Here is a 107,734-nt window from a genome sequence, read left to right as displayed (position 1 = left end):
TGTCTAAAAAAAAGAATAGAAGACCAAAAAAAATGAGGGGGTCGTTACAAAACGAAGTGCTGCTGGCATAGGGCGGTGGCTGGGGCAGGAATCCATCAGGATCACAGGATAGATATTCCGAGCAGGGGAGCACCCACAGGGACCATCAAATCCAACCGTAACGTGAATGGTCCACCCGGGGCTCGAACCCGCGGCCCCGGCGCTCGGGGCACCGCGCTCTGCCCGGGGGCTGAGCCCCTGAGGGGCCGGGCCGGGCCCCGCCCCGGCCACCGGCGCCAGCCGCCCCCTGCGCTGCCTGTGGTTCGGGAACACCGGAACGGCCGAGCCGGAGCGGGCCGGCTCTCCCGGGCTTCGGCTGCGGGCCCAGAGGGGCCGGGCTGGGCTGGGCTGGGCTCGCCCCCGGCGTTTGAAGCTTTCGGGCGCAGCGTTTGTGCCTCGGCTCCGGCGCTGCGCCGGGCCCTCAGGCGGGGCTGTGGCCTCGTGGCAGCGGAGCTGGGCCCACGCGGAGCCTCAGCCTCGCCGCTGCTGCAGCCGCCAGCAGCGTCCCCTGGGCGCCCTCACCTGGGATCTGCTGCAGATGCTTTATCGCTGATGGGCTGGCTTCAATTCCAAGGGCTCTCCTTCACAAATGGAGAATAAATACGTGCATCACACGTGTTTGGATGATGACTTCCAGCGCTAGAGAAGGCTGGGAGCTCGAGGTAAGCGCTAGGTGCTTTGTGTTCTTTGATGAATGCGTTTACTCTTTGTGATTGAGGTTTTAGACTATGCTGTGTTGCAAAGCCTTATCAGAGGAATCACTGTCTTTAAATGCATTAAAAATAAAAAAAAAGCTTTAATAAGTAGTGAAGTTTGGTGAGGAACTCTGATTTGACTTTTACTGTTGTTAAAGAAAGGGTCCTCACATTCAGCCACAAAACTCGATTTTTGAAAACCTCTTCTGTGCTTGCAACCAGCAAACTCCTTCACCTGCAGTTGTGTTGCCATGTTGTGTAACTGTGGAACAGAATTACCATGTATTGTATTTTCTTCTCCTGATTTCACACTTCTGATAGCACTGGTTTGGAGAGGATTCATTTCGTCATTTTTGCTCCCACTCTCTTGAGACTGATAATTTTACCTGGAGATGATTTCTGTGTTGACCTATCCCATGGGATGTTCCTGCCCAGCTTACAGAGAAGATATTTTATTTTTATTATACTTGTTGGAGGTGAGACTGAAGAGTTTGAAATGGCTGTTCTCTGTTTCAATAGTTGCAGCTGTGCATCCACAGCAGGTGTTTCTTCTTGGGATTTCCTCATTTGCAGAACAGGCTTGCCCAAGACAGGCTTAAAAGTTTTATTTGTTTATGTCAACTGAGATATTTTCAACAAATATTTGATTAGTGAAATTCAATTCCTAAATTTTTTAAAGAATAAAAGCTTTTCAGCACCTTCATTTCTGAAATTGTATTTGTTCTAGTTCAGTCAGTTAAAATGAACTGCTGGTGAAGGCTGGCAGTTTAACCTCCTGGGTCCTGTCTTATATAGAACTGTATTTGGCAAAATCTATTGTATTATATTTTGAGTCTGTTGCTAGAAGTGTCTCCTAAAAGCTGTTTGCATCTAAGGAAAACTTGAAATATTCTGAAACAGAAAATTCCTGATGTGCCAAGGTTTGCCTGTAGTCAATTTAAAATTTTGCCTTTTTATATCTATTTGTTTTAAAGTTTTTGAAAAAGAACAGGTGAAGGCTACTGTGTTATTTGGTTGAAATGCAAGTATTCAAATAAAGATGACAAGATGGTTATTTAGACTTGCTAATTGCTGTTTCTTTTATTGTTATGATATTATAATAGTTTTATTTAAAATACATTCTTTCTTAAAATAGCTATTGTTTGTGGCTTTCTGTGTACTTGCTGATAATATAAAGTTGAGTTTAAATAAAATGCCTTCCCTTCTGCAAACAGTACCGAGCTGTACTTCTCTAATTTTGCCGATTTAATGAGTCTTTGGGAGAATATCTTTTGCTGCCAGTAGATGTCCCCTTTCCACCGGCGTTCAAAGAAGGGGCTCGAAACAGCTGCTCTGGAGCCGGGAGCTCCTGTCAGCAGCTGCAGCAGGAGCTCCATGCCCGGGAATACTCTGGTGTCTGTTAGCCTTAAGTCCGAGGTCATTTTGCTGCTCATAAAATTGTTGACTTAAGTTGCTTGTGTTGTATTTTCGTTTGTTTTTTTTTTTTTATTCTTTTTTGTCAAATTTGTCCTTGTTTTTCTATTCTAAGTGTTTTCTCCGAGTTCATTGATATTCAATGCGGTTGCTTTGAAATGTTCGAACTGATATCAAATAGTGAAAATCACAGTGGTATCTGACCGCATTTAGTCAGAAAGAAAAAACCTTTTAAAAACTGCTCTACCCAAAAAAATCCATCAAACGTTTGCTGGACAGCAAACATTGTCCAGCAGCAATGACTGGACAAGAGGAGTGCTTTAAGTGTCACCCCAATGTAAACACGCTGTGTTAGACCAAAAATGAAAGAAATATTACTCTTCAGTCTTCTGGCTTTAAGAAAGAAACCCGTAGATTATCAGCACAATAACGTCAAGGCTTTGCAACAGATGGCATTTGCAGTAACAGACAGGGCTGCAGCCTGAGCTGGAGCAGCCTTTGGTGGCCGTGGGGCCCCCTGGCACAGCTGAGCGCTGGCTTTGCTCGCTGGTGGCTCGGGCTGGCTCCGGTGCCTGCGCCGTGAGATGGCCTCGGTGCTGGCAGGGCTCCTCTCACAGGGCTGGGCACTTTCTCAGGCTGTTCCCTCGCCTCCTCGCTGCTGCAAACTACTGCTGGCAGGGAGCGAGTTTGTTGTTCTTGTTGGTTTTAATCCTGGTCTCTCAGGGCATTTCCCTTGGTTGTGTTCAGCACCATAAACTGAGTCTTTGGGAATTCTCCCTGTGGAAGATCCCGTGAGATGCTCACTCATACTGTAGAGTGCAGATCATATAGGAAGAAGGGTAAAAATGGGGAGAGGTTTTCAAAGTTTTGTATTAGATCTTGAGTTGCTCCAGCACTTGCCACATTTTGGGACTGCCTAATTTTTTCAAGAGGAATTGAAAAGGGAGGGAGTGTGAGGGGTTGCGTATCAGAAGTTCCATTATTTAGAAAAAGGAACAAACTCACCCACAACCCTTAACCCTCAAACACGGGAGTCATCTTTGTAAATTTCTGTTGCTTTGAAGTCTGAGGACATTAAACAGGGCCTTCTACTGCTCCTAGACCTAATAAGACATTCTCCTCTTGTTGAGCAATAAGTGAAAATAAGAACCTGTTGTGTTTCATTTGGGAAAGCAGCTTTTACCATGGACCTGATGGAGGTGCAATTGTGCTGGTTTATACCAATGTCCTGTTCTGGTCCTTACCTTCCAGCTTGGTTGTTACCACATCGTAACTTTTGAAAGGTTTTTTTGTTGTTGCTATTTGGTTTTACTCATTCCCTGTTATCAGCACTTTATCTTCTCCTTGCTGGAGGTAGGGGAAAAGTTAATGTGCTACTGGCACGGATCACTTGTGTGTATATATTCCCTTCTAAAATAACTTGAGATGTTTGAATTTCATGAAAACATAACTTTTAAAATTTGTATTTGTGTGCAGAAATAGTCAAAATCTTTAATATGGGTACCTTTTAAATAATATTACTTAGAAGTATGCAAGAGCAAAATGAAGGAAATATTGTTCTATTTCATTTTACTACTATCCACAAGAATAGGTGAGAAGTGGAAGGAAACAACAGAATAACAGAGGAGAGGAAAAATGATGTATTTTGGGGAGGGGGAGTCTCCCTGGATTTTTCTGTGAGAAGCTCCAAAAAGCCGACTGTTGTTGGAAAAATTTGTTGTGTGCAATGGAACAGCATTAGAATTTAGCTGTCTTTGCAGCATTGAATAAAAGCTTTTGGGTTTGTCAGGAAGAGCAAGATATTTTCCTGCTGTTTTCTGAACTAATTCAGTGTTGAGGATCTCTGTGGGTCTGCTTTCAGTAGGGATGGGAGGCACGCAGAGTTCTGCCGTGGGAGAAATGCGAAGGTGTGGTGGAACTGTGTGGTGCAAAGGCTGGCAAGGAACAGGTCCTTCCTCCTCTCTGGTCGGGGCATGAGAGGTTAAAGTGAGGAAAGGACAGTCTGAGCCTTATCTGGAGTGTAACATTTGTCACTAGAATTGGCCCAAGGAATTCTTGGTTAAACATGCCCTGAAAATGGGGGACTCATTCCCATTGGATTAGGTGTGCCTTTCTTTTGTTTGATGCAATGCAGTCCTTGTGCAATTGTGAGCTTTACTGTGAAAATCCACACAAGCTACACTGAATACTAATTGTAGCAATAGCATTAAATCAAACTGTCCTTGAAAAGGGCTGGACTTTTTGGAGTTATTTGTTTTGTTTTGGGATGAGTTTGGTTCATTTGTTATTTTGTTTTGTTTTTGAAAGCAATGCAGAAACTTAGAAGACCATTCAATTTTGCTTAGTTTTTACTGACAAGAAATCTATGTCTGAGAATATAAACTGTCAGACTGCTTACAATGCCATGTATTTTGTGTGTGTGTGTTACATTGCTCTAAAATGTTTTATCAAAAGTCAGGGACATCGTATTCCTGATGAGATCTGGAGCACAGTTTGGATGATGGTCTGCAGGCATGAGGAGATATGTCCTAGAGCTGGAGTTACACCTGGTAGTCCTCACAACAGTAACAGACCCTTTCTCTTGCTTGTGAGGAGGAGGGGGCCTATAAGGATGGCAGGCTCCGTATTTTTCAATGAAATGTGGCTTCTGCTTGTCTGTAAAATCTTTTTGTTCAGCTAAAAGATATTGGTAACTGATAACAGCATGTCTGCGGTTTTATTTAGAGTGACCTGATCTTACCTTGCAAAAAGTAAGCCCCCAGAAAAGAAAGGACTGCAAATTTTCAGGATATGGAGACTGTTTTGGAGATAATTTGGGGAAGAAAGAAAATTGTAAGACCGTGGACCTAGACAGTGATATAATACATTCCAGAGCGTGTGCTAACAAGAAGGGAGACTGTGAATGCAGTGAAGGCAATATTTTGGGATTGTGGGTTGTTTGTTCCTTTTTTTTTAATTCTGTTCCCTGGCACCAGGTTCCACCAGTGGTTCCCTATCAGACACAGCTACTCTGGCAAAACAGCAATGTGCAGGTGCAGTGTGGGAGCTCACTGCACAGCCTGGAGATCTTCCAGCTACAGAGCAAGATCAGCGTTGGATGCTGGAGCTTCCAGAGGGTTTGCAATGACCAGGATAATGACTCTTGCCATGGTTTAGCAGGTGGGATGATTTTCTGACCTGTTTTGAGCAGGAACAGCCGGTTGCAAATGCGCTGAGGAGGCAGCATCAGCCCACGCTGCCTGTGGGCTGGGATGAGCTGGCGGGAAAGGACAGCCCTGCTGGCAGACTGCTCTTGGGGCAGCTCTGGGAAGCCACAAACACAACAATCAGTCCAAGCGGGTTGTGGATTGAGCTGAAGCAGCTCTCAGTGGGCAGGTCCAGAAGTGCCGGCAGCCCAGGCTCGGCTGAGCACAGCTCGGTGGGGCAGGCAGGAATGCTGTTCTCAGCACAGCTCTGCTCATGTTGCTGCTCTCAGCAACTGCACTCACAACTGATTAGAACTTACAGACTCTAGAAGTTTTGGAGACAATTAGGATAAACCAAAGTGGGGGAAAGAAGGGGTTACTGGATATAATTGCACTTTGTTCATTGCGTGTCTGTCATTGAGCATAAATGATGTTTAACCTCTAGATACAGAATAGGAAATTGGAATTGAAATCAGAAGGAAGAGCCAAGGAACAGTTTTTCTTATGCCAGCCCCTCAGTTTTTATAGATTTAAACAAGGCTTAGAAAGGGGGAACATGCAGTATGTCACTGCCACTGTAAAAAGTAACTTTGAGGAAAAATTATGGAGCTAGTAATGAAGCATACATGCCTGGCTCTTGGAGCCCTTGAATTTGTAGCTCTGGAATTTGAGTCAGAAATCCTTCAGAAGAGCCATTACAGAATTAGAGTAACTTTTGAATTCTATTTAGCAAGCACATCATCTCTCTTCAGAAATTCTTCTCATTCCTATGTATTGTTGTTGATTTCAGAAATATTCAATTTCATATTTGCTTCAGATAAAAAAAATTCTGAAGTATACAGGGGAAAAATGGTTACTCTTTAGCAGACTATGCCACTGAAAATTGAACTCTAGAAACTCTTTGTGTAAGAGGACTTGCATTTTTTCCTGAATGCTCAAAACCGCTGCCATCCCCACCCCCACTTGAATGGTTTTTTCTATTGTTCAGTGTACCCAGGAAAAATAAGATCCTGTGGTTTATAATTAATTTTTATTTTTTACCCACATAAACCATAGGGTGTTTTTTAATTTTTGTGTTATAAAACCACTCCATCGTGTGTTCTCCAAATCAACAGTGGAGCACTGAAACCCAAGAGATGAGTTTTTCAATACCTTTCTTTGTGAGTACCTTTGGAACACGCAGTTCCAAACTGTGCAGATCCCTGTTTAGATGGTGTTGTGAGACAGCAGCTGTACAGAATGGTAGCTGCTGTGACAATCCCCCTCACTGGGACCCTCTCTTCTCTCCTAAATGGGTTCTGCTGTTGTGCTTTAGGAATTACATAAAGACATTTCATGCTTGCTGCCCTTCAATGACTCCAAACCATTTTCAGGAATGGCAAACAAAACCGAAGATCTCAAGCTCACTTCTCCACCAGCGGTGAGGTTTGTAAATAGATAACCATCAGTAATATGGAAAGCAACCCAAACTGTGGTGGCTCTGTGGTGCCAAAAGCAGTAAAGCGTGGCAGGCTTGTTTTGGGGTTTTTAGATATGAAAATGAAAGCGGCGATTCATGGTAAGGATGGCATCATAACATAAGTGTGAAAGGAAAGCTTTTGTCCTGCCTTGTGATGCTCAGGAGCAGCTGCTCAGGTTGTGCTTCCAGAACTCCTTAGTGGCATGGCCTAGGGTGTGCTCCACATTCAGGGGTCTCACCCTGGTCTGGTTTTGTGTATTCATTCTCTCTCCAGAATATGCCCTGCTCAGGGGGGCGGGCTCTGTGAGAGCTCTGCACTGGGGGGTGTCTGCTGGGGGTTCTCTAGAGCCTCTCCCAGCATGGCCTGCACACCCAGGCTGGCTCAGCAATCTGCCCTGAGCAACAACCCAGGTCTGCTCTGATATGCCCCAAGTATAGATTTTGTTTGTGGAATGAGCTCATCTGGTTTTGGCCACACTTGAGTACATTTGAAGCATGATGTTAATATTTTGTCTAAAATTATCTTTGTTTTCCACATAGTATCTCAACAGTGAATAAGATCAGTGACTTGTGATTTTTTTTTAACTCACCCCCTCCCCGCACATAAATTTTTCACTCTGAGGCACAAAGAAAGTTGGTTTTTAAAAGTAGGTTTTTGTGAACACAGTAAATGCAGTTCACTTCATACCAATAATCAAACCACACATCCAGCCTTTTGTCTCAAGTCTATTAAAGTATTAAAGATAATGTTCTCTTGATAATGCTTCATGATGGGAAAGCATTCCTCTCTTTCAAAAGTGCCTTTACATTTATCTCACTGCAGCGTTCCCTAAAAGATTGCTAATGTGGAGCTTTATAAATAATCCTTTCTGGACTGCTGTAAAAGTAATTTAATGGCCGTTTCTGGGAGGACAGGCTGATGGGAAGGTATTTATAGGAAGCACCAAGGGGTGCCTGACAAGGTGAGGCGCATGGTTTGGCTTTCATTGGGAGCGGAGCGCGGTGTGGGTGCTGGTGAGCAGCCGGCTCTGCTGTGCGGGGTGAGCACGCTCTGTGCCTCCTGTTCCCAGCCCACCCAGCCTGTTCTGAGAACAGCTCGGCTCTGCAACCCTTGTAAACATTGCTCCAGCTGTGTGAAGCCACTGGAGTGACTGCAGTTGTTGCTGGAAGGCCAACCAAGGCCAGCCTTAATTATGCAGACAAAAAAAGAGAAAATAATTTAAATGTTCCCAACACTGAGCAAACGACAAAGATTTCCTCTTAACCCTACTATAGCAAGAACACCTTTTCTCTGAAGGACACGTCTTTTTATTTCCAAAATGGTTCCTCTGCCTGAAAGCCTACCCTGAATCATCAGTCCTACCTGGCCATGCCTCTGAACCCAGCCTCTTTTGCCAGGTTTCTTCTTTCTTACAAAGGTGATTTTTCTGTGCAAAGTTCTGCACTACTTTTTAGAAAATAAGTCTATAGAGGGTTGACTTGATTTGATTCTTCTCACTTCATTTTTTTGGGACATCCAGTGTGGGGTATCAGGAATCTGTTCTATAAGAATGAATGCTGCCTTTCTAAAATACACCTTCATGTGTCCTTTCCTTTAGTTTTGCATCTGTTTTGTGGAAACCACCAGTTGTGCAATACTCGCTTTCAGGTAGTAGGCAGGGGCAGATGGAAGACTTCCTGGGCAGTTGTGCATGGCTGGTGTTGGAAGCAATTGTTTAATGTGGTTTGGATGCTTCTCTACTGCTGTCAGAACAAGAAAGGGACATAATATTAATTGTTTATATATAAATTATTCATTACTTTTAAATTAATAAAACTAGAAGCCCGTGTTAAAAATTTCTAGGGTTCATCAACCACCATCTGTTAGTTAAATGAATGTGATGCTGGGGCATAAATAAGGCATTAGGTGAACCCAAGCATCTTTTCATAACAGCTGAATTTTGGAGCTGGGTTGGAGGACTTTAAATATGAAATAAGAGGAACAGAATGGAGTGAGATAACTCTCTCTAACCAAGAGCTGGCTCCAGGCATTGCTGCCACTGCAGATGTGAGTTGCAGATAACAAAAGCCCCTGAACAGCTCTGTCCTGCCCCCTCCCAGCGTTTTCTTCCTCTGGGAGTACAGGGAGGGCTGTGGGCTGGGTGTGAGTGCACCACCAAACCCACCTGATCTTAACTGGGAACTGGTCCTTCTCTTCTCCTCCCAGATGGAATCTGATATGGACTCATTAAGTAGCATGGAGGAGGAAAGAACCAATGCAGCTTAAAGTTCCTTTGGGTTCAGGCCGACTTTAGATGGTGAATTTTTCTGGGAATAGGGAGGGAAATTGCTGATAAAGCTGTGAATTGTTGAAAGTTTGAGTTACGGGAAAGATTGTGACAGCTCATGATCAATATGTTTGCAAAGACTGGGACTAAAAGGTGCACTTTGTAACCAGTAAGACTCTAAAATGCTTTCTATATGTGACCTGAAATGTCAACCAAAACATATATTGAGTTCTGGGAACTGGAGATCACAGTACTTAACAGAGATTTTATGTTATCTCAGTGGGACATAGTGGAAAATAACTCAGAATTCAAACGATAATTGCTTAAGAAAACATTTACCTTAGTAGCCTGCACAAACCCAGGTGATTACATAATACTTACTTGAAACTCACCGTGATATTTCTTAAATCTTGAGCTTTTATTATAAATATTAAACACTTGCTGCTTTCCAGCTGAGTGGAGGCTGTCTTCTTGGTGACCAACATGATTTTTTTTTGGCATTTATTTGAAGTACCTCATGACAGAAAGTGGGTTAAAACAAAATTGTAGCACAAATTGTCTATGATACAGTGATACTGAATTATTAGTATGCTAAGACATCTGTTTATTTTACCAAAGGTTGTTCAGTGCTGTGATGTTCTCCCCTGAGTGAGCCTTGCTGTTCCAGTGTATTTTCAAAACCTGAATGCCCAGCAGGGAGCCTCCAGTATGGCCAGCAGCTACTAGGAATTATATGTGCTTCTGTGGCACATGTGCTGCAACTCTCCCTGGAGCTGTGCCTTTTGAATGGGGAACCTGCTCTGTTGGTATTTCAGTGCGGTGGAAGAAGTCCTGGGTGGCTGGGTCACTTGCTAAAATGTCCTCAGGTCTCAGTTTTTACATTCACCATGAGTGAGGATAAGGAATGCCTTGCAGTTACCCAGATTACTTTAACTAGCATGAGTTAAGTGTGATTTGGATTGTGAATCTGTGTTTAATCATAATGCTCAGAGCAATCAGGTTAGTTGTTTTGTTTTTTAAAAAACATATAGGAGTAGAAATAGATAAGCAAACAGTGCTGTGTTTAGTCTAGTTGCATTTATACTGTGTGAGAAAGCTTTCTCTTTGTGCAGTAATCAGCTTTGCTCTTTTCCATTCTGATAACCTTACTAAAGGGTTTAGCTTTTGTGTCTTGCACATTTTTGGTGGGGTATCTTTAATTTTTACAGCCGTTATTCCCTTTCAAGTCTTCTAGAAGATTTATCCAGGTTTAATCTCACCTGACACCCCCTTTCTTCCAGATCCTCCTCTTTTCTTGGGTAGGAGAGTTGGGCCACCCTTTTAGTCACAATAAAGGCTGTTTCCCTTCCATATCCATGTAGAAGTTTCCAGCCATTAAGCATCAGTTCTTTTACTAAATTGCTCAGGTGTTTTGCCTCAGTGAGGTGTGGAATTCTCTCCCTTCCACAGGTGCTGCACGTTGCTGTTCCACCGAGGCCCCGTGTCAGTCTGTGCGCTGAGAGCAGCGCTGTGGCTCTTGAGAGAGACCAGGCACTTCCGAGCACCTCTCAGGGGGAGCACATTTCCAGCCTTTTCTCCTTCGTGGGCTTACTAGCATTTTCTTATTCTAGAAGCAAATCTCCCCTGAGCTCGTCTGTGGCCAGCCCTGAGATGAAGAATTAGCAGTGCCGCCAGGAATTCAGGCTTTGCTTTTCAGTTGGATTCCTTGTATCTTGGTCAGCTGTCAGGCACTCGCCTCTTCTGGCTGTGAGACCGTCCTTCATGAACTGGAGCTTGAAGCATCAGGGACTTCTCTGAGTTCTGTACAGGGGACACTGCAGAGGCTGTGACCCTCCTGATGAACCCTGGTTGTTTCTGTGCAGGCAGACTAAAGCTGTTTCCCTCAGTGACCTTTCTGCATGCGAGATTTCATCTCCTATTCCTGCTTGCTTATGTTTGTTTTGTGGGAGTCCTACTGAGAATAAAGTGACTCAAAATACACAAATGGAGAGAAATAATTCAAACTGCATGTGATTTTAAACCTCCTTTTCAGTTGCAAATAGAAAGCTAAAACTGATTTGCCATTAACTTCCGGCTTTAAGCCGAAATGTCTGTGCCTTTGGGGAGCTCACAGAGTCTAACCTGGATTCAGGTGTGTGTTTCATGAGCACCCACACATTTTGCCAGAAAAAAGAGACCCCAGAGAACTGTCTGTGTCAGCTTTTCTTACCCCAACTTTTCTTGGGGGCAATTAGAACTGCATAGAATCTCTGTGTGAATGAAATTCTTTAACACCCCTGGCCCCATGCCCAAGCTGCAATTTGCCTTCTCAAAAAAAAAAAAAAAAAAAAAAGTAATCCTAAAAATCTTTTTGCTGTTGAGAGCAGGATCCTGGTGGTGTCTATGTGACTGGGAGAGTGCCAGTAACACCAAATGAAGGTTTGACACTTGTTTAAACAAATTTGAGAGCTTGGGGGACATTTTCAGAGCTGAACAACTGAGCTCCTTGAATCTCAGCAATGTGATTTCTTTTTTGTTAACTCCACCCCTGAGGATATTTTATGTTGCATGGAGCCAGTGTTGATTCTGCTTGCTGGGCCCATCTGCAGCACATCTCTACTGTCTGCAGAAAGGCCCTCAGTGAAGCCACCCGAGTGTATTTTGAATGAAAGAAACACCAGGTAGCTTGAAAGCTATCTTACAAGCTGAGAGTAAAGACAATATTTAATTGCTTTCTAAATTTTTTCTACTTTGATTATGAAAGACTGAGTTGCTGTTTAAATATAATATTTAATGTCACTCAGAATTGTTCTGGTTTTAGGTCATGTCTTCCAACCAAGCAGGAATTTAATTTTTTTTTTTTTGTCGTAAGTGATAGAATTCCATTTTACTTGTCTAGTCCAGATGGTGTTTGACCTGCTAAGAGTTCACGTGCTGTTGGAAAAAATATTGAGCTTAGTGTGCTATATGTGAAAAGGATACAAAGTCATGAAGGCAGAGTCTCTGTGCGGGGTGGTCTGGGCAGGAGAGCACAAATGGCACAGAAAACCAGAACAATTTACATTAGAACATGCCCTGCTTAGCCAGTGATATGTTTAACTGTTGCTTATCTAAAAAATTATTTTTGCAGTTTTACTGCTATCTAAAAAGTAAATCTAAGAAGAACATTGTGGGAGATTTTCCTGCTTTCTGCTATGAAGTAGTTGAGGCCAGCCTTTCACAGGAGTGGAAGCCTGTAATTGGAGACAGACCTGCTCAGTAACCAAAATATTTTCTCTTTTTTCCCTCTTTTCTCTGTCTTTTGTATATTTTGTATTCCTCTTTCTAGCTAAGGAAACCATATTGGTCTCCAGTGTCATTTTAGCAGCTGGATTAGTTCCAAATGGTTTAGGCTTGGGCAAGCAGCATTTGAGTCTCTCAGCAAACTCTGCTGACAGCCACAAAATGTATGGCTGTGCCTCTCCAAGCCACGATGTCATTCAGCCTGGATCTGGCCAGTGTTGGATTGCTTGTTATCCTCTATTGTTTGTGCAGTTTTCCATTAGAACTTCTGTCAGTGGTGAGGTCAGATGGCAATGATGACATTCTTGGCATAACTTCTTTTTTTCATATCCTTAGAAAAAAATAATCCCATAGTAGCACTTAATTCAGTTTGAGTATTGCCTTATTTGTCCTATTGGCTTGATGGCTTATACTCCTCCTCCAGCTACTGTGACTACAGCCAGGCAAATGTCACAGGGTGGTATTTGCTGTTACTTGAATAAAGTTATCCTTGACCTCTCTTAGCTGCTTTCTGTTGAAGATTTTATTAGCCGACTTTTATTCCTGGTAAGGGAAGAAATGGTGGGAACATGGAAATGCAGAAATGCGTGTACTGGCAAAACTGTGTGTGCTGATCAGTGCAGCTGGAGACAGATACAATTGCAGCAGGAACTGATCACACAGCACGGACCTGAGCAGGAGCTGCAGTGACAGGCAGGTGTGAGGATTAATGTCCTTTCCACGTGGAGACCCGGCCCAGAAAACACACAGGGTAAAGTTGAACCAATGGCAGCTAAACTGGAAATCTGCACATCTGCTGTCAACTGCAGCTGTTTCTGACCTGTAAGTGGTCGTTGCACCTTTATTATGATGCAATTCTTAAAATGGCAAACCTTGAAAGTAAACCCTAATTCATTAAATCCTAGAAAACCAGTGCTTTAGACAGGCTATGCAGCAGCTCTGGAGGCACTTCTTCAAATGACAGAAGACTGGAAAAATCTATTCTTGCATCATACTTAGAGAATTTCCTACTTGAAAACAGTGGCATACTGACTGCTAGAAGCTTGTCTTGTCCTTTTCCAATACATTGCAAGAACGACTTGGCTGGTGGATACACCAGGGAGTTCTTGGAGTATTTACAAACAGATCCTTTTATTGCTGTGAGAAAAAAGTTATGATGTATGTAGGACAACACAGCTATTCTGTGCTGTGTGTTTCTTGCAGTAGTTGTGCCTCCTTGGCAGAGAAGAATCCATCACACCTTCTGTACCAAGCTGTAGTAAATTTAGGAAGGCAACCCTGACCTTTCATGCCTTGTCCAAAAATTGTTCTATGCCAGCCTAAATCCTTGATGTTGGTGTTACAGCCAGAACCTTGGGTATGTGGAGAAGCTGGATTTAGGAACTTCTGTCTTTGATTCCAGAACCTGCAGTCATTAATGTGTGGAGGTGTTGATTGAGAGATGCTGCAGCTGTTAATATGTAGGGTGGTTATTGCTTTTTATAATTGCCTGTTTTCTAGAAAATATTTGCCTTCCCAACCTTCAGGATGTTCAACACACTGCTTCCTTGTCTTTCCTGCTTTTTTTTTTTATTACAAGAAGGACCTTTCTAAGCCATCAGTCATTTATCATTCCACTGTCAGAAGAACTTGGAAGAGTAGTTGCTCCCTTTTCCTTCCAGCTTACTTCATATGATACCACTGATTATCCAGCACCACATTCCCAAGCAATATTTTCATATGAAGTCCTCTTTAGGTGCATCACTTTTCTTTGATCAAAAATTGCAGAAAAGAACAAGCACAGACTACAAACATTCTTCCAGCTCTTACCAGCAGGTGTCACAGCAATGACAGGAAGGAAGAGGTAAGTGTTTATTTTTCGGTTTCCAGTAATAAAAACCACAAATGAAATGAAAATTTTACATTTGCAACTTGAGAACTTGTATAGCCTGACTTTTCTAGTCAGGATCAATCTCTTCAAAAATAAGATCTATGGAACATCCAAGTCTTTGCAAAGTAAATATTCCTTTTCTATTGCTTCTGTACCTTAGTCTGGGTTTTTTATTTTTCCTTCTGTTTTCTTTTGCATGTAGCAGGTGCTAACAAAAATAACAGCAGGTTAGTGTAAAATAATTTTTAGAGGATCTCTGCAAATGACAGTGCTTTTTTTTTTGTTAAGAATGACTGATTGAAAAAAATATCCTTTTACCAGGCAGAATCAAGTTCTGATATTAACTTCCTTTACCAGAGAAGTCTGTATGCAAAACTATGCATGAATTTAAATATATTGAAAATCCTTTTTTCTTTGCCATGTCCTTCTACATATCTTAATACTTCACTCACTACAGCAGTGGCTAGCTCCTGAATACTGTTATTGTAAAATAACTGAAGCCAAGGGGCAAAGAAAAAAGGTAGGGACAAAACACCTCAATTTTCACCTCATTCAGTCCAGTGGAGCACATGGTAGATTCAGAACATACAGAGGTATTTTGAGTTAGGCAGGGGGAGAGAGAGGTCCAGAAACAAGCAGCAGGGAGAAGGCAGCACAAGTCTGTGCTGCGGAATCTTGTAAGGAAATACTGGCTACAATATGAGAATTAAAAGGCCTTGATTTCTGCCAGCATTTCCTTGGGATTGGGGTCCCAAATGAACTAGTCTGGTTACTCTTCTAACCGAACTGACTTCAACAGGACATTCCTTTTCTCTGATTACCCGAACACCAAACCAGTGTTTTGCAAGGTAGAAGTGGCGTTTTCACCCTGCCTGGAATAAACCCTCGTCTCTGCGGCAAGAGGCGTGCGAGAGTCACTGCCGAGCTCCGCCCTGTGCGAGTGCAGATCCTCTCCTGTGCCACCCCAGCAGCCCGAGCGAAGCAGCCTGCAGCCCATTTGCATCTGAAAGGCGACTTGAATTGACGGCAAAGGAGACGCAGGCAAGGGCTTATTGCTGGTGTCGGTGTGTGCTAATTATACCCCGGGTAATCACCCTGCAGAACATGTGAACTGCTTTCAAACTGCCGGGGCTATTTTTACTAAACCCCGGCTATATTTACCGTGCGTTCGGCTGCCGGCACTCGAGCATCCCCTTTCTGGTGTATTTATAGCTAAACGCAGCTGAAGGTAACGGGCCGGGACACGCGCTCCGAGGGACGCTAATCCCAGCCTGGCCGCGCTGCTCCCGGCCACGCCAGCCGGGATCCCGGCTCCTGCTCCTGCTCGCTCCCGGCCCGTCAGCCTGGCAGCCGAAGGCCGCAGCTTCTGCTGCCGTGTTCGGTTCGGAACAGCCCCACACCGCACTGGGATTCCACGGGGAGGGAAAGGGCCCGGCAGGAAACTGCAAGGGAGATCAAAACCTTTTCAGTAGCACCAAGATCACTGAGATGAGATACACATTGTAAGGCCGGACTGTACCCACAGCGGCTTCCCTCGGTGCTGCCTGATCAGCCAGGATTTGGCAAGTACTATAAACTTTGTTGGAATTTCACATTTATTTCAGAAACTGTTTAACTACATCTCATCTTGCCTTTCAGGAATGGGAATTACTTTTTATGGTGAACTCCTTTGAATTAATAATTTCTGGAAAAATCTTTCAAAATAATCTTGCGATTGTCTAATTGAAACAATGACACTAGCAAGTAGGGAAGCAGCAGTATTGCGCAGGCTGATACTCTGCCAGCACTGCTAATCACTTCTTAGGCAGGTGGAGGTTCACTGTTGCTGGCTCTAATCTGAGCCCCAATCTCTCTGTCAGATCCCTCTTCCAGGGGGAATATCCAATGTCCCTCACTTCCCCTGTCCCACCCTGGCACACCTGGTTACCGCTGCATCACAAATGGAGTTTCTTCCCACTACATCTGGGTCTGCATTTCAAATAAATGACAATGTATTTGCATTATTTTTATTTATTTGAACACTATGATTTAAGAGCCTAAATGCAAGTTTTTCCCTTTATTTCTGCAAGTAGCACTGCAATCATAACTTACAAAAATGTTTAAAATACAAAATGTACATGAAATTACAATACAAGGCTCTGTAAACATCTAGAACTTAATCTTTATTGTCCCACATTTTTAAATATAAAACTTCAATTTGAACGATTTCCGAACCTCAAGGAATGACATCCATTATGAGTATCAAAAATAGAGTTTCAAAGCTTTGTATCAGAACAAAACCATTTTTTCATTCTTTGGTTTAAAAAGGGTGGCAGTTCCCCTGATAACAGGTAAGTTTTACTACAGAAATTCAGATTCCTAGTAAATGGTAATTTCAGAACTCACCCCTGTCCCCCTGGGTTAATATGCTACCCCTTTTTTTTTCCCCAAATATTGATCTTTGACCCTCCTTATAGAAAAGCTACCTCATCATTAAGGCTTTCCTTCAGGATAATCTAAGTTATTAAAAATTTTTGGGAAGTACTCAGGAAGAAGACAGGACTTAAGGACAAGGAAGTGGATGCCAACAAAATATTAACAGTTGCCGGGTTCTGCTGTTTAATTAAATTTGCATAGTCCAATAGAGATCATGTGCTTTTTATACCACTAAAATTATACAAGATTAACAGTCTTTATCTACGTTATCACACAAGCTAAAATAAAATTAAGACCCTTGTATTGAAGCTTTTACAAGGCAAATACAAAACTGCTTTAGTATCCAAAGCTATATTTTTTTAAATTTCATTTTTAAATAGGAAAGCATTTCTATGTCTACAGGCATCAAGGTATTAAAGGCATCAGAAAATTTAGTGCATAGCAACTCCGGATTGTTTGGGCTCCTATATTTTAGGTACAGTGTGAATTCCAGCTACTTGGAGAACTTGCAAGGAGAGTCTGTACCAGCAGGATAAAGGAGCATAAATCCCATACAGTATGAAAAGCTTTTCAGCCAGAATTCTCCTACAAACAATGGTTAATGCAAAAGACCCAATACATGAATGAAAACTGGAACGTGCCTTGCCACCAGCACACACTCTGAGACAATGACATAGTTTACAGCATTGTGTGGTTTGTTTTGAAGGTGTTAAAAATGAAAGTAAATGTATTTCTGAGCATGTGAGTTCTTTCTAGGATCTTTAACATACATGAGTAGAGGACAGAGTAAAGCACCATTGCTGAGGGACAATTACATTATCACACTTTCCAGATTCCAGCCCTGCCAATTATTTCCTGCAAATGTCAAGATTTGCACCACTCAACAGTACATTCACAAAAAGGATGCTTAAGATTCCCAGCAGGTACATAGTGGCCTTGCATTAAGTTGGTTGAAATAATTACAATACTAAAAGTTAGTAGCCTCAGGCTGCACTCTTAAAAGGAAGTACATGATAAAATTACAATTTTACCCTCTTAATATGGTCTTTAAAGTTCATGATTCAGCTAGTACAGAGATGGGATTACAGCTATGGTATTGCTTGGGCACTGACTTCTCTCCAGGAGTAAGGTTCTGCCTGCAAAAGGCTCAATGGAAAGTTTTCCCCACCACTGTTTGCCAAAATGCAACATCAGCAGAAGCTGTGTTTGCTCTCCCAGGTGTTATAACTCAGCACTGCTCTCCACTGTCAGACCCCTTCATTCATTTGAAGTCTACAAAGGCCATGTGCTCCCCATGTGTTAACTGCTAAAATGGCTACGCTTGTCTGATCTGGAGCCAATGCAAATATACTTTCCAATTTTCTAATTCTTTGAGTTAATTCACTCTTAATTTTTGTTAGATTGTCATGGCTCACCCAAATGAGCAACTAAGAAGAACACCTTGTATGTTCTGAGGTTCCATGAAGTGCTGACCTTCCTTTGCCATGACTGGTATACCCTGTGTGTTCCATGGAGGGAAGCTCTGTAAATGAGTGATTCCTGGGGCAGGGAAATGGCTGTGGCCTCCACAGGCCGTGCTGGATCCTCTCCACAGTGTCTAACTGGAAAGGCCAGAGATTTTTAAGTAATGATGTAAACAGATTGTTTCAAATTCATCAGATTATGGGGATAAGGGAGATGCATCCTCAGAGCACAGCACGGAGTTTACCGCTGCTGCTGAATCTTCTGTATTTCTTTGGTAGCTCCCGCTTCACACCTTTGAAATTAAACATGGACGCATCGTACTGCCTAACCACCAATTCACAGTGAAGTACTTTTTAGCAAACTGACATTTACAAACAGCCTGAATTTAAGGAACTGAACTGTCTTCTCCTCAGGAGTTCCAAGTGGCATGGTCGGGCATACAGCATATAAAAGATAGAGCTGTGATCAAATGATTTATTGCATTGAAAACTTGAATGCCACTGAATTGGTGATTTCAAAACCATATTCTGCAGGGATAATGGGAATATTTAGATCCTCAGCAAACATTAAATTTTCTCCTGTGTCTAACATGGCTTTGATGTTGCTGTTCTTTAATCTAAAATCCTACTGCTCAAATTTGATTACAAATGTAACTTGCTAAGAAAAAAGCTATTTCAAGAAGGAGCCTGTGCTAATAAAGATCAGGAAGATTATCCACAAAGTTATAAAAGTTAAATTTTGGAATGTAATTTCTATCCCAACACTTTCATGATGGAATGGTCTTTTTGCAGCCTATCAAGTAACATCTTCAGTTTATAAACAAGTGCAGATCTACATTTGGCTTTGCTTCCTATGAACCTAAGAAAGAAAACACTACAGTATTCATATACACAATGGCTTCCGTGGCATTGGCTTCAGATGACAGGTACAATTTGCCACTGGAAGATCTTATTAAGAAAAAAAATGAAACAACAGAAGCTTTAAAGGCTTTCCAAAATGACCAAAAGGTGTTACAAATCATCAGTTACAAACTATACTACCTCTAAGGGCAAGCAGCACACTGAAGATGTGCATTAAATCTTCCACATTCAGGACTGTGAATATTATAAGAGCAAACTAACACCTCCACACATCTGAAGCACTTAAAATATAAAAGTATTCTATTTAAATGCAAAAAGCAAAGCTTGTTTGTAACTTTAAAACAGTTAAAATATCTGGTGTAGATTCTGTGTGTCCATTTTAAGAAGTCTCTTTACAGCATCTGAGGAACTATAATTAAAATGCTCTGTCTCTACATCAAAAATGTAACCCACTAAAAGGGCTTTGCAAGGATCCACTGTTCCAGTTCATAAAGGCCACAGAGTTGGAAGCACAGTAAGTCTAAAGAGGAAGAGGATGAAGAAATATTCAGAAAAACTGTGACGTTTTCATGGATGTTGAGTCGTTAGCTTATCCATTACTGGATTCCATCAGATATTCTTGTCTCCAGAGATCCAGGACACGTATGTGCAGGCTGGCCGGCCACTGTTGTTCCATGTGACACTGAGATCTGTGACATATCTCTTCCTATGATCTCATTCACTATAAAAAAAAAAAAGAAAGAAGAAATATTAAAAATTGTCAGTTTTTATGTTTTCCAAAAGACAGAACTCATCAGCATAACCCTTTTAAAAGTAAATACTTTCAGAGCTAAGCCTTGATGCTGTTACGTAACAGGAGATGAATGAAGAGCCTGGCTTCAGCAACAGTTAAGCAAGGGAGAAAAAAAGTCCTGCCATAATCCATGCAGAAGAATCCCTAAGCCCCTTGAAGGAAATAAGCACATGAGCACTCATGACACACAGGTAACTGAAAGGCAGGTCATTGAGATAACAGATCAGGTTTATTGAGGTTTCCCCACAGAACTCCTTCTGTTCAAGAGTGTGACAAGCACAACAAGTAACTCTAGCAACTCCTGGCTCTTTCAGGCTACTTACAGAACTTCCTAAGAACTTGGATTCAAGTTAAGAGTATATTCTTTTTAAACACTATATACCTATTAATTGGGCCAGTTTTCTGTATACTTGCATTTCTGAAACCACAGTAACTAAATTATATCAGTCAATTTCTGTATAGTGAAGATTCAGGATGGACTAATATACAGGCCACTTTGTGTACCCATGTGTGTCAACTTCAGCAAAGTTTAATCAACTTATACTATTTAGAAGTGAGGGACACCTCCATGAATGTGACAAAGTTAACCTAGGTTATTAAGAAAATTCAATCTTGAAGTCCTACTCTAAATCCTATGTAATTAAATGCAGGACAATTGAGGTTGGAAGATGATAAAAATTATCATTTAAAAAGCTATGTGTAAAAGCAGTGATAGAAATGTCTGTTTTACAAAAATGGAGCTTGGTAATGTTATCAAAGAAAACTGAATAACATTCTATATGGACATGAATAATATCACATTAAATAATAATGACAAATTTTAGAAAAATATTGGACCATAGCCACAATTTAAATTATTATTTCATTGTTAGAAGCAATGAGTCCGGTTGATTCCCATGACTGAGTGGGCAGTAGGTTATATCATCTCTTTCTCAGCAAGACTTTGAATAGGCTGAATTATACAGGCTTTTCCTTAATCACTACATGAGTTTGCTTGGACCTTCTATAAACAGGTATTTAATGGATCCTTTTGTTGACTGAGGACCATTTTTATGTTTAGAACATTTTGTTCTGCCAATAAGCTGCTTCTATTGAACATCTTAACAGATTTGGAACCCAGGCTTTTGCTACTTTGTTCTCCACTGGATAATTTTACAGAACAGTGTTGATGCACTTCACTACCTTTCTTAATGCTTCCTTAATTTTCCACAGCATACTTTCCTACCAACTATTCCTGTCCAGTAGAAGCATAACAAAATCAATTTACACCAATCTAGGCGGTGTAAATTGTGTTTATAGCACCAAACAGCCTGAGCATTGCCCTTCGTGGAGTAGGATCCATAAGTGGTTCTGAAAGAAAATGGATTCATATTGTGAATACGCTGAAGTCCATTTTCAGCTCTGAAAAGGTTGTGTCACTCAGGAAAGCATTAAAGCCACCTCCTGCACAGCCCTGTGTGTAATGGAGGAGGTGTTTGTTATCCACCAGTCCATCCCTGCAGTGGTTTTCTCCTCAGGAGTGCAAGGACAGCTTGTTACACCCATGGTATTGAACCCAAGGGTTCTAACAGGTCACATATGCCTTGGAAAAGCCAATTCCCTCAAGCATTACAAGATTTGCAATTGATCTAGCTTCAAAAAAACCTGTCATTCAATGAACTTAACTGCACGACGACACTGGAAATTGTGTGACTGAAGGTAGGGCACTTTCCCAAGTATTTTTATTAGGCCAACACAATACGTAAGTAAACACCTGCTAAAAAAACCCACAACTTTTTATTTTTTAAACAAATGATAGATGATTATTCATAAGAACTGTGCTCCACCAGCTTCTGTCAGGGCATTTGTTAGCTTGCTCTCAGGAGCTCCAACAGCTCTTATCTACTGAACAGTAGCTTTGTGCAAATCCAGTGTCCCAGCCGTGCAGTACTGCTAAAACTTTCATGAGTGCTACAATAAAAACATTGTAAATAACATTTAAGTTCAGTATTTTGAAATTATTAGTTACTTCCCTTAAGTTTTGACGGCTGATCTGTATCTGTACTAGCACCATCAGCACAAACTGGTCTGTCCTGCAATGTTCTGTAGTTCCCACAGGCAGAGGTGTTTAACTGAACAGCACGTAGCCATTGGCACTGCGTTCTCCTTAGAACACATTACTCTGAAGACAAGAGATGGTCACATGGGGTTTTACTTGCCAAACTTCTGCAGAAGTCATTATGTAGAATATTAAAGCTGCAGGTTAGTTTGTGTTGCTTTGCTCTAAATAATCACTGATTTGTTTATAAGAAGCTCTTTGCAGCTCAGTGTTTTTTTCTGCAATACTTTTAGCATGTGGGGAATACAGATTTATCTGGTTTACATGGATTTCCACTAGAAACATCTACTATTTCTTAGGCAAATGCAGGAACATGTCTTCATGCCAACAAAGAATTCTAGTGGAGGAACCTTACTTGTCCCAATGACTTCGTAAGAACTGCTAATTTATAAAACCAATCAGTATTCAAGTGTGCTTTATTCAAAAGAAGTATGTAAATCAGTGTTCTGCCAGAGCACCTTGCAGGCCTCAAGAAAAGGCTGAAAATGATTTTCCTGCTGTGTCTGACCAAGGCATTTTTTCACAGACCTTGGCCTCCCAACTAACACATCTTCCTATTTTGTATTTTCCAGGAATGTCCATTTCAACAGTCTGGAACTATGTACCCAGCAAATGGACTGGGGGGAGCCTGCAGACTCAAAAGACTCTCCATTGTTTAGAGGAGGTACAGATGAGGGTAAAAATAAAGGCTTCAAAGAAAGCAGAACTTGCAGAAGGCAGCAGCTCAGATCAGTCTCTAATCTTTCATGGCACATATAATATTCATATAATACCAGCATTATCAGAACTTGTCTTTCTGATGGGGAATGGTACAAATTAAAACAGTTTAAAATGTAAATCATGCAGTGAGTAAGAGATAAAATCCTGCATAAAATGTACAAGGCTGAAGGCTAAATCATACAACATTTTCCTTTTTGTATTAAAGACTAAAAGAGAAATCCAGAGGTCAGTATTTAAATGCGTGACGTGTCAACTTCTTCCAATGAGGGGCAAGCACACAACATGAAGCAGTCTGTGATTAAAACTGAAAACTTAATTAATGTGCATAAATACAGGTTTTCTACAATATTGTCTAGCAAAACTCAAGTTCTTCAGGTGACAAATTGGGAGAGGAACAAATTTCAACAATTCTGAGAAAGGACAAGCTCAGGCTCTACTGCTGATGCTTTACAAATGAAAGAAAATTTCTTTACTTTTATAAAAACACTTTTCCCACCTCTCCTACTTTTGACTATGGGCTGCAGTGGCTACTCTGTCCTAAAAATATATCTACAAAGATTTCATACTCCCTTTTTGCTTAACCTTAAGAGCCAACCCATTAGCAACTAGACACTGGGAAAGCAGCATGCATGGCTTTGTTAAACCTATTTGTCTTGATACCATTTCCTTTCTTCAGCACAAGTTTGCAGGGGAAGGCTGCAGAACTTGTTTGGGATTCTGCAACAGAGATCTCCAGGATGCTTTTCATGTTCTCTGTGCTCTGTCTGCCAGGTTCATGTGTGTTCTGTAGTTCATACTTTTGCTGCCTCTTTGGAGAGAGCCAATTGCATTAGACTTTAGGTGAACAGTTGTGCAAGTGACTTTTCAGTCCACTGCCCCCTCCAGTTAAGTCCCTGCCTGTTTGGTACCTGTGGTGCCAGGTGTTGACTGCTGATCCCACAGCCTGGACCTCTACTCACTCCACAAGTCAGGAAGAACCCGAAATGTCTCACACAGTGAATCATTACAGAGGCCTTGCTAATATTTAGTTATAATTTGGTACCTACTGATACCTAAAATCATTCTGGATCATCAGTGTCAGCTGAGTGGATGACATCAAAAATGTCACAAAGTGCTGTCTGTGGTAACAGTCCAGGTCAAGAATCCTGAAATGACAACTGGAGCAGATGAAGAGACAAAGGGGTGCAGACACTATGCTGTGTACACATGTGGCCCATTCCTCCATACAACACTGAAAACTGCACTTTGAAAACTTGTCAGATATGTCACAGATCAAAATGTGATACAGTGGATTTTTTAAATATTTTTTCTCCTTTTTTTTTTTTAAATACTGGGCTGTGAAATGGAAATTATTTTAACAACTTTTCTCTGTCTATGTAATTGACCTCTTTGGCAGTTTTCCCAGATTTCAGAATTTCAGCTGTTACTTTATTTGCAATAGTTTCACCTTCTCCTCCCTTAGTATTTATCTAGAACATAAGCTGGCTGGCAAATTTATACTAACAGTTAAAAATAGATGGTGCAGAACAGAAGTTGAGTTGGTGGGGAGAAAATCTGCTACAGACAGATTAGATTGGCCTGGTCAATACTGGTGATACTGCAATATTGCACTGCAAAGCTTTTCCCTCTCTGTGCTGCATCGAAAAAGGAGCAACACGCCGCACTGAGAAAGCACCAAATGTCAGATAGAGGCCCCAGCCTATGTAATTTAAAATTGCAAAATATGAAGCAGCTTCCTCACATCAATATGGGTAGAACAGTGTAGAAGTAGCTCTGAATTTTGGATCCGCTGTAAAGTAAGAACAACCACTTACTCTGTTATACTGGGTTCTTCCCATGGTTTTCATTTCCCATTGTGCTCTGTTTGCCTGTCTCCAGTCCCTGCTCACTGCACAAGTGGCAGCAGCTGCAGCACCGAGGCCTCCCTTGCCCCTGAGGTTAAGGCTTTGCCTCTGGTCCCTGAAGGCTTGCACTGCACAGCTGACAAAGCCACAGCCTGACAGCCAGACTGCTTAGGATGAGCTCTTCAAACTTTGCAATTTGCTATCCACAGTTTTAAGACCTAAAGTTAGGTTGAACAGCTCAGCCATTTGTGCAGTGAGTGACACCCAGAGCTATGGGTGCTGATCTCATCAGCTGTTCCAGCACTGACCAACCCCTCTGGAGAAATTCCCACCTACAGAAAGTGATCCATGTTCACTGATTTGAACAGAACAAAAGCTCTTGTGCCATGAAGCAAGACATCATCATTAGAAGTTGGTGCTTCTAATAATAAATTCCTGGATGTTTTGGATAAATTACCCCCCCCCCCGCCCCGCCCCAAACTATGCATTTAGAATAACAAGTTCACTTAAGGTGTTTTTAAGGTGTTTGAAGTTCTAATATCAAGAGTAAAGGCATTATCTTTCTTAATCAGATGCCAAGCAAAAACTAACATGCTTCTGAATTGCTCTGTATCTAATTTCCCCTCTCAGACAAATATTTTGTACTGGAGCACAAAGGAAAACAGAAGTATATCTAAGTATACATATTTCTTATAAGAATATAACACAAGAGAATTTCTGAGCCTACAGGCCTTTCAGGGAATAATGCAAGTAACCTCTTTTTCCTTGCAGGAAGCCACTAATCTACTTTCTGCAGGACAAGCAAGTATCTTTATTGGCAGTTACCAAGCATTTTAGGTTTTTCTAAGTCAAAAATACTTCCTGAAAACCTCTATGGAGAACTTCAGGCAAACCAGTTCAGATTACAGACCACTGCAATGGGCAAGAGCAAAGACATGTGCAAGATACAACAATGCTTCCCCAGCGTGTTCCACCAGTCTCCAAAATGAGTTTTTCCCAGGGAACTCCTGAGTTAGAGACAGTATCTTTTGTGCCAAATGTTCCCATTTGGATTTTTCTCCCTGGGGTCTTTTAAGGTCTGTGCAAAATTCTGTCAACTGCAGCATTGTGTGACAGCAGATTGCAAAGCTTAACTCCCTATAGCAACAGCAATGCTTTTTAGATGTGCTGAACTTGCCCCAGGATTACTTGGTGGTCACTTACTGGTTTCCTTCCTGGCAATTATCTTCCATTACCTTTTCTGTGCCCTCTACTCATTTTATTATACTTGGCATTTTCTCCTCATTCCTTTTTCTGGCTGCAGAGTTCTTACAGATTCAACAACAGGCATTCATCTAATTCCTTTGTGCATCAGGGACAAAATGTGGCCACAAAATAGATCTAAGGAGTAGCATTTTCTTATTCTCTGCTGTTCCCTAGACATTCCTAGCATTTATTCACCCTTTCAAGACTACTTTTAACACTACTGAGCAAGTTCTCATAGTTCTCATGGTTCTCATTTTAATTCAAGACAGCTTTAAGTGAGAATAGTTAGCACTGTATTGATGAGTGCAGGTTTGATTCTTTCCCTTACTCTAATTTCCACTTTAACTACCTGGTTTCCTTTAATCACAAGATCTTGCTGTAGAGGTTTCTAGACAGTTTTTGATTTTCACCCTTCTGAAAAGCAGAGCAGCAGCAGTGTCACATTTACCCAGACTCTACATCAGGTTCTACATGAGAGTTAAATGTTGCTTGCTCTTCCAGAGCTGCTGTCTGGCATGTCATCTACTTGAGGACAATTGTCACTGCCACTGCTCTGAAACCTTTTTACTGACATCTTACATTGGGGCAGGCCCTGCAACATGTCTCTTTTTCAAAGGGAGAATCTCTAGTTCCTCAATTGTCAACATCAATACACAAAACTTTCTAACATCACTTACCTAACTTTAACTGAATAACTGATTAGTCATCTGTTGGTCACATTTCCCATTTAACTTCATAATTTTTATGTCCTGTTCTGATTTCTGCATGTGGAAGCAGCTTGTAGTCTCTCTCACAGCAGAGTAATTGCAGACTTATGAACCTTCATAAATAATCTGCAGACTGCTGGCAACTATGTGACCCTTTTGACCACCTATTGTATTTTCATAACCTTGATTGTTTTCTACGGTTTGTCTTTTCAAGTTTGTCACAGCCTGTGATGCTGAAATTGCTACAAAACAAGATGTAATTTTTTCAAGAAGTTTTTGTACACTCCTTTTAACCAAATAAAGAGATATTTCCTCATGTGGGTTCTCCTCATGTTTTGGTACTCCCTGAAGCACTCATCTCACTTACCCCTTCTATAAAGGATGACTCAAGTATTCCACTAGTTATTTCCTGCCTTTGTAGATGCTCTGATCTCCTGCAGCACACTACAGTCACAGTTGCTCTCCTCTTCAGCAGTATAATTTACAAGCTGTGTTCCTCCTAATTTAAGCCTGAAAATTGGCTCTGTAAGAATTCTGTACTGGCAGTGGATACAGTTAACTTGTCTGATTTGACACTGAGCATTCTTCAACGTACAAAACCATCCTACTTTCCTCTGTAATCCTATCCTGTATTAATACCACACTACATGGTGCCAAATACAAAAAATACCCATTATTTTCATTTTAAAAATGCCATGTTTCTCAATTGCATTTGTCAAATGCTAACACTTGTGTGTAAATGTGTTTCTGTCTGGGTTTCTGTTTGTGTGCCCTTTATTAAAGGGACCTGTCAGCATACATTTCACAGGCCTAAATTTGGGAGTTATCACCCTATGTGTTATTTGTCAGTTGGGGATACTAGTATTTGAGGGTTATTTTATTATTAGCCTGAATTTCCACTTTTCAAGAACTCTTGCTCTTCAACAATTATCCTGAACCTACCAGATTCTGAATTGCATCGGATATAGTGCAGAACACTGAAATAATCTAAGTTATAACTCGTATTTTACTAATTGATTTGCTGTTTCAAGGCATAGGAATGTCAGTTTGGTGTACAGTCCTTTCCCTGGCTTTGCCATTCCAAATAGCAGCTACTTACCTTACAAATAATATTTTGATAGGTAAGGAAAGCAGAATTAAGTTTCTTGAAAGCTGGGCAAAAGACCAGTGTGGTTTATTTCAGTTTCATAAACAAACTTAGGATCAATCTACACAGTAATTGTGTGAAAGTTTTATGAAGAGCTTGGTTATTTCTCTGTTACCAAATCTACTGTACATTTACAGGTATTAACCTTTACAAGTCTAAGGAGAAAGTAGAACATGTTGTAAGTCTTTATAATGTACATGTACATGTATTGAGAGAAAAAGGACAGTACAGTTCTTTGGCATTTTAGGCATGTTTGTAATAAAATGAAAACCACTAAAGTCTAAACACAAACAAGACCAATAGACCATGCAACAATTTCTAATATCATTAGTATTTAGAAGAGTCATAGGGCCTAATTATCTTGCTTATATGTGAAATAAAGAAGCTGAAATAATAAATCCAGATATTCTTACCCAATTATAGTGCACATTCAAATCTAAATCTAGTTATGAACCTGTATTCTTAATACTCTGACTGGAGGTGCATGCCACTGTATTCCATCTATTTAAACTGACATTGCTTCATCTTTTTGAAAAAGAGAAACGTTCTAAATTTCTCAGTTAACTGATCTGGCCACTCTTCTACCTTGCCCATATTTGGCTTAAGATTTCCATATCCTCTTCTGCTATTTTACTAGATCCTACAGCACTCAGGAAGTTCTGTGGCAGCTCTGTATACTTTGAGTGGAGGTTTTTACTGAATGAGTGTACACCTGGTTCACAAATGCTAAATTTCCAACTATTTCAGAATACACAGGTGTCTGGTTATAGCAATACTTCAGTATTACACAGTGCTTTTCACTTGCAGCTCTTAAACTCTTACAACACTTTCCCCTTTCCTTTGTGCTCCAATTTCAAACATTGAAGCATTTCAGTAAGCAGACTCACCCTCTAGATTTTCCACAAAGGAGTTGGACATGAGTGCTGAATGTTGAGTCCATTTCTCTGTTGAACCTGATGGCTGGTATTCCAGGTCAGAGATAAAACTGTCTGTGTCAGAGAAGAAGACAGACATAACTACTGACTGGACTAAACCAAGAAGTTACAGTTCACTCAACCAGGAAGTGATTTTCATTTTTCTTTTAATAGCACTAAATTTAAATACCCCGTTTCATTCACAAACACTGCGTATGTGACATAAGTAACTATTTATAAGTTATCAGAGTGCCTTTTTAAAACAGTACCACTTTTCTTGTAAATTTACTTTCATTTAGCAGCCAGAGCCATAAAGGTAATGGTTTTTTTTTTGGATGTCTGCATAGTTGCATCCTCATGAATTTATACTACTTAAATCTGATTTTAGTATTTGTGTTTAGACCATTCCTCCTTCAGTTTTTTTCAATTTGCTTTACTTACTGTGGTCAAATTAGAAGTACTCGTGGCACTTGACAGCAACTCCAGGGTAGGCAAAGGAGTCCTAGTGAACAAAACCTTTTGTGCCATTTTCCCTCTCCCCCAAGCACAGGGAGCTGTTGTTGCTCACAGCTGCTGGCTCCCCTCGCTGTCCCACTGCACACCCTGCCCAGGGCACGGCTCTGCAGTGGGGCCACCACAGCTCGAGTGGCAGAACACCAAGGGTTGTCTTGGCACAGGTGGCTCCCTCAGACTTGGGCCACGTGAGAAACCCTGCAGGTAGTGCAGAGCTGCGTTTCATGGAACTGCTTTTCCTAGAGGAAAAATCAATGTCAAATAGGGTATTCATTATTTTAACCAACAAGTCTGTGTTTATTCAGTTGTGATCGGCAGCTAGGCAGAGCTTACACCAGGGTTGGATTTGGTTTTTTTCCCTGCCCAAGACAGGGTTGCAAATTTAGTCAACTAGGCTTTAACCCAATTAAGAAAATTACTCTGGACCCTGGCTAATTTGTGCCTTCTGGATACAGGCACACACTTGTTTTGCCAGCATGGTATCTAAGCCCTGCTTAGGGATGACTCCTGGGAGAACAAAGGAATCTACTCTTACTTCTTTCTGAAATTCAAGCAGCTCAAATGACCTCTTTGGGTGACTTCTTATGCTTAATTGTTCAAAGTGTAAAGTTACACATGTTTAAATGGGAAGTGGAAAGCATTCTCTGGGTTTCAATGAAAATGCCTGCTGCCATTGTGAAGGAAAGGAGTAAATTAAGGACAAATTCTTGTCAAATAATAGGAGATAAGAAAAGATCATTTTCCCCCATCAATTATGGCAGAAACAGCAAGAAAGTGATATTTAAATAAAGATCTATTGAATCCAGGGAGATGGGCAGGAAACTGCCTCGTGAGGAAACAAATTAACTGTACCAACAACCCTCTTTAGAAAGGTGAAGCTTTCAAAAGAGCAGACAACAAGCACTGCCAAAAAGCCTCCAGAGAGAACAGTGGAGTTCATTAGCTTATAAAGCAACAGCCTCTGCACCATTAAGACAGCACAGCTTATACAGTAAGGATTCTATGTCACTCTGGCAGGGAAATATGCTTCTGAGCAATTTTTCTAATTAGTTTCATACTTAGCAAGATCCTGAGGTTCTTGCATGCACTACCAAAGCTGCTGACAGTGGTGAGTGTTTGCTTTTATCAATCCCTGACAAATTGTGCCATGCACAGCACACACAACGTCTCCAGCCAGCACCTTCTGGAACAGAGCATGCACTGCCCTCGGGCACACACTGCTTCTTGTTTGGGAAACGTGAGACATAAAACAACAGCCTTTTCAACTGTGTGATACAGCATAAAGGCTTTGTTCTACACACACACACATTAGGCAGAACTTGAGAAACTAGAAAAATATACATTAAAAATACCTTTATACTTTGTAATACCCTAAACATTTGAGAAAGCTTTCTGTACCCAAAGCATATAAAGCCAAAATGAAAACTAGGAAGTTAAAACAAAAATCAAGAAAAATGACACCCAGTAGATCTGTTTAACTGATCAAAAATTCATACTTTTTTGAATGACCTCATTGTCCTAACTCAGTCTTTAAGTAAAAAAAACTTAAGAAAAGCTTTAAACCCTCAATTACGAGCACCTGGTTTGGGTCAAAGCAGGAAGTCAACTTAAAATTAGAGTTCTGTTATGGATACAGGCAGACCAAAGAGCTCCTGGAGTCATCCCATTTGGTTTTCAGGATCTCCTCCCACAGGAGTCAATTAACTTCCTGTTTTTCTAGCACTATCTGATTAGAAGTTTAGCCTCTGTATCCTTTACTGCTGCTGATCTGGAGCAGGATGTGCAGGCTGTGGGACGTAGCCTAGAAGATGTACTGATTTTAGAAGAGTAAATCTCCCAAAATATTCTAGAATGCATGATTGTCTGCAGTGCTGCTGCAGTGAGTAGCAGAGAGTGAAGTTTTTTTAATACGCTTCTCAAAAAGAAGTTTGATACAAACTGTGTGTTTTAGAGGACAGGGGAGTGAACTGCTCTCCTGACAGAGGTAACAAGGATCAGCAAACCTCAAGGACAACTATGGACAGAGTGCAGCACACATTTCCTGGGACATACAGCTTCTGTCAGCTCCAGACAGAACTCTACCTGCTGAATTTACGTGAAGAATCTCTTCAACTATGTCACATTGCTTAGTGCAGTATATTTAGCCTGGTTTTGACTCCGCATGACCAGTGAGTGTCAACTTTCTCTAACAAAAAGCAAATAGCTGCCAGGCTCTAATTAACCCTCAGTTGTCTGTGCTGGAGCAGCCAGCTGGCTGTGCTGCTCTGAGACCAAACCTGTCACATGTCAGGCCATGGCTGCTGTGGCAAACTACCACAGACATGAGGGGCTGCCTTGCAAGTCACCACTCCAAGCCATAGGCCAGGCTTGCTCTCAGTAATTTCAGGTTTAATGCCAACTTCACTAAGCAGTACAATTTTTTTTTTTCAATTAACCATATGGAATGTTGAAGTATAGTTTTCCCGTGCACATTATATACAGAAAAACTAAATGTGCCTGCAGAATCACAGCACCAGCTCTGCAATTACCTGCTACATTAACAAATATCCTGGTCATGGCTTGGCTATGCTGTCACACTCTGCATTTCTGTATCCTGGTGAAACCAACTCATTGCAGTCATGTTTACCTTTGCTCTCACACAAGAAGAGAGCTGAGTCTGACACAGAATTCAGCACAAGCCTTGGCTCTAGAGGACACGTGGGCCGTGCAGTGGAAAGCGGTGCTGAAGGGTCTGTGTGGATTTCTTCTGGGGTCACAAGGTGAACTGTGCTCCTTCCAGTTCTGCTGTGATTGCCAGCAGCCACACCTTGGTGCAGAAGTGCCACCTGCACTGATGGAAGAAGTCTCTAATCTCTTCCAATTCTTGAATCTTTTTGAAGTGGTGAGTCAGTTGAGTTTACTTTGCATTAGTTACAAGCTGTTCTGTGGCTCTCCCAGGGACAGCTGGCCATAGACACCTGAGGATTTAGCTGACATTTTTACACACTAGGAATCTCTAACTGGTCTTCTTGGGATGCCCCACTGACAGATTTTATGGACACAGTGAGTGAATCCCTTAGAAGATACGGTCAAAGCACTCTTTAACTGCTGACAACCCCTGATGCAAAATATTTTACCTCTGCTCACTGCTCCACCCTTCAGCTTTTAGACTACTGCTCAGTCTGGATCTTCATTTTGTTCATAACACACATTTCTCAAAGTAGATTTCCATTCTCTTTCAATACATTTCAGGTTCTGCCTTATCACCTCAACATCTCCCTGCAGGACTGCTTTTTACTGCTGTCTCATACTCCTTGATAATACAGATTTAATAATCAGAATGCTAAGAAAGGAGGAGTTTGAACACAACTTTACTAAACACTCTATACTGGTAGAGTTTTCAGAATGCCTCTTAGTGCAGGATTGCTCTGACAGTTCCAGGCACAGGGTCAGTTTGAGTCCTTGGCCTTGCTGGGCACACTGCAAGGTGCAACATTTCCCTCTGTACTCAGGAGACGATAAACACATCTTGGATTTGAGATGTACATCTCAAGTCTGAGCTGCTCTCCTCCACACTACACCAGACTCCAGCATTCAGTACTTTCTGTGCTTCTGCAGATCTCCAATGGCAGGATGCTGCCTTAATTAACACTGATCTGTTAATGAATAAGTTTTAAATATAGACAGAAATACAAAGTATAGTTCTTCTGCAATACTTGCTTATTACTCACCACTTTGATTCTCCAGAAATTAAGCTGAAGCTACAGTTAAAAAGCTGCCTGCAAAGATGTACAAGTCTTCTAGCCAAGATCAGAATAATCTGAGCTTCTCAGCAAGAGAGTTTATAAACTAGAGAGTTACCACAGAACTATTAAAATGAATGAATGCTAACAGCTTAGAGTTCTAAATGGAATGTGTCTGACAAAGCAGCCTTATTGCTTTATATACACAAAGTGCTTAGGGGATTTCTGGTTATGATTTATAGTAACTGCACATACTGGATTTTCTAATCTCCAGCTTTATGTAATGGAGATGCAATGAGTAACAAAACGTAAGAGGATTAGTAGAAGGTCATCCTGATTTGCTGAATACAGCCAAACAATACCTTAAAAATGGTTAAATACAGGTGTATATGTTAGAAATCTCATCACTGTAGAAAGCCATGAAATCCAAGGTAAACTCCCTCCTAAACTGCAAATCACAAAAGATTAAATTTGAAATCAACAGTATTGGAACAATTTTAAACCTAAAACGTGACAGTGGGAATAGGTAAACCACTGCATTAGGAGCACTTTTTAAAAACAGAGGGGGTGGATTAATTAGGCCTCATCATATAACCAGACTGAGTCTAACTTGGAGTAGCTTTTCTATCAAGTGGGGAAGAAACTTTATTAGATGTGTGTGCAGCAGAGCCCAGTATAGATGAGGGATATGGGAAAGGCCAGAAATGACCAGCTGCCTGTTTCCTGTCACTTCAGCTGCCTTGTTTATATCTGTTTGCAGCCCTAAACACTCCACTGTCTGTCCAGGGAAATGTTAACCTGAGGTGTTGGCCAGAGGGCTGACTTGCTGAGAGATGCTAAGGGAAAAAAGGTCCAACACACTGAGGGATAGAAAATGTAGAGGGGACAAATAAAAGTGCATGAAGCTGCTTTTACTTAGTTCCAGCCCAAAAGTTTCTGAGCTTCTGCAGCCTGACAACTGCAAAACCTAAACAGAAAAGAGAACTTTTTCAGAATACTTTTGAAGAATCAGCATACAATACTACTTTGAAATTGTGTTATGTTTCAAGTGTTTTTTATAATGTAATTTGAATTTTTTATCTATGTGACCTCATGCATTTTGAGCCCTTGTTGCAAGTGAATTTGGAGGTGTTCCCTGTAGGATGCAAGGATAGGAAGAGGGGAAACAAAACAAAAGAGCAAATTCAAGGTGGAGATTAGAAAAGTCTAAGGATATCAACAAGGTCCTCCTGAAAAACAAGACAATGAAGAGTCACACAAAGTTCAGTATGGGGGGAAAAAGGAAAGAGGCAGGAAGGAAAGGAATGAAAGGAAAATCCTTTGTCAGACACATGGGCAGATCTGCCCTTGCATTGTGTAACCTGTGTTCAACCACAGCGTGAACAGAGCCAGGTAAGGGGCAAAGGTGTACAACAGCATTTCAAAAGATTCTCCACCTGCTCACTGGCAAATGCCTTGGACTTCGCAGGGAAGCTGCAAATGTGTTACACTTTCCAGGAGATGCTGGATCAAGACTAAGCCAGATGCTCTTGATGATGGATGAAGTAGCTTTGTAGTTCTGTATTATGCAGTGATTGGGAAGGGGTTCTGGTGTGTTTTTAGGAAAACACCTGAATGTTGGCTGAAGAGGCAGTAAGAGTAATTTCTAGGGGTCTAAGTTAAATGAATTTATGTAACTAATATCCACACAGCCACATCTGGAGGTGGGGCGGGGATTTCACAGTTTTGTGGTTTTTTAATTGGGATTTTGTTTTTAAGAATTTAAAATCCAATTCTGTCAAGCTACACAGTAATTCTGTGATTTACTTTATCATGTGGTAGCACTTCCATACTACACTGAAATTTTGTAAAATATTTCTTGAAATATTTTATTTTCTTGGCAAAGAAATAGATACTATTTTAATTTTGAAACAGTATACATTACTTAAAAGAAAGAAGATAATTTATGCTCTCAGAGTTTTTTGTTTATTTTAAGAATAGTGATTTAAATATTTAAGGCTGGTAATCCAGACATGATTTAAAGAATTTTCAACTGGCTTTGCCTTAGTGTTTTATTTTGAGAGGTTTATTTGCCTTAATTGGTAACCTTCAAAAACCTATTTTCCAACTAAGTAGAGCCTTCAGGTTTGATGTATTAGTTGGGAGAACATACTGTATCAACACTCATTTTATGTATGTAATTATGTTTGGATTTTTTTCTTTAATTGTTATAACATTATTGCAGAATAGCCTATTTGCTATTTGTGCTTAGCACTATTTGTACAGAAACTAAAATTCAATTATACAAGAAAAAGAAATTTTAGAATTGTTTTTTAAACCAAAGTAATATGTCAGATAAATTATTGAAAAAAGTGTTCTTGTCTAAACATGGGGTTTTTTTTCCCTTAAAGCTGATTAAGCAGAGGAAGTATTCACTCACATTGAGAGAACTGAGCAGCTTTGCTTCTTGTCACTGTGCCCTTCCAGACTTTTGGAACAGCAGGTTTCATGCTCAACATCTGATCTGCATTTGCAGATGGGAAATGCAAACAAGCCCCAAACCCAACGCCCAGGAAATCATCGCATGGCGGCAACGTGGAAGGGAAAGGCACTGCTCACAAACCCAGCGCTGCTGCCAAGGGTAAGTTCAGCATTTAAATCCATGGTCAATTTTCCATACATGAAGTATGTTTCATCAGCAGTTAGCAGAACTTCTTTAATTTTCTACAACAATCATTTAAAAAAATAAGTTAATTAAGCAGTGGCCATTTGACTCCCATGTTCATTGTACTCTAAACCACCAGCAAGAGGCCACGCTTTCAGTGGGGCTCCAACAGCTCCTCCCGTGATTCCACGGCTGTGCCAGCACAGAACAAGGCAGTGCTTTCAGCACTAAGCAAAGGAAATAGTATCAAAAAGCAACAAATATTTGTGACATCCAAACAGTAACAAATATACTGTGCATCCATTTTAATTTCTGAACAATTATAAACAAACTGCTAAGATGTTCATAAGTGCTAAACACTTCTGCTTACTTTGTGAAGAGTCTAACCACAGCATTCAGTTAATTTTATTTGTTTCTACTTTTTTTTTTGTGAGTGTGGAGAGAAGCAGGATGAGAAAAAGGTAGGTTCTAACCTGGCACTTCTTGAAACATTAGATTTCCCTCTCATTCCTCTATCCAGGAGTATAAAATGCTATTTTTTGCTGCATGCTGTTTCATAAAGCCTTGCTTTTCTCCCCTCAGCAAGTGCTTGACAGAATCAGTCTCTTCCTTCCTTTCTAAATAAACTTAAGTTGATTGATAAACAGTGTTTCTAAAAAGGGAGCTTTGTTTAATTAAGGTGGCTATTGAACTGAAAGCTCAACTAGACTGGTTTCTCTCGTTTTCTTCCTACTATGCCATGTCCTTAAAGGCATTTTCTTATTAAATTTTATTACTACTGTCTGGAGGTAACAACAGCAAAGCTTCATTTATGCAGGGAGCTGGGACTGACACAGATACTTAACAGATGGCCTACACTTAAGTCTTTATTCCAATGCTGATGCAATTAAGTAATTACCAGGGATGGTTAAAAAACCCCAAACCACAACATTTATGGCTACTTTAGAAAAGAGACACTGGCATGATTCCCTTCATCAAAACCAAACACATTTTACACAACTTTTAAGGCCAGGCCTTCTGCTTTTCCAGCCTTTATTAGTATGACATATTCTTTAAATTGCTTTGCATCTACAACTCAAATAGTCTGATGTTTAGGATCTGATATTTTTCTTTTTTTACTTGGTTGGAAAATATTATAAATAATTATTTAATTAATAACTAAATTTTAAAAATTGTCCAAATATTTACAATACAGTCCTTTTATAGTCTGGCCTTTAGCATTATAATGTCCTTGTTCTGTTTATGTTAAACCAGTGAACTTCTCAAAAAGGTAGTCAGAGTGGAGAAAGCAAACAGCCACTGTGAGCAGAGGTGCTGAATGATGACAGTATCTACAGAATGTCTGTGAGGAGACCAAGACAGTGCCAAAATGCATGTGATAGATTATCAAAACACCAGCCTGCCCTTCAAAACTGGGACAACTCCAAGAAACAAGACTCCAAACTCCATCTATCTATGCAACTTAGATATCATATTATGAGTTTCACTGAAACGTATCAGTGACACAATCGGAAAAGACTTCAAATTACTTTTTTGAATACAAGGTGTCAACGTGTAAGATTTGATCCTCAAGACTTGTTTTACAACAAAACCAAAATCTGTGGGCAAATCAGACTAAAATGCTCGAAGTGTGTAACTACAAATTAACAGCCGCTATAATTAGCTTTAGACAAGTTGTTGCTTTGGACACAAAAATATGACTCTATGACTGATGATATAAATTTCCTTCTGTGAAGAGCAGTGTGTTCTAAACAGAACAACCCTCCCACACCCACTAGGTACCTTAATGCCCATTATAACCCCAGTATTGCAATATCCTATCTACTTACCATCATCTAGCGTGATGTCTTGTAATCCTATGGTTTGAAAATTCAACTCCCGGTCTTCAGGCTCTGGTTTGATGTGAACAGCTGCCCCCTCGGGTACAAAGGGAGATGAGTCACACACGGGGTGGGGCCCCAGGGGTGACACCGTGCCCAGGGCTCCCAGCACGGGGCTGGCGGCCTGCGGCGAGTGCTGCCCCGAGCGGCTCCCGGGCGGCGGCGACGGGGCGGGTCCTGAGCTCGGAGATTGGTAAGGCAGAGGCTGGAGCTGGGGGGAAGAGGGGCCGGACAGCGGCGAGTGGCCCAGCGGGTGGGAAGCTGTCGGGGACGGGGAAGAAGCGGCCGCTGGGTTCGGAGAGTGGTACGGGACCTGCTGCAGCTGCGGAGAGGCCTGGCCGAGGGAGCGGCTCATCGCGGGGGGGACGGAGCCCTGCCCGGCGCCCGGGCAGTGGTATCCCATCGACGGCAGGTGAGCAGATGACTGTCCCGAATGAGCTGCATGTGCCAGGGCGTGTCCTGCTGGACTCGACCCTGACACGGAAGCTGGGTTTGAAGAATGGAACTGCACCGGCGGTAGAGCTTGGCAGCTGAGATTTATCAAATGAGGTACGGCCGTGTCCTGCGGAAATGAAATCGCATCAAATCCTTGGCTGGAGGCAGAGTTCATGGGAAGACCGGGCTGTCCGTTGTACACGTCGCTGGGCTGCATAGGCTGGTAAGAAGGCCTCACGGGAGGTGCTGATGTTACCTGAAAAGACTGAACCATGGCAGGAGGCAAAACATGACACTCTTCGCTCGGACTGAGGTTTCTGCCCTGCATGTGCGGCAGGTGTGGCACCGCCGAGGTCACCATGGCCGCGTAGGGTGGCTGAACGGGACACACGAGGCTCCTGGGTGACGTAGACAGCAAATTGTCATGGGGGTGCCCTTGCTCCGGGGAGGGCAGCTGGGCTCGCATTGAGTGCAGGCCCTGGACGCTGCCCGCGTGCGGCAGGGCCAAGGATGGAACGGCAGACAAATCCACCTCATCTCTGTGCTCTTGCTTCATTATAACTAGAAAAAGTAAAACAGTTTTACAATTCCAGCCCATCTGTACCCCGTGACAAATACACACCAGCTGCTGTTTAACAGCCACAATAGCACTGTGTCATTGCTTCCCTTCTTCTGCTCTGCTTTCACCTTCTTTGTTTCTATGCCTGCTACATCAACCCCGCAAAGCCAGAACTACTCTCCCAGCAGGTATTCAAAGGCAAGCATCTCCCCTTCCAGCGCACCTTCCTATGCAATGGATGATTTTAAAGACATCTGCAACCCAGCCAGAGAAAGTCCAGTTCATCTAAAGGACGTTCTTGTCACCAGAGGAGGGGAGCTGCTGCTGGGCTCCACTGAAAATGGGCAGATGTGAGCTCAGTATCACGCACTAGGAAATGGTGAAGGCAATTTTTAGCAGGCTCCAGGCCTTCCTTAGCCTCTGATCACAAGGACAGCTGAGTTTTGAGCTTGAGTAGTGCACCACGTCTTAATTACAGCAGCTCTAAGCACATCCCCCAGTTTCAGTGATGGCAGCAACTGTTCTTAGAAGAGCTACAAACTGACACACTTTCAGTTACAGGTTTATTACAGGTTTATTTTTTTTAAACTACTGGTAGGCTTACAATGAGATACTGATCTTAAGTACCAGTAGAAAAATGCTAACACTTAAATTCTCATTCACTACTTTATAAAATACAGTTAACTAAATATTACAGTCAAATGAACTGTAATACATATAGAGTGTTTAAAGTGCTTGTGTAATAACAGCTGCAGTCACAATTCAGCTTGCTTCTTATTTAAGTAGTAAGTGACATTATTTCGTTCCATCATTTAAATAATTTAAATAGAGATATTTCAAACAAAAATATAGATGTGTAACTATCTTAGGAGCTGATATTCTTGAAAAACAGTTGACAAATACCACAGAAATCTGATAACACAGTTAATGTGTACTTGGCATACCAGACACCTCAGTAACACTGCCTAAATTTAAAAAGTAGGTAATTTTAGAGCACAACAAGTGAGCACAGCTTATTTTAAATTGTGTTAACTAATGGCAGTTGGCTTTGTCAGCACATACAGAAGTTTTAAGAAGTTTATATTAATATCTGTATCTGACTTTAAAGACTCCTTCAGATATCTGACTTCAGGTGCTCCAAGCAGCACCAAAGGGTCCCCACCGTCACTGGGAATCCTGACTGCTCCAAATGGGCACACAGCTGAAATAAAGCAAGAGGCAGGAAAGGAGCAGGCACTGCACATCTGGTGCAAGCTCTCCCGCACCCCAAGTGGGAAGGAATAGGATGTTTTACTACATCTGCAGTTAACATGCCCTGGTTTTACTTCTGGCTAAGTTACAAGCTGATTTGTCTCAGTAAACTGCAATGTATCCAGAGTGGGGGAAAAAAGAATTTGACCTTCCTTGTATCTAAACCTGTCTTGGTTCTTTTTTCTTTTTTAACATTTGAGAGTAGAAAATAAAGCACAAATTTGTTCTTCTATGATCTCACTATCCATTGTGTCATCACGACTGTTATTTCAAGAGCAGCTTCTGAGAGCAGCTTCATCATTACTCTCGAAGAAAAGTAGAATGCAAAAATTATTGTGTAGAAAGTGTAATGAAGAAATAACTAGCTGTGGTCACAGTACTGGAGCTTAATACTCTATATTTCAGCTTTTTAATTAGACAAGCTTTAGTAACTGTTTTACAAACAGTTCAAAGCTAATCCTATGTTCCTATCAAAGGAACAAAACTGTCTGGAGTATTTTTGTATGTCCACTTTAAAAAACAAAATAAAATGCCACTTTTGTATTTTTCATTTGATACCTGGTGTGTAAGTAAAACGTTGAGATTGGCTTTTTTTCCTCTTGCCATTGCAGAGATAAAACTGCACCTGAACTGCGGCTGTGATGGCTTTGTTGTGGTATGGAGGAACTTCAAGTACGATGTTTGCCTATAGGAAAGTTGAAATAAAGAGGTTTTACACATTAAATTCAAATGAAACTATTAATTACAGAAAAACAGAAACACTTATGGTAAAACTAAAGCATCCTAGTATTTTGAAATTGGCAAACTTCAAGTTCATGCACATTACATAGTAAAACAGTACTACAGGCAAACTTTTATTTAGACAAATTTATTTTCTTTTAAACACAAGTGCTCTGAAGATAATGCTTTAATTAAACAGACATATCATCTAAAGGATGCTTTGCTTATCAGCCAGAGAACAAAAAAACCTTCTAGCAGTAAAAAAACCCTGCATTTTGGATCATTAAGCTTTTAAAAAAATTTTTTAATGCAGTGGAAGTAATTTGTCATTTTAGCAAAATTATCTTAAGTTTCCGCTTTTTAATTTTCAAGTTCTTTTCTCATTGCTTTCACAACAAGCACGCTATTTCCATTTCCTTCAAAGCACCTTCTTAATGGCTACTTTATAGTGTTAAGACAATTTAGAAGTCTCCAATTGTCTGTCTGAATTGGTCAGTGAGCAACTTACTTTAATAAATGCAGTCTAAATTTCAGAACAACAATGAAAATATCAATTTACACATTTAAAAAAACCAAACTTTCTAAAGTAAGAAAAATTGTTTCTCACCCCTTGACACTTTTCCCTAATTATTTTCCCTTCTACCTCCCACTGAGGTCGTCCATCTGTTGAGAAAAATTTACAAATAATTCAAGCAAAAAGCATTTTCTTAACACTTTAAAAATTCATCTTTAAAATATTTAAATACTTAATATAAAACAGGATTTATTTTGAGTCATGAAGAGGCTGTTAAACTGACACACACGCACTGTAAACAAAGCACAGAGATGCTTTAGGAGTTTCAGGAGTGCAGCCACTGCACTGCCTGCTGTGCAGCACTGTGCACTGCACCCCAGCGTGCTGGCCCGGCACAGCTGAGCTGCAGAGCAGGCTCTGAGCACGGGCAGTGCACAGAAGGGCTCTCCCCTCGTGTCCCGAAACCTTTCTGAAGGGCGCTTCAACTGCTGCTGCCGCTTGTGCTTATTCAAACGAACTGCTGATGACTTGGAGGCTGAGTCAGCAGCTGAGATAACCCAGGCCACCGCTCCCTGCCCGGCCCCAGGGTCACGGTGCCCGCGGCTCCCCGCCCTGAACCCACAGACCCCGCGGGTGGAATGCTGGGCAAGGTGCCCGTGCCGAGAGGGGCAATCACCTGGCAGCCTCCCTGTGCCCTGAGCTGGCACCACCCAGCCCCTGCGCCCAGCACTGGGCTCCCTCTGCCCTGGGCGCGGTTACAGTTAACCAGGGAGCCACAGCAGCAGCTCTGCCTCTTCCAGAGGTGTTCGGCTTGTGTGGCAGAACACATGATTGCACAACATTTTGTATTTGGTAATGAAAACAACACCACTCTTATTACCATATGTATGGAAATAATAAGATGTAGAAGAATTGGACTCGGTTTGCAAATTTTTGTTTTTAATAATTTCTTTTGCTACTGCTTTCCCAAAAGTTCAAACCAGACACTTAAGTCACCAAAATGATAATTTAAGCTGTTCAGATTTTATGTTTTATTGTTTTGTAGCCAGCATTTATTTCATTAGCTAAGGAGTCAGTTCCTATGCATTGATAAAATCAGATGTAACATGGCATCAATGCCAAATACTAGATTTCAATTAGATCTCATTTTCACTTTTTCATTTTTTTTATAAGAAGGAGCAAATACATGGTATGATCTGTTAGCAGCATCTTTCAAATACATACATTCCAAGTTAGTTACCCTCTAATTGTCTTCCTGAACCAGGACTACTTCGTTAATAACTGCCAACCAGCACACAGATCAGTGCCCAAATGAACTTTCCAATTACTACTCAGGACTTTTTTTTCTCCTATTAAAACATCCTTATTTCTTAAAATCAAGCTCAGGTACTGAGCTTGGTTTGAAAAAAACCCAGCAAGACAGTATTTACCTTGTCCTTTTTCAAAAAATATAATTTTGGATTCTGGAAGGAAATTGGATCCTGTCACCACCATTTCATGGCCTCCATTTACTGAGCAGCTGTTGATGCTGTACTTCTCAATCTGAGGAAGTTCTTGCGCAGATCGCTGAGCTTTAGAAATATTAAGGGAATAATTATTATTCACAATTTTAATCATCATGACATTTATTTTATGATTCTAACTTGAAGAATCAGGGACGAAACTAAAATGACCATCTGTTTACATACACAAATCATATTTGTCTATGATTTATTTTTGCTTTTAAAATTATTTTGAAATTATGTAATTACAGAAAAGAAACACCAAGAAGATATGAATGCCAACAGTCTCTACTGTTACAGCTAATTCAATTTTTAGTTTAGGAGTACTGGATTAAAAATTTCTTTAGAAGTTTCTAGACAAAATGAATTCTAGGGGAAATTCAGATTAATCATTCCTTGATTCCTTAGTGCCAGTATTTAACAAATCAACCCTCCAAAAGTTTAGCTGGTCACTAGAGATTACTGTATAGGGAAAGTCATGGTACAGACTCTTATCAATTAAACGGTATCAGCTTTAGAATGAGTATTTTCACCGAGATGTAGCAGCTGCCTCTGCTCATACACAGGCATTACTGAGGCTGCTGTGTGACTGCACTGAGGCTAAAGCCCAAACCCTTGTTTTTCCTCTAAACCTCCAGGCTGTCACTGGGCAAGTACCATCTTTATTTAAAGATACATTACCTTTTGGTAATTGAGTGCTTTACACAATGCTTTTTACACAATTGCTATATATAATTCTGGCAATAAATACTGTCAGAACGACACTACTCCTGACACATGCAGAAACCATGAGTAGAAAAGATGTATAGTTAGAGCAATCTTACAGCATTCAACAGGTATGGAAGCAGTCTGCAGAGATAAGACTTTTCCACTGGGCTGTGGGATGTGAACGCGGAACACGAGGCGCACTCTGGTGTTCTTTCTCCCAATATCTGTCTCTCCTTTCCGGAGCTCTATGTCTGAATTGCGCAGTTTCAAAATACCAGCACAATCGATACTGGAGACAGGAGAGGATGGACAGATGGATCACAAGAGAAATGGAAGAAAATCAGTCAAACTACTGCCTAAGTTCACTCTGTAAGCCTTTCTTCTGTTAAAGAATGAAGCCGTTCTATTTTTCCCCACATTATGGTATTTTAAGGGTTATTTTAAATGTCTACGATTGAAAGAACGCTTAGTGTGGAAACAGCAGCAAGTACTGGTGAAACATTTTGTCTTGTAAATGTCCAGCTGCTGCTTTTTTGAACCTTTAAAAGATTATTTGTTATTGCATATTGTTTAACCTCCAAAGTGAGTTATTTAACATAGTAAATGTCATTTACAAGGAGCAAGAGACCACTATTTAGTTCTAGCTTAGGAAGAACTAGAGAACAACAAAGTGTACCCATCAAATCCCAGCTGCTATTCAACACAGTGGTCAATTATTCATATGAGACACACAACTTCAGTCATATAACACATTTGTACAAGAGCTTCCCTGCCTCTCTGCTCCCTTACTTCTGACTGTTCTCACATTGGTTTGCTTTAAGAGATGTGTCTCTTCATCATGACTCAGATTTGTGGAAAATACGCCAATTTTACAGGACTTTTCTTTCACCTTTGCACAAACAAAGAAAATAAAACCTACACGTAGAAACCAAATGGCTAACTCATGCTGTGATGTACCTGGCTGACATATTATTTTCGGGAAGAAGTGGAATTTCCAGCACTTTGGTGCTGGCAATGATGATCTCCTGGCTGGCAGTGGCCACGGTCTTGCCGGTGATGCGGTGCACCTGGTAGAAGGCGTGGGGCCGCAGGTAGCGATCGTCGGCCGTGCCAATGAACATCTGCAGGTTCACCGGCTTCTCGCTGTAGCCCAGCAGCTGAGGGAGGGGCACACGGAATAGCAACAGGTTAGGTGGCTCCCACTGCACCTGTGGGTGCACACTACAAACACACAACCAGTCCAAAGAGCAAAGAGTCAGTAGTATTCCATTACAAACTTCTTCAAACCCTTCAGCACGCAGAAAACTGAGTACAGGTATCAGTTGCCAAACACGAGGACTGGCAACAATTACTGGAGTGAATGAATATCAAAATATCATTATTATTTTTGAATCTCTCAAAGACACGAATCTCAAAGAGAATTTTTCTATCTACAGAATTTCTACATCAAAGCTATGCTATAGGTCTGTTTCTGGTAATGTTTTTAATTACCAATTACCAATTTTACTAAGATGCACCTAGATTCTAGAAATACTAAAAACTTTTAGCTTTTCTACTACAAAATGGAATAGTAACTTTTATTAAACTTAAGAAGTTTTGTCAATGAAAATGTATCAAGTTAGGACAAGAAGATTCAATTCGTATCTAGACAATCAAGTGTGCTTTATTTTTGGCAAGGAAAATACTGCAAACCCCCAAACTCTGCAAATGTTAATTTACACATCTTTCTGTTTCTCAAATACAATCTAACCACTAATGCAGGCAGTTGCCATAAAACCACCTGTTGCTTGAGCTAACTGCAGCAATTCTGGCACAACACTGAAACAACAGAAAAAAATTATGAACTGAAACTAGAAGAAAAAGCCCACTTTATGATAGTACGTGGGTAATTTGTTAAGGAAACAAATGTAACAACAGTAACACCAGTTTCCTTTAACCCCTGTTATTACAAACCCATTTTCCTTCACCTTGCTGCAATTGGCAGATTGATGCAGGCTGTAAGTTATATAATTGCTAAACTGCACTGGAGCAGATTTACATTTCATTGACTTTGACATCAACTTATGTTCAAACGAGAGGGAGGGACAGACAGTCATTCTTTAAACGTGGTTTTGTCATGTCAATATTTTTGTCTCTAGGGAGAGTTATTTGGTCACACAACAATATTATCCAAGCTCTTTACAGAACTAACACTTAAAAACCAAACAAAACATGTCAATTTAACCTACTTAGAAGAGTAATTTAAGCCAGTAGTCAGCCGCACAAAAGCCCAAAGCACACCCACACCCAGCAGTCAGAAGCCCCACTGCTGGTGCATCACTCCTGGCAGGGACTTTTATGGACCAGTTGAACCAAGGTACAGCTTGGTTTCTATATTCAAGTGGCAGCACCTACCATGTCTGTCACTTTTATTAGGGCTTTCTCAGTCAAGAATAGAAATTTAGTTTTCAACAGAAGTCTGGAAAGACTTTGCTTTGGCAAATATGTTATTCCTGCAGTTGTCAGTACAAAAAGAGCGAAATCCAGCTAAAAAACATCAAACCAAACCATCCCTTCAGCCACTGAGAGGAGACAGCCTAGATTGTCAGAGTTGCTTCCCATGTAAGTAAATGTGATAAACAAGCATTTAGAAAGGTTACAGTAAAAAACCTCCTGTGACAGTCAGTGTACTGGCAGGTTTCTCTCCCTTCACTCTCAGAAGTCAACTATAAACTACAGGAACATCAGGACCACAAGGAACTTTCCTCTTAGTGTTGTCACCACAGTGGAGCATAGGGACTGGTACACCAATTAAAGATATACACATGCATAAGTTCCTTTTTATGCTTGATGCAGGACTTCAGTGTCTCTCCAAAAGTGTCTTTTTCGTTAAATATCAAATGAATAATTGATTTTTTATTAGTCTGAATTATTTTAGGAGTTTAAAGACAATTAGGACACATATTAGTTTAGCATTACAGCAGCCATCTTGTCACAAGTTCTCAACACTGTGACTCCACCATCCATTTTCCTCAGAGTTAAAATTAAATCTTAACACAATGGAATACAGCCTAAATGTGACGTTAGTTAAATGTGTTCACTCTAATACTGGGAATTATAAAAATTACAAGCCAGACCTATTCAAAAATTTGACTGACTTCCAAATGCGGTCACTGTGACAAAGCTAATTTCCAATTAAGGCTAATCTTCCCCATGCTGAACAATGGACATGTACACAGCAGTTCTAGAGATACTGGTGATACCAGAGATAAGGAAGGGTGGGGGACACTTGTAAAACTAAGCTGGTCTCTCTACAGTGCATGAAGACCATCTTCTACAGAAGACACAGAGCAGGAGCTCGGCTTAGGGAAGTAAAACGTCCCCCATGCCAGCACTCTCACTGGTATTGCCCAGGAGACTCTATGGCCATATACACTGGCAAGGTAGCAGAGACTTAAAAATATATATTTGGTATTGAGACAATTTATTGCTTTTATTCAAGGTCAAGTAAAAAGAGAAACATCCCCTCCCCCAACGAAGCAAAGGAATAAATATAACCAATGTGTGCAATATGTGTGGCAATAAAGTCAGCCAGGGAGTGGGAAAGAAAGAATAACCCCCATGTACTCCAGCACAGAGTGCAATTCAGGGCCTGAGTGCACCAATGGGGCCTCCTGAGAGGAAACATCCCAGCCTTCAGCAAGCAATGGACAGGCTGCAGTGTCCCTGTACGCCCAACAGCCACTGCCAAAAGCCAGTAAGCTCCACAGGCTGCACACAGCTAGCTAGCCTGATGTGCTAGTGAAACTCATGCAGCTGGAGAGATTGTGGATAGAAAAACCTCTACTTTTATTATACAAATCTGTGCTTTAGAATGAATATTTCCCCCCTTAAATCTTGTGTAATAAGCGAGCTGGCAACGCCAGGATGACTTGCCATTATTGATGCAAAACCTACCTTGTGAATAATGAAGGAGAATTACTACCCCAAATCAACTTCAAATCAGGAAAAATTATTTATTTAGGCATTTAAAAGGCATTCCTTTAAAATACAGTTTTGTTCTCATTCAAAAAAATATTAATTTCATTGACAGCAGGGTAATGCTTTCTTACCACCTTGTCTGCTTCATGCACAATTCTGTATGTTGAACAGCCCAAACATTTAAATCAGTAAAAAACCCCAACCTGCTAATTGTTTTTCAAAGAAAATAAGTACTTCATTAACTTGAGAGAAAAAATACTATATTTTGTTCAAATACATAATAAAGCCATGGTATCTGTACCTTTAGTTCACCTCAGTAAAGAATATACACAAATAAGAACACAGTGTGTTTTTACAGAGCATAGGCATTTAAACAAACAGCATTTTACAACCTACTGGCAAGTGCTGCAGAATCAGCACCATGAAGAAGCATTATGGTAAGGCACTACAGTATCAGTGTGCTCAAGATTCAGTCATGGGTCACTTACAGAGGAACAGTAACCTGAACTACTGGTTGAGCCCTAGGAAGGCTTTCAGGTACACCTTCCAGCACTTACTCCGTTAATGTGCACCATTAGAGCTGCTCACTACAAACAAAAATTTGCTAATTTTACTTTAAAAAAAGATATAGCACTTTCCCAGGAGCAGCAAACAGTGTGCTGCAGACAAGCAGTACGTTACTGCACTGTGTCACTACTGACCTCTAGAAACCCTCCCCTGTAACAGAATCCTGATACACCACCCACTGCTCTGCCGAGGAAACTCAGCCAAGTTGTTTTTGTGTTTCTATATCGTTTCCATAGCAAAGGTCAGTGCCTGCGTAAGTTAAACTAAAGCTGGAAGGCTAAAGACTGAAGGTCACTACAGGATAAGCCACAAGGGCTTCACGCCAAAGCAGCTCCAGTGTATTACTACACTGCACACAGGAAACCCTGCATGGCACTGCAAGTTCAGAGCTTCTACCAGGCAACTACAAAGGCAGGCACTTAATGAGAGAGTTTTGGATCATCAAGAAGCTGTATTTTATGCAACAAAAACACTCCCATGTTCTTAATGCACACATGGAAAATCCTTTAAAAATGTGTCACGCTAGAGACTATATGGATTCATTTGATCACTGAAGACAGCGCTATTTAAACCTGGAATTTTGTGGCAGTGGTGAGACCTCTCCTTGCTGAGAAAAACAAAGAGGTCACCTTATTTAAGAGGCATCAACATGGAAAAAATCAATCCATCAATCTGGAAAAAATAAATTAGCATTTTTCCAGATTTCCTGCGGATTATATTTGGACCATAGCTGGCTCATTGGCTCTGATCTAAAGAAAACCTTGCAACTTGAAAAACTTGTGAGAAGACTCTCTTTAGTCACTAACACTTAAAATTTTTACCTCCTCATCCCACCTTCTTTTTAAATGAAGAAGGTTCTGTCCATGTTTTCCATTTATTGTTGCAGGCCAAGTCTTACCAATCTCTATTCAAGTGTAATAGTGTCATTTCTTAAGACATACAACAAAGCCTGGGAAAAATATCCAAGAGGAAATACACACTTCACAGTAACCAGGTACTTACGGACATCACTAGTATACTTGGAAATAGTCTGGGTTTCTGAACCAAGTATCCAAAACCCCAAATACAATATAGTGTCACTGAATCCAGAAATAATGTCAGCATTCCATACACCTACACTTTCAGTCTTAGAACTTAAGAGGAAACATGGAACTGGGTGTGTGTGTACAGGGTGGTGGTGGTGGTGGGGGAAAGATAGTTTCATCAGTTAGGTTTTATGCTGAGCTGTCAAGTATACTATGATACCAACAACATTCTGATGGTGTCAAAACCTATTTCTTTTTATTTTTAAAGCATTTTTCCTGCAAAACTTTCCAGCATTTATTAGGAAATTGCCATGCTTAATCAAACTCTCATTGGGGTTTAATACTCATGTTTTATGTGCCTTTTTTTTGCTTGCTAATTGCAGATGAAGATTTCAGTGTTCCTTTGCCTTTGCACAATTAATTCACTGCTTAGGGCATTACTGGTTTGGTGAAGTAGGCTGATTAGAAAGAAAGCTTTTACATACAAATAGGCCTCCCTAAAAATAGGGCATAGTCTTGAAATACAATGCAAGTTTGACACAATCAAGTCCCTAAAGTTAACAATCCATCTTCACCAAATGCACCAGTATCTAGACAGAAATCCTCAGCTCAAATGTGAAGAACAGGGAAGGAAACTCATCTGTGTAAAGACCCACAAGCACTTAATAAGCATTTACTTCAGATGGAGATTTCCAAGATTTTTCAACACCTTGATATAAAAAGCAGGTTGTAAATAGTTATTTCCCCCTTGACAGACTCACAGCAGCTGGATGCATTTCAGCGACTTCTGTATTCCTTAGAACACCCCCAGAGTGACAAGGTAAGGAGGACAAAAGAGAATAATACAGGTCCTATTGTGGAGGGTGAAAAGGAAGAGCTGTCCTCATTAGTCAGCTACTTCTTCCTTTTACTTTGGAAGACTGAGCAAAATGTGGTACAGTTCACTATGAAACCTAAAGAATCCTAAAGGAGAAGAACCTTTACTGCTTAAATTTCAGTCCACTTCAAAAGTAAAATATAATTTGTTTTTAAAAGAAATTATTTAAAGGAAAAACCAAACTATCGAAATGTTTGATCCTCTGAGAACAGGGCATGACCCACAAGCCTGGAATCTTTTGGACAGTGGTATCAGAGAGGCACCAGTGCATGGCTTTGATCAACGGAACTTTTTTTCCTATAGACATTTCTTCACAAGAGTTTCCCTTTGGAGTGGAGTGCAGTGGCTTTCCTACAGAACTCTGAGGATTGCTGGGTTTAAAAGCTGAAGGGCTATCTGCCAAGCTGAGCAGCACATCTATCAGGCATGACTTGGGATGACAAGTAAAGGATGACAAGGATCCAAGGGCATGAAGATGAACATAATTTAAAACAAAAGACACCATGACTAATTCCAGTGATACAATTTACTGTGAATTTATCAACAGCTGTGTTTTGAAAAACTAAAGGCAAACCATGGGCATGAAATGAAGAAAGCAGAGCTCAGGGAAGCTACTGAAAGTCAAAATGACCTCAGTTATCCCTTGCAGCCTTCAGGAGGTGCACTGAGTGCTGACCTATAATCTTCAATGGACCGCTTAAAAAAGACTGCAGAAACTGATGGAAGGAAGGAAACTCCATTCAGATCTATCATGCACTATTCCAGCCACTGGCTCAGAAAGTCTTAACAGCACATTGGATTTTTAAAATAATTTCACTCTGATTCTGCAGAGGTTATAATGTGATAAGAAGTTAAATGTCTGATTTTAAAGTTCAATACAGTGAACCAAAACATCTATTTCAAACCCTTCCTGATGTGCAGTACTATTTTCTGTTGCTTGATTATTTGGTGCACCTTTCCATCAACAGAGAAGGAAAAGCAAACACATCAGAAAAGTCTTCCTTTGTGTTTTGTTAAATAAACTTATTGAGTAGACTGACTTCAAGACTTTAAAATAGTACAGACCTTTGCCATTGTGAAAAAAAATGACAGATAAAAGAACAAACTTTAATAAACTATTAGGTAGGGGCACAAGTCCAATTAAAAGCAATTTAAAGGTTGTCACAAAAACAAACAGATCCTGCAAAGGACTAAAGCAAAAGAGTAATGGCAAATATCAGTTCATTATTGGTCATGGTACCATGTGTTTACACATGTACAGAACATTCTTCAAGGTTTAAAAACTTAGATTTCTATTTCTGAAATCTCACACTTCCACAAACTCACTGCTTGCAGACAGGATTGAAAGTGTTTTAAATACTGACTTCAGGCATTTTTTGAGGTGTTTTAGTCCTGTCCCATTTTATATTATGCAAAAAAGGATATAATCTAATAGCAAAAATAGTATTAGGCTAACACAGTGCAGAATTGCCAGTCCCACATAACCAGCCATCAAACCGTCCATCTGCACCTGGCTCTACCACACTCTTGGAAAAAAAAAGGTGCTATTCCTGAAATACCAACTCCAAATGCTAATGATGCTATGGAGAGTTTTTGGACAAGCATTGCTGGGATAGGAAGAGGTTATTCCCACATAACCTGTAGAAAAAAAAATTTAGTAACCAATGATACAAAAAGCAGATGACTGTTTTTATTGGTTTTCACAGCAATTACTGCATTTTCTAGAGCGAGTACATGCATCACTTTTGCTATCTGTTTTTGGGATTCTGAAGCAGAAGATGCCTAAATCAAACTGTCCTTGAAAGACACATAGCTTTAGAATCTCATCCAAAGGTCAATGTTTTTTGCCAATACAGCCCATTACACAGTTCACACAGGCTGAGATTTACCTTCTGCCTTTTAGATTTATTGGCAAGTTGCTGTCACCAATCAACAGCAGGCAACTAGAGCTGGGATACAGCCTGCCTTCTGCTGAGGGACAAACCAGGAAAAAATCCAAGACAAAAATGAAAATTAGACAGTGGAAGGCAGGAAGAATGGGAAGGGCTGCAAAACAGAAAAAGAGAGCTGTTTATTGGACACAGAGAAGAGGGAGAACTCCAATATTATACCTAATATTCAAGTAGTTACATGCATTAGCCACAGGGAACAGCTGGGAAAAGGTGACAGGCCAGGAAATATACACTCATTTAGACAACGCTTTGTTAATTTATTTTTATCAGATCATCTGACATTGCCTGGATAGATCCTCTCTTGTTGGTTGCAGTTTCTTCCATCAGGACTCAGACAGTTTGACAGGCTTTTTGAGAACACGTTCCTGTCTCAGAACTTTCAAAGCAGTTCAAAGTGAGTTTACTTTTGCTCAATTAGTTTACTTCTTTCATCCACTGCAGTGCTTATCATGACTTCAAGCTCTGCAATCACTTTAAACAGAGCTGACACAAAGTCCCTCTTCTACAATCTCCATGAAACCTCACACAGAAAACTCTGCTTGTCAGTGAGTAGCAGTGTGTAGCCATCAAAAGAAACTGACTTTTATTTAATATTGCTTTGATTTTTGATCTTGTATTTTTTTTAGCTGCAGAACTGCTGAGTTATCCATATGGATTCCACAATGCATCCCCTCCTCTGTTACTGTGAATCTGCTACAGGAATAATTCTGCTTATGGCAGAGGAACAGAATGATTCTATCCTTAAGCCCCTTGCAGTGTAGGAAAAAGACACTTCTGGTCCAGGCAAATTCTTAACAAATACCAGCACTCCAAATCTATCATGCATACCCAGGGTATGAGTGGATTCTATACAGTGTCTGCTGCAGATACACCATCAGTTGTAGAACCAATTACCCACCACAGTTCCTACCTACACCTGACTCCCTCAGTGGGCCCAGGACAGACACTCCTTGCACACGGAGAGGTGCTAGGGAGCAGCTGAGAGCCCACAGTCCCTGAGTACATCACTCTGCATGGTTACAAGATGACCAGCATGGACATCACCTTCTTCCCCAGCAACAGGACAAAAGATAAAAGGAAATACTACTTCCTGTGCACAACACAGCCTTTATGATTTACTACCAAAAGATGTCATTAATTTAAAATCCTTGAGCTCAGAAAATTGCAGAAAATTACATGAATAACAGGAACACAATATATAAAACAAGTTAGCTTATTTTAAAAAGAAAAGTTCATTTTAGATCAGAAAACTAAGGTACAAAAGTAAAAACCCCCCAAACTATCCCAAAGAGATTTTTATCTCTTTAGAGCCCACCTGCTCTAAGAGGCTTTTCTGGTTTTCATCATAAGCATTATCCAAGTGAGGTCTCATGAAGAATCCTACCAGTTCAGACAGAAGTAAAAGCTCATTCTAGCAAATTCTAAGTGCAAACATTATTTTATTTGTACCCGTGGGAAGAGTGGAAATTCAAGCAATGATGACTGTTCATTTAGAGTTGGATAAAATGTGACAGCTACTTGTTTAAAAGGCTTCATAGATGGGTGAATTGCAGACTCTAACCTATGAATTAGAATGGTAAAATTAGGGAGTGCTCAGAGGCTGTCTCCTGGCAATGCACTACAAAATTGCCACATCATTTGGATGACAAAAGCTCAACGTGCCACCTTTCTCCTTGCAAACCATTCTGCTATATTATTTATTCCTTCCCTGTGAAAACCCTCAGCATTATCATGCAGATTCCCTACCAAGGTAAAAGAAACTGTTCCAGATGACAAGGATTAGCTGGAACATATTCCCAAGAAAGCAGAGCTTAAAATGAAAGGTATCTACTACTTCGAACATTTTGCATTAAAAAAAGCTAAAAACAAGGGAACATCATTATAGAATTAGCTTTCTTAAAGTTAAGAGATATACAAAGCAAAGCATGATGCTCCACTTATTTAATTTCCTCCCATTTGGAAATAAGCTGATTAAATGTACTCACAACAGATGATGCCAAATTTGTCAGAAGCTTAGTGTCCTAGCAACAGGTGTGGTACAGTATTAGTAATAGATTAATGACATGCACTAATACATTAAAGGCTTGAAGCCATGTACTATCTTAAAAATCTTTATTTTAAATAATACATCAAGTGCATATGCAGAACTACAGAGGCTTCACAGTTTGGAGATTAAATACTCCAGCTTTCTAGAAAATAATGTTCAAAAGCAAAACAAGTAGTGTAAGAAGCAAAAGCACAGAGGCCTTCGGCACCCAAAGATGTGGCAGTTGGACTTGACAACCGCTGTAGGTCTGCTCCAATTAAAGGATTCTATTCTCTTTACCCACCTCCTTTCTCATCTCTGACACTGGTAAACACAGCTATTTCACACGGGAAAATGTGGAGTACTTCACTGCAATGATCACACACATGAAGTGACTGCTCTAAAGCTAAGAGCACCAAAAAGAAAAGTCAGAAAGAAGTAGTAATGCACGTTGTGATGTGGATTTCTGGAATAAGCTTCCAGAAGCATTGGAAAACATTTCGGTTTGTATGGAAATAAAGTAATATTCACCTGCTTACAGATATTAGTATTACCTTTTTCAAATTTGGCCTTTCTCATGCTGTTTTTCCAAGCAGTAAGTAAAGAGTAAATACAAATCAATGATCTGTTTCATAACAGCTTCCTATCTCCTATCAAACACAACAATTTGTAGTCCAGCTGGAAGAGACCGAATTGCAAAGCTGAATATTAATTTGCATTTGCATTCATTTTAATTTAGAGGCATAGTACAATGCATGTGTTGAAGCATAAGACTGTCAGACAGATAAATGCTATCCTCATTTTTAAGACAGCATTTTCATATAGTAAGGTATTTCACAATTTCAATGCAAATAAATAAAACAATTTTAAAATCATTGGTGTAAGTCACCCACTACAGATGTTTCTTCTAATTTGCATTACTGCAGTTAGAAGCATCCAACACTGCAGCTTAGAAGCATCTAGTTCTGTAAGCAAAAGAAAGCCTACATATTTGTCAAATCTTGCAAATATCAGCATAAATTCCCTTAATGCAAATATTGGAGCAAGACAGAAGTACCCAGAGAAAAAAAATTAAACAATGATGAATGCGGTTCACAGCAGTTCAGGAAAGATTTATTTTGTCAGCTAAAATCTCTCAGGTTTCTGTCCTCAGTAATGATGTGTTAAATTCCACCGCAAGCACCTTGGCATGTGGAAGTTGTGTCTACTTGTCCTCTACTGACTAAAGCAACACACTACTACACATGAAGGAACGTGTCTTGCCAGCTTTCCAATCCCAGCCTAGTCCAGGCATCCTCAAATTTCTCTGGTTTGCAGCACACACTTCCCTAAGAAGCACCTGACCTTGGCCTCTACTGTGCTAAGAAACCCTGTAGGTCTGACAAAAGGAGAGAGTTGCAGCTGGTTAGGCCACAGCATTGTGAGAAGAAAAACACAGAGCAACTTTGCAGGGAACATGAAAGCTGGATGAAGAGCTCAGCTCAAGAATTGCAATAGAAAAACAAGGAAAGACATTCAAGAAAGAAGATGGGATGCAGACAACCAACCCTTTTTAGAGGGAGAGAAAGGAATGATGCACAGCCTTGAAGAGGAAAAAAGGTGTAACGAAAAATTTCAAGGTAAGCTAACAGAGAAGAAACAGTGATTAACAGCCCAAAGAATATGATTAGGAGTCAGGCTGAAGAAATTCGTCAGAGAAGAGCCTGGAAGCAGAGGTTGCTTTGACAAAGTAATAACAGCAGATCATCCAAGACACTTAAACTCTGCTAGTATATCTTCATCTATATAGATGAAATGTAATGATGTAAATACAGAGCGTGACACAATTCACTTGCCAAAGAGAAGGAATAAACTATAAGGAGGAAAAGTGATAACATGTTTCTATTACAGTAAGAGTAGGAGAAAGAATGGGGACGGATTATGCCAATCCTATCAGCACTTTGCATCTGGTCTCCAATAGTAATCAGTTACTTTCAACTACTGGAAGAGGATAAATATATAAAATACATTTTTAAATGTATACACTGTAGCAAAAGATTTAAGACTGAAACACTGACTTTATTGGAAAAGAACTTGAAATATGATGGATTTGGAGGAAAAGACCAAACCTGCTGCAATCTTCATGTAATCAGATTTTTCTCCCGTCTCTGTTTTATAAAGACTTTGTAACTGTTGTCTGATTTGACTTATAAACAAACCATTAAATTTTGTTTTAATCTGGCCTGGAATTAAGATAAAGACCATTAAGCAATATTGAGGTAAGTAAAGAGACACACTAAAGGCAAACATAAACCAAGGCATCTTAAGGAGCCCCACAGTTCTTCAGCACCATTTGCCCCATATTCAGGGAATGAGGGTGAGTGTCCTTCCAAGCCGTGTGAGCCAGCTGACACCCTGGATATTAAAGGAGACATCACTGACTATCCCTAAGCAATCCAGAAGTCTCCCCAGCACAGAGCAAGATATTTGTGTACACATCTGAACACTCCAAGTCAGTGAGCAGCACATCACATCTTGTGCACAGTTATTCCAACAAGACCAAACCCACATATCCTTCTCTTCAAAGAGAGTATGATGCCAAAGCCAAGTCTAATTTACCAGGCCCTTACATCTTATTCTGAGCTCAACAGTAACTGGTTTCTTGTTGGTCAGTGTTTTCAAAATAGTTAACATTACATTTAAGGGAGAAAATCTTGCCCAGGAAAGGCTGTAAGCTTCACAAAAGGCAACAATTCACAGCATTGCAAATACCAGTAAGTGTAGTTAAAAAGTTACCTTCTATTCAAGAAAGCCAGACTTCCTACCTTTACTACAGGGTGTCCTCCAGTAGATGCTTTTACTGCTCCTCTGCTTCCTTCTGTTTCATAGTGAGCTCTGTGATGAGTTTTAGGCTGGACTTCTATTTTCAGTTCACACTGCCCATAATGGCTTGGTAAAGGCCAGTCAAGAGGTGGCAATGAAGATGTGCTGCAACCAAGATAAGGACATGTGGTCACATGAAAGGTGCACTCTGGCCCAGCATAAAGCCTTCACTGTAAAGCACAGACATTGATGTCACTTCTCTAAAAAATGATAACCAAACAAGAATAACTATCAGCTTAAAATTGTTATGTGAAAAACCACAGTTTTGCTGTACATTAAAATCTTGAACTAGAATGGAATTTCTTCTTTCCAACACCTGAGCAAAAGAAAGGTACTCTATGACCCACACTACCAGTGCTACTCTACAATGCCTTTATATTCACTTTTTAACCTTAAGTATATCAGCAAGCAAATTCAAATGTGGTTTAGAGGGAATAGTGTAAACTCAATTTGCCAGTCATTAAGTTTTAAATCTGCACTGTCTTCCAGCTTGCTGTTTTTGCTTTCCTTTGGCAAGCACTGCATTTTGTTAACTATCATTAAAATGAACACTATGTGAAAACACAACCTAAGTTTTAAATATCTAAGCATAAAGACTTACTGCAGCAGGCAACAAAGATACCCAATGTTGTGTTCAGCTTGTCCACAGACACACCCTTACATACAGTAGCAAAGTCACTCCAGGGAAGAAGAACAAAATACAGTAATAGAAATAACATGGAAGAACCTCAAACAATGTTTACCTACCCTTTTACCTGCACAGATTTATAGACTTAAGATTCTAATAAGATGAACAGTCAGATTCAAGCCAGTAACTACGTGGTAAATTAAATTAGGAATATTTAAAAGTGAAAATCTTTTTATCTCTTATGTACCCAAATTTCTCTGTCAAAATAGCTGGTACAAACTGAACAGATACGGTACCTGAGAGAACTCTGTTAATGCACCACAGGCTATACACCAATTATTGGGAGGTACTACTGGAAGTTGAATGGTAAATTCAGTCAAGAAAAAAGTATTTGTTGATCATGACCACTCTCCATACAGTGTCTCAGAGACGTACTCCTCCTCCAACTAACTAACAATAATGTGGCACAAGTTGTATCAGACTCACATTATCTTTTGAAAAAATATTTGGCATACTAGGACAAACATGGAGACAAGAAAATAACCAACTCTCAGAATTTTGTCATTCTTTGAAAACAAAAAGAAAATAACAGCATGAGAGAGCAAGGAAGCGGACTGTGCACGTGCAGAAGCCTAAAATGTTTAAAAAAAATTGCAAGAGATTCCCCAGTAAATGACACAGCTTTTGAAGCTGTAGTGCATCAAACAGATGTTTTCTAGATGTAGTTGGTCTGACAGTTACAGCTGCTTCCCTTTTGATGTTGGATACCCAAAGTGTTGTTTCTCTCTGAATATTTTCCTTGACATCTCTATCCCTGAACTTCTCAGCAGCAGTGGATTCTTGACAGGTTTTAGGATACTCTGTCATGCACCTTCCTGCCCTGTAGGGGTATCAGTTTTATGTATTTTTGCTGTCCTTACACATTTTTCAGACAAATACCATAGAGGTACACATTGAACCAAATCAGTGATCTAACTTGGGTTCATTTTGAAATGTAAATTCTTTAATCCTATCAATTTAACAGAGTCCTAGTTGCCTGTACACCTTCAAGCAGAACACAGGGGTGGGAAGCAGAGTGGAAACTTCATAGCCAGCACTGTCACCTTCTTAAAGTCACATGAACCCACAAGACTGCACATCAGATAAATTTAAAAGCCCCAACAGAATACAGTCTACAAACTCTTGGTAATTTGTTTTTTTTAATTCTATGAACAATTCAATATCAAATGAGGAAAAATCATGTCAGCCTTTGGGGTGCAAGAAGAAACAAATCTGCATATGTTTTGAATACTTTTTTCATATGAAGCAATGCTATTTTGTACCAGATGCTGAATATGGGAAAATAGGTCTGAAGCTGCCAGCTTTACTGCATGTAAGGATCTGTTCTCAAGAAAACATTATTCAGTCTACACTGATAGCTGAGGATCAGCAGTAAAACTGCTAGATTTAACTCACCACAGTTATCAGTTGTAAACTGTGCACTGAACTTCACTGAACTTCTGCACAATCTCTGATAGTGCAGAACTTAAATTCAATTTATAGTAGTGTATTACTCTTATATGTCTGGAACATGTTAAAGAATAAGCAGCTCAGCTGCTTCAGAAATGAACAGGTACTTTTTCTGTCTCTCCCCAGCTTACACAGCATGACAGCTTTGTGTTACTGATGAAGATACTTTACTTTGTATTCAGAACCCAGATCAGCTGCTGACCATGAAGGGTTTTTCAAGTTATTTTAGAACAAAAGATTAGGAAAAATAAGAACTCTTATGTTTTAAAGCCCTTCACTTTTCAGTCTTGATGGAGAAGGAACATGTTTGTAGATATTTCCACATTTCATTAGTAAGTTCTACCCAGTTCAGTGCCAAATTACTGTTACAACAGCTTGGGACTTAGCAAAAAAAGAGAGAGAGAAACTTCTGTGAAAGGCTTTTTTTTTAAATTAAAAACCTTATTAGCAATGCAGTAACCTACTGGTAAATGACCAAATCACATCAGGATAGGGAAGTAATGAGTGACAGTCATTCTAGAGCTTTCATTAAATCAAATCTTTGCACATTGAAACAGCACCAATCTGTAAACCTACAAATGTTCTTCTGGAAATACCAAGAGTTCTATAATATGATCAATGCAAGCCCCAGGAAGCTCATACTCATATATATCACACCAAGACTAAAGACTATGGAGAACGGCAGCTATTAAAGGGAACTCAGAGCTAAAGAAAGAACCCATTGGCAGCACTCTCAGCAGAAGCAACAGCATTTGAAGGTATCACTTCATTGATTTTACCAATATTAACCTAACAGATACCTTATTCTCTGCAACCATCATCTCCAAAACAGAACTGACTAATGAGGAAACAACTGATGTTCAGAGTAAGAACAGCCAAACATGTCCATAAGGATTTGAGCATTGAGACCTGTAAAAGGCAGGGCACAGCTCACTCTGAGCTGACTCTACCCTCTGCCATAGGAAGAAGCTTGGGGCAGAAACAGGACTGCTTGTTTGCTTTGACTGTGGCCCCAGAGCAGCATGTGTGGGACAGAAGGAAGAACAAAGCCTAAGGGACTCATTAACATAACTCAGCTAAAAACAATTACCTTCCATTTGTAGCACTGTTTTTGAACACAGGTACAACTGATACAAAAATTCATTTTAGCCACTCTGTATGAAAATGTTTTTACCTCCTTGTAGCCACTAATTCTTGTAGCAACCTTCCAAAGATACCCTGTAGTATCTCCAGACAGTTGTTAAAGTTCACTGGTTGAGATTCCCAGATCTTCTAGAGAGATACTTTTATTAATTTTTAGTTACAGCAAAAATAATTTTCCACTTAAAGCTCCTCCCAACATTTCAAAAGCGAAAAAGCTCACTATGTGGTTATTCCACATTTTTTCCTCATCCCAAGTTTTTGAAGAGATGAACCCACAGTGTATTCTGTGACAAGTCAATGTTGCAAGACAGCAACCCCCTGAGAATCTCAAATCATAACTATGATCCAATACTACGGTTTTCTTGCAGAGCCAAGATACTGCTGTGGCTGCTCTTCACTGCCTAGAACAAAGCCATATTCTCCCTGATGGAGAAATTCTGAAGTTAAGAAGTTTGGGGCCATTTCAGCTGCCACAGTGGCCTATCAATAGGCTTTATTAATACTGTTTACATTCAAAATACCACCATTCTGCTCCTAGCAGAAGAGCTCACACTGCTGTCAGAGTACTGGAACAGTGAACTGCCAAGTGGAAATCTCTGTTCCATCATCCCAGAGCAAAGCAGAGAGATGAATAACAGGTACAGCACCAAGGTCCTGCACTACACACTACCTGAATTTCCCTGAATTCATTAATGGTGTGTAAACATTACAGTGATAGCATTGCTTATTAAAAACCTAAGAGGTTCAAAGGTCCTTTGCTTGTCTCACTTAAGTGGGTTCTTATCTTCAAAGTCAGTAATTTGCAAATATTTTCATTTTAAAGTTTTGCTAGTAGAATAGCTGGTGTTATTTCTATTTATCAGAAAAAGGTGATAAATAGCAGACTAACTTTGTCTATAGAAATCTTTCAATGTGAGTGCAGTTCTTAATTTTAAGACCAAAGGCCCAGTATACTTATGGTAAAAATAGGACATAATTCTGTTCCTCTCTCTTCTTTAGACTTCCAAGAAAAGGATTCAAACAAAGGAAACAGCTTTCTCAAGTATTCCACTATCTACCACTTTATGTAAATTTTTTTTCCTGAATTAATTAATTACATTGTCAGCCATCCTAGTTTTCAGCAGTAAAATACTCTCAAGCTGCCATTACATGTCCAGCATTAAAATTACTTCTGAGCTGTAAATACATCTGTCAAAGCCTGTTTGTTCATCACCACTGGGATAAAGAAACTGTTTGATATCCCATCACTTCTCAGTGTCATAGATTAAATTAATGACAAAATAGTCTGGAGACAAACACCAGTTTATGTAGCAGTTTTTAAATCAATGTATAAGTCTCTATATATTCCATGAGGGAAGTAAAGGAAACTAGGTTTTATTTCAAGAATTTTGACCATTAATGAATACTGCCTGGTTATCTTCCAGCCACTAAAGCACCATTTTTTGCCATCAAATACTGTGGGGCTAAAGAAAGAAAGAAAAAATTAATGACTCGTTAAGTTTACTACCCTGCAAATGCCTGTTTGCTTGAGACACAAATTAGATTGTCAAGATCCACTTGACCAAACCTAAAGTCTACTGTTTCACTAGTCATTCATGTTAAAATAGAAAGTTTAAACCAAAGGTGATCAAGAGTTTTTAAAAGGAAAAATACCAGAATTGCCATGATTTTCAATTGCATCATCAGAGAGCACTTTTCTAAGAAATAGCCCCATGTTACCTGCACCAGGGCTGGCCATGTCTGTGATGGTCCTTAACTCCACAATACCATAACCAAGGGCAGCACCAGCAATGCTCCTGATCTCTTAGGAATTGTACTTGTAGAGTGAAGTCCTCACCAAAGGTATTGTATTATATCACCTGCTCAGTAGATATTTCTAGGTGATCTCTAGACTCTTTTTAGGGAAGGTTGGATCTACTATCACTACATTAAGATTCCAAGAAGAAAGGGATTTTTTACGTGGAGGAGAAGGAAAACAAGAGACAGAGATAAAACCATGTCTTACCCATCACCCTGTGGGGAGGCTGGGGGTGAAAGAAAGAGGTATCCTTAACAGCAACAAGAGTAACCATGTCATAAATAAAATGACCAAGTTAATTGCTGAATATTCTGTAAAATGACCAACTGAATCTGCCTCATACCTGGTGAGTGACATCACCAGCAGACACCTCCACTATTCTTTGTGCAGAAGCTGCTGCCCAGTTCTTTCACTTGTAGGGAGGGATTGCTGCAGTGGTCCTGCCCAAGCCCTTGCCTTCTCTTTGACAAAGAACAGAAATGGGACTTGGGGCATGTAATACACAGATATTTTTCATATGCCACTGACCGGCAGATTATGAGTTTCTGTGACCAAATAACAAGCTGTCATCAAACCAGTTTGGATGGCATGTGAAATATGACTAACATGCTCAAAAGCATCTTATACATTTTTTCTTAAGCACTGCACACTTACTGAAAACAGAAGAATGAAGGAAAACATGGTAAGGCCTGACAGAGAAAGTAGATAACAGATTTACAAAACGCTACAGAGCACTCAGACCAGAAGGTGCTACCTACACATTTCACACCACAGAACACGTTAGGCAAATTACTCCCTTTCTACTAGGGGTCAGTTATTGCAGCTGGGTGTGTACTTACTTTATCTGCTTGGAATCAATACTGCTGTTTACTTCATGCACTGCTTTGTGCTTGACAATACAATCAAGACATTAAAAAGTACACTATTTTTACTACATCTTGTAATTTATAATACCATTAATACAATTGTACATACATTATGGAACAAATACATAAACAGTGATTACATAATTCTTTACGACAACTAAAATGCTCACTTTTGGTCACCATCATCAACTATTTAGAAACGGGGGATCTTCTTGTATTTCATTTTTATTTATAAAATGTAAGGGTCAACTTAGGTTTATAAGAATCAAAATTACAAAATACTATAGGACAGAATGGAAGGTTTTACCTACTGAAGATGCACACTGCTGTAGCCCCCGTGGAACAGGCTACAACTGCTAAGTAATTCAACATTTCAACAAGGATACAGCTGCTAGTGCAGCCATTTCCACCAATTCAATAGTCAGCCAACATTTTTGGCAGCAAATGCACCCAGCTTAATAGGTTTATGTAGCTTCCTTGTGTATAGGTGTAGTCTTCATTGTCTTCTGTCTGTTTGCCCATCTTATATCTACAGAAATTCTTCAGTTCCTGCTTCTAAATAAAGTCTGACATTTGAAAAAATATTTTTACTTTTTAATGGAAACACTAAAATTTCTTTTTATTCAATTGTACTCAATTCCCTGCAGTACAAGAGGAAACAGGTATGAGCTGTCTGTGTTTCAAACCACTTTGTTCATCCCACAGAACCATAGATCCACAGCCCATGCCTGTATGTTCATGACCTCTAACTCTACAGTGGTGCTCACCTTTTATGAACAATGCTAGCATGCAAGCTAACAAAAACGCCAAGTTAGGATTGCTTAGTATCCTACACAAATATAATACAATTCCAAAATACACAAATAAGTTAAAGCAGTCATCATTGTTTTAGTTTGAATGAAAATATCCAAGAAACAGATTGAACACCTATTACTAACAGATGGCAATGGAATTTAAAAAAACCCCAGACCTGAGGACAGTTAACTCATCTGTTAACACAGTAGTTTCAGACCTGGTAGAACAGATTTTTCCAGCCAGCAGCTTTGCATCTCTACTGTTAAATTTTACAGTAAACAAAATCCATAAACAGTTACGTGGAAGAACATTAAAGGAGAAGGAAAAAAAAATCACTTCTATTTACTAAAATCAGCACAATTCTGTGGAGAGAAATTAAAACCTGTGGTTATAAAATTAGGCAAAAAATAACCAAATGGCTGAATAAATATTGTTTAAATGTATTTCGCTATTAACAAGCCAAGCTAGATGACAACTTCTCAAGAATTTATACAAGCTCTATAACTTGAAAGATCACAGAACTGATCCATCTAAAAAGTGAAAAGTGAGGGGGACTTTTTCTCTCAATTAAACCACTTCCCTCTTCTGAGTTTCTACAAATCATCCTGCTAGCACATGACAGGACTGCAAAAGGAAAAGACCTATTTAATTCTATCATGGATGGTGGAAATACCTTGGAACTACAGCCCAGACATCCATTCTTTCTGGATGACTTTCAGCATTGCAAAGCATGTACAAAATCCACAGACATTTAATTCAGCTGGGCTCTGTGCATATACACAAACTTTACTTAAATAAAACTAATCCTAGTTACAATGCATCTACTGTGTTTTTAAAGATGAAGGTACCTCAACTTGTTTTTTCCTAATTATAGCGTCCACCTGCCTTCAACAAGTTTTCTTCAAGAAGTCTTAATGCATCACTGAAATACAAGGGCATTTATATGTCTATTTAAGATGCACAGGAGGGGACAGCCAGGAAGGAGTCACTTTCTAATCACTTACCGGAATATAGGAGTGTGACCAGGCTTCGGCTTGTTCCAAGTAAAGTGCGAAGGAACAGAAAGAAATTGGTCTCCAGGCAAGTCTTTTTTCAAGGTGTGCTGAGATCCAGAGCAATCATCCACTGCAGTTTCAAGGGACGATGACAAGTTACCTTGCTCTTCAGGACAGATATCTATCTTTCCAGATAAAGTGGCAGTCTGATCCTCTGAGGTCTTCCTGGTTTTTAGAGGAATATCAGTCTCTGTACAACACTGAAATGGTGAAAGCCCAGAGTTAAGGCCTTGTACATTATGAATGGAAGTGTTTAGCCACGTGTCTTCTGTTATGCTTCCTCTGGGAGAATGGCCGGGTGATGGAGTTGGAGAGTGGTGAGGAGAGAGAGAACCAGCATAGCAAATCTCAGCACTGGAGTGTCGGCGTTTCCCACAGGGGGATGTAGGTCTTGATGAGGGCCTTGATGTTGGTCTAGGGCTCAGCCAATTTTCATCTGTAATACTAGTTCTAGGAGAGTGACAGGGAGACTGTCTAGGTGACAAGGCATGCCCAAACCCATAAGGCTGCTGCCACGATTCATCACTGGGACCTCTTGGAGAACCACCAGGTGATGCCAAAGGAGAGCCAAGGGTAAATCGAGCAGCTGCTTCATTTAGCTCTGAGTCTACATCATCATAAACATGGGAAATGGATTCACAAGAAGAAGCATCTGAAAACCAACTCCTGGATGAAATGCTGCTGGCAGGGCTCGGACTAAGGGATGATTCCCTATACGATGGCTCAAGAGGAAGATAGAGATGGTCCCGGGAAGGCCTTTCCATATACTCATTTTCTGTGCCATTTGTGTGTAATTCATCTTCATTGGCCTCAATCCCCTGGTGACAGTTGGGTGAAATCGATGTGATTTGAATGCTGGGGCACTCGAAGGGTTTGGGTCCACCTAGTGGACTGTACTTGGATTCTGGTACCTCACAAGTGCCTTCATAGCTCTTGTGACTCTGAAATCTTGTAGGAGAGGAGTGAGACTGCAGTCCATGGCGAGGAATACAAATTGGCTGATTGACAGAGGATGATGGCTGCTCTACATTAAAGATGTATATGGATGCACAGTCATCTGACTCAAGATCTGAAAACGAAATTAAAAAAGATAAAAAAAGTAGTACGAGTCAGAATGCAATACTTGGATAAATGCCATAAACAAAATCCTTTGCTTCCCAGACATGGACTGTTATCAACATCCCAGACATTTCCCATTACACTAGTTACACAAAATAAAGCTAATTCTTAATTTTAAATTTTCCCCAGTCTATTTTACAACTAACCATGACTACAGCATGATTTTCTATCATAAATCCTGTTTTCAATCAGATTTCAGAGTTTATATAAATCTTCATAAAGAAATTATAATGCAAACAGAAAAATGCGTTAAAATCCTGAAAGGATCTAAGCTTGAACATTCAATTCAAACTTCATCTTTCATAACTGTATTTCACTTATTATAATGAAACATTTTTTATCATTAAAAGTTTATATTTTTGACACAAATAGGATGAAGGTACTTTCTGCAAGTCCTGTCAATACTTACAAGAACCAGAACATCACATCCATAATATTGATCTACTTTAACAATAGAAAGTATCTTACAGTGACTCAAACTTGAATGAAGATTATGAACTACTAAAAACATTCAAGAAAAGGAGGCCTAACAAGGAATATTAGAGATACTATGAAGAATTGTATTCCTAAGATATATTTTTTGTAGTTAAGAAAACTCTCAAGTGTCTATGCTAAATAGCATTTGTCAGTGCAGTTACATGAAGTTTGAGCACAAGTTGTTCAGCAAAACAAAATATTCTCAGACCTCACTAACTTATCCAAAACACAGGAAATATTCCAAAGAAAAACAAGCAATTGAGAAGGAGTACAAGTCCTGTTAACAAAATCACCAACTTCATCTCACAGAACTGAAGCACATTTTCTTGCTCCACTTCTCAATATTAAATTAACTGCCAATAGGAGACATCTGTCTGAAACAAAAGTAAAAAACACAATTTTTTTCATATTTTGTAGCCACTGTGATTCCACTCTTGTTTCTTTTCACTTGTACATGGGGTCTCCACTCTTGAATTTTCCACAAATCCAGGCTAGATTACCTTAATTGCATCTCTAGGTATTAGCTCTTTTTTTAAAATTATTTTTATCCCGAGTACTAGCAGACTAATAATATTTGTTTTAAAATAAATGTATTCTCTGTCACAATCAGTTAAAATATCCAGACTGGAAGCTATGTATTTTAGACCTTTCCATTATGAAAAAATTAGTTTGTTAATGAAGTCAGTCTATTACCAGTTTCACTAATAGCAATCAGCCTAAAATTAACTAAAACAGAAACAAAACATCAGCTCCTCAGAGTTAGAGAAGCATTTTCAAATGAAGAGAAAGCACATGGTTACCAAGGAATGGACTACATTCCTCAAACTTCATCAAAAACAACCAAAAAAGAAAAGGCTGAAGGTTCATGAGCAGGGAACAACTCGATAAGAAACCTATTAAAGGAGGCATACATTGCATTTAAGGAATACTTAGTCATATTATAAACACTGCATGATTTTACATGTATTATGGTTATGTAAAACAATTATCCATATTATATATCATTAACTACCATTATATGTGTTAAGAGCACAGAAAATCCGCATAGGTTGATTTCTAAATATGCACACACCGAAAGGATCAGGGTTCTCAGGAAGGGCTACTGCACGTATCACACACGATTAACGCAAGCTCACTACCAAAACTGCATTTCCCTGTTCTTTTACTAGCGTAACAAACATTTTTTAAAACATTAATTGAGGGTCTTTCTCTTTGCTGATTTCCATCACAAGACATGAAATGCAGACGGTAACTGGTTCTAGGTTTCCCACATCTATTGGTGTATTATTGTGCAAGATCACAGATATCTGTTTCCTAACACAGTATTAATAAAAGCATAGATGTAGGGAAGAAAAAGGAAATCCTAATAAAGGCTATGATCCAGCTTATCAAAACTTAGAAATAAAACAGTTACAGCCACAGAACTTTTTAAATAAGAATGTTTTAGAAAAACAGCAGTTGGAAGTCTTCAAGCCCTGTGTGTAACCATTTACTGTCATTAATGGTTTTAGGAACAGTAGCAGCACACTGTTTGCACTAAACCTCTCACCATTGCAAAGAGCCATATTCCTCTTGCACCAATAATCAAGAAATCTTAAATTTTTTAAGACAATTTCTCTACTTTCAGTGTCACGGGGATTTACAAAAAGCAGATGTATGTTCAGAATTTAATTTTCACAATGCTGAGGTGGAGAGATCAGACTAGCACAGAATTACCAACACCAGCTGGGAAGAATAGGGGAAGAGATGGAGCAGACAGGAGACAGATCTTTTCTGACTCAGGCTTCTCTGGTCCCTCTCCTGACAAGCAGCCTCTCCTGAGTCTGGCTGCGCTGGCCGTTACCCCTCCCCAGCTGCACAGACAAAACAGGAAGCTAGAAACCTAATGAATATCCAATCCCAAAAGCATGCTTAACACCGTGAGCACAACACGGCTTGAAGTCTAAATCACCCAAATAATTTTCAGACTCAACTGATAAACATGTAGATTTATTTCAGCCCGTGCACACAAATCCTCCCCCTTACTGTTCATGTGTTTAAATAACCTGTTAGCTGCTCACAAAAAAGGACAACACTAAGACCTTTACCAATCATGTAATGTCATTAATTCTACTAGATTATTTATCAGAAATTACTTTTGTCCTAATAAAGACTGTAGAGAATCCAATCTGAAAGAGCCCTCTAATCAATCTTAAGGAACTAGTAAACATACAAACACAAACATACAACTGGGGGGGGGGGGAATGGGAAAGAAAGAATGAATGAAAAAAACTTGGTTGATAACCCTTAAAAGAGAAAGCAGTGAGAACAGCACAAAACAAATCCAACACAGGGCTTCAAGAAGCAGAGCGTAAACAAACAAAGGAAAGTCTCACAATAGGCAAGTGTAAGGAAAAAAGAGTTATGGAGAAGCCCAAGGGGAAAAAATGGAGTTATGGAAATCTGGTTACTTAATAGGAGAGCTATTACATCCAAACAATCCTGTCGGGGAAGGAAAGACAATAAAGAAGTTGGCCAAGTCATGAGGCCTTCACTGACTATAAAATATATGAAAGCACTCAAGACAGAAACTAGGGCAGACTACAAAGGTAGAACACAAAAACTACTGCAAGCACATGGGGGCAAGATGCTGGTCAAGAGACACAGCAAAATACACAGACCAAGAGAAGTAGCACCACTCACTTCAAATCCCTCCATGCCACTGAAAAGGCAAGTGTGCTAAATGCTTTTGCTTTACTAAGGATAACAGAATAAACTGCTAATAAAGACAACAGCAATACAGAGTCAAGAAAACTGGACTCAATAAAAGGTTAAAAAATAATGAAGTATTATGGGCCAATAAGTTCAACTGCAGTTTTAGAAGTAGTATTAATAGTTTATTTGTTCCAGTAAGTATTTTAAAGGAGACAAAGAAACAAAACAAGTCACTGTTTCCGAAGAACAAACCACGTCAAACACATTTTCTTTTACAATCAAAGGAGATCTTCTGGACAAATGGCATAGAAAGAAACTCAGCTTTCTTTTTACTTACTAAGAATTTTACCACTGAGAAGCACAGAGAAGCCATGAGTCTTTAGAAATTTACTGGACTCTTCTTCCAGTCTTCTCAGTCACCCTGCTGAGATCAGGTTCACTACTGAGGGATCACAAAAATGAGCAGATGCTCTATATTCACAGTGTATAAGCTAAATAAAGCTGCAGACTTTCATTGCAATCTTACATCAGGCGTCTGTGTCATCCACTGTCAATGAGAACCAGAAGGTTGCTCATTTTGAATGTACATTTGCTACTGTCTGGAAACAGCCTCGTGTACAGAAGCTCCTGTTCAGCATTAAAACAATGCTGGCTCATCCCTTACTAAGCTGCTAACTACACTTCAACATAAGCTGTCTAACTGGGGAATATAATTAAATAATATCCAGAACAACTGCTTCTAAAGTGCATTTTGCTTGCTATTTGCTGTATCAGAGTGCACATTTAGGACTAGCAATGCTTGCCCACCAGTTGTTCACTCCCCAGTGATGTACTGGCACATGCACATGTGCAGCTGTGCACTCAGCCAGATTTCTCCAGAGAAGGAAGGTCAATTACTATCAAATGTCTGAACACAAGCCTTGTGCCAGAATTACCCAAACTGTTTTATTATTGTAAGTAAGTTTACAAGCCCATAAACAAACATTTTCAGACAATAGGAGTTGCTATAAGGTACAAAGAAAGTGCAACTTGACCTAGGTCTTATAAAACTACTACTGTGAAAACAGGATCAGCAATCAAGTCCTTTAAATAGCATGAGGAAAGACATGAACATTGACACAGACATCATGTGTGTTCTCAGGCAAGTCTGTCTCACAAGCTTTAAAAAGAGTGACCAACTCTTCTGTTTTCCACTTCTGTCATGACAGTTACCACTATCTCTTTCTGAACACAATGTTTACAAAAATATTTGTAAAAAGGGACAAAAAGTATATGTGGCTTTTTTTTTATTTCATTACTCTGCAGGTTTGCACAAGTTTATGTATTTCTTGGGATGAAAGAGGCATCTTGATCTTCACAGGGAACCCAAAATAGTCAATAATCAATAGTTTTTCTTTTGTGTACTTAAAAGCACAATTGATGAGAGTTCTTCTTGGTATCCTATTGCACTAAAGCTCTACAATTGGATATTTAACTCCAGTTTTCCATTACAAGCTATCAGTTCTCCAGAAACACTTCCTTCAAGCCTAAACATCAGCTTAAAAAAATCCCACAACCCCAAACTGAAATATAGCAATGTATTAGTTTATAAGGAGTACAACTGACTAGCAAGCCAAATATGGTACTGTGAAAAAAAATTAAGGTAGCAGGGTGGAGTAGAGGGAAACATCTTCTAGACCAAAGTTAGCAATACACGAAGCAGTACTGCAAGTTTAAGTTTTCAGAAAGGGATGATTTACAACTTTCATTTTATGAAGCAGTTCACTCTCTTCGATGGTTTTGTGCTCTGTTTCATGGTCAAGTCAGATTACACAAAAAAGGATACAACTGAATTTTACTTTTGTCAATCACGTATACCAGAAGCCGTTTTGTTGTGTCAGTCACAATTTCACTCATTTTCTTTTTTTAAGCAGGTATACTGGAAATGTAGAAAACCTTCTCAAAAGTGGGAGCTCATCAATGAATCTTTTCCAAATTCTAGTCTGGATAAGAATTCATTATTCTTTGTAGAAATACAGAAGAATAAAGAAGCTGCAATAGTTTAAGCAGTTTAAACAAGAGAATAATCCAGCATATCAAATGTTTACAACTGACACTGACTAAAATAAGAACATACTGGCTCTTGGGGTGTAACTACACTAAGGTTTTTTGAGCAACAACCACCCTCCCACACACCTTCACACACAAAGGGGGAGGGGAACTGAGAAGAGACGTTCTTTTAACACAGATGATTTTGGCAATCATATTTACAGTGCACTAACACCTGTATATATACAACTGACAGAATGGCAAGCTTTAGGACATGGGAGGAAATAAGTAACCAGGACAGGAACTGCAGGTGTTCACTATCAAATAAAAACTAGCATGCAACTAAATAAACCCTTAGGCCACAGCCTGGTACGCATTTAAACTAGAACCGTTGTCTTAGTGTGCATCCAGCTTCACACTGAAGTAATGAAATTAAAGTTCAAATAGGGAAAGAACAGCTTTGAGATACATTGCTAAAGGTTCTGTGCCAGGCAGGTAAAGAATTCAACGTGTAACTGTAACTGTAAGATTCAACAAGAATTAGTCATTCTTAGCTCAGTTACAAAACAGAAAATAACAACCGGAAGCGCTAAGCAGTGTTTATACCTGTGCCATCTCCAGCTCTCTGGCTGTCTCTAGTTGATGTGAAGCATGTCTTCAAATGATAACTTTATAAAGCCTTAAATTCAATATTTAAGGATTATTCATTAATACTCATAATAGGTAAAAAAAAAATCTGCTTCTTGCTTTAGAAGCCTCCAAGTTCTGTGGGCTCCTCTTTGGTTCTTATTTTTAATCTGTGGCTATATCATTCAAGAAGACACGGTATTTCACTGCATAATAACCTTGTAGACAAAACAGAAGCTGCTGCCCTCCAGTTTGATGAAGCCTCATTTGTCATTCACTGTCAGATCAAAGGTAATCTTAACATGACCCAGTAGTTCAGAGATATTAGTGTACAGCCTTTTGGAAACAGCACAGTGCATGGGCACAGCAGGTACTATCACACAGTATGAGCAGCCATCTGACACTGCTGTTCTGAAGATGAACTATCTTATTCTACATGATCAGGCATAGAGTCTGCAAAAGAACTGCAGCCCTGCAACCCCAGAGCATTTCAGATGTGTAGACATGAGATCTGAGAGAAGCCTTATCACTCCCAAACTGGTGTGCTGTGCCTGACCCACTGGAAGCAGACTGGTCAGTGAGAAGATTAGGCAAATAACTGAGTGAAGGAAACAAGGGAATTAACCATGTGCTGTAATTGCCAGCAGGCCAGGTTTGCCTAGATTCTTGCTACTGTGGGCCAATTTACCATGCACAACTCTTCCTTTGTGGGGGCAAAACCAACAGACTCCATGAAAAGGCTCTCCAGTTATTCAAACAGAATGAACTGAAATCCTCAGGTGAGGATAGGTGAATTAGGAGGTGAATCCTCAGGTGAGGATAGGTGAGGTTAGGTGAATTAGGAATTCTCCTAATTCACCTAACCCCTTAACACGACCTTGCTCACAGCAACCTGCTGCTCTATACAGAGACACTGCCCATTCACTGCTCCAGTCCTGAAGCAACCACTGAGCAGAAACCAAACTTCCAAAATCAGAAGGTGTTAAGTAGGGCCATATCAAAGAAAATAGACAGGAGCATACAAGAAAACGTGTGTCTTAGTTTACAGGAGAGTACCGTGACACAAACCAGGGTCTTTGTGCAAACTGGTAGAAAAGGAGAGCAGAAAGCCAAGGCAAGATGTCTGAATGGGGAGCAGTTACACAGTGGAGGGGAGACTGAAATGGGGCATCCCTTTTCTGATTATCAAACAGAGCACGACACAGATATTGAGAACTGGTATCAATAATATCTGAACAAACTCGTTTGGGAGCTCTTCACACCTCGGCCAAATTACACTGCACGGCTGCAGCCAGCCTGCATGACAGAGGGCAAACCATTTCACAGCGGCACTCCTAGCACAGAGTTAACTCAGTATTTCAAACCATCAATTATTACAGTTCTTCACCAATATTTTATAATGCAGCTTAAATGTGGACTTCAAGTGCATTAAATTCAAAGGCTGTGTATATCAAAGAACTGTAATGAGCCAGAACGACAATCTGAAACTGCCTTGTTTTCCCATCTGCCCACATGAATGTAGAATCAGAAACACCTTGAATTCACTTTGCTAGATTGATACACTGAAAGGCAGAAACACGAATCAGCCAAGAGGAGGCTGAAGCTGAGCACAAACACCATTTTTCTCAGCAAGGTTCAGAATGACACCCCAAAATACAGAGATGGTGATATTAGCATGCCTCATGACTCTGCCAAGAGTAACTTCACATCCCTTCCCGGAGTCCTAAATGGCTTGTGTTTATTCCAGCACGAGTGGAGGTACCACCACATGCTGTACATCAGCCTAACTCCTGCCCCTAACACAAAAAGCTTGGCAATTTAAGGACAGCAGCATTTGCACTCAAAAGACTAAACGTGACTAATTACACAGATGAAATACAGAGATTGGGTCATTTAAAGAAGCTATGCAAAATACAAAATGCTGACAGATTTTCTTAGTAGTTCTTTGGATTAAATAATGTATTTCCTTATGGCCTTGTTGTTTGAATACAGTTATCCCAAATGACACTATTAAAGCCTTTTGTAATCAGTTACTGAACCTCCTCTCTCCTCATCTCCTTCGCATCCCTGACTTAGGGAACAACTTCTAGAAAGCATCTAAAGATACGCGTGAGCAGCTATACATCACTGCAGATATTATTACAGGCCATTATGCAGCCATCAAAGCAATGAGTCATTGTCACTAACAGTTAATAAATGCAACATGACTGGATTAGCAGTTTGTCATTCCGTCACACTTTCATTTTGGCTATGAAGACACAGAGGGCTACTCTGTAAAACAACTTCAGTTAAAAGGTGACAGCTTCTGCCCTGGCCCAACTACAATCAGTCACAATTTCCTTCCCTCTCCAGCACAGAGCAAATACTGCCTCTCTGAAAGTATGTGTAAGTCATCCTTCCATTTTTTCCAAAACCATAAAAACATTAAAATATGGGATTAAAAAAACATTTTTCACAGCATTTCTTTCCAAAAAAGCAATGTTAGCAGCCACTAAAACATGAAGATTCTCATTAACCCTCTCCATCAATCCGCTAAAAAAAACCCAGAAAACAGCAGAAATATTCAACTCCTTTCAAGAATTTTTTCTATATTAAAAATATTTCTCACTTTTAGAAGTGATGACTAATCTTCTAAGTACAGCCTGAGAGGCCATTTTTAAGCATGCAATTCCTAATAATCTAAATATTAGTATAAATAATATGATACTACATTTCTGGTATTAATAAATTAAGTACTTGCTCATGTCTTTACCTACAAACATCTTTCATGCAACCTCAAACGAAGTTTTTGTTTCTGCTTTAAAAAAGCCCACGAAAATCACCCCACAACACCAAATCAAACCACACACAGAACTCTATTTTCATGACTTTACTGCTGAAAGGTCATGAGTTTGTAGTCAGATCCCCAGAAAATTCATTCTTCTCTCCTTCCACCAGACCTGCAGTGCTTCAGATTCAAATTCATCTTCCCTGAATGACTTTGAACAGTTCCATGATTTTTTAATGTTCCCTTTTGCCAATATTTCACAAGAACACTCACAGATGGGTGTATTAAAAGTAGAAGAGAATGCTGGCTTCTTAATAAGCTTGCTGCTGCCTTGCAGTTTTACTTAGCCTTACTGATCATTTCACTCATCTTGAATTCCACTGTCATTCGAACCCACATGGCATGCCTGGACAAATGCAAGGACTTGGATGTTGTTTTACTGGCTGGGCTCTCTGCCAAGTCTGCTCTATGTACTCCCCGGCCCACTAGGGCAGCTTGAGGCAACAACTCCCATATTTACGTTATTGCTGTGAACAGCCAAACTGCTGCTTACTATTGACCCAGGCCCATCTATTTGAATTTATTCTCTCTTATTCACAGCAGCATTACTGAGCTGGCTACACTTCAGGTGGCATCTGACAAACTGCTTCCAGTTGGACAATACAGACCAAAGTAATGGGACTGCCATGTTTTTGAGCAGAGGGCTACTTTTTACTTTGAGAAACAGCAAGAAATTTATAATTTTCTGAAATATGTAAGACAAGAGCACTAGCCCAAATGCTTTTGTACCCTGACCATGTCCCACATCCCAAATCTCAGGATTTGTTTTCATTTACACTCTGCACACAATTCAATTGGGAGGAAAGGGGACAGAGAGTGATGTGCAACTATGAATTCACAAACAAAATAAGTGACATTTTGTCAAGCTGGGGACCTTTTTCAAATCCCTGCAATACATAGTGACTCACTAGCTAGTGACTCTAAATGCACTATGTAGTGATCACAAAACCATACTGCCAAAACAGAAAAGTTATTAAATTAGATTAGCTGCAACTACAACTGCTTTGCAACACCACACAAAATATTTTGGTATTTTCACTGAATATTATCATCCTGGTCAAGCTTCATTCAAATAGGCAGGATTTAATTTATCCAAAATACTCTGAAAAATCACAACATACTCAAACATGTCAACTTGCCAGGATTACCATCTTGATCTCTTACTCTTAATTGCCAGGCAATCCTTGACTCCATTGATACCACTTCAGTCCACATTCTCCTTCAATTCTTCCTCAGGGCTTCTCTAAGCTATCTTGAAGTCATAAGACCCTCTGGTTTTGGTCAGATGCAGCTGTTTAGTTTTCCCTTCTCCCCTCTATCAGCAGCTTATATAACCACAGCCTATATGACTGATTTGCATTGTGTCCCTGTGTGTCAATCTTTTACATGCAGATACCAGCATCCAGCAGCTTGTAAAATAAAATTATAGTAGCTCAATTTCCTGCAAGTGGTGGTTTATCACTATATATTTAATACTCAGTTATCAAATAAATATTTCTGTTAGAAAGTGTAATTTATTTTTAAGAGAGAAAAAAATAAATGGATTCAAGTAACTTATCCATTCATTCCTTTGTTAGAGTTGCACCAGCTGATCCTATTCTTAACCACATGAGCACTCTTTTGTATAGCAAATGTTAACAGACCAGCACAGACAGCTGAATTTAGATGGATGGCTCAAATTATATATATTAACTACAGTTACCATCTTGTGCAAAGACTCTCTCCTACCTATTTATATAGACAACCAAATCTAAACAGAATCAAAATAATTTAAAAATTAATAAAACTTCAAGTGAAACATACAGGTGAGCAAGGTAGCCTGATAAAAAGACTTCAAAAGATGTCTCACAAGCTCCTCTTACTCAGCTAGGGAAAGCAAACTTTGCAACAATTCTGGACCACCTCTTTTGTGCTCTTTTGAGCACAAAAAAAAATTTCACCAAGAGCAATCCTCAGTCAACTCACACCATAAGTTCACAGCTATTGCCAGTATCCAGCCCTTCATTTTCCACTCAAACTAATTATAAGACTACTCTCTCTTTTCTACCACAACTTGACTTTCTTAAGATTATTTACCTTAATCACAACCTTGGGGAAAAGAACAAAAAGTTCAACCACGCTGCAAACTCTCGTCAACAGCTTTGACTGTTTTCTACTCTCTACCAACAATCCCTGACAGCAATACCAGTCATGAATGCACTTGTAGGAAGGGAAAAAGGATACTTCACATATTAATGATGAAGGCAAAGCTATAAAGACTAGCATTGAGACGGTGTTTCAGTACAAATCAGTGGTTTTAAGACTTCTATGACACACATAAATGAAATAATACATACATAGTGCCAGTTTTCACTACAAGAGAACCCTGAGGGAACTAGCTGAGGGAAAATCCAGCACCCATCATCACTTCAGAGCACTTGCTATGTGGGCAGGAGACAACTGCTGAGCAGCCCAAGCAGCTCACGGATGCTCACAGAGAAAGGTCTGACATGAAAACCTTTAAAAGAAAAGATCAGGTATTACTCTGATAGTCACTATGGCAAAATGTGTATTTCAGTTGTGTTATCCAGTAACAAACCAATAACCCACCAGGTCCAAGTGAAAGGAAAAAAATCTCAGAGGAGAACAGGAGTAGAGATTTGTCTCTTTCATTGATTTACAAATCCATATGTAGCGTCTTTATGCAGAATGAGGCTGCAGCTCACAACGATGTTTTCAACAGTCACTAAATTCATCACAGAACTGGGATGTTTTTTATACTCTTCAGAAGAAAAGTAAGAAATATTATAAGAATAATTTGTAACAAGATTACCAAATAGTATTACCTAACCAAATGTTAAGTCACAGGAAATACAAAGAACTCGTTTTCAGCTTGTTTCGTGGCTTCCAATAAAATAAAATAAATACTATGAACCTGAAGTCCACGGAGGGTAGTTTGATCAGTTCTTTTAAAGCACTGATATTGTGGGAAAGCAAATAAACAAACTCAACCAGGGAAGATTACCTACACGGATCTATTAATTTCTCCTTCTCTACTTCATAACCCAAGAACAAAAGGTAGAAGCTAGGGTGAAACTCGTATTACTCTGTTTCACTGGGTAACAAAACATTAGTCCCTCTTTAGCTTTTAGAACCCTTAATCAGAAATAAAAGGAACATTATAGGCAGCATGCTGAACAGCATCATCAATAACTCATCTGTAACTCCTCATCTTCTGAATACTGAACAGTTTGCAGCCTCTAATTTTAAGTTAGTTCTGATTTCACATACCAGTAAGATATAGTTTTGCATGACACAGAACCCTATGAGATCCCAAATTTCCAGCTTAGTAGTATCTACTCCAGTACTGCTTTTACCATGTAAAAACTCATTCTTTAAAAGAGAAGATGAACCCCTAAAATAAAACTTCAGAAAATATCATAGCAACTAATATTTGCTTTCATTTTGAGAAGTTTGGCATTTAAAAAGTAAAACGTGTCCTCAGCAGTGTGAAAAACTCAATGCAGTTTAATTACCTAATAAATTCTAGACGAATTCCCCAGAATTACACTGAATAGTATTGCAAAAGAAGGGAATCAGGGCATCATTACAAAAGCATTCAAGCTAATTCAATTACCCAAGCATCACATATTACATCTCAAAGGTCTCTTCATCAAAAAGACCAAACCAGGTGGCACATCAAACACTGTCACTGACAGTTGCATGCCAGTCTCTTTTAGCAGACTGAGGAGGACCTGAACACGCTGTAATGCAGGTGCTGACTTAGACATTTCAAATGCAGCTGATACAAGGTGGCACGATGCAATTGGATGCTACTGCAGCTACCCAAACTTTTGCAACGAAGAGCACATTAAAGAGATTTGGTTCACTTCAGAGTGATCTATAGCATTACCTTTGGGCACTGGAAGCTTGAATTTCTTGGTCGTAAAAAGATGAAGCTCATCAGTACCTAGACCTGTACCAAATGCTTTTAGTGCTTAACACTACAAAACCAAAGTGACAATTTATTTGTTCTTTGGGACAGGGACACTGAACAATCAGAGAAACAGAAAGCAAGAGCTTGCAGAAACTCTTGTTCAGTACCTAACATCCACTCGAAAGCAGCTGAAGAGCTTTTGAGAATCTTTAATTTAGCAATTACCAGAGCAAATTTTTACCTCCACTCAAAAACTACCAGAAACAGGCTACCCCTTTAAATTTCAATCCAAGTATGCTGCAAAGATTGCAGTATTCAATTCAACAGGGATTTCAAGCATCTTCACACCTCTTCTTTCATGCATTCTTCTCTGCAGCAGGAACTAGAACTTTGAGATCAAGCAAAGAAGCACTAATGCAGAACAGAGGTCTTAAGTCCTGCCACTTAGCACAAAGCTACAAGTGTCAGTCCTGCTATCCTGAAACCTGCTGAAATTGTTCTGTGGAATACCTAAAGATCCCAGCTGATTTAATTTCTCTTACTGTTCTTTTAATATCATAAAAAAGGGTAATCTACTGCCTGGCACTAGCACTTTCTTAGTAATTCAGATATCAAAAGTATTTCAAAGAAATGAAAGAATAGCTCACTTTTCCTTGCTTTTGATTACAAATACAGTCAAATATAAATATGTAACTGTATAAACTTATATGTGTACATATACAAAAGAATAAAATCCTCACAACACCAAAGTAGTCTCAGTATAAAAGAAACCATTAACATAGATTTCCATGTTATTTGCACAAGAACTTAGTACCAGACACTTCCTTCATCAGAATGCCAGTCTCAAACTTTCAGAGACAAAGCATGAAGGATCAGAATGTGTTTTTAGGTGTTCTCCATGATCATGGAAAACTTAGTAATTTTAGTATTATTTATTTCAAATTAAGCAACTTTCCCTGTGACCTACATGTTTTATTATTAGCATACATTTGAAAAAAATGCCCTTACGCTTACTTTGCAGCACAACAGACACCACCACTGAAGGAAGTGATGTGGGATTATGAAATAGATGCTTTAGGGAGCTCTTAAAACTTTTTATTTTTGTTCATCTAATGTATTTGGAAGAGGGGTAAGGGAAAAAATAGATTTCCAATACGAGACCTCTCATATGAATTCTAGTTCTTCACATGTAAAATACACGGGCAGAATAAACAGATGAGCTCTGGCAATACTTTTAACAGAACTCATGAAGGCAGAGTCCTACTCTAACCCTTTCCCCCGAAGGCCACATCTGTGCACAGCAGGCGAGATCATCTCCAGAATTCTACAAAACAGTAAAATTACTTGAGTTTCAGATGCAGAATTTCTTACTGAGAGCTACAGCAATCAAACTAGTTCATGGTCCAAATATCACATTTTTAAATTTGACATAAGAATAGTTTTGACTTCTCAAGCATGGAAAATTCTCTGTATTCAGAGTAACATCTGCACTGCTTGTTAAGGACTGCTACCCAGACACAAATATAACAGTGAGTTGATACCACACTAGTTATTTCCAGTTTTCTGAGAAACTTGTTCTTTCATTCTCATCTATCATCAATAAAGGAACATAGTTCAGACAACCAGTTTTATGTCAAAATAACAGAAATGGGGGTGTCAAAATTATTTTTGTTGCCATTTGTTCACATGTTTTCCATTGTTTTCATACAGTACTGTAACGCACTTATCTAGATTGCAAAATTCAGGTCCCCTTCACAAAACACACCATCTGCTATTATACTGAGACGGAAAATAGACAAAGCCTTCCCTGATCTGAACGATTTTGCAAATTAAATCTGAGCATCAAGAAAGTTAGGGATTTTCTAAGAAGTTAATCCTGAGTGCTTTCACACAGACTGTATCAAACAAATTTTTTTCTAATTAACTTTGGCAGACAACCGAGTCAAACAACATGGCTGCATCATTTAGCCTGGATACAGCCGTGTTTCAGAGCTATCTTACCATCTAACACTTGGACATTAAGACAGCCCATTACCAATTAAAACTTATTTCAAGTATGTTAGAAAATAAAGCACGCAGCCATCAAACTCTGGTACAGCTAAACAAGGCACAGCTGGTCCTTATTGATTCTTCACGCCACAGTTCACAGGGAATACTTTGTTTTCTGCAGTTTCAAGAAATACGAGCATTTCAAAACAGGATTTTCAGGCTCCAGTACTACAAAACAAAGTAAAATGGAAGCACTCTGAGATGTATGCGTGCATCTGTACCCACGGACCCAAAGAACCATCACATCGCGACACGCGGTGTTCGCCCATGCACACGTACACAAAGTGTGCAGAACACACTGGAGTCACTGGGATGTTCTATATACGGGGAACACTTCGGCTGAAACTTTTAATCGCAAGTGCCCGAACACTGCCCCGCTCCGGCCCCGTTAACACTTTGCTGCTCTCTGCCTGTCCCTCACCGGCCCCATCGCGCTCCCCGGGCTCGGGGGGCGTGAGGCCACCAGATCCAACCCGGGGCCTTTTCCCCGCCGGCGCCACCGCGCCCGGGGCGGCTCCTCCCGCACGATGCGAGCTCTTGGGTTTCTTTTCCCAAAGAAAGTTGTTACGGCGGGGAGAGGCCCGGCCGAGCGCCCCTGAGCCCCCGCGTCCCGCGGGAGGAACGGGAGCGGCGCCGGGAAGCGGCCGCGGCCTGAGGCACGGACGGACGGCGCCGCTCCCCCCGGGCTGCCGCCTCCCGCGGCGGCGGGGCCGGCGCAGTCCCCGCTGCCCTCCCCGCCTCGTTCGGAGGAAAACAGGAACCCGACCGACCCCCCCGGCCCCGGGGCGCACCTGCGGGCCCCAGCGGCGGCCCGGGGCCGGGCTGCCCGTCCTCGCCGAAGATCAGCCTGAAGTCGAACTCGTCGGTGGCGCCGCAGTTTGCCGTAGTCATGGGTTTGGCCGGCGAGGCGCAGCGAGACCCCGTCGCCCCTCAGGGCCGCGCCGGGTCCAGCCGGGCTGCGCTCGCCCCTCAGGACCGCCGCATAACACCGGGCGGCGGAGGGGCCGGAGGCGGGGCGGCGGCGCGAGCGGCGGCTGCGGCCCCAGCGCGAGCTCCGGTGCTCGGGCGCTTCTGTCACTCGGGGGGGGCGGGCGCCTACTCCGGGCTGCGGCTGGACCCGCCCCCGCGCCGCGCCCCGGGCAGCGCCCCCCGCCCCGGCCCGCCCCGCCCCGCCGGGTCCTCCCCCCGTCCGGCCGTGCGTCCTCCGTCCGTCCCTCCCGCGGTGACGTCACGGCACCGACAGCGCCCCGTGCCACCGAGGGACTGAGAGAGAGAGAGGCCTCCTCGCTCTCCCCGCGCCGCGGGGCCTGCCGGGAGTTGTAGTCGCGCTCGGCGCCCAATCGGACGCGGCCAACGGCGCGCCGCGGGGCGGGGTCGCGCGCGGGGCGCGGTGCCACGTGTCGGTCCCGCCACCGCCGGGCCCCGCTCCGAGCCGAGCCGAGCCGAGCCGAGCCGAGCCCGAGCCCGAGCCGAGCCGAGCCGAGCCGAGCCCGAGCCGCGCCGAGCCCGAGCCGAGCCGAGCCCGAGCCGCGCCGAGCCGAGCCGAGCCGAGCCCGAGCCGCGCCGAGCCGAGCCGAGCCGAGCCGAGCCGAGCCGAGCCGAGCCGAGCCGAGCCCGAGCCCGAGCCGCGCCGAGCCGAGCCGAGCCGAGCCCGCTCCCGTGACCCCTCCCGCAAAGCGCAGACGGCCCCCGTCAGAGCGAGGGAGCAGAATTCCCTCGCGGCGTGCGGAGCGTTACTTTCTAAAACGCCGCATGTAAATAGGTGGTGCTCTTGGCACCCGCTAATGACTGGAATAATTAGGTAGGATGGCGTAAGCTGAGGAATGTCGCTTGGGTAACAAATGCTGGCTCCAGGACTCAAAGCTGTTAGCTACTTGCCTTCCGGCTCAGTGGGAACAGTGGCAATCAATCAAACACAGAACCGCAGAATACTGAGCTGGAAGGGACCCACAAGGATCCCCCAGCTCCTGGGCTTGCACAGGACACCCCGAGAACCCCGCCGTGTGTCGGAGAACCTTGTCCAAGCACTCCCTGAACTCTGGCAGGTGTGGGGCTGTGACCGCTTCCCTCGGGAGCCCGTTCCAGTGCCCGGCCACCCTGCCTTGCACTGAGGCGCTTCCCCCTGCGCTTCACTTTCTGGTCACCACAGCTGCTGCACCAGGGCTGTAGAACTGGGGAGAATTCTCCCACGAAACCAATTAGAAAAAATTTAAAAGTATGGAATAGTGTCTTCTCAGTCTTGCATTTTGTGAGATCTGCATCAAAAAGTTTTTAACCATAAGGAAATGAATTAAAATATTCCTTAGCATTGTATGTCATCAAAGAAGGGAGCCCAGCAGTCAGCAGGGCCATCACAGAAGATTCAGGATGCTCTGCCTGCACGATAACATACCACAATCTATAGTTTTGCTTTGCACTGAGATGAAAGGACAAAAAGAAGGGCAAAATGAAATGTAGAATTTGTTCTTGCAGCATGAGCATCTGCTCCCTGCAGGAGATGGCAGCACAGCAACTGTAACTGTCCTGATGTGTCTGGAATTTGCACTCTAAGAAATCATACATCAGCTTGAGAGGAGCTTAATACTTGAGTCCTGTGTCCAGTTCTGGGCCCCTCACTTCAAGGAAGACTTTGAGGTGCTGGAGCATGTCCAGAGAACAGCAGAGAATCTCACAGGTCCTGTGAGAAGGCTGAGGGAGCTGGGGGTTAGCCTGGAGAGGAGGAGGCGCAGGGGTGACTTTATCCCTTTTCTATAAGTCCCAGGAAGGAGGATGTGGCCAGGTGGGGGTCAGCCTCTTCCTGCAGGCAATCAGCAACAGGATGAAAGGACATGGTCTTCAGCTATGCCAGGAGAGGTTCAGGTTGGACATCAGGTAGAATTTCTCCATGGAAAGGGTTGTCAGGCATGGGAAGGGGCTGCCCAGGGAGATGGTGGTGTCATCATTCCTGGGGGTGTCCAGAGAATGACTAGACAAGGTGCTCAGAGCTCTGGGCTGCTTGACAAGGTGGTGATCAGTCAAAGGTTGGACTCAATCATCATGGAGGTCTTTTCCAACCTAAATGATTCTGTGAATCTGTTCTATGATTCTAACTTAATGAAACAGTCACTGTGTGCTGTGGAATTAGTAAAATATTAATCCTTAATACATATGATCTAGGAAGATTTTAGGTTTGTGCTGAAACTTGGGCATTGATGGGATTTAAACTACTACTCACAAATAGTCAAGTTTGCTTATAGCCAGTTATGTAATATTCACAGTTTAATTTGTTATGGGATGTGAAACTCATATTAACCAGAAATATCATCACTATCTCTAAGGCTTCGTTACTCAGCTGAAAAATCATCTGAACTACTTAGAGTGTTGTGACTCTATGGCCATCTTCAGGTTAATATTTTTTTATTCTAAAATAATTCCAATCATTTCTATGCACAGGGTCTTTCCATATTTATTGCTGTTTAGATAGATCTCAACAGACATGTCATAATTCCAGGCATGCATTTTTACCTGGATGTTCTCATTCGAGCCTGTGAATGAAAGTGAGACAAGAAGGCTCATGTGAAGAGGAATTAGCTACAGTGAGTAATCCTCAGTGGAGAGGCTCTTTACAGAGTGCAGTGAATTCTCTGTGAATTCTCTCTCTCTATGCACTTCTGAGGAAGGTCAATAATCCGTGCTGAAGAAAGCAAGCCTAAATGAAAAGCTACTTTGTGACATTGCAATTCTAGAGGAAACAGAACACAGAATATTAAAAAATACTTTGCAGAACTTGGGACAGCAGGAGTTTGCCCAAGTTTGCCCAAAATGGGAAGTTGCTTCTAGTGCAAAAGCAGCCATATGTTTTTTACTTATCTTGTAAAGCACTGTCCTTGCCATTATCACTTCCCACACAACACTAGCTATTTCTTTACTGAAAATGCATGAGCAGCTACAGCTACTGTTCTTACAACACTTAAACCAAAGATTCATGCTCTCCTTAGGGTAGACAATTCCCTTTTCTGAAGGAAGCCTGAACCTTTATAAGGAGCTCACAGCCAGTTGGCCTGTAGCCTCCTTTTATCTCTAAATCCAAGGTCACGTAGCAAGGCAAGCTGGAAAAGTATGTGTAATTGGATTAACTGTGGTTAAGAAAAAACCTCATACTTTCTTGAATGAAAACAGATCTACGATGAACGAGTCAGTAAAATACACTATAGATAAAATTACTTTTAACAGCTAATTTTTGTCTAAAAACTTTGGGGCAATCTTTTGCTTTTCAAAGCAGCTGAATTAGACTTTGTCTTATTGTTAAATAATTGTTGTGTCAGATTACAGCAAATGGAGCAACCACAGCAGTTTCCTGTTCTGTTATACCAGTAGATTATTCATTATGCACGTCCCTGGTGAAAAATACAATCAAACTTGTTCTCTTCATAAGGGTGGATTTGAACACAAGTGTTTGATCCATGTTCTTTGATAAAATGCTCAGACTATATTTCAATGAATATGCTAAATTAAAGATTTTAATATTAATGACTTTTTCATTTCCCTTAACTGTGAAATAAATCTTGTCTCCCCTTTTTCTTGTCTCCACTATTCATTCAGAAAGCTATGATATAAGCAGGACATTAGGTATTGTTTTTAGTCCTACCTACTGCTCTCAATTGAAAAAGAAAATGGACTATATGTCCTAAAATAAATGGAGTAATTGGTTATGACATGACCGCCTAGCTAACAAGGTAAGAATTTAGAGAATATGTAAAAGGTAAGGTGGTATTGTTAAGTTATTTACAGTAAACTTTATAAAGCTTTTTACTTCAAAAGCAGATGTATGTCTTTGAGTTCTGTTCTTCCATTGCCAAAATCATCCTTTCTTTTTATCTTGTCTTCACCATAGCTTTCATTTTGCTGACTCTGTTGTACTGCACCAAAAAGCACATCCTTTCTGCATTTGAAACTGTGAAGAGAAACACACCTTCAAACCTCTTCTACACAGCTAAAGAGCAATTGGGGTGTGACTGGGAATGAGTTGGTAAAACAACTGACGTGAGTGAGCTCACATCAATTTCCAGGGAATTATGTCAACCTCTGTGCTTGAGGTCCAGGGCATGGATGGCTGATTTGGCTTTTGTTGGCTACTGAGAAATGAAACGGTGGCAGTAACAAGGGCAACTTTATTTCGCTTGTGGTTTTGTGAGGAGAAGTTTCCTTTATTTATTCATTTATTTAATATGCATAGGTGGTTTCTGTCCTTGTTGCTTCTAGGCTGTGTTATTGCATCCAGATGGGGATACACCTTGATCTGGTCAGGAGCTGGAGTTATTGCATGTGACTCGAGAAGGAAGGAACGTGCTTCCTGTGGTATTTGAATCCTTTCCAAACTGTGGCTATTTTTTAGGCGTGTTGTGACTTTCAGCTCCAAAAACCTGAGGGCTACATTGTGCTGTGTTTTATTTTCCACACATCATCCGATGCTGGATAGCTAGGAATTCTGGATCTGCAGCCACATCCCAGATCTGTATTTGTGTTGGAGTAATAGGGATTCCTCCCCCCTTCCTATGGGCAGCAAATCAAAGCCAGCTGTGCAATTGCAGCCAGAATAGGCTTTGCAAGACGCATGGTCAGGCATTCGTTCTGCATGATTCAACCAACCAAACAGCCTCGAATTAGGAATATAACACAGAAGGTTGCATTTCTTGTGCTTGATCTCATTCCCATTTGTGGTGGAATCTGGATCTGTTTAAAAGCCACACACACCAGCGTGGCATAGAAAGGGCAGATGAGAAAGCACAGAGAAAGACTCCTGGATTGAGCAGATAGTGTTCCTTGGCTGCAGCAATGGTTATGCATTTTACAGCTGCTATTGAAGAAAGCATGAGTACAACAAGGGACATTTTTTGCTCAATGTGTATACTTACTACCCTTAAATTCATTTGCAAATGGCATACAAACAAAATTATCATAGCCTTCATGTCTCTTCCAGCTAACGAGGCACATCCATTGTTTAAGCAAGCAGAATGGTGTTCTGCAGGAGAAAGATAATATTTCAGTACAGAGCCTATGGTGAAGAAGATTAAATTCAGCAGTCATATAGGAAAGAGGCTTGCACTCTGCACACAAGGTCATAGGTTATTTATATTTAATATGTGACATCTGGCATTTTAAATAATTTCCTTGGCTAATTACCAGTGCCTGGGTGAAATATGAAACTTCTGCCGTTGGGGAATTAAAAGCAAAACAAAAACAAAAGTAGATTGCATAGCATTGGAAAGTTTTCTAGCAAAATTAGGAGTTGTGCTAATTCAGGCATTAGAATACACAGTAGCAAAAAATAGAGTACATGTCAGTAATTTGACTGAACTTTGATAAATTTTCAGTGAAAATCTGCACTCATTGTTTTAAGTTTTCCTATGTCATGACTTGGCTACAACATTTCTATCTAGATCTTGAGCTTGCTGTTTGATCAATGGGGCATTTGTAATAGCAAGATTACAAAGTTAAAAAAAAGAAAGATTGCTGACAAGGTGTGTGTTGACAAAACCATACCCACATAAAAACTTAATGAGGTCACAGTCTCATTTAATCACTTTACAGTTTTCCCCAAGAAATTTCATCGCTCTCCTAAACCTACTACAGTCATATCAAATGTATATTACACTTTAATATATTTCTCCTCAATATACTTTTACATTAAACAATCATTGCTTTGCTTTATTGTTTGTTTAACATGCCATGTAAAGCAGACATTACTTCATAAAGTTTGCTGCTGTTTTATATTTCTAGAGTTTTACAGAGCAGGTTGCAATCCTCCCATTTGGAGGTCACCATCACACATGTAGAAAAGAATAAGAGGGTCTAGAAATCTGGCATTGAGCTGCATGGCTCTCCTCACAGACTTTACATTCATAGTACTTTGCTCTCAGATCATAGAGTGGAACGCAAAGTAAAATTACCAGCTGCATTATTACTGATACCAGTATATAAGGACACTCCAGGCACAAGTACTTGCTTCTGAAATGATTGCTTTTACAGATACCTTAGAGTCTTATTACAAAGCCTAAAGTGGTTTGTGAGTGAAATCAGATGACAACCGAGATTGCAACCAGAACAAGAACAAACTCCTTTAATGCACAGTGATGTTTGCATAAGATAAATATTTGTGGAAACTGAAATGAGGTTTCTTAAAAGCTCTTAGGCTTGAAAAAAAGACTAAGATGGCATTTTACTTACTTTTCCATATTTTAACTTTCATTTTTGACTGTTCACTAGCCAGCAGACAGTCCTCTTGTACAGTACTGGGATATAGAAAATACAGGCTCTGTTCCAAGCTTCCCCTTTTGTGCAGTCTAATTTTCAGTCTTCAGAGGGGCACAAGTAACTTGCTATTTACATGGACATAAAACTGTCTTAGTTTCCCTCTAAGGTGAGGGTAATACAAGTTCTGTTCCTCTTTTTACTTAGATTGCAAATGCATCTGAATAAGGACTCTCAAGTCTGGAATACTTCTCATGCACTCCATCTGAACATTTAAGCAGCCTGGCCAGATGATTTGGGCTGGTATTTCTCTTTGTATTGGACAAGGAGAAGCATCACACAACTGTTGTAGCAAAATGGAACCCAAGTTCCAGACCCTTTAGCTATTTTGTCCTAGGATCTATAAATACTATGGTCCTTCTGTGGAATGGTTCTGTTTTGTTCAAGTGTAACGCACACACAGTTGAAGGGGCAATGTTTTTTTTGTATTTCATATATACATTTGATATCCTTTGACTAGCTTAGGTATAACCACAATCTTATGTGCTTAAGTCATCCCTCCTTATATACTGTAATTTAATAAATAATACATAGACTTTGCTTATCCATAAATCAATGTTTCTTCATCAGTATTTTAATTATCTTCAGGAGCATACAAATAGTATTTTCCCTCTTTTCACCATAATTCAGAATAAGCAACTAGAATAAATATATTACTAAACTTTTCTTGAGGTGCCTGTTCCCGGGTTTCCATAGGAAGCCTAATGGGCTCACTCTTGGGTGAGCAGGACTGTCAGCCTTGTGCTAACCACTCTTGTGCCCTTGACTCAGATCAGGCTAAGCCAACATAAAACAATAGGTTCCAGTGGGGCGGAAAACTTGAAAGGCTCCCTGGCAGGTTGGATCTCGGACTTCCACCTTTCCCCTGTGGATCCATTGTGCAGTTCTTAGAGCACATCTGCTCACCCCTTGCTTAGTCTGTACCTAATGAGCTTTCTGACTCAACATCTTAATTTGGACACAACAGGTTTCAGCTGAGAGGTAACGTGTGGAACACGACTGCCGTACCCCAGCTGTTGCAGGTGCTTATGTGTTTTTTTGCTGTAATCCATCCCAGTCTAAAGTCAAACAGGCCAGCCAGGTGGCTGACGTTTATTTTTGCCCTTGCATTGGAGTAGAGGAGGTGGTTTTCATTAGCTGCTCTTGCCTCTCCATTTTTAGTTGATTGAGTTTCCGCCTGGCTTGATGTCCAGATTGCAGCGTGTAAGAGGGCTGGTTCTTCTTTGACAGAGCAAGGGCTGGGAGCTTTAACTATTCGATTTGGTCACAGAATCAATCCTCATTACAGCCAGTCATCTGATATGCTGCTGGTCCTGATCCTTATCTTTCTACCCTAACCCCTTCCCAAGAACAGGCTTAGCTGCATCCTCTAGCTCCTTATATATTGTCAGAGTGGATTGGGATAAAGGTACTGCTGTATATTAAAAATTTATGGAAAGTAGAAAAGACAAAACACAGAAAGGAATAACTGATTAAATACTATCTCAGTATTTTTCCTAGCTGGAGAATGAGCTATTCAATTAATAAAGTGATCCCAGTCAGCTCTGGAAGAATATTGCTCAGTAAAGGTTCACCCATTAAAATTAATTTAGTTTTGCTGTATTTGCAGATCCTATGTATGTATTCATCAGCTATGTATATAAATAATGGTTTGGCTGGTAATTTATATTGAACAAAACAACAGAGTTTAAATGAATGCTCACATAAAATGGATTTTTAACATGTATTCAAATTAGAAATCTTATTGCAAGGGTTCATGTCACTTAATCATCGAGCAAAACAAATCATATGATCAGTCCTTTTGCTTTCATTATCAAAAAGGCCAGAGATCCCTGAATATGCACAAATCATCTGTCTACAAATACAAAATAAAATGTTTGACCTACTGCTTATTCCTTTGGAGACCAGGGTCTGGTGTTCCTATACATTAAGAAGAAATAACACCAATAAGCTACAAATATTTTCCCATTGACAAAACCAGTAAGAGAAAAGGCTAAACTTGTTATATTCAATATTATGGTATTATTTGATCAGTAAGTAATTCTGTGAGGTCTGTACCAAACTTAAATAGACTACCTTGCCATTAAAAAATGCAATTTCTCTAAAACAATTCTATAATCCATGACATTAAGAGTGATTCATGTTAAAATACAGAATACATCCATTCTAAAATGATACATACTTTAGAGTGCTCAAAAATATTTTTTTTTGTGTATTTCATTGCATAATGGTTTTTTAAACATTATAATTGCTTGACTTTGACAGACTGAAAATATGATTAATTCAAAATGTCATGTGCCTTTATCATTTAAAATGTTGACTAGTTAACATTTAAAGCATTCAAGGTTGCACTGGCACCTGGGAAAAACAATTAACTATTCAGTTTTATTTTTATTCAGTCTGACTTTTCTTATAAAGCATTTTTTGACACCGAGGTTCACAATCTGTTGATTAATCAGAAAGCAGACAACAATTGCAAAATGTATCATCAGAAAATTGCTCAGTGTTCAGACTACTCTCTAATTTTGTAATTTACTTATGGTTTCTGTGATTGTTAGGCTAAAATATCATAATAGTAATTACATCCAGGTAGTAACATTTGGGAGGCAAAGAATATAAGTTAATGGAAACTGGTCACCTCCACGATGATGGGCAAAATACAGACAGGGAGGTGCTAGTAAGTAGTTTTATGGCAATTTTTGCTTTAACTTAATAAACCCTTTTGCTGAATGAAATATACCCAGATAAGAAAAGGTCTCTGGAATCTGCTAGTTAGCTTTCCATTATAACTCAAACATACACATCTTCTCCAGTTTTGCACAATTAAAAAAGAAGAAGTAATCAATCAGCCATGGAGTGGTTTCAGCTGGGCAGGGACCCAGCAGGACCCACAATCACTATAATGCATGACTTTTTTAGCATGTAGTAGCATTAAGCTGTCCTGATGGCTCAGCAAAAAAATGCTGAAGAGAACAACAGCTGCCCTTCTTGGTGCTCTCCTGCAGCAGACTCTAATCCTCTGGGTTTATACAGTTGTTCAAGAAACATTAAAAGGAAAAGCCTTCTAAAGCACCAGAGGCACCAAATGGGACGTTGCTTGCTCCAAGTTTTATCTGTGTTAAGAAAAAGTGCATTTTATGCTTTAAAAATTTTTACAGTTGCACTTTCCAAAGCCAGTCAAAGTATTAAAGATCCATATCACAGAATGCAGTTTTGTATTTATTTTCACAAAGGGAGGGGTATGTCTGCTGCAGTATGACCATAAACTGAAAATTAATATTTTCCAGTCAAGACAGTACATGAAACTCATTTGTCTAAGCAGCTTCCAAAGTTGTAAACCCAGTCCAACTGGCTACCAAGCTCTCACTGTTCTTGGTTCAAAACAATTGGTACAGACCAGTGAATCAGACAAAAGATCAAACTAAAAATAGTTTCCACATTGGTATTTAAATATAGTCTTGCTGGATTTCTTGGAGTTTTTCTCGTTGGGGATTCCCTGACAAATAATATTGAGGCTGTAATAAAATTGATTGTAAGAGTTTAAAATTAAGCTTTAAAATTAGTGTAGAAAACATTTGAAAGCCAATAAATGTTAGAGCAGAACTTGAAAGAAATCCAAACTTTTAAAGGCATAAAACTACACATAGGATATCCAAGCAATGTTAACTCTTTCCTATAGTAGTCCTTTAGTTGGAAAATAAATTTTATCTACTTTTTAATATGCTTTTAATCTGAGATTACAATCTCTTCTTACAGTAAATGATATCAAGCATTTGCTATTAATGTACAGCATTTCTGGTGTAAATAGCTTTGTGAAATATCTAAAACTCTTCTGTTAATTAACTGTAACATCAATTGTCTGTGTGAGGCTTCATGTTAGGAAATAGTAGCTATATGTGGTTTATATTGCTAAGGGAATCACAAATAAGAAATCCTAAAAGGAAAGGAATGGTTTCCAGTAAACTGTACAAGACCAAAGGTTAAGTAACTCTCAGAACACGAGGTTATGGGTTGAAGTAGTTAAAGGGGAAATATTCCAGAAATACATTTCAGAAAATAAACTAATTAACCCATAATATCACCAGAATGACAGGTATTTAAACAAAAGGGAAGGGGTAGAAATAATCCCTTTTTTGGGAAATCTACTTCAATATTTATAACTTAACTGGCCCAAATATGACTCAAAATTAAAAATTCAATTAGAATTATGTAGGATTTAAATTCCTCTGTACTTAAAATCCTCGCATTTCTCAGTAGTGCCTCAATTGCTCAAGAAAAACAGTATACCGGAAGGGAAGTTTTTCTATTTTTTCTGCTTCCATTCAGGGTGTTTTTCTCTAACACCTTAAGCCAACCTAATTTACAGTTGCCATAGCCTGGCCCTCCACCCTCCCCGTGCTGCTGGGTGATTTGTGCTGATGCGAGCACTGCGCACTGAGGCAGCTCAGGGAGCTCAGCCAGCTAAAGGCTCGTGCTCCAAAGAAAGCAACTTTTTGTCTCAGTTCCCTGAACTGGCTCATTATCCAGTAGCGTGAGTGGCACCAGGGAGGGAGCTCAGCCAGCTCAGCTTCAGCCTTGTTTGAGAGGAGGTCCCAGAGAAGCCCTGGGACCCTCAGCGTTCCGTGGTTGAGCGCCCTGCTGGGAGCCCCAGAGTGACACGAACTATGGTTAGCTTTGGACAGGTAGTAAATTAAACAGATGAAACTCCACCAAACCTGAGACTTCCAACACGGGAACAGTAACATCTTTCAGCAGAAAAGTCACAAATGGCCCAGCATGATTTGTTTGAAGTGGTTTGCTGGAACCAGCACAGTAGAGGTGCAGTGGGATTGCTGCTCCAGCTGGACATTTCCCCGTGTGGAAAGGGGGGTTTCCACACACTTCCTTCCCTAGGACCCCCCTGTATGAGAACTGCCGAAACTCACTAAACCAGATGGAAATGTCTCACTCACTTTTGCTGTGGTAATTTTCTGCCTGGGGCAGAAAAAGGTGGGAATGGAGTAATTTTCTTTGGAAGCAGGTTTTTCAGCTCAGCTCAGCTCAGCACAGGCCGTGCTGTTCCCTCCCGGGCTGGGGATGCATGTGCTGGTGGGATGGCTCGGGGAAGGGGTGACCTCTGCCAGGCACCCACAGCTCACTCAGTGACACTCCCTTGCAGTCACTATTTAAATAAGCCACATTACCCACACAGCTTGATCTTTCCCTGTGAAAATCAGGATGGAACCTGTATCTCAGTCATAACTTTATCACCTTAGATTTCTTCACCAACAGCCCACCTGCCTATGCCTCAGCGCCAATTCTCTGAGGCATTTGATGGGTGTGTACCAGAGCTCTCTCGTTCTGCACCAATTTTGCAATGAGGCCACAACAAACATGTAAAAGACAGGGCTTTGCATGTAACCTTTTCCTGTTCCTCTATTGTTGTGTCTCCACACCTTCTCCATAAAATTAAAACAATAAGAGCAATTTGTATCAACTGAACACATCCCATTTCAAAAATAAGGTACTAATAAGGATGAACCTGTTGCTTCAACAGAAATTGTCAATTGCTTGCCTCGTGCCAAACTGCAGAGAGTGAGGGGAGGACAAAAAAAAAGCTTTTAAACCATGGGATATCTGCAGGTTTGATCAAAGAACAGTATATGGAGAATGAATGCAGGGCAGCAAAGGCATAATCACAGGTTTCTGACCTACAAGACTTGCAGGAAAAGCCAGCCCAAGTCAGGTACAGTACAGAAATCACTGGAATTGGTTCAATTTGACTGAATGCCAGAGCACACTCTGTTCATCCAGGGAACAGAGCCAGACCTGACCCCATTTGCAGGACCTTTGTTGCTTTTTAAACATGTATCTTTACTGTGCCAGATAACAAACCAAAGATGGTTTTAGCCTAGCAATTAAAGAATAATTAGCAAAAGAAGCAATTCTTTGATCCATACCAGTTACTTAGACTGCCATTAATGCCAACTGGGGTGTATTAACTATGGATTTTTCTCTAACAGTGCTGTAATCAATTTGAATAAATAAATTAATTTAGGCTACATGATAAGTTATAACACCTAGGTCTCAAAACCTCCTCCCTTAAAATCAGCAACCTAGCCATTAATGTAGATTGCAGTTATAACTACAAGTATTAGGAAATAAATTTAATATTTTCATCTGTTTGTACTCTGAGGCTTATAAGAATATGGTGTTAGGCAATGCCAGTGTAATGGTTTGCTCCTTCCCTCTGTGCCCTGCAAGCATCCCATCTGCTCAGCTGCCTCAGCAGAACCATTTGTGAGACCACCCGTGAGCCAGACCAAGAGAACCGACCCAGCTCTGGGCTTTATTTGGGGGAGAGGGGAGGATTGCTAGGGCCGGGTGAGTTCCCCTGCTCACATCCCCAGCGTGGCCCCACAAAGAGCTGTGTCAGCAGGGCCACGCGGGGATGGGGCAGTGGCTGCAGCAGGAACACAGAGCAAGGCTGGCTAAAGTTAGTTCTGCTGCCAAGGGCTGCGTGTCATGAGACAAAACCACAGGAGCAGCCCTGCTCACTGGCCGTGCCCGCGGCAGGCAGCAGCCCCGGAGAAACGCTCCAGCACTGAGTCATCCATGAGCCCCAGGAGCAGGAAAAACCCCCTGAATGAGCATGGGAAGGAGGAACAGATGGTATCTCCAGGATAAATGCTGTGAATCCATTGCTGTGAATCCATTGCTGTACAGTGACTTTAGAAGAAAAGCTGAGATGAGGCTGATCAGCAGCGAAACTTGGAGAAAGTGAATCTGAACAGTAAATAATGAGGCTTATTGGAAGTGATAGATGCAGGGCTATTGAACTGTTTGATATAGAATTTCCTCATGTTAACCTTTGTTTTAAAGACATTTTGCATGAAGTAAAGCAAAGGATAATCACTTTAAAGGATCATTGTCAGAAAGATGTATATGAAATAGTAAATCAGGAAAAACAAGCCAAAAGCTTAGTTCAAATAAGAGAGAATCTTTAAAACACTTAGACAAAAATTCATCAACTTTTCCCCTCTTCACAGTTCATAGCAGTAACTCTGAAAACAAACAATTTATCCGCTAGGGATGATTGTTGTTCCAAGCCATGGCCCCGATGAATGTATTTTTTAGTCTCAGAAATAAGGAAAGCTACAAAAGGTTAAAAAATGTGGGTATAGTTTAGATAAACATCTAAGAGTTTGGAAATTCATCTGAATGCTTTCTATCAGAAAAAAATATGCTGTAAGTCTTGTGAGAAAAAGGCTTATTTGTGACGTTGGCTCTTTTATTTCTGTTCTCAGCTGGAATATGATGAGAGTAGTCAACCTCACACATGGTGTTTTGTCTTCAGGAGTTGTGGGGAAAAAGTTCAGTTCTAAAAATAGAAGATTATGGTGAGACTTTCATCCTACGTAAACTCACTTTGCCTCTTGTGAGAGGGAGAGACAATAGGATAGCAATGTAAAATTTTTCTTAAGACTGAAAAATTGCATGCAGTTAAAGAAGAGAGAATTGTTTTCATTTTACAAGATTAAAAAGTCCCCATATATTCAACTGGAAATACAACTTTTGTTCTGATTTTTAGTTACATGGCACAAAATCAAAAATGCCTCTCAGCTGACTTGAATTGTAACTCTGACATCCACCAAGTTCCTATGAAGTGCCTAGAGATGAAACTTGACCATACACAGCAGTAGGACTGGCTCTTAGCAACAAATGGAATAAGTAATCTACCATCATTAAATTACCTCAAAAAACTACCTTTCATTTCCAAAATGCCTTAGAAATTTAATTTTTTTTCATTTTAAGTCAGTTGGATGTAGCCTCTAATATTAGTCATGAAAATGAAAATTGAAATTTTAAATTACTTTGACTTGTTGAAATTTTTCTACCAACAGTTTTATATGACAGATACACATATGTGCAGGGAAAGGTCATGGTGTACATGTAAATTCTGTGTGCTCTGCCTCACCAGGGGCAGCTGAAGAAACCACATCTCTTCCATAATAGCAATTCTCCCTTTCAATAGATCAGGTTTTTGGTTTTTTTTTGTCCTGAAACAAATGGGTTTGGTTTAAATTTCCTTGGACTAGCTCTGCTGGGAAGCCTTTAATATTTCTAATGTCACAGACATGCACATCAACAAAGGCAGCTAATATTTACAGGATGCAGTCTGATAAATGCTGCTTTTGCTAGCAGTTCTGTCTTAAACCATCCTTGTCTCCAGGCTCCTTGTTCCTTCCTTTTCTTTCTGCCTTGTTGCCCTCAATGAACTGTTTGGAGGGGGGTGGCAGTCATGTGGAGAATACAGGTTTTAACCTCCAAAATCTCCCTGATCCATCTATAAATCAGACTTGCACTATCAGGACTGAGGAGATTCCTACTCAAAAAGGGTCACACACAGCCCTCCATGGTCCCTCCTCCTCTCTCCCACCCTGGATAAGGTTGCAATTTCACACTGCTTTTGTATAAACCAGCTTGTTGTTACGGACTCTTGCAGTTTATTGGAAAATTAAAAATTAAAATATGCAGACTCTTTTATAACCCCACACGAATGTACAAACTTCCAAGATTCAGTATGTTTGCTGTCCCCAATCCAGATACACAATATAGGTATTTGTATGCATAAATTCATAGACTGAATTTTAAAGGCTCTCTAACACACAAAAAAGAGCTGTTAGGCAGCTGCTCATTCCCCACTTTTATGAATAGAGGGCTGAGTTATTACTCTATATAATAGAGCAGTTGTTTTTCCATGAGGTAGGAGGTAATCCCTAACACTTATTCTGTTTACAGGTCATATCTGCCTCCCCAGTGATACTTCCAGGGCCTGGTATGTTTTCTGAAGGGCAGTGGGACTAGGCTAAGTACCTTTCACATACTGACCAGGGTATATGCTCCCTATTTAGAACTCTATAAAGAGGTTCCAAAGAATATGCTTTTGTTTTAGGGAACAGAGGCACATTTTTGTTTTGCTCCTACCCTCCCAAATCTTTTCCTTCAGAAACAACTCTTGGTAATCCTTTATGCTTGTTTTTTTAATCTATAGACAAAAATCTGGAGCCAGAAGTCAGAAGAAAACTCAGATGCATAAATCCTTTTAAAGGAGCTTCTATCTTATCTAGGCTTATATAGATGCGGTAGGAACGTGGAGACTGGAGCCAACTGTATTATTTTTGCCAATCTGCCTTCAAGTGTGAATAATGTCCCAAAAGTTTATATGCTTTCCTAGATACGTGTTACATGGCTCACAGATAACTGTGTAGTTTGTCTGTCACCTGTCCTAGCAGCTGTGAGAAATACCTGGACTCCTCAGGAAGACATATTGTTCAAGATGTCATCACCTCATTCATTTAGAAAATAATAAATTCTCAGGAGCAGCATCAAAGAGTAGCGAAAAAAAGGTTAGTGTGGATCCTGAGACAACTTTTTTTCAATTCTCTCCCCTGGATCTTTCCCTTCCCCTTGCTTTTTTCCATCCCTTATACTCTTTGGGACCAGTTCAGTACAGAGGATTGCTCTGCAAGCCTTGGCTTCATTCACAGTTGAGTAAAGCAAAGGATCAGACTCATCTACCTGTCTAGAACAATCAGAACTTCAAGTTTATCATCCAGAAATCACACAGACCATAAGCTGAACATCTATTATGCCTCTGTATCACAAGGGACTTTGAGAACGGCATTTCCATCTCCCCTGCCTTGATCTGAGATGGAGCATGATTGAATTTGGGGACATGGTCAGAGTTGTGCAGCTGGTCTGTATTAAGGGATGAACTCCTTCACACCACCTATAGCTGCCAGTCCCCTCAGATCTGCCATGAGCCACTCCCTAATCTGGTTCTGTCAAAATAATCTGCTTTTTGTGGCAAACTATCAGAGAACCATAGGAAAAGTATGAAAGAAAAATGTTCCTTTTTGTTGGCTCCTGTTACTCCTGGGACTGGACAAGGTTCTCACTGACAGTTGGTTACCATGGCTATTAATACCTTGACAGAAAGTGAATGAATACCATGATTTAGAAGAAGGGTGAAATCTCACTAGGAATATCACAGGAGTAGGCAACTGTATAGTAGTTTCTTTAAAGAGAGGAACTGATGGCCATTTGGAAAAAAAGTATTTCTATTTAATGATCTGCAAAGTTTAGCCTCTGGCAGTTCATTTTAAAGATAACTGGTTTTAATTGTAAGAGATTAACTCGAAAACTGCTGCAAGATGAAATATATTTGTTCTCTTGTCCACACTTTGAATTGGCACAATTATTTTTTTCTGCAGACTAACTTCCCTCCAAATATTAAATGCTGCTATCTTACACAGCATAGAGAAGAAGCACAGCATCTGTTACCCAGTCAAGAAGCAAGTCTGAGTGCTTTACTGCCAGGAAAGACAACTCACTTTGTACAAGAATGCTATTTGTCTGTTAGACATACAAGAATCCACTTAGCTTCCATTTCAGCTCATTTGTAGTTGCCAATATCTACCCTTTAAGTACTTCCAGCTGCCACTTCTGTGTTGAAAAGGTATCTGTTTTCATCTTTCACTTAGGACTGAGACATTGTCCAAAGCATCTGGTAATGTGAACTGTGGGGCCCTGGGTAGCCCAGGAACTACATAACCTGGTTCAAAGGCATCCCAGAGGGGAATAAAGGAGGTTCCTGAGTGGTTCTCCTGGCAGCAATGGTCCTTTGTTATCAAAAAATTCCACCTAACAAACTCCCTTTCTTTTGCAGGCTTGTTTTTTACCCTGCATCAGTTGCCCAGTCAAGCTGGCCAGATAGCTGTACACACAGCTGCACCTGCAGAACTGAGAGTGTGATGCAGGGCCAGGAGATTTCCACTCTACTCTTCCAGAATTTCACAAATCACACTTGTAAAACTGACTTGGCCACAGTGCATCCAAATCATAGACAGAGGACTTCAGCCTACACAGATACTAACCCAAATCTCCTCCATAGCACTAATTCCTCAGGCAAACATCTACAAATAGGCTGTGGATTCAATAATGATTTCAAAATGCTTATTTTCAGGAAACAATAGTGGCAGGATGAAGGAGGTAAAACAAGATATTTAATTTTAGATTCTACACTTGGGTGAGTTGTGTATAAACTGCCATGATCCCTATTGAGAGCTAGCAATAAGTAATAAAATGTCTAGGGCTTAAAAGATACAGTCTTCCCTAAAATCACCATCTAGGCTCAGAAATGCAGACTTCCATCATAAACTTGCATGGCTGTCATATGCATCAAAATCAATGGCTAGTCCACCTGACCTACAACTACTTTAACCACTCAATAATGCAGATGCTGGCCCAACAACTCCCCAGTGTGTCTGAGAGTGTATGGACACTGTAGGCATTTTTAGAGCTACAGCTCATGACAGCACAGCCAGCCTGGCTGCAGAGCAGCTGTTGTTAGCAGAACTCTTGCAGCACAGATTTCATTGCAGGGGTGCATGATGTTCTACAAAACTGAATAAATACTTGAGAAGTATTATTAGCCAGCTCAGAGATCTGTTTCAGTCTAGCTCTTCTGCCAGTAGTCAGTCATTTTAACTGGTATTTTAACAATACAACTTCAATTACATGGAAATAACATTTGTCTTAACTGCTCCCAGAAATCACATAACTTACAAAGCAAACTGTCTCCCAATGTACCATATCCTTGTTCAAAGGGCTCTTTTGCCATGACTCTCATCATCTGTAGGGATAATTTGATGCAAAAATGTTACAAGTCTCATTTGAGTAATATGAACACTGCTTATAAACTGCTGGGAGGTATTTCTCTGGGCCTGAAGCTAATGAGGCTGTGGCTGTACTGACCTTTCCAAGGTGACTAATACAGGCCAACAGCCCCCATTTTCCCTCCTTAGGCACTCTCCATTCCCAGGTACCCTTTCTCACTGAGGTGTCATCCTTGCTGTTGTGCTACCACTAAGACTTGTTTGGTCCCAGAGTGAATCAAATCAGGTAATTGATTCAGCTGAAAAATAAAAGCAACTACAAGCAAGTGTCTGTGTTGGCAAAAGGGAGAAGGTAAGAAGCAAAAGGAGCTGCAGTAAGAAGCAGAAGGCAAGGACTTGATACCTTGGTTCAAACCACAGCCTATTATGTGAGCCTTGCTAACATAGTGTACCTATTCTAACAGAGGATCTGGAACTGCAGAGGCATAAAATTACTGCTGAGTGGGAAAAGGTCAGTTAAAGAGTACAGAAGAGATGTCAAGTCAGCCTTCGTAGTCCCTTGCCTTAGTTATAGCTGCACTCTTTCCTTTCAAGAAAGAAGGAACTTTACAGGTTTTAATTCAATGCTACAAGAGTTTATTTAGTGGCTTTGAGTGTCTCTGAGAAAGAATAATTAGTCCAAGAATATACTGGCAACATAGTTCAAACAGTGCCCTTCCAATACATTTACAAGACTCAGGGACACATACCAACTTCCTTAACTGAGTACCCCTTTCTGGCATTCTTCAGTTCACCTCCCATCTCAGTTAAATACAATACATTTCATGAAAAATCTCATGCAGTCTCCATGAATTACTGCATATCAGTTCCTTCTTCTTAAGCACACAATTAAAAATTTTCAAACAGAAAAGAGCTTGGAGCAAAATTCCTTGGCTAAATAGCTTTTAAGTTTGTGAGAACTTAGATTCAAAGTATGTTACTGTAATTCATCTAATTCAACCAGCATTTCATCCTTTATAAGTAATTCAGTCTAAAGCTTTATACTCAACTAGTGAAACTTGAAAAAATGCTAATTTCCATGTTAAACAATCTCCTGTCAACAATCATATATAAGAAAGTACATCAATACTTCTCATGTATATAGTAGGTAGATCTGAATTCTGGACATCATCCAGGATCTTGAAGTCATACCTAAATTACCAATAAAAAAATTCATGGAGATGGCAAATAATTTCCCCCTGACATTAATATTGCTTCATGTGACCCCAGTTCCAGATCCCTGACTATTTTAACTTTCTGCTCACCAGTTCATCCACAACACATTCTTTAAGCTGCTTTGTATAATGGTTTACTTTCTCCTTTGTCTTGATGATACCATGAGTCCATTCTGAGTCCCTCAGCTTCCTCCTCCTTCACCACATTCATCCTTGTCACAGAGCACAAAAAGTGCAAAAATATGCACTCCAGCTTCTCCACTACTCTTGTGAAAAATGGGTCAGTCAACTTTGTGCTCCTCCCTACCTTTCACCCTTTGTAGTTATATCCTGTCTGCTCTATTGTTCAGATTTCTTCTCCTAGATGGTAAATTCTTCACAGCAGAGACTCCATATACTCAGCACTTGGCCTACTTTGGATTTTGCTATCGTGTAGAGGATAAAACTATATTCCACAAAGGCCTGAACTTTTTCTCATATGAACCAAAAAAACCCAAACCCTGTGCAAAATTGCTAATGTTTTTGAGTCAGAAAAGTTATGTAGGAGTCTATTTTTAGACACTGTGTTAAGTTTCACTCACTTTTGATCATCTGTATTTTCCTTTTATGGAGCTATGTTTTGTTTATGGCTTAGAAATTGTGCATGAGATCTCACACGATGACCTTTAAAATAAACCAAGTTTAACATCTTGATATCCACAGTGGCGTGGGAGTCTAAAGATGTGGTTGCAGATACCTGTTTCTCGTTAGAAGGAAGCTAATGACAGATCATGCCACTTCCTCACTTATCAAGGAAGATCCTCTTGATGCAAGTTTTGTGTTAACTGCAGCAGTTCACCATGCACTGGGGGTGTATTTCTGTTATATGGATACAAGTTGTTGACAGAGCTCAATACTGTACATTGTTCATCAATTGATTAATCCATAGAAATGAAGAGAATACATTTAATACCTATGCAAAGCTTATGAACTCGTCTGCACAATATTGAGCAGGCAATAAATGTGAAGTATAGTGGATAGAATTTCCAAACATTTTCCAGTTCCATCTCTTCAATCACAAGGAAGCATAACAGAAAAGTGCAAGTGTTGGTCTGTATCTTCTGATGGCACTAATTTCTCTGCTAATTTGCATGGAAGTGCCAAAGAATGAAAATGATTACATTCTTTTGGGAGATGAGCTACATTACAGACAGTAACTGTACAAACTCCACAGACACTCTTAACACTGACCTGAATCCTGATTTGGACATACTGTACTTGAAAAGTACAATTTTAATTGCCCTTTTCTTTTCCTGCCACTGATGTTTGTGCTGAGGTTGTCAACAGGATGTTTTGTACACACATGTTCTTGAGGATCCCAGCTGCAGTGTGAGCAAGCAATGTAAGAAAAACCAACACTGGCAGCAGTTGGATGCTGCCAACTGTGCCCTACAATCCTCAAGGAAGAAGCTGTGTAATGACCTCTACAATGGAAACAACCTTTGCAGCCAAAGACTGGAAAACAGCTGATGTACTTTTTTGTCACCCCAGCTAAAAACCTTCATGAATGGAAGTCAATACCTGCACAATAGTGCTCAGGTGTAACAGCTGCATCCCAAATTCATTTTGGTGCACCCAGGGATGCAAGAAAGGCTTGCAATTGAAATTCCAGGATTAACAAGGTGACTATTTATGTTCAGCTAAAAAGACTGGTCAGCTTGACATGCCTACTCTAAATACTGAAGTGGAAGAAAAGAAAGGTATTTACAAAAGCTAACTTTAGCTAAGTAAGGCTAAGAAAACAACTGAGCAGAAGGTATCCTGAATTACCATTTGAAAACCCTCTTCCCAACCCACACAGACCTGAGTGAAGAGTACCATCAATATGCTAAGATCAGTTTTTGTCAATATCCCAAAATCTGTTAAAGAGTTGCAGATGGCTTCTTTAAGGGCTGAGTTGTGTTTAGTGAAAATCAATTTAAGTCACAGTCCTAGAACAGCCAACAAAAATTCCTAATGCAAGAAGGAATCGCATTTGCTGCTCACTGTGAGTCTGCACTGTCAGTACGGTGCCATGGAGGGTTCTAAAGCACAGGGGAAGTGAGAGGAGTGAGCTGTGTGGGTGAAATGTTCTCTCCGACCAGGTGATCCCATGAATTCACAGGCTGGGCTGAGAGGAAAACAGTACACAATAGCAGTCAGGCAGTGATAGGTGAAGATGCAAGATGTTTTCTAACAGGATGAGGTTAGCTCTTCCTTTCATGAAAATATATCAACTTTTTCTGTAAAACCTCCTCTTCATCTAAATTGATTTTTTTTTTTTTTAATGAAGAGGTATGAAGAAAATAAAGTGTGGGTAGATCAAATCTGTTTGTCTTTAGTGAGGTTTACTATGAAGTTAAATGGAAACTCTTCCCTCCATCCTACTATGAGCTGTGTTTGCTTCTGTGGCATAAGGCATCACTTTCAATAAACACTGTATTACACATTTTGCCTCTAACAAAGAATGGAGAATCTTACTACAAATGTGAGTTTAAATACTAAAAATGAACACAAGAAAAAGGGATAAATGTTTAATCTATGGCTAAATGCTGTGCCAGTACTACTGCACAGAAAGACAGCAGTGACTAATCTTTTTTTTTTTTTCTCTCTCTATCCCTTCACCCAGCAGCACTGGCATTATGGGATATGCACTCTCAGGTCATGCTGCACAGTCATGCATGATACCCACACCAGTGAGCAAACTACCACTGATTTTATGGTCTACATTGCAACATGCTGATAAAAGTTAATGGGAGAGAAGGTAATTTATTAAATCCCTATTAATCCAGCATTCATAATGCAGTATTTCTATGGCCTACAGGCTATAAACTTTCTAAGAACTACAACTCTTTTCCATGTTCAGGCACTGCAAAACATGAAAGCTGCTATTAGCTGTAATAGGAGAATGTCACAGGGCAGCATGACATAATTACCATGCCACTGATGTGACAGGTAGGTATCATGGTCTAACTATACAGTGATTTACTGCCTGAATCCTGTAGTCCCAATATTGCACCTCTCTGAAATCATATCATTCTGATGCCCTTGTGAACACTCCACCTTCCATTCCCTTCCACCTACAGATCTAAATACACAATGTTAAATTAACTTCTAAAAAAACCCCAAAACCTTACAAACACCCCTTTTGTATGCCATACAGGGGAAATAAATGCACATTTCTGCTCAAGTGAAACTGCCTCATATTGTTTTTAACACCCTTCAGATCTCATGGGGTTTGTGGCTCGTGTAGGTGCCTCTACTGACACGTTTCTTTGTGTTCTGTCTGGTGTCCAGGATTTGGCTCTATTTCAGCACTAAAGAAAACAATGGCTTCAGCTTTTAAACTTTTTGTAGCCTGAGATTTAGTATGGGTATGTAACTAGAATGGATGCACACACGGCCAACTATGCTTTCAAATTGATAACAATTCAGAGAGCTAATGAAAAGTAAACTACCCCACAAATAACCAAAAAAAAAAAAAACCACCAAAAAAACCCTTTTACTGCCTGAAAAACTTAAAGAGAATGGCAAAGGTCCATTTCTTAAGCAAATAAGCATACACTGAACCAAACCAGGTAAGTCAGTGAAAGTCTCCCAGTGAAGTTCAATTACAGCCTGATTTTTTTTTTACTCAAAAAGACAATATTTGACAATGTTTAAGATTAGAAAAGGTAAAAATGTACTAATTTTAGATAAATATCTTTATAACGCTCACTTTTCCTTGACCACAATGAGGGAAACCACTTTATCAGTTTCTGTTTAAGAAGTTTAACACGAAGGCCCATGACCAGCTGCTGACAATCCATGCTAACACCTGTGCACAGGCAGTGGCAAGTGCACAGGCATGCACAGCAGCCTAACACTGCTTAGAGAAGTTTGCAAATCAACAAGAAAAGTACTAGAAAAGGGAATGCGTTTATATTGTTTCAAACCAACTAAAACGTAGGTTGAAGATCTGTATTCAAATCCAGTTCTGCCAGCTCCATGCAACAGAATACTAATCAAAAAATGCAGGTTCACAACTGTACATAGATGATACCCATTGGTTGCAATCACCAAGCAATAATTTTTAAAGGCAGTTGAACAGGAACACAATGACATACTGAAGCGTTAACAAATGTATGGAGTTCATCGAGGAAAATAAAGTTTAAATGAGTAAAGTATCAGATTTATACTACAGTGCTCTTGCAGACAATAATTTTCTAAAAACAGAAAACAGAAACTGTCCCAACCACACCAGCACAAGGGAAAAGTATTTATTTGTTTAACTGATAGATGTTTAACAGCTGATTCACATTAGCTCCTGCAACACAGTTTCATTTTGGAGCTAAGTGAACACCACAAGTGAGGCATATTTTAAGCCTCCTCTCACAAACCCCACTGAGGCTGGAGCTCCTTGGAATACTGGTGACTGAACCAGACTCCCCCTGGAGCTCAGCAGTTCTTCTCCTTAACTGACCTAGACAACTGTTTTTTAACAATACATGATGCACTCCCTCCTCACCAAAGGCTTGCTTTCCATGTTTAGCTTTTAATGTTTTTCATCAGCTTTGTCATCAGCACCTTTGACTCAAAGCCTCAAGCATCAGCCTCCTGCACGGTGGCACAGATGGAACTTAAGCCTTACAGGCAATCTCATCCCTCCTTGACTCAAAGTCCAAATATAAGCAGGTTCCTGTTTAAAAAGGCAATAACTCTCATTATGTTGAGCTCCTAGGTTTGATTAAAGAATGGCAGTAAAATGCCTTTGTGAATGAAGACTTTTTCCAGCTAACACCTGTGTGGGACCTCTCACAATCTTGCCAGCTGACGTGTTTGAAAAGCACGTTCTTCTGCGTGTCATAACGGGTAAGGGAAAACCAAACCAAAACAAAACCCAGCCCACCTCCCCCTCCTTCCCCAGCAACCCCAGGCATGCTTATTCTTTGAACTGCAGAGCAGCTGAGCTGACATGTGGCTCACTTGCCAGTTTCTGAAACTGCAGTGCTGGGCAACTCTAGGATTTTGATATTCAAACTCTGTATTTGTACCGCCAACATTTAACCTCACATTCCAGGGCGGGGCTGGGCTCAGAGCCTGGGACATTCCAAAAAGCATTCCAGCCAGCAAGGCCCTGGAGGTAGACCCTCAGTGAGTACATCCACACTAAAGGCTGCTGAAAACATCTCTGCATTCCCATTCACATTTCTAGTAAGCAGAATACAGGGAGGACAAGTTACAGTTCTCCCCATACCCATGGACCACACTTTGGCAGGCATCATTACAAATACTCTCTGCAGCATCACTATCAAGTAAAAAAAAAATACAAATGCTCTTTTGTTGGCTGGTGGTACCCCTAGGACAAAACCCCCTCCAGCTGCTTCACAGAGTTCCACAGGATTAACAGTGAAACATTTTCACTAAGCAAATACTTAAAATAGAGCACAGCTTTCATCAGTATTGACCAAGTATTATATTCACACCACATTAAAATTAAAAAAAAATTCTGAAAAGTGAAGCTAAATATCCTGCAACCGAGCTGTGGTCTCAATTGCCACCCTACGCAAGAATGCTGAAGTGCAATGGCTGGATTGGTAAATACTGCAGAAGACAGTGTATTTTTGTGCCAACAATAAAAATACCTGCCACCTTCTGTTTCTGGAAGGTACAGCAGGGAAGAGAAGCACGGCAGAAACTCACCGACAGTAACCAGTTGCTCTTTAAAAGCACTGTGAATGTAAGGAATTCTAGGAGGAAAGCACTGGTCACTGAAGTAATTACTTTCCCACCAGGGCTGAGAAGGGAACACACACGATAAATAGAGTTATCCTATCTGTAGAACTGGTTAGGATGAATCCAATGATCAAAGTCGTCACACATTAGTTGTAACAGAGTTACAAGGAATGAAAATATGTAACAGAAAATCATTAAATCACAACATTCTAGCAAGCACACACATTTCTATAAAAGTGCAACATTTCTTTGGTTCTTCCTGAAACTGATCAAAGGTGTCAAATGTTACACTTTCTAGCCATTTGCCAGAATTACAGCCTTCTATATTTAGCATTAAAAGCTCATTCCAACAGAGTGACTCCTCACTCTCGTTTTCACAGGCTCTGTTTGGCCTGACCATAGATACAGCACAGACAACCCCATTAGAGTGTACAACCACTGCAGGGAGCAGAGAGGAGTAAGTGGAACATTGGCAACCATGTAATAATTTCAGGAAGGATTTGAAAACATGAGATTATTAGAAAACAGAAACATCTCCCCCAAGGTTCAGCACCCATTTCATTTAATAAACACACTTTGCAGACTAGTGTTAACATAGAACTTGTTTCACTCATAGCAAACTATGCAGCCAGCTTTATCCAACTCTCTCCATCAACCAAGCCAAGGCACATGTTCTGTAATGAGTACAAAAGCCCCTCCAGGCTGGTATTCATGCAACCTCTGTTGAGGTATCTATCTTCAACTACACTTACATGTGAATGTTTGACAGCATCCTGCAGAAATCTGCTCAGCTGATCAAACGAACCCAAGGTTTACACCTTCTCAAGCAGCACTGGAACACCAAGCGCTCACCACAAACCTGTGCTCGGAGCTGCATGGAGTCACTGGCTGGAAGGAAGCAATATGAACAGTGTGCACAGGCAGACGAAGGAGGCAGGAGGAGGCACATTCACACCACATGACAAAATACCAGAAATAACACCCCCAAGGTACAAATACTGTTATGAAGGCCTTGGCTCCTAAACTGAATGATCCTATCTCACTTCTGTAAGAAGTTCAAGTCAGCAGTGACACAATTTCTCCTGAGTAATTTTCTGGAGTTTTCTGGGTCAAAAGAGAAATAACATGCTTCTCGTGACTGACTTATCTATAAACTCATCCCAATCCACTGGAACTTCCACTGATCCACAGTAGCTGCTGCCATACAAGTCCACCCTGTACTTAGGCACCACCACCTGTATTACCCAAAGATTCCATTTTCCTTTTAGACAGACAATGATTATGAGACTAAGCCACATCCTTCTGTGTGGCAGGACAAGAGGAAATGGGCACTAAATGAAATACAGGATATTCCACGCAGAAGGAAAAAAGCCCTGCTTTTACTTACCTTAAGGGCACTCAAACACTGGAACGGGTTGCCAAGAAAGGTTGTGGAGTCTCAATCCTTGAAGATGTGCAAAACCCAGTTAGACACAGTCCTGGGAAACCTGCCCTAGTTCACCCTGCTTTGAGCACGGGGTTTGGACCACACAGTCTCCAGAGGTGCTTTCCACACTCCAACATTCCATGATTCTATTACATTAGACCTTGCAAATGACACTGGTAGCAGGACCTAAAAATGACCTTTTCTTTATTATTGTGGCTTCAAATAGTTCTGACAAAAGTAAGATATCCAGAGAGAACTTGTAATAGGAAAAGGGCTAGTTCTGAAATTTCTGATGAATACAGCAAATTTTTTTAGTGCTTCAGAGTAAAATTGAGGCACTAAAATGATATCTAATATAAACATATTAAAGTGCACTTACTGTAACATACAAATTGAACAGGATAAACTTCCTTCTTCCTAGACTGTATAGATTTACTTTAAATTACTCTAATCTAAACAGCAGTCATTTTAACTTCACAACCCTGAATATTATCTGATGAGATATTGTTCTTCCTTTTTAAAAGGATGGTTTAATGTGGCACTACCACTTGAGGAAAAGAATCAAAATTTTAAATAGAAAGATTCTTTAAGAATTACAACCAAATCAATTATACCTTGTACATTCTTTATACAAAGTACTTAAGAGATCATGGCATGATACATCCCCATCATTTTGTTTTCAGACCAGAGCTGATAATCTCAAGACCCCTCACACTGTTGAGGGAAACTAAGCCACTGTTTCAATAAACTGTTAATAACTACCTCTG

At 40.3% G+C, this 107,734-nt stretch overlaps 1 protein-coding gene across 2 annotated transcripts; it reads right to left on the bottom strand.

The window, feature by feature from the left end:
* Positions 1–16,183: 16,183 nt before the first annotated feature.
* NFATC3 (nuclear factor of activated T cells 3) lies at positions 16,184–80,876 on the bottom strand. 2 transcript variants are annotated; one of them, XM_038147899.1, is made up of 11 exons: positions 80,436–80,876; positions 63,857–64,976; positions 56,056–56,218; positions 43,802–44,001; positions 42,961–43,133; positions 42,065–42,205; positions 40,728–40,783; positions 39,959–40,085; positions 37,105–38,151; positions 28,370–28,471; positions 16,184–19,649 (listed from the first exon to the last, which is right to left on the bottom strand). In XM_038147899.1, the coding sequence occupies exons 1-11, from the start codon at positions 80,533–80,535 to the stop codon at positions 19,525–19,527; spliced, it is 3,354 nt and encodes a 1,117-aa protein (XP_038003827.1). In that variant the 5' UTR covers positions 80,536–80,876; the 3' UTR covers positions 16,184–19,524. The 2 variants fall into 2 exon arrangements, with proteins under 2 accessions (XP_038003827.1, XP_038003828.1); XM_038147900.1 differs by lacking the exon at positions 28,370–28,471.
* Between the last annotated feature and the right edge of the window lie 26,858 nt (positions 80,877–107,734).

Source organism: Motacilla alba, chromosome 11, assembly GCF_015832195.1.
Source record: "Motacilla alba alba isolate MOTALB_02 chromosome 11, Motacilla_alba_V1.0_pri, whole genome shotgun sequence".
Lineage (NCBI taxonomy): Eukaryota > Metazoa > Chordata > Aves > Passeriformes > Motacillidae > Motacilla > Motacilla alba.
This window is presented reverse-complemented; position numbering and strand designations above follow the sequence as displayed.

What these genes read in the sequence shown, in the direction of transcription:
- NFATC3 (XM_038147899.1), bottom strand. Translation starts at nt 80,535, where the DNA reads ATGACTACGGCAAACTGCGGCGCCACCGACGAGTTCGACTTCAGGCTG. An exon ending in GGTCACACTCCTATATTCCG is followed by an intron (nt 56,219 to 63,856) that starts GTAAGTGATTAG and finishes TCTTGGTTGCAG; the next exon opens with CACATCTTCATTGCCACCTC. An exon ending in AGACATCACGCTAGATGATG is followed by an intron (nt 28,472 to 37,104) that starts GTAAGTAGATAG and finishes TCTCTGACACAG; the next exon opens with ACAGTTTTATCTCTGACCTG.